Below are 144,179 nucleotides of genomic sequence, written 5' to 3'. Positions count from 1 at the left end.
TCTGAGGGCATTATGCTAAATGGCTGCCAGGGCCTAGAGATGCGAGAGATGGGGAGATGTTGGTGAAAGTGTACAAAGTTTCAGTTTTAAGATAAGTAAGTTCCGGGGATCCAATGTACATCATGGCAAATACAGTTTTAATAGTGTATTATATCCTTGAAAGTTGCTGAAAGAGTAGATCTCAAATGTTCTCACCACACACATAAAAAGTAACTACATGAGGTACTGGACTGGACGTGTTAAGTGATCTATTGTGGTCATTCTCAATAGACAATGTGTACCAAATCATCACATTGTACACCTTGAATTTACACAATGTTATGTGACAATTATATCTCAACAAAGCTGGAAAAGACCTCATCAACCCCTTCCATCTAGTTGCTCAAATCAAAAATCTTACTGCCTTTTCTGTGTGTCTTCTCTTTCTCTTCTACATTTAGTTTGTCTACAAGTGCTTTAAAAACATACCTAGAATTTGTCCACCTATTACCCACAACATGCTGCACCCTTTCCCGAGACCCCATTATTTCTTGCCTAGATAATTGCACCAGTGGGTCTCTGTCTGCTTCTATTTTTGCTCCCCTCCTGCCTTGCTCCAACATTGTAACTGAGCTACATTTTAATTTTAATTTTATTTTTTGAAATTTGTAAGGTTTTTGTTTGTTTTACTAAAGTATAGTTGACAATGTTACTTTAGTTTCAGGTGTACAATATAGTGATTTGACAATTCTATACATTACTCAGTGCTCACTATGATAAGTGTAATTACCATCTGCCACCATACCTTATTATAAAATTATTGACTATATTCCTTATGCTGTGCTCTTTAACCCTGTGCCATATTTATTTATTTTCAAATTTTTATTTAAATCCTAGTTAACATACAGTGCAATATTGGTTTTGGTGGTACATAACATACATATAATACCCAGTGCTCGTCACAACCAGTGCCCTCCTTAATATTCCTCATTCATCTAGCCCATCCCTACCCACCTCCTTCCAACACTCATGTTTGTTCTCTAACCTTAAGAGTCTCTTATGATTTGTTTGCCTCTTTTTTCCCCTTACCATATGTTTATGTTTTATTTCTTAAATTCCACATATGAGTGAAGTTTTATGGTATTTGTCTTTCTCTGGCTGACTTATTTCACTTAGTATAATATGCTGTAGCTCCCTCCATGTCATTGCAAATGGCATGATTTCATTATTTTTGATGACCGAGTAATATTCCAGTATGTGTGTGTGTGTGTGTGTGTGTATGTGTGTGTGTGTGTGTGTAGTGTATACACTACATTTCTTTTTTTTTTTTTTAAGATTTTATTTATTTAAGAGAGAGCAAGAGTGAGCGAGCACAAGAAGGGGGAGTGGTGGAGGGAAAGGGAGAAGCAGGCTCACAACCCAGCAGGGAGCCTAAAGTAGGGCTTGATCCCAGAACTCAGGGATCACAACCTGAGCTGAAAGTAGATGCTCAACTGACTGAGCCATCCAGGTTCCCCCACTACATTTTCTTTATCCATTCACTGGTCAATGGACATTTAGCTAAATTACATTTTTAAAGCACATGTCAGTTGACCTCATTTTGCTATTCAGAACCTTCCAGTGGCTTCCTGTCTCACACAGGGAAAGTCTGAGTCCTTATGGGAAGCTTCCAGGCTGTACACATTGTCACACTCATCTCCTACTGTGTCTGCTACCACCGTACCCCGTAATTTACCCAGTGTTGTAGCCACACTGGGCTTAGGCTTGATTCTGAAACAAGCCACTGGGGCCGATGATCATTTTCTCTAACCTGGATTATTGGTGTTGCTTCTGCCTTTAGGTCTTGGTGCTGATAGTCCCTCTGCCTGGAATGCCCCACACTCTATATCCTTTGAGTCCTTGCTCCAAAGTTACCTTTTATTGGAGGCCTTGGAGGAACCCCTGCCCTCCAGCGTACATACAATGTATTCTTTATCCCCCTTTGTTTTTTATATTTTTCCGTAGTATTTTCACCATATGATGTACTTCATATTATACTAACTTATTGTTTGTCTCCTATATATATAGGCACCATCACTCAATTTGGGGAGAATTGACATCTTCATACTGAGTCATTCACCATAATGATTGCAGTAATCTCTTTGTTTATTTGGGTTTTCTTTAACATCTTTCAGCAATTTATTATAGTTTTCAGTATATAAGTATTTCACAGCTATTTCAGATTCATTCCTAAATATTTTATATTTTTGATGTTATTAGAAGTGATACCTTTTTATAATTTTAATTTCTGATCTTTCATTGCTACTATTTAGAAATACAATTGATCTTAGTAGTATTGATCTTGTACCCTAATCTTTGGTAAACTCACTTATTTCTAGTAGCTTTTTTTTTTCTGTAAAATCAATAGGATTTTCTACATAGATGATGGTGTTATCTGTAAATAAAGTCAATTTTACTTCTTCCTTTCCAGTCTTGCTGTCTTTTATTTTGGTTTTGTCTGAAATTTCTTTCAAGGCAGTCAACCGGGCAATTGTGGGGCTCAGCTTTATTTATTTCCCACATCTCTTGAAAACCAATGTTTCATACATATACATATGAAACATATACTACATATGAAAAAAAAATGTATCATATGGATGAGAATAAATCCAGTCTCTCTTGCTCCATATTGACCAGAAGCAGAAGTTCTCCTCACTTGGATTTAAGATCAAGACAAAAGATGAGATTTAAAAAATAATCTTCAAGCCCTTTGTCAAGGTCAGAGCCTCTGCCCATAGAGCTCTTTGAGTCCATTGTGCTTAATTTCTCACGGGAGCAGACCAACTGTGAAGAGATACTGTTACTCAGGGGGCAGCAGGGGCCATCAGATCCTAATTATTTTCAAGGTCAGTGGTGATGGTGACAAAAACAGTCCTTGCATGTGGGTTGCCCTTCATGGTTTATCAAACGTTTTCATATTTGTGAACTCATTTGGTTCTTATGGCACTACGTGAAACTAATGAGGGGAGATAATCCCTATTTATTGATAGGGAAATGGAAGCTCAGAGAAGTGAAATGAATTTTTCAAGAATATACAATTAAGGAGAGATGTGGGAGCTGCTACTGGAACCCAATGCCATCTGACTACTTGTGCAACTCTTAAAAAGTATATATTTACTATGGAAAATTTCAACGGTATACTAAAGTTGCCAGAATTGTATAATAAATACCTATGTACTCATTATGTAGCTTTAACACTTATGAGCTCATGGGCATTCGTACGTGCTTCATTTGTACCCCCATCTGCTTGTCTCCACTCTGTAGGATAAATCTCAGCTATATCATTTCCCAGGTAAATAGTTTAATAGGTACTCTAAAAACTAAGGAGTCTTTTTAAAAGATGTAATCATAATACCAGCTCATACCTAAAATTAGCTTTAATCCCTTCATTTCCTCAATTATACAGTTTACAAATTTCCAGTTATCTCATAATGTCGTAATTTCTTAGTTTATTTGAATCCAAATAAGTCCCATACATTGTTACTGGTTTCTCTTAATGCCTATGCTTCTTCTCAATCTCTTTTTTCCCCCTTTGTAATTTTTTCTTTTTTCTTTTGGTGCAAAAAAGGTGGTTTTATTAAAGCACTATTAAAGCACGGGGACAGGATGGGCAGACAGGAATGCTGCATGGGGATTGTAAGGAGCAATTGATTATATACTATGGGGTTGGGGAAGATAAAGGAAAAAGGGAGGTTTTCAAAAGAACTTTCATATGCTAAAGAGGACCTACAAGATACTGGAGGCCTTGCCATTGACAAATTAAGGTTGTTTTTCCCTCTAGTAAAGTATTAGCATTAAGACATTTGAGAGCTTCTCTGAAGAATGTAACACAGATTTACCCTAGGAGTGGGGGAGGGAGGATGTTGCAAGGTGTCAGTTGAAGCTTGGTCCTCAGATAGCCTTCTGCTCCCTCATCACCAAGGTCTCTGATCTTTCTTTTCCACACCTTTCAGAATCTTCTTACATTTGTTCCACATATAGTGCTTAGGATTTGTAGCTTAGCTGTACTTGGTGGAAGGAATAAGAGTGTCTATCCATCTACAGAAGTCATGCTCCTTTCAATCTATTAGTTTTTATATTTTTGTTTTTCATCAGACCCATGAGTAAGAATTTAATGTGAGGATGGATTCTAGAAATCAGAAAATCATCAAAATCACAGTTTTTAGATTTGGCCTCAGGCACCATGAAGTGGGGCCTGATAGTACGGCATCCAAATACAGGTATGTGGAAAACAAAATTTTCTTATCAGGACTGTGTATGCAATGGATGCTTGAGGTACTGGCCACTCACTGCCATCATCAATGTAATGCCTCTCTCTCTATCTCTCCCTTCTCTCCCTCCTCAGCACTCTATTTTGGCAATATTCCCTTGTAATTTATTTATTTAAAAAGGAGGTTATTTTCTTATAGTGTTTTTCAGTCTAGATTTTGCTGATTGCACTTGTGTGGTATGATTTAACATGTTCTTCTTCTTTTTTTTTTTTTTTTTTTTTGTCATTCCTGAAAATTGGGAGTTGTACCTAGAAAGGCTTGATCAGATTTAAGGTCAATTTTTTTTAAGGCTTTATTTATTTATTTGAGAGAGAGCAAGAGAGAAAACACAGAAGAAGAGAGCACAGATGGAGGGGGAGAAGCATACTCCCTGCCAAGAAAGGTGCTGAATGCAAGGCTCTATCCCAGGACCCTGAGATCATGACCTGAGCTGAAGGCAGACACGGTTACATGACTGAGTCACCCAGGCATCACCAAGAGTCAATTTTTTTATTCTAGCAAGAGAACTTCACAGGTGATGTAGTGCTCCTAATGGTCACATAATATGTAGTTGTCTTAGTTTTTGTGATGTTGCAGTTACCGATGCTTAAAACCTGTACCCACTAATTTATTATAGATTGGAAAATGATTACATTCTAATTCTATCAGCTATCTGGGATTCTTTCCTTTATTTTCTTATGCACTTTTCTTAACTAATAGAGAATCAAAATCTGAAAACGTAACCCGGATCATCCTGAGACCAGTTAAATAATACAAATGCAAATATTAGGACAAAAATTAAATTCTCTTCCATCTGTATGACATAACACTTAAGTCTTTACAAAGTGTCTATAATTATATCAGCTTATCTGCTTGTAAATAACCCCAGAGGCAGGAGAGATGTGTGTTAGATTGATACAAAAATGGCCTCCAATGAATTATGCCTCACTGTGGCCATGTCCCTTTTTATAATTTGACTTTGTTTTTCTGCCATCAAATACCAGGATCTATTTCCTGAACCCATACTTCTTGGCTGACTGTATAACTTGCTTTTGATGAAGTTTTGGAATATAGGTGAGGTTCGAAGCCAATGACCAAGAAATAATTCTTGAGACATCTTTGGTGCAAAATGGTAGTTTTATTAAAGCACAGGGACAGGACCTGTGGGCAGGAAGAGCTGCTGCCCCTGGACTGTGAGGGGGTGGCTGATTATATACCTGGGAGTTGGGAGGGGTTTGAGGATAGTGCACTTTCTAAGGAATTTTGGAAGCAAGGTTTCCAGGACCTTGAGGGGGCTAATTGTTGGGAAAATGTCAGTTGTTACCATCTAATAAAACCTGAGTCATGAGACCCTTTGGATGCATATCATGGGCCATGTGCTTGGAGGATGATTGCCAACAGGTATCTTGGGGGTTTAGAGATAAAGGGAAATTTCTTAAGGACTTTTTATACGTTAAAGTAGGCTTCCAGGCTCTGGGGTTTGGGCTAAGTTTGCCTTTTGCCCTTAGCAAAGTATGAACATTGAGGCAGTTGAGTACCTAGAGGAATGTCCTGTATTTGCCTGTTTCAAGGACTTAATCAATGTGCTGCCCTAGGCTCGTGCTTTGTCCTCAGCTAGCCCTGTGTTCCCCCATCACTTTGACCAGTAGAATATGGAGGAAGTAATGCTTTATGAGGCTGTGCCTTAAGAGTCCATACAGTTCCACTTTCACTATAGTACAATACTATGCCAGGAGAAAAGGACACTCCCCACACACACATGTCGTCTTGTTTCATATGAAAGACCCTGTACAAAGAGACTCAGAGACCTAGCTCAGGTCCCAGCTACCTGGGATGCAGCTGGATGCAGCTCCATGAGAGGGCCCGTATGCTCCTTGAGTGTGCCTGTCTAACCAATGCACAGAATTGTGAGAAAACTCTCAGTGTTTTAAAAGTCACTAAGTTTAAGGTGATTTGTTGTATGGTAATGAAATGGGGTGGGGGAGGGAATTTATCTACATTTTATCAAGAAAACTAAAGCCCAGATAAGGAAGATGTCCTAACTAAGAAGATAGAACTAGATGAGAATTTAGGATTTCTGACTTCTAGTCCAGTGCTCTTGCCATCTCTGTGTTTCTCTCTCTTTCCCAAATTTACTGGCTATCTTAATCTGAACTCCCTGTTATCCTAAAGTAACCCCCAAGGTTGACCTTCCTGACACCTCTGAAACCCTGTAAATTGAGCTGCATTTAATGACTAAGCTATTAGCCATGGCTCTAAAAACTCCCTTAAGGGAAATAGAAACTGAAAATCTTTAGTGAAATTTCAGCATTCGCTATATTTTTAATTCCTGTTGTTACTCAGTCTCTGGGGAAAGATACTTGAAAATTCTTAAATTGGGGTGAGTATGGAGAAGACCTGCAATATGCATAGTAGGTTAAGGGCTTTTAAAAGTACCAAGCCTAACAACCACTTTTTGTGTAAGCCAAGTAGGTGTTGACTGATTCTATCAATTTGTAAGTCTAAACAACTTCCAGATGGTTCCAATAATAGGGAAAGTATCTTATATTTGATTAGTGACTTCCAGTTACGAAGCAGTTTCACATCCGTCTCCTTATTCTAACCTCACAATGGGCCTTGTGAGGAAGTAGGCCAGGGGTTATTGGTTCCATTTTCTAGGTGAGGAAACTGAGTCCTAGGAAAGGGAAGTGACTTGCACAAAGCCAATGTCTAAGCAAACAGCAGAGCCAAGACTTAAACCAAATCTGATTTCATAGTCAATGATTTTTCCACCCCACTGCCTTGACTCTTGTCCACAGAGTTTCTTTAGGACATCCTCTATTCATTCTGATTTTCATAACAACAATGAAAAGAGCAGGTATGATGTGGCAAGTATAGGAGATAGGGACCCAAAAAGAAGGAACTCACAATCTGGCAGAGCAATAGGTATAGAGACAAATATAATAATGATAAATAATAATAATAATTTATGTTAATCAAGTGCTACATGTCTGATCCTATTCTAAAAATCGTATATGTCTTATTTAATTCTGTAAACAATCCTGTATGGTCCATGCTGCTATTGTCCTCATATAATAGATGAGACAATTAAAGCATAATCATAGGTTTTCTATTTGTTTTTATTTTTTGTTTTATTTTTTTGGTATATTGTTTTATTTTTTTAAGAGGAGGGAGGGACAGAAGGAGAGAGAGAGAGAATCTTAAGCAGGCCCCATGCCCAGTTCAGAGCCTGATGAAGGGCTCAGTCTCATAGCCCTTAGATTATGACCTGAGCCAAAAGCAAGAGTCACTGAACTGTCTGAGGCACCCAGGTGCTCATGTTTTAAGTAATTTCTTAAAGAAGCACAGCTTGCAAGTGGTTGAAACTGGGATCATAAATTCCAGAAATCACAAAGATACTGGTAGTGTAGACCAATGAACTGAAGGTGAGGAGAAATACAAGGGAGAGAGATCCCTAGTCTTCCGGGAAAAATCCAGGAAGACTTCACTGATAACTTCCATGAACTAGGACATGAAGGGTCTTGGGTCTGTCAGGAGGCATGGGCAATGTGATGTGTAAGTGGTGTTAGGAAACGGCATGTCTGTGGACCAATGAACAGTCAACACAGTGAAGCTTAATATGAAAGTATTCCCACAGGGAAATATATATATATACACACACACACACATACATATATATATACAAATATATATATATATACACATTTGTAACTCAAATGCTTATAGCACAGTAGTTCAGCACCATGGAACTTGGCCAGGGAGCTCAAGGCTAATCTACTTGTTTGGTTCATTTGCCGTGTCTGTGTCCTTTTGCCAACTCCCGTTTATGATGTTTACTCTCCAGTTTCATGTTAGTCCACACCACCATGAGCCACTTCTCAGTATCAGGGCTAATTATCATTATTATTGAGAATTTTACTTAACATAATTGCTACCAACATGCATTTTGATTAGTAGTCATTAACAGTAATTTCTTAGATTCATTATTATAGCTGGGTTTTAATTATTTAATTAATATAACAATTAATAATAACTTGTATTTATATGGGGCTTGATAGTTTGCAAAGTGGTTTCAAATATAAAATTCCATTTGATCCTCCCCGAAACTCCAGGTGTTAGGCAGGGTGTGGGTTGTTACCCCTGTTTTATAGACAAGCAGGCTTAGGTGAGAGAGTGAGGACTCACTAGTTTCCCCTCCTCCCAGTCTAGTTCATTTTCTTTCTCTGTCTGTGGTGTCTCTGAGTTTCATCCAGGGTGATGTTTGAGCCAAATCTTAGGGGATGGGTAGCAGTTAGCCAGCCGGCAAAGAAAGGGAGAGGGTATTGAAGCAGAGGGAAGAGAAATCACAAAGATACTAGTAGTGTAGAAAGAGCAGGTTTGGGTCTCTGTTCTGTCACCTGGGTGATCTTAGGCAGTTTCCTTAACTTTCTGAATCTCAGTGTAATAAAGGTGTAAAAATATCTCACAGGTTTCCGAGAATTTGTGAAAAAGTGCTCTACAGAACCAGACATGTTGTAGGGCTTCAATTAAAAGATAGCAAGGTAGTATCACTGTCCTGATGACAGCGCAGGATGGATTCTATTGGTGTGGTGGGTCAGAGTGGTGATATGATGAATCTAGAAGGATATACAGAAGTCAAATTATGGAGAACACCAATAATCTGGGCTTTGTTATCTAGCTAATAGGGAGTCACTCAGCAGGGTAGACATAGTCAGATCTGTGATTTGAGAGACTCATTCTGGCACCATTGTGGCAGTGAGTGACTGGTTAGGAGGCTGGTTAAACAGTCCTGGAGCAGGGGCACCTGGGTGACTCAATGGTTGAGCATCTACCTTCGGCTCAGGGTGTGATCCCAGGACCCTGGGATCAAATCCTGCATCGGGCTCCCCACAGGGAGCCTGCTTCTCCCTGTGTCTATGTCTCTGCCTCTCTCTGTGTGTCTCTCATGAATAAATAAATAACATCTTAAAAAAAGAAAATAAAAACAGTCTTGGAGAAGAGGTAGGGAGAAGGTCTGTGCTCAGATATGACAAGAGTAGAGAAGACAGAGACTGGAGACCATCACCTGACCTAATGCCTGAGTACACATGTGGATTTAGGAGCAGGAAGATTATGCCACAGTTCGTCATTTGGGCAAATTTGTGGCTGATAGGCCATCCACAGAATGTTAGCTTCCAGAGGCTTCCCGTTAGAGCCTTGCAGTTGTTTCCTAAGGATGGAGATTATTCCCCAGAGCCTGAATTCCTTAAAGGACTGCCATCTGAAACACTGCAGCAGGGGAGAACTTGTTGACCAAATGAAAGAACACTTTCATTTTCTTTGTTAATCAGTACTTCACAGCATGAGAAAGTTCAGCAGAAACCAATTATAATTCAATATCCCTGAAGCGGGTGAAATGAAAAAATAAGCAGAAACCAGGTGGTGTCCGTGTAGAATGAATCCAGAGGAGCAATGTTTATATCTGTTTTGAACAAAACCAAGAGGAGACCACCATTTGGATCCTGGATAAATTAACTCTATTTCTGTTTTTTGAGTTAAATTCTGTCAATCTGGAGTTCTAAAAAAATATAACCCAAAACATTTGGGTCTACCTATTGGCTCTTCACAAACACATTCTTATTTCAAAGGGCAGGTTTTGGTTTCCACGGTGAAAGTTTGAAAATCATGGCATACTGGAATGATGACATATAAAATGATAATGGTAGCCTTGTTAAAATGGAATTCTTTCCTAAGCACTTTGCTTTCAGGCCCACTTAATCTTGTGATCCTAGAAGCAGGTAAGCATAAATTATTACTCTCATTTTGCACACAATAAAATGGAGGCACAGAGATTAGGGGTCTCATCCAATGCCACATCATCTGACAGTAGCAGAGGTGGATCCCAGCACATCTGGATTAGAACCATCTCGCTTTAGTTTCAGGGAGGCCAAAGCACAAGGCATTAGTCACAGGCAGTAGAGAGTATATAAGTGTGGGAGTTAAGTGAGTTAAGTGAGTTAAGTGCAGGACTTTGGAGTCAGTCCAGGATTTGAATCCTATCCCTACCGCTTACTAGCTGTGGGACTTTGAGCAAATAAATGGGCCTGTCTTTGCCTCAGTTTCCTTCTATGTAGATCGGAGAGTACTACTTCTCATGGTTGTTGCAGGAACGAAATGAAGTCAGGATAGAACAATGTACTTTCTCATTTCAGAGACTGCCATGTGTTAAATCTCCCATAAATGATAAATGTTATTTAATTTAGTAGGTTCTCTTCGGAGTGGCTTCTTGATTCACAAAGAATTTTGGAGAATAACCTCTCAATGCACAGGGACGAACTTGAGTAGCTATGTTTGTGAGCCTAGTTGTAGTTGATTGATTCATGGGCTGAAACTTACCCACATGGGACCTATCAGAGATCTTTTCTTGGGTTTAAAAACTGAAACAGAGAGAGCAGGTCCCTCTGTAGTGGTAGAGGCTCCACATCCATGTATAACCAGACACCTGCTGCATGGAGGAAGAACAATGGTGGGTGGAAGAGAGAATAAAGCCCATAGGTAGAAAGTTAGACAAGAGGGACAGAGGGCCCTAGGGAGTCCAGTTGTTCCTGAGGTCCTGGTGGCTTCCTACCTCTCTTATGCCCCAGCGCTAAACATTTCCTTAATTATTTCCTCAATTCTGACATACCTACCGTCCATTATTTACCTAAGCAAGTTGAATTTAGATTCTTGTCATTTACAGATAAGAGTCCTGACTAATGCCATTATTGTTTGCCAATCTTAATCACCCACTTGGGTAACATTCTGGTCAGATTGAAAAGCCCTTGGAAATAGAGTCACAAGACAGATCCAGAAGTCAGCTCAGAAGGAAGGAGTATGAATTCTGACTCACCATCTGTTTCGTGTGTGCCCTTGACTAGATTGCTTCATCTTCTGGTGCCTTAGTTTCTTTATCCACAGGATGGAGTTCTGCCTAAAAGGCGCCTTTTGGTGCCTAGTAGGTGCTCAATAAACTTTGGCTCCATTTCCAATTCCTTTTCCTCTTCCTTTTCATGGTGCTGGCATCTGTCTTGTTAATAAATATCCATATGGAAACAAATCTGCCCCGACCCATGAGTTTGCCATCAGAATGATTTTCCTCAGTAGTCTCATTATTTGCTACCAACGCTGCTATCTGTAATATCCCCACCTCCATCCTGGCCCTTCCTTTGTTCTCTTAGTCCCATGATACACGAGAGTACTTGCAATTCCCCAAGCATGTCACATGCTCTCTTGTCTCTGGATCTTTGTGTGGGCGCTCTTCTCTGTGTGCACGAGTCCACCAATCCTTTGTGTGTTGGATTCTGGTGCATCCGTCAGTTCTCAGCCTAGATATTACTGTCTCCTGAAAGTGTTCTCCAACTACCCCCACCCTGGGGTAATTGAGCTACCTTTTCTTTCCATTTCTGGAAGCATGGTGTCTAACACCAAGTCACATTACCTTACAGTTAGTTGCCAGTTTACTCATCCCTTTCTTTTCTTTTTTGCACAAGTATCCTCCAATTTTTCTCTACCTGCCTCAATTCTGACTCCAGTCTTGCCTACTCCTCACTTCTTCAGAGACTCTTTCTCTGGTTTTAATGACAGTGCCTCTCCCCTCCCAACTCCCATTTTATCCATAGCTCCATGTACCATTTCTTCATGGCACCTATTGCAGTGTGAGATCTTTCATCTCTGCCCCTTTTTTTTAAAATGATTTTATTTATTTGAGAGACAGAGAATAAAGGGAGAATGAAAGGAAGAAGCAGAGTCCTTGCTGAGCAGAGAGTCTTATGTGGGGCCCGATCCCAGGACCCCAAGATCATCACCTGAGCTGAAGGCAAATGCCCAACTGGCTGAGCCACCCAGGTGCCCCTCATCTCTGCTTTTTGCTCACCCCTTTAGCATCAGCATCTCTCACACTGTTGGCACTTAAAGGTATTCATTGACTGACTAATCTATAGAATGAAACAATCTCTAACTTTTCTGGACCTAGCATAGCACTTGTGGCATAAATGATACTTGTCTGCTGAGCTTGATCATATGTTCTTTTTTTTAAATTTTTATTTATTTATGATAGTCACACAGAGAGAGAGAGAGAGAGGCAGAGACACAGGCAGAGGGAGAAGCAAGCTCCATGCACCGGGAGCCCGACGTGGGATTCGATCCCAGGTCTCCAGGATCACGCCCTGAGCCAAAGGCAGGCGCCAAACCGCTGCGCCACCCAGGGATCCCTTGATCATATGTTCTAACCAGTGGGCTTCTGTGGAACATAGGACAGAATGGTGGAAAAATTATAACTCCAACTGATTGCTGGATTGATGATTTGGAAGTAATGTGGGAAGAGTAGAGGTTTGGGGATCAGAGTTCTGGGTAGGAATCTTGGCTACTTACTCTCTATATGATCTTAGGCAAGCAGCTAAACTTTTATGAGACTCAGTTTTTTCATCTGTACAATGACAAAGAGGATTTTGAAGAGGATAAGACTCTGTATATAGAGTGCTCTTTGCAGAGCAAGCAGTCAGTTGTGGCTATTATAACCTAGATAGTTCCTACGTAAGCATGGCCAGTTTGGCCTTGACATCTGGATAACCTTCTTTATTTTTCACTCTGTTTGGCATGAACTGGTGTAGCCTCCTGCGTGGACTGGGTAGGTCCCTAATGAACAGACAGTTTTTCCATCAAGCTCAACCATGGATTTTTCCATGAAAAACTTTTTACTGAACTGGAACCACTTTGGCTCTAGGCACCAAGGGTCAATATGTCCCCGTGGAAAGAAACTGAGATGGAAATTCTTTATACTCTGAGTATCTGTAATGAAGGGGGATCCAGATGATTAAAGCCTACAGAAACTCATGAGCTGTAAAAGTAAGTTGTAAAAGAGAGAATGGTTCATTATAGATTTTACTACTCCGACTTCCATGGAGGATGTAGGGGCTGCATCCAGGCCACCAACTGTGTGCAGGATTTTACTATTGGGTAAGTCTCGGATTGTCCCACTACGGCCAAGAACAGGTTCTTAGAATTCAGAAGCAATGCTGCAGCTCTCTTATGCCTAGACAATGCTATGGGAGATTGTCAGTGCCACTTGAAGTTGGTAGATACCAGATGGAGATGTTATATATTTTACCTCTGTCCCTTTCGTCTGTGCTATTTGGTTCCCTACCCAGAACACCATCCTCAACTCACCTGCATGCTAAACTCTTGCACTTACTAATGACAGGCAGCATATTAGTGCTCCATAAAGAGCATGGGTATAGAAATCAGACTGACCTGGGTTTGAATTCTGACCCTGCCATCTGCCAGCTGTGTGGGCAAGTGACTAACCCAATCCTGTTCTTTCTTTTCTTTTCTTTTCTTTTCTTTTCTTTTCTTTTCTTTTCTTTTCTTTTCTTTTCTTTTCTTTTCTTTTTTTTAAGTGCCCAGTGGTGATACACTTATAAAAGAGATTTTGTGAAGATTAAAGGAGATAGTGCACATTGTAAAGCTAAATAATGATAGCAACTTCTACTTATTCTTTGAGTCTCAGCTCAAGCTCTCTTTCTTCCTTGTTTCATATCCCTGCTGCTTCTTGTCCAGCTCCCCATGTGGTTACTTACCACACTGGATTGTGATGGTCCCAGTTTTACAATGCAGGCCTTATTCTCAGGAGCTTAGGGTATTTGGATACCAACCACCTTGTTCTATGATTTTGACCCATCTTCCCTGCCGCGTACCACCTCCCCCCCAGCCAGATCCTTCTCATGACTTATTTCTCCATTTATAAAATGAGGCTATTGGGCTCTTCCCTGTGATCTCATGCACTTTCAGGCCTTCTAAAAACTAAAACCAAATTACAATGGGATGCCTACTATCCTCCTTCCCAAATCTCCAAAATATCTTTCCTTCTGGAATATTTATTGTTTATACACCACTGAGCCTGGGTCGGCCATTTCTCAAAAGAGCTGCACAAAGTGAATTCTCCAACTGGGGGAAACAAACGGCCGATTGAAAGGGATTTCACGCCTGAATGCTCTCATTCTGCTCATGCCTGGACATCATGGCTGCTACCTTTCTGTACATTATCAAGGGAGCTGGGGTTTGTCACTTGCACCAGACCCTGGCCTCTCCCAGAGAACCTCCAGAGAAGGCCTCAACGGTTACCGTAGAAACGTCTTCCTTCCTGGATGCAGACCCATGAAGGCTCAGGCAGCCAGGACCCAAGAGGGGCCTTGTTTAAACAGGAAAGAGCAGACAGTTTAATGGGTAGCTTTGCAGCTCTGATTCCTACACAGTTTACAGTAGTTGGAGTAATAAAATTCATAATGAATGTTTCTTTATTTTACAGCTAACTTTTTGTGTTTGTTTTTTTGTTGTTTTTTCTTTTCTTTTGTTTGTCTTTCCTTTTTCTCAAAGACTAGCTGATGGTAGGCAGGGAGAGTTTTCAATTTTCTTTCAATTTTATTTACTGGGGAAATAATATTGAAAAATACAGTGTTGTATGTACATTTATCTCATTTGTTCTTTGTGATATTTATGTGAAATATGTAATTATTATGTTAGGCAGATTGAGTCACCCATGCAGGGACACATAGCTGTTTGTGAGAAGTGGAACTTTCAAGTGCATAACCGCAAAAATCCCCATTCTGGTTTCATTAATAAATTATGAATTAAATATGGAATTTCCCACAGGTTAATAGCATTTGTAATTTGATCCACAAAGAAGTGTAACCTCTAGCTTGCAGGTGTATTGATGAGTCACTAATTCAAGGAAATAGTCAAAGAAGCCAATTATTAAACTCTTTTTGGGCAATCTTTGTTCTTGGCTGCCTTTGGAGACTTAAGACCTCACAATTTGTCAAGAAGCACAGACCACATGGTTGAAATTTTCTTTACTTCTAGAGTAGTCACTAAACACCTCTTGTATATCAAATGTTTTACCCATGCTCTCTTATTTTATGCTAGTAATAACCCTGTTGGGTAGATCCTACTAATCCCCATTTTACTGATACAGTAAAGAGTCTCAGAAAGGTAAAATAATTTGTTCATGAATCAAATTCACTTCTATCTGATTACCAAGCTCTGTACTTTGCTGACATTTCATGTTGTGTCTTCCCAGAGGAAATTGTCTCTTTTTTTTAAAGAAAAAGATTTTATTTATTCATGAGAGACAGAGAGAGAGGTGGAGACACAGGCAGAGGGAGAAGCAGGCTCCATGCAGGGAGCTCGACGTGGGACTCGATCCTGGGTCTCCAGGATCACATCCTGGGCTGAAGGCACAGCTAAACCGCTGGGCCACCGGGGCTGCCCCCAGAGGAAATTCTAATGAAAAGAAGTGAGGATATATTGTCTCAAGATAGATGGCACCTCTCTAAATCTCAGAGGCAGGTAATCTATTAAAAATTAGGCCTGTAGTTTAGAAAACAGTATGGAAATTCCTCAAAAAGTTAAAAGAGAGCTACCTTATAACCTAACTGTGTGCTAGGTATTTACCCCTAAGATACAAATGTAGTGATATGAAGGGGCGTCTGCAGCAATGTCCACAATAGTCAAACTTTGGAAAGAGCCCAGATGTCCATCAACAGATGAATGGATAAAGAGGATGTAGTGTGTGTGTATATATATATAGTAGTGTGTATATGTGTGTGTATATATATACACACACACACACATACACTATGGATGTAGGATGTAGTGTGTATATATATATATATATATACACATATATAAATATATATAGTGTGTGTATATATATATATACAATATACACACTACTATATACATATATATGTACACATATATACATATATAGTATATACTATGGAATATTACTCAGCCATCAGAAAGGATGAATACTTACCATTTACATTGACATGGATGGAACTGGAAGGTATTATGCTGAGCTAAATAAGTCAGTCAGAGAAAGGTAGTTATCATATGGTTTCACTCCTATTTGGAATATAAGAAGCAGTGAAGAGGATCATAGGGGAAGAGAGGGAAAACTGAATGGGAAGAAATTAGAGAGAGAGACAAACCATAAGAGACTTAACTATAGGAAACAAAATCGGTTGCTGGAGGGGAGGTGGCTAGGGGGGATGGGGTAATTGGGTGATGGGCATTAAGGAGGACATGTGAGAAGATGAGCACTGGTTATTATATGCAACTGATGAATTACTGAACTCTACATCTGAAACTAATAATGTAGTATATGTTGGCTAATTGACTTTAAATTTAAAAAATTGGACCTGAGCTATAAGAAGCATTTCTGGCAATTCTTAAGAGGAATGGAATACTGGAGTTATCCAGTGGACAATTTGGAGACTGAGTTCTCTTACATTCATGGAGCGGGAAAGCAGCAACCTTCTGAAAGGCAGCTATTACCCTGGAGGGTTCTGGGGAAGAACAGACAGATGTGGAGAGTTATGAAGTGTGAGAACTGCCCCAAGACAGTAGGGCAGATCCTTTTAAAAGCCAGTGGAGAGTTTTATCAGGCCAAGGAGAGCTTTAATTGATGGAGTCTCTTTCATATGCAGGACAGTCACTGTCCTTTACTGTGCTTAGTAAACCAAGAGCAAGAAAATTATTGTGTGTGTATGTGTGTGTGTCTGAAGAGAGGCTGAGTAGAGGTTTGGAGGCAGGGTAGCTGGAAAGGACTTGCTGATATATTCCACATATCCAGAACCCCCCAGTGAATGCTCATCAGTGGCATTATTAAATGAATAAATAAGTGAATGGACTAATAATGAATAAGCAGGAGGGGAGGTGGCTAGGGGGGATGGGGTAATTGGGTGATGGGCATTAGAATTATGACAGATCCAAAGCTTCGGGGACACCAAAAGCTCCTGGTCAGAGGGCAGTCTCCAAGTGAGGCTTCTTAGCAATCTTTCAAGCTCCCTGTGGTGTGCCAAGTCTCCATGCCTTAATATAAGCCTTGTCTTCTGTTGGGGATGCCCTCTCTGATCCTCCTCTGCAGACCTTCATCACATGGCACATGCTTCTTTTCCTTCTAGAAACTGCCTATTTTCCTACTTTGTTGTATATACCTCCCTGAGAGCAGATCTGCATTGTGCTATTTGTTCATTTATATATCTTAATTTACTCTAAGGTGGAAACTCTTAGAAGGGAGAGACCAGAGCTTTTATGTCTTTAGTACTCTGTGTATTTTCTTTCACGCAGGAGGATTTGTAAAGGAATGGGTGAATGAATCAATGAATGGATGCATTAGACAAACCCTCTTACTTCATTCAACCTTATGGCTTAGGCTAAAACCAAAAAGGCCCTTTGATTACAGGGGAGAACATAAACGTGGGGCTCAGGGAGCTGGGTTCAGGTCTCACATTTGCCATTAGCTTACTGGCTGACTTTGGGCCATATCTGAGCTTCTCAGTGACCATGGTTATCTCCGTGGAAGTGTTGGGCTAGACGATGCTTAATACCTCCTGACCCTCTGAGTTCTAGAACTTAAGGTTTTAGCAAGGGTCTCTGTAGATTAGAAGTCATCTCCCCAGCCAAGTAATTCCATTTGAGGCTGCATTTTTGAAACTGTAGTTTGTAGAATTCTGGTACTACAAAATGTTATCTGCAAAAAGGGAATTTAGTCAGCATTTGAAAGGGTAGGGAAAATAAAGTTAAGGACATGACTTTACTGCGGGTGTTTTTGGTTCACTTGATATGAAAAAGGGCACCGGAACATCCCAAAAAAGACATACTAATTAACCTGACATATTGCGCTAATCAATACACTGTGGAATAAGTCATTGGTAGAACTCATTTTGGGAAAGTTCTATGCTGGATGTATAAGAAAGTCCCTCCAGTGCCATGGTTCTAGGTGCTCCAGGTTTTGATTCATACTTGAAATATCTTTCTAAAGGAGGTTGTTAGTAATGAAGTACTTTAGGGTTTCTGGATGTTATCAGAGGGGTTGGGGAGGCAGCGTTAGGATGCTGGGCTGGTTGGAAGGGGGATTCAACTCAACTGTTCTTTTCTGTAGTGATCTAATCAATGGAGAGGGGGATCAGGATTTGATATTTTGACCCTAGAAACTGTTTGTTTATTGGTAGAATGAGAGGAGCTAGGAATATGGGAAGGCAGTGGGAAAGGAAGATAATAGCTATTAAACAGCCATTGCTTCTTGCACTTCACTGAATTTCACAAGAAGTCCAAGATGCAACAGGTGTTGCTCTACTTACCATTTTACAGCTGAGGTAACTAAGGCACACTGAGGTTCAAAAACACACCCGAGATCACACAGAGCAAGTGGCAGACCTACAATTCGAACCTGGGTCTTTGGGGCTCTGTGGTTTAATTCTTCCCATGCAACATGGCTGCCATTAACAGAGCACCTGTTTTTTTTTGTATTGTGTTGTGTTGGTCGTGATTTTGTCGGTCATTGCTTACCTGGCCTACAGACAACAGCTATGAACCTCATTATTTCTCATATGTAAAATGTGAATGACACTTTTATTTCATGGAAGTTGTTGGGAGGATAAAATGAACACATTTTCTTCTTTATGCTTTTCTTTTCCACTTGGTACTAAAAAAAAGTTGAATATGTCATTTGTTTTTATGTAACAGTGTCAGTCCTAAGCAAGTTAATGTTTAAGTAATTTATAGTTCCCATGACTTCTCATGAATATTGGGAGAATATGCACACATTGCAGGTTTTATTGAAATGCATAAGTCAACGAGATGGTAATCAAATGTAAAAATCACCCTGCTCCATATTTGAATAGGTTATAAGCATAAGTAACAAACCTTGTCTTTTTATTTGTGTTATAAATAAAATTTATGAGAAAAAAATAACTCAGAGGGACCAATACTGTATATATTCATTTTTAGCTGTCCCTACTGGTAAAGATTGTGAATGGGAGAAATTCCTGACTGTAGTATTCATGATATGCATAGTCTTGTGATTACTTCAGGTGAAATAACTCTTGTATTTCCTGAGTAAAACTCTCAGAAATCCAATTGACTTAACACTTTCTTGTTTTGCTTTTAGTGGGGCAGGCTTGGTGGCAGGGGTACACCTGACCTGGGAGCGAAGGCAGTTTGGGGTTTTAGAGTTCTGCCTTTTAGTGGAAGTGAAGAAGCTGATGGAAAGAGAATTGAAGTGAAGACCTTTTATGTACTGTCAGATGGTATCATTATTAGTGTTTACCATTGTTTAGGGGCAGAAGTAAGTACGGTAGGCTGGGTATCAGGGCCAGACTTGAATCTCATTTCACTTTCTTTTGTTCTTTGTGTCATTACAGGAGTGTCACCTCCTTTATGGAGGCCTCTACTAGTTGTCCTCCTATTTTCCCCATCTTCAGGAGGATTTTGTATTTCAATTATGGATGTTTTTTAGATTAAAAAATTTTTTAATTTATTCATGAGAGACCCACAGATAGAGTCAGGGACCTAGGCAGAGAGAGAAGCAGGCTCCAATTATGGATTGTCTCCACAACCACAGCAGATCTTTCTCATTCAGACACAGACATCTTGTGGGCAAGGGTCACCATGCCTGATTTCTCTCTGCTCCCAGGGTGTGGCCGTCCCATACTAGTCTATGGTAATAATGATGGAAATAGTAACAAGTAGCCTTTCCTGAGTGGTAAACAATGTCAGGCAGCTTCTAAGTATGTACCATGGATTAACTCATTTGGTCCTCGGCATGCCTCTATGAAGCATATGGTAATATAACTTCCATTTTATGGACAAAAAACCCAAGATAACAGACCACTGGGTAACACAACCAAGAGAGCCCAAAAGGTAGAAGTAAGGATTCAGACCCAGGCAGTATAGCTCCAGAGCTCATGTTCTTACTGACTTTATAGTACTGTTTGTTGTAGGTTGGGTGTTCTGAAAGCAGATGTGGAGATACAGTTTAGGATGTGGGATGTCTCTTAGAGATCAACACCTGTGAGGAAGCAGGACTGGTCAGAGGGAACAGTCTAACTGGGTGGGCCCCCATGAAGAGGGCTGGAAGGGTATTGCTCATGAGAGTTGATTTGACCTGTGCTGACACGGCTGGAATTTAGATCCTCACTTTGCCTGGTCTCTGGACATAGGCTGCCTAGGGAAGGCTGTGACCATGGGCAAAGCAGCTCCTTCCCACTAATGCAGACTTTGATGTTGCTGGCAGCTGGAGGCTGTGTTTTCATCATATCCTCTGCAGCTGGATAGAAAGTCTCTGCTTTCTGGATGGCTCGTATCCATGTCAACCATATATAATAGATGGCCTCTCAGAGAAAAGATAACAAACATTTGCTAAATTAACAGAATTTTTATTAATTATAATAACTATAATAATAGTTATAACTTATTAAGCAGTAATTATGTACCATATAAAGATGCCTATAATTTATTGAGTCATTAATCATCATTAGAATACACTGAAGTTAATAATATATTACATAACCCTATTTTACTAATGATGTAATAGAGATCTACTGACAGTAACTAACTTGTCCAGAGTTATGTAATTAGAAAGTGGGAGAGCTGGAAGTCTCTCTCAGGCCCTTCTGACACTGGAGTTCATACTCATAACCTCTACATTAGTGTCTGTATCTTCCCTGCTTGACTGCTGTGAGCTTTCTATAGCAGAGACTATGTCTTTTTCAATTTTGTGGCTCTCAGCACCTAGCAATGCCTGACAAATGCTACATACTGAACATATATTTGTTGAATGAATGATAAATTGGTCTTCTATTAAAAGAACCATGGTTTTGAGAGAAACTAGCAAACTCATTTATAATTTGATGACTTTGATTAGAAGCAACTGAGCATTTAATAAAGCATATTAAAGTCATAAATCTTTGTTTATTTCACAAGTCTTGTCCAAGCTAAGAATTGTGAGCAGAAACAACAGGAAGGACACACACATTTTGTGTGCACAAGTGGCCCCTACATTGGCTGAATCTGTCAGGATAAGTGAGAGGCCATAGGCTGTTGGGGCCAGAGCATTGCCTACAATGAGGAGGTTGAAGTGTGTGTATCTATCTCATGTGCACTTTGTCACTGACAAGTTGTTTCATCCTGTTATCTCTGAAATGAGGAAATTGAGAAGATGCTCTTTGAGTTTCATTTAATACTCATATGCTCAGATTCTATAAAAATGATATGGAAGTGAAAACTGACACTCTGAAGGAACAAAAAGCAGAACCAGAACTGGTGGGTGGAGATTCAATAGGAAGATTTTAGCTGAACATGAAAAAGGATATTCTGAAGAATGCCCTTGTGGGGAAGGCATTCCTCCCCCCACAAAGTGTTGGAGCAGAAGCTGCTCTTGGTCAGGAGTACTCTGGCTGCACTCTCTGTGTTGGGCCAAAGTCTGAGTCCAATGACTACAAAGGCCAAATGAATCTGGGAGCCTGGGCATAGAAAAGACAAGGATTAAATCCCAGGTATTCCCAAAGTGCCAGAGAGTTAGAGTAATAAATTGTACTGAATGATGCTTGGGATAATAGTAGCTGCTCAGAGAATACTTGCTGTTTAATGATCAGTGCTTAAAATTGGGTTGAATATAACTGATATATAGAAGCCGTGGATAGTTTGAGGTTAAAATGAGATCGTCTGTGTGAAGGTGTTTTGCCCTTATAGTTTGGGTTCTCTAGAAAACAGAACCTGACACAAGCACTTGGGTGCGGATAATAGGTTGCATGTTCAGTGATTTGAAAAGAGTGAATAAAAATTGCTGAGAACATGTAATAAGTCTCAGGTAAATGGTAGCCACAGCAACTCTTCCTACTGAAGAGTGAGGATTTTCCTAAGGATAAAGGCCTCTAGGCAGAGGGAAGAGTGTTTTAAAAAGGCTCAATGTGACAGATCTGGATAATCTCTAGGGAGGGAATATGTTTTTATTTGCAGGTTGGGAATAGGGAATTGAACGAGGCCGGCAAGGCAGGCAAGCGTCCTGTCATGAAGGCCATGTGAGCCAGACCGCGGGAGTTAGGACAAATTCAAATATATTGAACTAGTGCAGAGCATCCCTAAAACTACATACAGAAAGTAACAAAATTGAAGTCAATTAAAAACCAAGACAGTAAAAAGACTTAAGTTCAAATGATGGAGTGCCCATGAAGAGTAGAAACCAGGCATGAAGAACAGTCAAGCCTGACTGACTTGTTTTTTTTTTTTTTTTACACAAAATGTAGGATAAGCTGATTTGAAAAGAGTTATGCCTTTTCTTTTTTTTTTTTTTTCTTTTTTCTTTCCTTCTCCCACCCCACCCCTTTGCTCTTTTTCTTCCTTCCTTCCTCCCTTTCTTCTCTGGGTCCCTGTCTGTCTGTCTTTCTCATTTTCTTTTTTTTTGCCCCAACAACACCAAACACGTTTGAAAGGAGCCACACTTACAGATTTTAATGTGACTGTTCACTTACTGTTGGATACTCTTGGCCAGTAAACACATTTGCAGTTTATATGAGAGAAACACTTGTCATCAAAGCTGAAGTTCAAATGCAATTTGATGTGCACGCAGGCATACTAATATAAACATCTTGAAAAGCTCTTAAATGATTTTTGGGGATTATCATATTTGAATTTGCAACTCACTGCCATTTATACTATTGACAAAAAAAGGCTCAAGCCCAATGCTGAAATACTGAATTCCTTATAGCAGCTTGAAGGCTGCATGTTGGTTCAGCCTTCTGTGCTTTTGCATCTTGCCATCCCTTTGGATTGCTGGCTTACCAGCCTGCACCAGTCTCCCCTCACTGCCCTCCTGCTCACTCCCATCTAGATACCAGCTGCATCATATTTTGTCCAGTTCATAGCCCCACAGTGCCTGCATGTAATTTAGCATTGCCCTTAGGGCACAGCATCTCAGTCTTTAATATGCATAGAAATACCCCCTAGAACCTTGTGAAAATGCCAATTCTGATTAATAGGTTGAAGGTGGGACCAAGATTCTGTGTTTTCAATAATCATGACAGCACTGCTGCCACTGGCTCATGGACCACACTTGGAGTCGCAAGATCTTAGCCCATCCTATTGCAATCAGCCATGCGTTTGTCTTTCTTGGCTCTTAAGACCAGGGAATTTTTGTTTTGTGATTGCCAGTGTCTAGGAGGAGTCTGGCACAGGATAAGATACTCAGTAAACTCCTGGTGAAAATATGTGAAAGCATTAGGTCATTAGTTCATTATCACAACCTGAATTACTTGTGCCACTATCAGCCTTTTTTTAAGAAGGAGTTGAAGACTCAGATTAAATCAGGAACGAAAACATTTCCAGATAGGGAATGATGGAACTAGAACCCTGAAGATACCCTACTAACTCTGCATCTTGTGTTCTTTTCACTCCGCCATTTGCCTTCTAAAACCCTGACTGCAATGCAAGTGGGGCCCGAGGAGTAGAGAGACTTTTTTTTTTTAAATTAATAAAATGCAACTATTCCTAGTGCTGTGTTTAGGAGATTGGAACTTTACAATCTTCGCCTTAGAGAATACAGACAATATAAAGTTGCAGGAAATCCTTGGTCTTGAGAGATTTGGACCACACTCCAAACTTTGACGTTCTAAACCATTCTCACAGCTGAACAAATATGACATATATAATTGTCAAGCCCACCACTGATATTATGAATTAATTCTTGGGATTTATGGTGTTTTGCACTCTCTTTTCAAAGCACCTTACAACCGTTAATTATTTAAGCCGCTTTACATCCCTCAGAGGAAGGACAGGGATATTATTCTGCCCTGAGCCTGGGGGAAGGTGGAGGTTGACAGAGGTTGCCAGAGTCCAGGGGAAGGGAGATCATGTTGCACCTGAGTGAACTCCGAGGATTTTATTGTGGAGGAAGTCCTGCTGGTGAGACAGCATAGGGGCTTCCCTTTTGGGTTTTTGAGTCAGAAGAAGTGTGCAAAGGCCATTTTAATACCCCTAATAAGATAGTAGCTCTCATTTATTGAATGCTTACTATGTAGCATGTAGTGTGCTGTGTCCTATCTATTTTTTTATTTAATTGCATAAAAGAAATGTGAGTTGGATGATGATAATGACGAAAATAGCACCCACATTTTTTGAGAACTCACGCCATACACACACTTCACATGTCTTCCCTCTCTCTGTCCTTATGGCAACCTCATAAAGCATATATTGTTACTTCTGCATATCACAAGGAAATTAAATAGTCTACGCCATGTACTTGATATGTGATACAACTGGGATTTGAATCCAGGGTTTATCTGTCTCCAGCAGCTGGGCTCACGCTATTTGGTTCTATTGGCAAATCATTGACCCTCTGAAGTTTCTCATCTGTTAAATGTGAATAATAATACCTACCTTATAGATTCCCATGAAGATTCAACAAAAAAATGCATAGAAAGTGTCTAGTTCTGTGCTCAGTATGTAGAGGTACTCAGTATAAGCTGTTTTTTTTTTTTTTTTTTTTTTTTCCTTTCTCTTCTCGTTTGCACCACATTCTTCCTCCTGGGACTGTCTCTCAATAAATAACACCACCATCTTCTCAAATGCTAAGGAAAATCTTAGAGGTCTTTCAAAAAATTTCTTCCCCTTGTCACCCTCATTTAACCAACTGCCAGTCATGGTCAGTAGATTATGTCAGGAATGGAAACTTTTCATCCAGCATCTTCCAATGGCCCCATTTTGGTTTCAAGCCCCTCCTGCTTATGAAGCTAATTCTCAGTGACCTAGGACTCTAGGAATTCCTGTCACTTATTTTCTACAACTTGCCTGCAGTGCAAGTGCTGCTAACCTCTTGTGTCAGGTTCTCAGAATTTTATTGAGGAGTCATTCTCTATACTTCCTCAAATGAAGGAAAAAACAAGAGCACCCACTTGAAATGCACTATTCTAAGTGTGTGTCTCTCATTTTTGAGGTTCTTAACTTTTCAGGACTGGATTCAACATCCCTGGCAACAAGCAGACATTGGGTAATAAATTGAATCAAGTTCTCTTGCCTCTACCCTCCAAGTGGAGTTAAGGTAAACGATTAATTTTGTGAGACAAGCTCTCTGACATCCAGGTGCAGTAAGTCATTTTGGGACAATAGAAGCCAATAAGTAATAAACACCACCAACAATGGACTTTAGTATTAATTCTTATTCTCTTACCAGTAACAAAGTACCTTTGGGGCTTCCAGGAGACCACAGAAGGGGGAATTTTGTCTAATAGTCACTGCTACATATTGTCCACACTTCTAAAACTTGCTTTGATTGCCATGGGACGTTGGCTCTGTTGCCAGTCTTTAGTTTCTATTCTCTGGGCCATGAAAACCACTCTCTCTCTAATGTCTCCACCTGACAGATTGAGCTGCACCAGGTTCTCCATCAGCTGATACGTCTGGTGGCCATACATAAGACTCAGGACTGGGGACTGGTTAGAACTTTGATCCCCAAATGCCGAAGTGTTCCAGTTGGATTATCTCCACAAGAGGTCTGGTTGAATAATAGATAATATCCCTTTCCCTTACTTTGACTTATAAAAAAGAATTTGAAGAATCTAGACTCTTTATCTCTATTCAGGATATTTTTCAGTTTAAAATATTTCCATTCCTATGTCTTCATCATATAATAGTAATAGTTATAATATTAATGGGTAACATCTATATGGAGATAAAGACACACCAGAATTTATTCTAACTACCTTAAATGTACTAGTCTGTATAATTCTCACATCAATCCCATGAGGCATGCATGGTAGTATTATCCTGTCATTATTATTCTGATTGTGAGGTAGGCCTTGAGAGGTTAGGTGACTTATAGCTGGCCTGTATTCTAACCTAGGCACTATGACTTGAGCTTTGGAGAGCTTCACAATAATAAGTACAAAATAATAATGGCCACTTTGCACGATTCTTAGAGTTCACAGTGAGTGTTCACAATCATTATCTCATTTTATCACCACAAGAATCTACTAGAGCAGACAAGCGACAGATAGGATGCCTTCACACTGGAAGGTTGTAGTATACAATAGGCGAGAGCATGTATTTTGAATTCAGAATGACATGGGTTTGAATTTTGGCTTTGGATGTTTGAGCCTCAGTTCTCCTACAAGTAAAATAGGGATTAAAATGACATTTCAGGGGCTCCCGGCTAACTCAGTTGGTAGAGCATGACTCTTGATCTTGGGGTCATGAGTTTAAGCCCCATGTTGGGTGTGGAGCCTACTTAAAATAAATTTTTTAAAATGACATTGCATAGGATTTTTGTGAGGATTAAATAAAGCCATATGAAGAAAGTGCTTCACAATGCATTGACTAACTCTTAACAGCTGTCAATGAATCTTCCTTCTTTCTTTCCTGCCTTGCTTTCTTCCTTCCTTCTTTTACTAATATTGGGCCCTGTATCTCTCTCTCTCTCTCTGTGTGTGTGTGTGTGTATTACATATAATATCCTCTTTTCTTCATCCCTAGTGCATTCAGGTAATAGTAGGGAAAATTTAGGTTTGAGCTTGGTTTGAAATGTTAGTATAGTTAGTATAGTTTAACAAGTATTTATTGAGCACTCTGAGTGGGATATTGTGGTAGGAAGGTATTGGTGATACAAAAGTGATTACATGAGATCCCTACCCTCAATAGTCCATATTCCTTGAGGAATGGAAGGGAGAGAGTTCATTCTGTGCCAAGCACTATACTTTACATGGATGATCTCATATATGATCTCATTTGACAGGTGAGGAAATGGAGGCCCTGAGAAAGAGGCTGTATGCCATTCTCTAGATCATCACTGTCTAATAGGATTTTCTAGATGATGGAGGTAATCTGTCTGTGCTGTACAGTATGATAGCCACTAGACTTTTGGTCACTGGAAATGTAGCTTGTACAACTAAGAAACCAAGTATTTGATTTTATGTTGTCTTCATCAATTTAAACTAAGTATTTGATTGTATGTTGCCTTCACTGATTTAAATAGCTCATGTAGCTAGTTGCTATCATATTTGATAGCACAGCTGCAGGAGAAGACCCAGCTAGTCAGTCAGTGGCAGACTTTGAATTTGAACTGTGGTCTGTTTGACTTCCAAGGCCGTGATTAGGCATGACTCAAGGCTCTCTCATTTTTTTACATTCATTATCTCACTCAGGGGCTAGACATGAGCCCCTCCCCTCTTCCTTGCCAGTAGAAGAGGTAACTCTGGGGGTAGAGGGTCATCTGAAGGATGCCAGCCAATAGCCCTCCTCCTCTCATAGAACTAGGATAGAGAGTGGGAGCAATCATCCTTCCATACAAAACCCCTCAGGATCAGAGGCTTTTGCCTGAGTGGAATTCATTTTGTTGCAGTAATAATTCTTACAGAAAACTGGTGTTGCTGATATAGTAAGAAGGCCAAGTAGGGCCCCATGAAGGGAGGACTCTTGAAATTCCTTAGTGAAAAAGTAGGAAAAATGCTAGTCATTATTAGGGTGAGGACTTAAAATAATAATAGGGGCCAAAGGGTTTCAGATTTTCTTGTTGCCGTGTTTAGGATTTCAAAAGCCACATCACCAACAATATGTTTGTGGCCAACTTGAATCTAAGAATCCAATGACTCAGTTCTTCCCATGGCCCAGACTGACAAAAAGGCTTTAGAATTCAAAATAAATAGTAGCATTTACTTTTGTCCTTTATTATTGCTATTATTAATAAGCCATTCAATGTGTATAAGAAAAACCAAGAAGGGTGGATATTAGAAGCAGGGAGATGGATTACTATGCAGAGAATGTGTGTGTGTGAGGCAATTATCAATATTTGTTGAATGAATAAACTAAGTCATTTTTTTCCAGAAATAAAAACGCTATTTATTGTCTCCTAATAACTAGAATTGTGGGAGTGAGCCCCCTGAGAGAGATGGGGATTATATTCTGGGCCGAAGGACCACCATATGCAAAGTCCCTGAAGTTAGAGGGAGCCTATACTTTGGAAAAATTGACACAGCAAATTAGTGTGGCTGGTGCTTAGGGAGAAAGGGCATGGGATGGGGATGAAACGTTGGGGAAAGGCCAGACTTTGCCTTGTGGTTTGGGTTACATTAAAGATTTTGGTCTTTAATTCAAGAGTAATAGGAAGAATTTGAAGGAGTTTGAGTAAAAAAGTAGCAGTGTCATGTTTGTGCTTTTTTAAGAGGTCACTGCCAATGTATGAAAAACAAATTGGAAGAGAACGGGGTGAACACAGGGAAATTATTTGTAGCGATAGTAGTGATCCAGGTTCATGGCAGGCTCAGGCTCATGGCAACTCTTCAAGCTTCAATTTCCTCATCTCAAAAATGGAAATAATGTGTATGAAAGTGCTATGCAAAGTGCTAGTTTTCTTACTTGTGACATAAAGTGTTTTACTTATTATTTGTGTGATTTTTTTATTATAGATGGGGTGAACTATGTACTAATAAGTTAATCACCAAACAGCCAATTTTCCCAGAGTACATGGTAAAATCCTGAGGCAGAGACTGAATGTATATGATTGAGTGTCTCTGGTTCATGTAATAGTGCAGCCATCGCATGCAAATTAGTTTCAGTTTTGCCTTCTCTGTTGGTCCTTGACCTTCTTGGCCTCAGATTCATTCTCATCCTTTCCTGTTTGTCTTTATGTTGTTGGAGGGCTGGCATCTAAAGCCTGTTTCCTAGGCTTCTATACCAAGCAGCTGACTTCTGGCTGGGTTTCCCCAGTGTGATGTACTAATGATAGACTGGAGAGTGGGAAGAAGGGAAAAGCCTGGGTATTACTTCTCCCTGTGTGTCTTGTATCTCAGGCTGAGGCTTTGTTTCTTCCATAGCCTCTGGCTTACGATTCCCGCTTCTGCGTGATCTTGGCTCTTGGGCACCTTGCTTTGTTCTTTTAGTCCAAGGACGTAGCAACTTCCTGCCACTGTTAACCTTTGGAGCACCTTAGGTGTCACATGTCACTTCTCTTTCATCACCTCTGCAACCAGTTCCTTCTACCAGATTCCTTATGTTTTATTTATGTATTTGTTTATTTATTTATTTAAGATTTTATTTATTTATTCATGAGAGAGACACAGAAAGAGAGAAGCAGAGATACAGGCAGAGGGAGAAGCAGGCTCCACGTAGGGAGCCCGATGTGGGACTCGATCCTGGGTCTCCAGTATCACACCCTGGGCTGAAAGCGGCACTAAACCGCTGAGCCACCCAGGCTGCCCGATTCCTTCTGTTTTAGACTCAGTTTTTGTTTAACTGGTTAGATCCTGAGTGATATATACTAGCATATAGGCTGAATTTTATTAATAATCAAACAGCACTCTTTTCAAAAATGTAATCTTTTTATGTAAATAAACTTTGAAACCTTAAAACACATAATACAAAAGAAAATATCCTGTCAATAGAAACACATTTCAAAACCATAAACAAACTTAGTATGGTCTGCATTTTAATAGCAACAAAATTAATCATAACTTTTTCAACTTTATTTTTTCAGCTGACTGAGCCTCAGAGCTGAGACAAATGTTGTCACTTAGTGTTCTTTAAATAGTTTTTAGCTAGTTTTAATTTGAAGAAAGAACATTCTTCAGTAGAGACAGGGATAGGGATTACCAAAAAATAAAATAAACAAATAACATACTTTGGAAAAACTCACCATTATGTCATAGTATTACATGCTATCTTGGCAAATTTATGGATAGTTTTAATTTTTTTTCAGTTTCACTTGGTAATGGTTTGACACAAAACAGTGATATCATTGGCAATGATTCTTTTATGTTGTTTGAAAGTTTATTTGGAATCTTCTCTGTGCTCCTTCCAATAATCTGTTTTTCTAAGATAATGTTGTTAATTGATTTATTGATGCATTTACTAGTTTATTAAAAAATTTATGGGATGACTACTATATTTTCTTAAAAAGCCAACATATTTTGATACATAGCCATTCTTTAACAGACCATCTTTTCACATTATTGAAGTTGTCAACCTATTTAAAAATAATTTTTTCAGGTGAAATTCACACAAAAAAGGAACCATATCATTTTATTATTTATTTATATTTAGAGAGAGAGAGAGAGAGAGAGAGAATGAGCACTGAGACATGAGACAGAGGGAGAGAGAGAATCTCAAGCAGGCTCCATACTCAGCATGGAGCCTGACAAAAGGCTAGAGCTCTCACAACCCTGAGATCATGACCTGAGCCGAAATCAAGAGTCAGACACTTAACTGACTGAACCATCCAGGTGCCCCCAAAAAGGAACAAAAGGAACAAAAAAGGAACAATTCTAAAATGGACAGTTCAGTGGCATTCAGTTGAGCAACGTTGAGCAACCACCACCTCTATCTACTTCCCAAACATTTCTATCACTCTAGAGGACTCTAGCAACCACCACAATTCATTCTCTCCCCATGGATTTATTTATTCTGGATATCTTACATGAATAGAATCATATAATGTGTGACCTTTTGTGTCTGGCTCTTTCTTACAGAGCATATGTTTTCAAGGTTTGTTCATGTTTCAGCATGTATTAGGACTTCCTTTTGATAGCTGAGTAATATTCCAGTTACATATATGCCACTATTTGTTTATCCTTTCACCCTTTGGTGGACATTTGAGCTGTTTGCACCTTGTGGTTATGGTCAGTAATGCTGCCATGAACATCTACACAACTTTACTTACTTATGTACCTTTCCTAGTTCTTTTGGGTATAGACCTATGAATGGAATTGTGGACTTATTTTCAATTCTTTTTGGTCTAGAGCATAAGAGGGTTCATTTGGTAATTTTATGTTTAACTTTTTGAGCAGATGGTAAACTTGTTCACAGCAGCGGAACCATTTAATATTTCCAACAGCAATGTACAAGGGGTCCAGTTTCTCCACATCCTGCCAACACTTGTTACTTTCTATTTTTTAAAATTGCTATTCTAGCCGCTATGAATACCAAAATACCCTTTGTGGTATTTTGTTTTTGTTTATTTCTGTTTTTGTTTTAAAATATGCTCCATGCCCAACGTGGCACTTGAATTCATGACCCTGAGGTCAACATTTGCACACTCCACCAACCAAATGAGGCAGCCAGGCACCCCCCCTTATTGTGATTTTAATTTGCATTTCCCTATTGACTCATGATGTTGACCATCATCTCACATGCTTATTGGCTAATGTATATATTTTCTCTGATGAAGTGTCTATTCAAATCTTTTGCCCCTTTTAAGTTGTGTGTGTGTGTGTGTGTGTCTTTTTGTTAAGTTATGGAAGTTCTTTAAATATTCTGGATACTAGGCTTTTATCAGATATACAATTTGCACATATTTTCTGCCCTGTAGATAGTTTATTTACTTCTTGATAAAGAACGCCCTTGTGTACACAAATGCTTTTCATTTTGACAAGGCCCAATTTATTGTTTCTTTGGTTGCTCACATTTTTTGTGTCAGATCTGACAATCCATTGCCAAATTCAATGTCATGAAGATTATTATTATTTTTAAAGATTTTATTTATTAATTAATGAGATACATGGTGGGGGGGGTGGCAGAGACACAGATAGAGAAGCAGGCTCCATGCAGGGAGCCTGACGTGGGATTCAATCCTGGGTCTCCAGGATCATGCTCTGGGCTGAAGGCAGCGCCAAACTGCTGAGCCACCCAGGCTGCACTAATGTCATGAAGATTATTTTTAATGTTTGTGAGTATTTTAGTCTATCTTTTATATCATGTACAATTTAATATATCTAAAATTATATATATATATATATATATATGCGCACACACATATACCCATATATGGATGTAACACATATTCATTTTCAGAGCATTTTAAAATTCATTGATTCATTTTATTCTTTTTAACAATGTTGTGAAGTACACAGGGCAATCGTAATTATGCTAATTTTAAAGATAAGAAACCCCCTTGAACTTGAAAACTGTCAGAGTCTCATGGATAGTAGACAGCAAATGTAAAATACAAATTCCAGCTGCCTGACCCCATTCATTTGTTTGTCCATTCTACTCTCTTGCTCCATAGGGTATCCTATGTTTGCTGGAAACAATGTTGAGACAGGGGAGAGAAGGAATGAAAACTAATACTTGTTTGTTCCTACTATGCACAAGGCTTATTTAAGCCTTCTGCCCATCTCATCATACAGTTCTCACACCATCCTAGAGGTTCATGTTGAATTTCTGATTTTTTTAAAAGATTTTATTTATTTATTTATGACAGACACAGAGAGAGGCAGAGACATAGGCAGAGGGAGAAGCAGGCTCCATGCAGGAAGCCTGATGTGGGACTCGACTCTGAGCCAAAGGCAACTGCTCAACCACTTAGCCACCCAGGGGTCCCACGAATTTCTGATTTTAAGGTAAGGAAAGAGTGGCTGAGAGAATTTGTAATGTACTATGTAGTATACTGATAACCCATGGCAGAGCCTTTGTTTAATACTTAGGTGGTTTGACCCCTTAATATCATCTAGCATTTAGAGGAAAGCCCCACAGAAGAGGATTGTTTCAGACCTATGAAAGGAGAAGAAAATCAAAAGTAGGAAGTAATATTGGTATTTTTCTTCTGTGTTCTCAATTGCCTATATTTAATGAAAATGACCCTCTGCTTCTCACTCTTATTGGTTATCTGCTTAAATGCTAATCCTTGAATCCACCCCCTATAATCCTCCCCACACGCTTTTAATCACTCTTGCAACCAGTGTCCTTAACAATATTAAACGTTCTATCATAGGGATACAGAACTATTTCTCCACATCTAAAGCCTCTGGGCCCACCTGGCCAGGTCCTATGGTGCAGCTCTCCCAGTGACCATGGATCCTCATCTGGTGTTTAACAAGTCATGCCCCCCACCCGTCCCCCATCTACTTTTTTTGCACACAGACAGGAAATTGGGGACTAAGGGAAATTCACCTCTGACCCTTAATTCACTTTTTAATAAAAGCATTTAGAGTCATTTGCTTGCTTCATGCCAGACGCAAGAGAGAGCTGACTTCATGGCTCTTTGTAGGAAGATTCATCCATCCCTCCTGCACTGGCATTTTTTTCAGTGTGTCAGCTCTCAGAGGCAGCTGCTAACTCAGACCATGTCCATGTTATGACCTTGCCCAGTGCCTAACACATAGTAGAGTGTTGTAAATATTGACTGTGTTCAATGAGTGTCAGTAATTGAAAAGTGAACGATGGTGCTTTTGCCTTACACAGTGAATTTAATTAATGGGTAGAATTTTCCCAATTTTATACTTTCCTCCTATCAATTTTTCTTAAACTGCTGAAGACTTTGAGGTGATAATTTGTATTAGACATGAGTCTTTTGGTTGTTTGAGAAAGAAACTCATTGAAGCAGAGTTAAGAAACAAAGGAAATTTATTATCTCACCCGTCGTGGTAGGACCCAGATTATCTTTAATAGTCTTCCTCACTCCTTGCCTTGCCCTGCTTTCCTTTGACCAGCTTCATTCTCAAGCAAATTCTTGTAACAGTAGGATGGCCACTGGCATCTTCAAATCTTTAGGAATAGACTTTACTATTTTGGCAATCTAAGCTGGGAGACAGAATTGCTGTTCCAATAGTTTAACTAAAATCTTGGGACTGCCTGTCATGTGCACCTCTCTGGTCCAATCATGGTGGTTTTTTTGAACTCTCATTGGTCAGTGGGTCATATGCCCACCACTGGAGCAGGGAGTGGGATCAGCCTTCCCTGAATGGCATGGACCAACTGGTGTGAAGGGGTCCTCAAAAGAAAATTGGGCTGACACATACAGATGATGAGGGAAAAGAGAATGAATAGGCAAAACAATAAATGCCCACTGCTTATCTGACATATAGTACATGACAACTTAGGAATCTTAAACTCATTACACAAAACTGTAAGTTTGATTTCTTGGTGTCTGGCAAAGACAACATCATTTTAAAGTTTTCTGCATTTGGAGCAGAAGATGAATTTCAAATCAGAATACACATTTAAGGAGCTTCTTTTGAAGCCTCCTATATATATGTATGAGGAAAAAATTTCAGTTGCCTATACTGGTATTTTTGCTCAGGCCCATGCATTGTTTATTCAGCCTTCTCTGTTACTCGTGGACTATTGACCAAGTAGCAGACATTGTATCTTACACTGAGACTAGAGTGTTAAATAAGGAAAACATGCCTGTCCTCCTGGAGATTATGGCCTGGGGGAGCTTATAATCAGATTCTAATTAACTCATAATGTATGACTTGAGAGAACTATTGAACTCATGCAGTGGAATCAGGACATTAAAAAAAAAAGGGAGTATGTAAGGGCAACCATGTTATACAAGAAGCAGGTTAACTAAATAAGTTGAGTGATAATTTCTTGCTTAAATCTGTGTAAGACACTTTGTGCTGATGAACACCTTCATTCTTAAAAATCATTTGTAGTTTCCCTTTGTAGATGAAGTGAGGGGAAGGAGAAGTTAGGTGCTCACCCAAGTCTGAGTTTTCTAGGACACTATGCCTGTATTGGCAATCATAAAAGATCTATGATTTCTCTTATGTCATGGGTGTTATTTACACCCAGAAATACATACACATATACAGAACTTCTGGGAAAGCTGTGATGACCAAATCATGAGTCCTATGCCCTTAACAGATGCTCCCTATCCTTATTTCTTCACTCCTAGGTCATTGTAAATATAGCAAAAGGAAGTCTGTGTGTGTGTGTGTGTGTATGCATGTGGTAGTAGGAGGCTGGTTGAAGGCTGCAGGCCTCAGAGCCTTTGAGCAAGTGATAGGTAAAGGCTTTGTGGCCTACAAGGGAAGTCCATGGGAAGAGGAAGCAGTGAGGCCCAGTGGAAAAAGCACTGGAAAGAAGTCCTATGACTTGGCTTTGAATCCTGGCCACACCAGTTAGAAGTCAAAGTTACTTAACATCAAAGATTGGATTTCCATTACTGGCAGTGAAAATATACTTCTTCATACTTCATATCTCCTAGGTGTTTTGTGAGAATCAAGTGCAATAATACCTATGAAAATTGCTGTGGGCAGTGCAAAGCTGTAATTTGTAAAGCTTTATTTTGTATATCATTGCTCTCTTCTGATCTGCCCCTGCTTGCTCTCTCTCATGTACAAACCTCATGATTTCCAGCATTCTAAAGGTGGCATAGTGCATACATAGTACAAACAAGTATTTTTTCCCTCCATTTTCCACTCCTTAATTCTTACCCACCAGTTGTTTTCTCCAGGTACTATAGTAGCTAGAGATAAGAGAAAAAGCATGAGTTGAGGAAAAGAATATGAAGTTTGGACTCAGGGCATAAATCCTGACTTCTCCTTCTCTGGTTGTATAGTTTTGAGATAGTCAACTAACTTCTCTAAGCATTCAGCTTTTTCATCTGTAAAACAGAAGTAATTTCCATGATTTATAGGAACTTTACTGAGTGCTAAAGGGAACACGTGGCTCAGTAAATCAGCCATCATTTTCTTTAAGACATTTCCCCTCCCACCTAGGAGCTCATGGTCTAAAAGTGTAGATAAGACGTTTTTCAAGATTATTCTAAATCAGAAGAGAGAGCATGTGGCTTTGGTGTGTGTGTGTGGGGGGGGATGGGGGATGGTGGATGGCCAGTCTCTGAGTGGTTGAGCTGTTTGGTTGTTGAGTAAGGTATGACTTTACCCAAGGAACCCAGCTGGTACTTGGTAAAATCTAGTCTTGAATCCAAGCTTCCTAGGAAATTTTCAAAAAGGTAGACCTCTTTAGGTTTACTAAACTATTATTTGGACCTTGATTTTTAAGAACATTTCCTGAAGTTAGTGGTTTGTTAAGACAAAAGATGAGCTGAGAGGTCCCATGCCACTTTAAGGAATACATGTGTAGTACCAGCAGGAATGAAAAATGTGGCTTATTTTTTTCCTGAAAGAAAAATAGTTAACTGTATTACAGGGAATAGGATAGCTCAGAGGAGAGTTTGACACCAAGAGCTTGTTTGATTTTACAACAAATGGTTAGCATCATAAAATTACTCATTTATTGGCTTATTTGGGGCTTTTTAATGGCCTTGTCCTGGTTTGTGGGATCCAACACTTAAGCCCATCAGTGTGATATTGTTGTGTGTTGCTTCTCCATTACACAATGATCCCTCTACAGTGAGGCTCTCTTGACCTTTTTTCCTCCTTCCGTCTGTGCCATCTATCAAATACCCGAAGCATGTTTAAATTTGCCTGTGCTTGGCCTTTGTTGTTCATGATGACACCGTTGTGAGATCACCTTGAGTGTCATCGCAAAGCAGCTGAAATGGGGTTTTCACTGCTCCTCTGTAGTAGACTGAACATTGACCCTCAAATATATCAGATCTTAATCTCTAGAACCTGTGAGTGTGATCTTATTTGGAAAACGGCTGTTACAAATGTGATTAAGTTAAGAATGTACAGATGGGGAAGGATGTTCCAGATTATCTGGATGAACCCTAAATACAATCACAGATGTCCTTATAAGAAAGGACAGAGGTAGATTTCACACAGAGCAAGAGGGGAAGGCAACATGACCACAGAGACTGGAAACAGATTGGAGCGATGTAGTCATAAGCCAAGAATGCCAGCAGCCACCAGATTTCAAAGTCTGGTCTCCAGAGCAGAGAGAATAAATTTCTGTTGTTTCAAACCACCAAGTTTGTGATAATTTATTATGGCAGCCATTGGAAATTAATATACCCTCCATCTCCTTTCCCTGGCAATCTACCATTTTGAATATTATAATGTACACTTAGATTTCATTTTAAATAAATGATCTTATAAAAATAGCCCATCCACATTCCAGGAAGTCATGAGAAATAACAGGTTATAGTAGGTCATAACTGGAAGGGTCCTCAGAGGCCACCCAGACTTCGTACTATAAAGATGAGAAGGCCGGGATGCAGAGAGAGTGCATACTTGCCCAAGGTCACTCAGTAAGTGAGTGGTATAGGCAGGACCTAAACCAATAGCCAAACTTTGTCACCACAGACAAAGGGACACAACTATGAGGATATTTGGCCTGGCAAGTAGATAGGAAAGAACCTGCTAAAGCTTACTTAAAGAATGTGACTTTTATCTTTTTTTTAATGAGTTGTGGATTGGCCCTTTCACTCTAGGTAACTAAATGCAAGAAACATTTTGGGGAAAGACAATAGCCTTTTCTGCAAGAAACAGATACAGTTGAATATGTCTGACTTGGGAAGATATCCGTGACATAAGGATGCAGGTAGGTGTGTGGCCTTTAGAATCATAGGACCTGACCAGAATTTTGTCTCTGCCACTCACCGGCTCTGTGAATCAGGGTCAGTTACTCTCTGGGAGCCTCAGTGTCTTCATCTGAGAGCCAGAGGTACTAATAGTGCTTGTCTGAGACTGTGGTGAGGCCTACATGAGATACTGTGTATAAAAATGCCTCACCCTCTGTCTGCCAATTAATTGAGGGTTAGGGTTAGCTCCATAAATGTTAGTGTCTGGTATTATGTTATCAAATAAAAGTGAAGTTGTAGCAGAGTATATAGAATTTTATCTTCTTCAAATTTCTTTGGATATTTTACAAGGACCCTGGGATTTCTTTAGTAATCAGTAATAACAGTAAAGACGAAAAACAGGTCTGACTCACAGGGAGCAGAGCCTTTCATGAGGCACTGGGGTCTCAGTGTGGCAGGGCTGAGACTGTTATCGGAGTCCCAGAGCTGACAGGAATCCTCAGACCTCGCTGCTGGGAAATGAACAGCTATAAATGTGCATTTACATAAACATGAATACATAAACAGGATCAAAGACTGCCCGATCCCTGGGGAATGAGGTGAGTGCCCTCCTCTGACCAAAGCTCTGGGTTACACAAGGGCCCCATGCTGCGTGGACGGCTCAGAGATGGTGCTCTGCACACCTGGTCTCCAGGCCCCGCCCAGCCCCTCTAAGCCGTGTGACTTGGGCAGGTCACCTGTGGGCCTGTTTCCTTATCCATCCAACACATAGGCTTCTTAGGAGGCTCAAATGAGGTAAAGTACATAAAAGTACTTAGTAAACAGGAAGCCAGTCCAAAGGGGATACTATTATGTACCCTATCAGTTTTCAAGCTCAACAGGGCGTATGTTTGTAATACGTTTCAATTTTGTTCATTCTGTTTGGATGTTCACTATTGTCATTTCTGCTCTCATTCCTTCTATATTGTTTGTTAGCATTTTAGGTGGCCTTACTGATTCTTGTGTGGCTTTTCTCTATCTATCAGGATAATTTTTTTAAAACATACCTTCTGGGGATCCCTGGGTGGCTCAACGGTTTAGCGCCTGCCTTTGGCCCAGGGCACGATCCTGGAGTCCTGGGATCGAGTCCCGCGTCGGGCTCCCGGCATGGAGCCTGCTTCTCCCTCCTCCTGTGTCTCTGCCTCTCTCTCTCTCTATGTCTATCATGAATAAATAAATCTTAAAAAAAAATAAAACATACCTTCTGCCATGATAATCTATCAGTGCATTGATATATAGTTCCTCTTCTCCTAGCACATGCGATGGTTGCGCATCCAACAAAAGGAAAGCATCTGTCAAGGTACAGAGCCATCTGTTTTAACTAAACAGTCCTCAAGAGAGCTGTGAACTTGGTTTTCCCGAGCATCAGTATTTGGGATGCTGGTCCTCTGGCCCCTAGAAGGGAGCTTTGAGTGACTCACCCTACTGGAAACAAACCCCCTCCCCTTGCCTCTGGTCTTATATTCCTGGTTCCTAGCCTCAGTTTAGACCTGCCAATAAGTAGCTTACACCAGACTCAGCTGCTGAACTTTTGGACATGTTTTTGTACTTGTTCTCTGGCTACCTCTGGTCAGTCTTCTTTTTTTTTAAGATTTTTTTTTTTAAATTTATTCATGAGAGACACAGAGAGAGAGAGGCAGAGACACAGGCAGAGAGAGAAGCAGGCTTCATGCAGGGAGCCTGATGTGGGACTTGATCCCGGGACTCCAGGACCATGCCCTGGGCTGAAGAAAGGCACTAAACCGCTGAGCACCCAGGGATCCCCTGGTCAGTCTTCTTCTGATTGATGGGTTGACGCTCTTTGGCCCTGTCTAGACTTCTGCATGAGACAGAATGGTTTGCTCTCTCATACTATACTTGTGTTGAGTGCCTAAAAGATACTAGGAATTATGCTAGCCAAATATGGCCTTTGCTTCTTGGAACTTATAGCTTAGCAAAGAAAGTAACAATTGAAAAGTTTATTGTAATTGTGGTATTACAAAACAGGAAGAACAAGATGCTTTGGGCACATACGTAACAGTGGAACCCCTAACTAACATAAGGGTGTCAGAGAAGGCCACCTTGAGAAAGTCCCTTGAATGGAAATTTAAGATTGAATTGGAGTCAAAGACCAGTTGGGATCAGCATGTGGGAAGACACAGAGTCTAGCAAAGTCTAAAAGGGACATTGTTTCTTCCAGTCACCTAGGGCAGGGAGTCTAGGTCATCACCCATAATGTCTGTTGGTACCAAGGTGCAGGTAGAAATCCAGGCTGGCTGGAGCTCAAACAGTTATAGTTCTATCTCTGCCATTGTGGGCTATAGGATATTTGGCATGTTGCCGACCCTATCTGACCTCTAGTTGCCACATCTGGGAAACACAAATGATAACCTTTCAAGGTCATTGTGAATGACTGATGAAATAACATGAAAGTACTTTGGAAATCATGTGACTAAAGGGAGGAAGTTGGTCATAGGGCATCTGACCCAGCACTAAGATGGAACAAGGAATAGAAAATGCTGACCCTACCAGGACCCAATTCTTTCAAGTCTTACACTGTTTCAGAACTTTAGGAGTTCCATATATATATGGATATGGATATATGTGCTCTGTATATGTTACTGAAAGGGGTAAGAGCAGGGTTTTTAAAAAAATATTATATTCATGGCTAAGTCGTCCCAAAAGGTTACAGCCCTCTCCCTACATGGTATCACTAGAATTCCAGGTACCCTGGCTTAATGTAACATAACACCTCCACAACCTCTGGGGCTGGGATAACTATATCCTACCCAGTAGTGTATGATAACAACATGGGTAGATTGTTAGTTCTGTCCCTTTGCCAGCAAAAACCCACAACTTTCTCTTAACCTAATGGCCAATACTCTGGCAGAGAATAGCTGGCTTGGTCTCTATATAAACTGTTTTGCATTTTTGAAGAGCAAAACCATGTTTATTGATTCCAATCTGGAGCCAGGAGCTTCAGGCATCACATGGAATCTGGAATTACTTGGGAGATGCCCAGAACTAGCACCACAACATCAGGCATTTTTGTAGCATGATGAAACGACAAAAACATTCATGGTCCCTGATCCCTGGAGGACCACCTGTTACTTTTTTGGATCAATTATGAATGGAACATAGTAAGACTGATACTCATGGTGCCTTTGGCTGGCTAATCATTGATCATCCCAGCTTGAGGTACAATTGTTCTGCTAATTGTCAGTGAGTAAAACTGAGTGGGAGGTCCAGAAGTTGGCTGGATCCTTGGCAGTTGAGAACTGGCAGGGTGACTGCTCCCCCAGCAATTTGATTGTGTAACAGCTGCAGGTGTTTAAGTATACTGTAAGGGTTAAACACATCCTGCATGTAATGTACAAGCATCGTGCCTAATAGAGGGTAAATTCTGCATTTACATTACCTATTAGTTCCTTATTAATAATGACTATTACCAATGGGCATAAGAAATAGGGTCTAAATTCACCAAAGAACAAAAGTTTTTAGAAAAACAGCACATCCCTTTTTATTTCCCATGGTGCTTCCTCATAATGTCCTTGGACCGAGCACCAGGGGTGCCTTCCTCAATGGAGGGAAACAGGCCATCCTTGGAATTTGAAGTGACAAATGTCTAAATGCCTAGCTTATGGTGTGTGTTTTATAGGGGGTGTGGTGCGTGGGGGTGTGTGTGTATGGCATGTACGTGTGGTATGGTGTATGCAAGTGTTGTGTCTTGTGTTGTCTGCTGTGTGTGTGTGGTGTAGTGTGGTTTGTTTGTGTACTGTGCTCGTGTGTGTGTGTGTACTAAGCATTTGAAATGGGAATTTTCAGATGACCATCTCTATAGGCCATTCTGGCTGAGAATTCTATGTTCACATGGTACTACTGCTACAAAAATTCAGAGAAGAGAGTGAGTGACAAGGGGAAGGTGAATCTATGGTCCTCCGAATGGTTGAGGACCAATTCTTTTGTAGTGTCTGCTACATGACATCATTTAACCTCGACAGCTAGCCTGTGAGACACAGTGGGAGCACAGGCTAGGCAGTAAGATAGTTGTCTAAGGTCATATAACCAATAAGTGATAGGGCCCTGATAGGTATTAAACTGGTGATACAGTAAGTAATAGACATTGACCTGGTGATACAAAGTCAACCAAAGTGAGGGAGCACAGAGCTCAGGGAACAGTGCAGTCAGAGCTTCAAGGGCTGTCACCAGAGGATGTAGAGAAAAGATGACAGTGAGAATTCATAGGTTAGCGTTAGACTCTGGAGATCCCAGCCTGTGTCTAAAGGGAATAACATTCTTCAAAGGGCTCTTATTTTGGCCTTCTGGGAAGAATAGGGGGGAAACATAGGGAAATCAGCTCCCAGAAACAAATCATTCCAAATACTCTGTATTCAAGAGCAGTGGGTTGGGCCAAGCCAAGAGGATTTCTGATTAAATTCCCTGGGGTGTCGCTTTCCAAGGACAAGTTTTAGATGCTATATCGGACAAGAGTTTGGACTTTTTTTTTTTTTTTTAATTGTTGCGCCCGGACCTTGATTGCTATCTGCAAGGGAAACAGACAGTGGAAACTATTTCATCCGGACTGATGGGAAAAACACATTTTCACTGTGCCCTGAATAGCAGTGCTTGGTGTTTGAAGTCATTATCGTAAATAATGGGTAAGCTGGAGGGAGGAAAAGACACTACAAGTGACTTTAAAGAGTGAGGGAGGGAAAGAGGAGAGAGAGATAATCATGACTGGGTGTTGACTGTTGATGAGAAATTTCCACTGAACATTAAGCACTTCCTGAAGCTTTCTTCCCAAGAGTGGCCTGGGGTGGGAGGAAAGGGAATGTGTGTGAGGAGACATGGGCTGGAAAGCATGTTCAGGGCTTGCCAGGACTGGCTGGTGCACTGAACACCTCATCAGTTCCTTTATTTCTCTACTCTTCATTCACTCATTCATTTAGTCATTGCTGCATTCGTTATATAGTCTCTCAACACTAACTGTTGGGCTATGAGCTTCGTGCCAAGATGGTGAAGATGAATAAGGAAGACGAAGCTTACAATCTAGTGCAGAAGCATAGAGAGAGATAATTACAGCCTGTGTGATAATGTTAGAAGGAAGGTACCAAGAAATTGCAGGAGGATGTTGAGAACAGAATCTCTTTCACTTTGTTGTATTTGCTTTGTGCTAAGAATCTAGAACAGTCAGAATGTACTCCTTCCACTCTCCAGACCTCACAGGCTAATGCAAGAATACCTATCCTAGGAGGGAAGTGAATCAACAATCTGAAGTCCACAGAAGATAATGTCTTAACTAACAGCAGCCTTAGTGAGTGAGAGATTCAAGAAGATAGATCTAGATTCCCTTTAGCTCAAAATATTCTAGCCCTCCAGGTTCACCAAGTTCAACAAAAAGCTGAGAGACTTAGAGTGGCTGAACCTGCTGTCTCTTGAGCTAATGTTTCTCAATCCACTGTGTTCATGGCATGGCTCTTTATTGACATAGAGAACATTGGATGGGGAACAGTTGTGGGAGAAGAATGTTAAGTTTTATTTTGGACATAATTAGTTTGAGATTCCTGTAAGACCTCTAAGTGAAGATATTAAGGAGGAAGTTGTATATATGAGAAGAAATCAGAAGAAAATATAGTCTCGGGGTGTACTTTGGGAGTTGTTATCCTGGAGGAGATCATTTAAACCAAGGACCTTGATGAAATCATCTCAGCAGTGTTCATATGTGTAGTCAGTGAGTTTTGTAGGGAACTCCTCAGGACTCAGGGAGAATGGAATCCTAAGAACTCTGGTTGAGATGGCTACTTAAGAAATCCTGCAGTTCATTTTATGCAATTACAAGCATTCATCTCAAGAGGAGCCATGTAGTGATGAGCTCAACCTCTGCTCAATGAAACAGTCTACCCCATAGCATCTCAATGAGCACTAATCATAGGAGGTCTTATAACCCTTGCTGGACCAAATGGTTGAATGAAAAAAGAAAGATTTCTGGTTTCACACTGCCCTATACATAAGGCCTGGATTTGCCATTTAAACCGTACTATCTTCCCATCCTTATTGCTGTCTTTTATCTCACAGACCAGCCCAGAAGACCTTGTTCAGTATAGAGCCATCCAAAAATCAGGCCTGGTTCAGTAATCTTGTGATTTTACCAACTAAAGAACAAGGCTAATCTAGAATTATTTGATTTTTCCTGCACACAAACTTCTGGTGACCACATTTTCTTCTTCTTCTTTTTTATTTTTTTGATCATTACAAAACATATTTTAGGTTTACTTCATCATACTGTCCAATTTTGTGTGAGTTCTTTGTGACGACTACTGGGCTTTTCCATATTAAAGAACCATTGCTAGTTTTTTGTATGGATTTGAGTTGTCACTCAGTTGAAACCCTCATTTCCCAGGAGAGCAGGCCCAGACCTCAGACATTAGGAACAGCTCGGAGTACATGGAGTGTTTGCACAGAGCTGGAACTGCCATTTCATGCCTTCTGTCCCTTCTTTAGTGTGCTTTGTGCATCTGCTGGCCAAACCCATTCCCCAGTTTCTAAGGATAGAAGCTGGGGAGATATGTGAATTGGAACTTTTTGCAAGTCAATCTGGTATTACAACACCACCCTCTGATGAGTTAAGTGCAAATGAATCAGAACCAGATGGGCAAATTTTCCTGAAAACGTGTTTAAAAAGTGGAGAAGGAGAGAAGTTTTTGGCAAAACTCTCAAAGATATTTAGCTACATCAGATGCACATAGCACTTTGCCTTGCTTTTGGATACTCCCATCATTACAACCTGGAGAAAATGACCCACTGGAGCTCCAGGGGGAAGCAGGGCAGTAATGGGGTAGGGACTGTACTTGCAGTCCTGTCACTGGCGTGCCTCTCTTCAGCCCTCTTTTTCTCCGAGGTCATTCTTGGCAGGCAAATGAAGTTTGGATGAATAAAGCAATCATAAGGAATCAATTCTGGAGAAAAATTTAGGCTTAGACTTTTAACATGCATTTCTCTTGGACTCTTATGAACTTCACATTTTCAGATTCAGCTAAAACCTCTTGAATACTTATTAAGGATATGTTTTTGTGCTAGACACTGGAATGGTTCTTTTCTCACGTTGTCAATCCAGCCGAGTTGTAAGGTGACAGAGTCATGAACAGTTGAGAGAGCTCAGGGTGAGAAACATGACTTGTTTAAGGTAACACAGCGAGGTGGCAAGTGCTATCTATCCAACCGAGTGGCCACTAGCCACAAATGGCCATTTACATGTAAATCAGTAAATTCTGAATAAAATTTAAAAGTGAGTTGTTCAGTTTCACTAGCCATATTGCCAGTGCTTTATTGCCACATGTGTCTAGTGACTACCATATTGGATAGCACAGCCACAGAACATTTCCGTCATTCTAGAAATTACTATCGTACAGCTGGGCTTCAACTCATATCTTTGTGCAAAGTTCTGGGCACCTTCCCATTGCCAATCTGAGTTGTCTCACATAATGGAAACTTCTAAAATGGAAGATAATTTCTCTTAAGCATAACTAGAAACTTTCTCCTCCACACCCCGGATAGAGTATACACGGAGATGCTGGCTAATTCTTTATTAAGCCTGCTCTGTCCTTTATGTGGGCACTGTGGAGCAGCAATGGACCAGGGGTCAGAAGGGAAAGGAGGATAGTGTGAGTTGGGTGTACCTGGCCCCCACTGGGCTTACCTACATCACAGGGCACTAGCAGAGTGTGTGCCCAGGGAGTGCTAACAGCAAAGCTAGGAAGGGGTGCAGAGGAAGTCTGCATGGTAGAGTGGAAAGACAGTGACAATTTGGTCAGAGAAATTGGGGGCTGAATCCACAATCACGTGGGCTTGGCTAAGAGGAAATAGTGCCATCTTCCTTATAGGCCTGTGAGGATTTAAATGTGTGGGTAGCTGTGAGACACTATCTGATGCCTAGTGGGTATTTTCACGAAACCAGTTGCCTTTGGCTAATCATGCCCTCCTCTTTGTTCTTCTCCTCCCATCCCTTTCCGGGTGGGAGTTATCACCAGTTTCCATAGTATTCAAAAGACAGCACTCTTTGATGTCAACATTTTCCCCCATTTTCAAAACTAGTTATCAGGAAAACTCCTAATATTATTTTTTTTTACAATGATGTGAATTACAGCAACCTTCCAGAGCAGTGTCTTTCTTCTTCTCCTCTTTCTTCTTCTTCTCCTCCACCTCCTTCACCTTCTTCTCCTTCTTTTATTTTTGTTTTTTTGCATTATCTAATCTTCTAAAAGCAAGCATCTCTGTTTTAATAGTCATACTAGGATAGGTTTGAGGTTGAGTAATCAAAGAATGATATCAGATTTACTTAAGTGTAATCAGTGAACTTTCATCCTGGAACATTTTCCTCTGCTATTATTTGTTGATACATCATTATCACATTTCATCCTACGAAGCATTTGTAGCAGCTTACTCAATATGACTATCTTAAAATAGTAAAGTAGAAATTAAAACTATTTAATATCTCAGGGTGCCTGGGTGGCTCAGCTGGTTGGGCATCTAACTGTTGGTTTCGGCTTAGGTCATGATCTCAGGGTTGTGAGGTCAAGCTCTGCGTTGGGCTCTGTGCTCAGCGAGGAGTCTGGTGGAGATTCTCTCTTCTTCTCTGTCTCTCTCCCTCTTTCTGCCCCTGCTCCCTCTGCTTGAGTTCTCTCTCAAATAAATCTTAAAAAAAGTTAATATCTCAAAACTGGTTAAATTTAAATCAGAATAGAAGGTTAAGATCTCAGAGAACAGTTCAGCCTAGAAATGTAGATCATAATGGGAGATACTACACTGAAGTGATGACCTTATATGATTCACATAATTAACTAGTAGTAATTAGTCAGTAATATAATGTTTATCCCTTATATTTAACGACCACTTTATGGAATGATCCACATTACCTTCCACATGATAGAAGTTTCATGAATATTTCTTCAATGATGTGAGGAAGATGCAAGTTCAAGAGGTGACATCATTTGTGAAGGTCATGCCTACTAAATGGCAGAGCCAGGATTCAGACCCTAGGTCTCCTGTCTCCTATTCATTGCACTCTAGAATGATGCCCGCTCACATTTGCCCAACACTATAAGTATAAAAGGCTCTTTTATTTTTGAAATGCTTCTGTTAACCTCCCAAGGATCTTGGGTGGTAGTGTTATTACCCCATATTACAGGTGAGCGATGATGCACCCATGACCTAACTTACAAGGAATACAATTAGTATTTGCATTTGGGCCGTTTCACTTCTGTTCCAGTATATTTTCTGCATCTTTTTCTTTTAGGCTGTTCCTAGGGGAGCACAAGCAGGAATAAAAACAAATATAACATTTCCAAATTGGGGCATTATGCATTTGCGGGCGACCTGGGAGGCAACATTTCTCATGACAGAAGAGGAAACCTTAAGGGGAGTCCCCCTTGGTCAGCAACTCTTGCAGCCCCTTGGAACAAATGCTATCAGTGTTTATTAAAGAGCATTTAGTTGCAAACGTCCATAGAGGGTGATTCTGGGCAGAGCCTGTAGAAAGGATTCAGGAAATGCTCATGGCCACATCACCAGGGCTGCTCAGTGACTCCATCCATGCATTTCTTACTGGTTGGTCACCTCCTTCCTCAGAGATATAGTCAGGAAGGAGTGACATGTCCTGCACGTGTTGTGTGAGTGTCTCTGTGTGCACCAGGGTGATTTTCCCTGTTGGGTTGTGTGTTTTATGACTTTCACAGATGGTGGACTTCCTGCTGTGAGAAGGGTGGGGGCCGGGGCTGTGTTTCGGGAGAGGAGGAGAAAGAGGGGTGGCTGAGGGGATCCAGGAAACAGACTTGTGTAGATTTAACAGGTCTCATTTTATAGCCATTAGCCCTGTTTTCATGGGGTGGCAATGAAGAGCCTCACCAAGGTAAACTGTTTTTCACTATTATGGGGCCAGGGGATGAAAGTTTCATTGTGAGCTCTTGTGGCTGCTCCAGATATTGATCTCTTTTTGCCTCAGGGACTCTGAATTTCAGTGGAACCACCCAAACATTGACTAGATAATGATCACATGTGTTCATAAACAGATTCAGTTTACAGAGCATCGGTTCATGTTATCCCATCCGGTATTTGATCTTCACAATAATCCCGTAAACACCCAGTGCAGATAGTTAGCCCCATTTTCTTAAGGAGAGAACTGAGGCAGGGAGAAGTGACCTGCTGGGCCTGCCTGAATCAGCAGGCTCAGAAAGGAAGAGAAGGGCACCAATATGTGTGATGATTATCAGCGCCATGCACCCCCTGTGCCAAAAGAGGACCCCTGAATCTCAGAAAGGGGTCATAATTGCCCTAAAGTTACTCAGTTTGGTCTCTGCCAACAACTGGTGTGTCAGAATTAGAAACTGAGCCTGCCTGTCTCTAAAACCAGTGCTCATTTTTGCTATACCACCAGCTTTCTGTGAATCCTAGCCAGAGGGCAAGTTTTAAAGGAAAAAAGACCTTGGCACTGATTACCCCAAACCACTGACAAACCAAACATTATGCAAATCAGGACCCACCATGTGAATAATAGTTCACATGTGTGAGGCACTTTCAAAAGCACTTTGCGTCGGTTCTTCTTTAACTCTCACAGCAAACTTGTGAGCAAGACGATTTTATTATTCCCATCTTACAAATGGGGAAGTTGAGGCTTGGAGACATAACTTATCTAAGGTGCTACAGCTAGTGGGTAGCAGAGCTGGAATTCTAACATAGATCTGACTTGAAAAGCTCATTTTCCTTTTTAGTCCGCATTACCCAAAGGCTGATTCCTATTTCAATTTGGGTCATTTCTGTAGCCAAACTGAACCTGGCCCACTCCATCCTCATTGCCTACAACATGAAGTACAAGTAGCTCAGACTGAAATTCAAGAACCTCAGGTTTTTCCCATGCATCTCCCTCTGCCTCTCAACACACCCCATGACCCAGTCATGTTCCAGTGCCTGTGTTTATCCCCATACTCTTGGCTCTCCAGACCTTCAGTTGTGTCCAGAGCAGCATTTTCTTCTTGCCTCTCCTTTGAGAATGCTGTTCTCTTTCAAGGATCACCTCCGATGCCATCAAATCCAAATACCCTTCCATGGCCTTCCAATCGAGTCTCATGGGCCCCCACAGTGCTCTTGCCTTCCCCAAATCATAGTACTTATAGCCTTCCTCACTCTCAGATTCCACTTTGAGTGCCCAATGGGGTCTGGTTCATTGCTTCATCTTCAGCGCCGACCACAGAAAGCGATGCATGCCAGACCCAGTAGACAAGGAATGAGTATTTTCCTTAGATATGCAAAAATCAGCTCACACATCATAATGCATAGGTAGCTTCTCATTGGTGCATAGAACAATGCAGGGCTTTGGAACCAGTTCCATCTGGATCCAAATCCTCATTTGTTTCTTTCTCAACGGTAACCTTGGGCATTACTTATTTAGGCCTCCTAACCCTGAGTTCTGTTAAAATGATGATGGCATTCAGGATGGTGCAAGGCATGCACAGAGAGCTGACTAAATGTTGGTTGTTAGGCAGAGTTATTATTATTCCAATAGTTTATTATGTCTTCCAGTGATGTCATTAGATTTTCTTTGGATGTAGGTACGCGGCTTTGTTGCTTTAGAGTTGAGCTCCTCACCTTGACCAACACTTGGCTTTTCCCATGTTTGTATGTTTTGCCGTTGCTGGCATTATTTTTTTAGAGTTGTAGCTTTGTGAATCGTGGCTTAAGATGCTCCTGTTCTTTAAGAGGCAGCATTTTGGGTAGAAAATGTGAGACAGAAGGGTGGAAGGGAGGAAGGGAATGGGGTGGAATTGACTCCTTAGGAGAGCCACTCAACCTGAGACTTCTTTCCCACATCAGCTAATTGAGTATTTGAAGTAAAATCCCTTGCCTTAGAGTTTAAATGCACTACATGTGTAAACCTTTTACTTTCACATTTCAGATACCAAATGCTCTTAAAAGTAGAGATGAGATGTTTGCTACTGCATATACCCCTGCCTTCCTTCTAAAACACACACACCCCAACACGCAGAGGAAATCCACAGTTTTATTGTTTGAACTTGTTTTCTCTAACCAAGTGATTGTTTGCAAATGTTTTCTGATTGTAAAAGCAATGAGGCCACCTCTTCTGGAGGAGATTGAGTTCTTTCTTTCTGAAAGATGCTGTTTACTGAAATAAACTCCACCTCCTTCTTTGTTTGGCTTTTCCTTTGTAAGCAATAAAAGCCAACTGACGAGCCTGCCAGCTCGCACAGTCCAAGCTTGTTCAGCCCAATATGGCATCTTTGTTTCCCTGTGTTTTTCCTTTTCCTAACCTAAGATACAGGCTGCATCATGAGCCCCAAAGTCCTTTGCAGGAGCCATGGCTGGGTCATGGGGTGACCAGGAATCCACCATGCACCAGGCATTGTGGGGGAAAGGGGGGACAGGTGACCTTGATGCTGAGTCCAGAATCATGGAGAGGCAGGGCAAGGCAGGGCAGGGTAGGGAGGAGCCTCAGAGACCATTTAGTCTGATGTCCCCCAAGTGTTATCAGGCAGCACTTGTCCCATGAGTGGCTCCCATGAAAAAAGGCCTGATGTGGATGAAATTGAAAAAAAATAAAATGGGTACCATAGCTGTGACTGTGGACTCACAATGTAGCTGAGCATATGAAAGGTTCTGAGACTTTCAGTTAAAAAAAAATTGTGTTTCATTCTATGTCATTCTGTTTCCCAAGCTTATAAGACCAGGTGAAAGGTGTGCGTATGTTTATTCATTTATTCATGTATGTGTAGGTAACACTAATTAACAACAGAATTGGATTTGCACCAAGGCATTTTGACCTCAAAGTCCCACTCTCCTTCTGTTTCTTTAGTTGTACCCACAGTGAAGTCAGCCATTCAAAATGGAGGCTATTGGCTGTATCTGGTTCACTGACATGGTTGGTTTGGCCTTTGTGGTATTGGCCTTAGAGGGTTTTATATTTTTTAAGTTATTTCAACACTTAGAAGTTGCAAGTTTTCTTATAAAAAGCCACGATTATTGTTTTTCTTGAAAAATTGTAAGATCTGGCAGCGTCAGGTCACAGTGCATCATGGTGGTACCAGGAGTGCAACTGTTCCCTTGGACAGGGTATGGATCTTAGTTTTCCACATTCTTGCCCAGATTGACTTCACTCTGGTGCTATCGGCACAGTCTCCTTTGGCATTTGAGCTTACAATGCCTGGTTCAGAGCAAGCTCTAGTGAGGCTACAACTTTGCTCTTCATACTTGTCTGCTTTTCACTTCCAAGAGTTGATTGATACCTTTGATTAGACCATCTTGTGACAGGTGAAGCCTTAGGGTGCCTGGCTTAGGTGAACCAGTGCCTATTGACAACAAAAAAGACAACATTTAGTGAGTGTTTATTCTGTGTCCACCTCTGTTTTTTGCCTTTTAGCAATAGTTCCCTTCCTTAAGCTTCACAGCCATCATATACAGTGGGAATTATTGTCACTCACTGTTGAGAAGAGGAAATTGGAGCAGAGAATGATTAGTATAACTTTCCCCCAAAGTTACACTAATACAGTTAGTATATAGTTAAGTAGGAGTTTTGGAGGGAGTTTGAATACAGAGAACATGTTCTTAACTACTATAGTACATTTCTACTTTTTAATTTTTTTAAAGTTTGTTTATTTAATAATCTCTACACCCAATGTGGCACTCAAACTCACAGCTCCAAGATTCAGAGTCACATGCTCTTCCAACTAAGCCAGCCAGGTGCCCCATAACTACTATAGTACATATTTTAAAACATATAAATGACAGAATAATTTAGGTCTTTAAAAACTTTTTATTTTGAGCTCAGATTTATAGAGAAGTTGAAAGAAGAATATGAAGAATCCCCCCATATATCCCTCACCCTGCTCTTGTGAACATGAACATCTTCAATGTAGTTATCAAGTACAGTAAATTAATCTTACTAACTATAGACCTCTTCCTAATTTGACCAGTTTTAATGTGAATGTTCTTCTCAGTTTGTTCCAAGATCCTTATCCACAATCTAACATTGCATCTCACTGTTGTTTCTCCTTTGTTCCTTCTAGTCTATAACAGGCCTGTGGCCTCTCCTCAGCCTCATTACCCTGACACATTTGAGGAATATTGGTTAGCTGTTTTGTTGAATATCCCTCAATTTGGGTAGGTCTGTTGTTTTCTCATGATTGGAATGAGAGATCCATTATTTTGGCAAGAATACCAGGAAAATGATGTTGTCCTTCTCACTGTTTCATATCAAGGAGTTTATGATGTCAATTGTCATATTGTTGGTAATACAGCTCATCACTGAGTTGATAAGTTAGTGTCTTCTGAATTTCTGTACTATAAGGTTTCTGTATTTTCCTTTGTAGTCAGTCAAGTTGTTTGGGGAAGACAATTTGAAATTATGAAAACCTTGTTTCTCCTCAAACTTTTGTCTATTAGTTTTAGCATCTTTCAGGTAATCTTATTTACCACAATTTGCTTCATTTGCTTTTAGTAAAAGACTTACAAAATAAAGAATTATTATAAGAATCAAGATTTTAATGAAAGGGTTCAAAAGCTACTTCTTTTTTTATAATTTTTTTAAAATTTATTTATGATAGTCACACAGAGAGAGAGAGAGAGAGAGAGAAAGAGAGGCAGAGACATAGGCAGATGAGAAGCAGGCTCCATGCACCAGGAGCCCGATGTGGGATTCGATCCCGGGTCTCCAGGATCACGCCCTGGGCCAAAGGCAGGCGCCAAACCACTGTGCCACCCAGGGATCCCAAAAGCTACTTCTTTACTTAATCATTGCCTTTTGATTTCATAATGGAGTCGATATCACAACTTCACATCAGTGAATTTTGTGATTTTGAGGAAGCGTGAACAATTCAGAATCTGTTTCCTTATTGTTAATAGGGACCACAAGTGCAATTTCAAATTGTTGCTGCACAGAAAGGAAGTCGTTAAGAGTAGATGCTCCAGTCAGGCTGCCTAGACTGGGAGCCTGAAGCTCTTCCTCACGAACTGTGACTTTTGGTAGATTGTGTTACCTTGCTATAGACTTCAGTTCCTCAGAGAGCCAATATGAGGAGTAAATATGCAACAGATGGCAAATGCTTACTTAGCAGAGTGCTTGACACATAGTAAGTAATCAATATTTATTTGTTGAGTCCAAACTTCATATATTCAACCACCAACCTTAGAAGTACTACTAATTAAGAATTGTGCAGGGTTTGAGATTTTACTCTAACATGAAACTAATGCAGGTTACCCTGCCACAGTTCTGTGGATGCTTACAGAAGTCACAAGACCACTGGATCAGAGACAACAGAGTTTATTACTCACAATACAGGAAGCCTGAGCTTCTTATTCTCATTGGCTCCCCTGACTTCCAAACTCTATGGGGCAATGTGGCAGGACCCAGGTAGATGCTTCACAGCTGGGGAATCTTGAGCTTAGGAAACCTCTATCTTTTCTGTTGGACTGCAAACAGACCTGCTTTCTGTTCTCAATGGAGACTCTGTTTGTTTTCTACAGTAGTTTACTATTTAACTATCCTTGATACATTAGTGTAGAACAAAATATTCAGTGTCTCTCCTCAGAAGATGTGCAGAAATGACTTGCCTCCAAACAAAACTGGATAATACTTGATGTTTCCCTTGGAAAAGAGCAAAGTGACCCACAGAGATTTTTGCCAGGGTCCAGAAATTGATGGAAATTAGTCTACTTAGTTAATTCAATAACTACCCTGGTTTCTTAAGACTCTGTATTTCTTTCTCTACTGTATTTCAGTTTCTGTAGAACTTTACAGTATATAAATCCCGCATCCCTGCTTTTAATCCCCTTTTGAGTAGGCATCATGAGATTTCATCCACTGATACTGATCTGATTCTTAATTGTGTCTCAGAGCAAGCAGCTCCTGAATCAGCATTCTTTTTTGTCTATATGGAGAAAAGTATCGTCTCTGTATATTTGGGATGGAGTGTGGTGATGCACTTTCTTTAGTAAGGGTGAAAGGGTGCTTGTGGAAGTGTAATATAACTTCGACTATCCCCCTGGCTCCCTCTTTGTCCTTTTTCCTTTTTTTTTTTTTTTTTTTATGGTGGAAGCTTTTAAAATGTCACATCTGTTTCTAATCATTTCCTTTAGTCTTTCACTATATGATCAACTCAGCAACCTGACTTGTAAAGGGATCCAGATTATTTTGTAAGACAACCAACATATGTTAAAGAAAATTGTCCATTTAATGTCCCAATTGCAAAACAAACAAACACACAAGAAAACTTTTCTTCACTATTTACACTCAAGAAAGAGAATGAACTGCCCTTTAATGTACAAAGGATTTACTGCCCAGTTTTATCACAAAGAGTGTTTAAAGCAATTATATTATGCTTTTTAAAAAGAAAATATTTTTTAAATGATGAAAGATTTCATGCATAGAAAAATCATGCATTGAAGACACCTATAATCTACGTCAAAGATGAAACAGATATTAACATTTTGCCATATTTGTTTTAGCCCTCTCTTTAAAAAAAAAAAAAAAAAAGGAAGATGGGAAAGAAACAATCAAACCTCTCTCCCTTCCTTCTTTCAAAAGTGTGACTTCTACTTTGTGTGTTTTTATTTTTATGTATTTTTATTGAGCTATAATTGACATCCCATATTATATTAGTTTCATAGCAATTTGGCATTGGTACACATTGGGAACTGATCACCACACTAAGTCTAGTTACCATCTGTCACCAACAAAGTTGATACAGTATTATTGACTGCATTCCCCATACTGTACATAGGATCCCCCATGGCTTATTTATTTTATAACTGCAGGATTGTACCTCTTAATTTTCTTCACCTATTTTGCCCTCCTCTAGACCCCTCCCCTCTGGCAACCACCACTGTTTTCTCTGGATTTATGAGTTTTGGTATGGTTTTGTTTGTTTGTTTGTTTGTTTAGAGTCCACTTAAAAGTAAAATCATGCTGTGTTTGTCTTTATCTGTCTGACTTATTTCACTTAGCATAATGCCCTCAGGTCCATTCACGTTGTTGCAAATAGTGAGATTTCATTCTTTTTTATGGTTAAGTAGTATTCTGTTGTGTGTATATATATCACATTTTTTTTTTCCTTAGAGAGGGAGTGAGGAGGGACCCAGGGAGAGAGAGAGAGAGAATCTTAAGCAGGCTCCATGCTTAGCATGGAGCCCAAAGTAGGGCTCGATCTCACAAACCCTAAGATTATGAACTGAGCCGAAACTGAGAGTTGGATGCTTAACTTACTGAGCACTTAGGTGGCTCAGTAAGTTAAGCATCCATCTTCTTTATCCATTCATCTATCAAAGTTATGTAGGTTGTTTTCATACCTTGGCTATTTTAGATAATAGTGTAATGAACATAGGGATGCATATTAGTATATTATCTCTTTGAATTATTGTTTTTATTTTCTTGGATAGATACCCAGTAGTAAAATTGCTACATTATATAGCAGTTCTATTTTTAATTTTGTTTGTTATGTTTTTCTAAGAAGTTGTCCAATCTATTTAAGTTTTAAAATTTCTCAACCTAGATTATTAACAGTCTTCTGTTATGATTTACAGAATTTCTACCTATAGACACTTAAAAATTTTTTTTTAAAAAAGATTTTTATTTATCCATGAGAGACACAGAGAGAGAGGCAAAGACACAGGCAGAGGGAGAAGCAGGCTCCATGCAGGAAGCCCCGACGTGGGACTTGATCCCGAGTCTCTAGGATCATGTCCTGGGCTGAAGGTGGTGCTAAACTCCTGAGCCACCCGGGCTGCCCGCTATAGACACTTTTATTCCTAATATTGCTTATTTATGTCTTTACTTTCTCTTTTAAAATAAAGCTTGCTAGAAGTTTGTTTATTTTGTAAGCCCTATAAAAAAGAAGCTTTGGTTGTGTTTTTAAAATACCTTTCATATTGGATATAAAGTTACATTATGGTCTCATGATTTAAAGCATATATAAATAATAAATTCTTGGCAAATAGTTAATCTTTCAATAGACTAAAGATTTGTTCAATGAATTTTAAGGGCTACCTACTTCTGATATGTTTTTATTCACAACATTTCTGATACCACATACATGAGATTCTTTTTTTCTCATACCAGCCAATTCTCTAACTCTTTGGATTCCAACCGGGTATCCTACAATTCAGTTCAGTTCTGGCACTAACTATCCAGAGTTAACATCAGAATTCATAGAATTAAAGGCCTAGTTTTACAAGACTGCCCTCAGTCTTGTATAATTTGTATCATTTCATATACCAGTTATAAGTATTGGGTCCCCAGGTAACTCATACTTCTCTCAGAGTTGGCTGCAAAGTTGGAAGGGTTCTCATAAACCCCTGTTTCTCAGGCTTGATAATTTGCTAGAATCATGCACAGAACTCAGGCAGGTACTTTATTAATATTGCTGATTTTCATGAAGGACATGACTCAGGACAACCAAACAGAAGAGATGCATAGAGAGTAAGGTATTGGGGCAGGGGAGTATGGAGGCTCTTTGCTTTCTCTAGGTATGCCACTCTTCCAGCACTTTGGTCTGTTCACTGACCCAGCTTCCAAAACTCTGCATTTAGAAATTTTTATGGAAATTTTGTTACATAGGTATGATTGATCAAGTCATTGGCCTGTTGTGACTGATTCAACCCTCTTTAGCCCCTCTTCCCTCTCTGGAGGTTAGGTGGGAACTAAACTCTTGATTCCCTCTTCCCCAAGAGCTCTCCATCTCTATAAATGGCATTGCCATTTGCTCCATTGCCCAGGCAAACATATTAGAAGTCATCTATGATTCTCCTCTTTGACTTTCTTTCACACCAAATCATCAATAAATCTTGCTAGGTTCTATCTACAAAATATATTCTGAGTGTGACCACTTCTCACTTCTCACTACTCCATTACTACCACTCCCAAACTGCCATCATCTCTCCCCTGAACTATCATCAAAAACATCTCTTAACTGGTCTTCGTCGTTCCATACTTGCCACCTGGAAGTCTATTCTCAGTAGACAAGCAGAGAGATTCTTTTAAAAGAGAAGTCTGATGAGTAGTGGTTCCCTGATTAGACCCTTCCAGTGGCTTCCCTAAATATGTAAAAGAAACTCAAAATCCTTTTCATGTTCTAGGCCCATCTCAGTCTTTCCCTTGGCCTCTTCTCTGCTTTTCCATTCTCTCTGCCTTTTGGTCACTCCATTCCAGCCACAGGCATCTACTTGTTTCTTATATACACCAAAGGTGTTCCCTTGTGGACTTGGCACTTAGGGCTCTCTTTTTTTTTTTTTTTTTGGAATGATGACTCCCCCTATACCTAATCCTACTCCTTGAGTTTATTCAGATCTTTTCCAAGTGTTATCTAATCAAGAGGTCTTGTTCCTACCAGGGGCATCCTGCCCTTATTATGCATTACCATGACATAATTTTCTTCATAGAGTTTATCTGACATTAGGCTAATTATTTGTTTGTTTATTTTTTCTATCATGGGAATGTAAATGCCTAAGAGTAGGTCTTTGTCTGTTTTGTTGATGTGGCATTTGCATGCTCCATAATTTCCCGGTTCAATCACTATGTTCCTTTCCTAGGTAAGAATTTCATCTTTGCTCTGCCTCTCAAGCCTCCAATGTACCTCTCCCCTCTATCTCTACTGTTTTCTTCATGACCTTGCTTCCAGTTTCATTGAGAAAGTAGAATTTGTACATACTCTCACCATGACATCTACCAACCAACATACTCTGCTTTTCTTCCTTTAAATAGATGAACATTCACAATTTTATCAAAGACCAGACCTTCTCCTTGTACACTGGATTCCATCCTCTTTTACCTACTCGGTGATTTGCCTCTAGTAATTGCATTGTTTCCTGAATCTTCAATATATTTTTCCTTTCTCTCTACTGGACCTTTCCCAACAGGGTATAAACACAGTGTAAGATGTTTCATCTTTAAAAATAATACTCCCTTTACCTCACATCCCCCTTCCAGCTACCTCCTCATTTCTCTGATCCCTAAATAGCAAAACTATGTACTTGCTCCTAATTTTTTCTTTTTTTGGAAAAGAAACTTGAAGATGAAACCAAGATATTCAGTTTTACTTTATCTGGGGTAAAGTCAGGAAATTGCATTATATGTTTTTAAGACTCCCCTGGTGAGTGTGTTCAGGATTGAGAACTATTAATACAAGTTTTTGTTAGGAACTCTTACTAACTGAAGATAACTGTAAATGAAAATGAAATTGTCCAGTTTTACTGGAAGTCAGTAGAACAAAGCATTTTACTTCATAAGACATATTTAATTTAACAGGAACATGGTCATGATGGAAAAGCTGGTATATCCTTCTGTTATTTCCCTGTTTGTTTGACTGTCATGGAAATCTGGGATGAATAACAGGAAGTCTTAACATCAACCCTGACTCTATAGGCTAATACTTGCATATACCAGCCTTATAGATGGGAACCCGGCAGCATATGAGGTGGGAAGAAGAGGTGGAATGGATGTGGGAAATTATGATTTTTCTACTCACTAATATCATTTTCCAGACATAAATAAATAAAGTCCACACATATTCTTGTAAAATTTTTATAATATTTAACATCTTGCCTTTCATGTGGTAGTAGTTCAATGTGCATGTATTAAGTAAAATAAGAAGCTGATCGTGTCCACAGGCATCTCCATGCTTGCAATTCCAGAAGCTCTCAGGAAGTTCATTATGTGTAGCCAAAGATGGCTAAAAGGCAGGATAAATCTTACTCTTTAGTTCCTTAGTATGATTATTCATCCATTCAGTCAGTCAAAAAATAGTTATTGGTGACTTTCACACACTGGGCATTGAACATTGTTGTTCTGGATGCAAATTTGGTGTCCATCTATAGAGATTTTAATCTGGAATAACTGTAATCCAGGCAAATAATTTGACCCCACTGGTCTCTGGCTCCGGGTTTTGTGAAGGTCATGGCTCTGGTCTGTGTCTCAGTATGAGAAAAGAGTGATCGCTAAGAGGATTAAATGAGGGATCATAAGAAAATACTGCTTACAAACTATGAAGGATAACATCAGACTTACTCAGTACTGTAATGGTTTACATCCTACACTTTTAAAAGTAAATGAGTGTACAAAATAGTGATTCAACACTTCCATACAATACTCGGTGCTCATCACAAGTGCATTATATCATACACCTGAAACTAATACCATCCTGTATGTTAACTAACTGGAATTTAAATAAAAACTGTAAACAAAAGTAAATGGTAAAAGGCCAAATGTGAAGATGATATTGAATTGTTTTTCTGTCAAATGGGGTTTGAAAACTGCTAGTTGGAACTCTTTCCCTGTTAGACTGTGTCACAGGTGTCTTTTCAAGTTTGCTTTGATTGAAAATGATTGTTAAGAATGAAAGATCTACTGCCTACTTCAGCCATCAAGTTCAAGGGCCATTATATGCTGCAGAGTCAGTCATTCATGTTGGGCTCACAGTGCTGCTGGGGTATGTTATCTGTGGGGCTCTGAAAACTTCAGGTACTCTATGGATGTAAAAGGTCCCCAAACAAAATAAATTGACAATCAAACATTGCTTTTTTAAAAAAAATTTTTTTTAAGATTTTATTTATGAGAGAGACATAGGCAGAGGGAGAAGCAGGCTCCATGCAGGAAGCCTGATGTGGGACTCGATCCTGGGACCCCAAGATAATCCCTGAGCCAAAGGCAGATAGATGCTCAACTGCTGAGCCACTGAGGCATCCCAAACATTGCTTTTCATTACCAGATTTCTTTTGGTCAGGCCTATCCTCTGGTGTCTAGCTCGCAGCAGCAAGCCTCTTCATGAAATTCCTGCAGAAAATCAGAAATATTATAAACTGTTAACCACCATCAAGGACCGTGCTGTTTACAAACACTGTCATGTTGCCTTTAGAGAAACTGGTAACTTTGAAAATTAAGAGGGTCTTCAAGATCACCTGAGACTATGACTTCTAAAGGTTAGTCCTCAGCTCAGACTTGGTTTATATTAGTCTCATCAGCTGAATTTATTCAAAGGATTGCTTTTTATTGTATTCTTTCATGAAATGACAGATTGGTAGTGATAATAGTACGGTAGTTTTCACACATGTACACACACACATATAGTCTCTGAAATTGTACATTAATTTGAGAACCAGTTTTATAGATGAGGAAAATGAGATGTAATATGATTGCCCTAAAATGATAGTCCAATTTCTTAAAGAACAAGAATAAACCTCTACTGACTAATACCTCTAAGTGCTGGGAAAGGAAACAATTACATATAATGAGAAAAGCAATTTTCACACGTTAGAGAATTCTCACTACCAGAGATAGTTCATTAGTGCAGAGCCAGTATGCCTTGTTATTGCCTTATAGTTTGGCTGAAGGAAAGTCTCTATCATCAGTCCTCATGCATTTTTCAGTCCTTTACCGTTTCCTCTTAGTAAGCCAATTGTTAGGAAGGAATTTCTAGCAGATTAGGATGGCAGTTATAGAAAAGGTTGGTACTTGCCATGTGTTAGGACTTAGTTTTAATTCTGGCTTCATTATTGGTGATGACTTAATGTCTTGAATCAATCTCATTGCTTATAAAGCCCTTCTCTACCTCCTAAGCTTCATACAAGGACAAAAAGAGAATCTACAGATGAAAATGCTTTGTAAGTTACAAATTACAGACAGAAAAAGTTATTATGATGGCAAAAACAGTAAGTTGCTACCTTTCATCTGATAGTAGGCCTAGTGTTTGCTTCAGCAGCACATATACTAAAATTGATAGTAGGCCTAGCCCTTAAAGGTGGTAGAGAAGAGAGCTTCTCAAGTTGTGTGTAGATATATGTTTGCAGGAGAAACAAGGGGCAGTACATGCATCAACCTCAGAGCAGTATCTCTACAAATTTTGTACCCTACACACATTGCTTGCTTCACACTAGCTCCAGCTCTGAGTGTTGGGGTGTTGGATGAGGTGGCTCTCTTCTGCTAAGGGCATGTCCCAGAAAGTGATTTAGCTTACTACTGTCAGCTGCCAACATTTTTGTTTTTGTTTTTGTTTTTTTTTTTTTAATTTCTCCAATTTTTTTTTAAATTCCAGTTAGTTAATATATATTCCAGTTAGTTAACAGTATTTTAGTTTCAGGTGTAGAATTTGGTGATTCATCACTTACATATAAAACCCAGTGCTCATTACAAGTGCTCACCTTAATACCCATCACACATTTAGATCCATCCCCGTGCTCACCTCCCTTCTGCTAACTCTCCATTTGTTCTCCATACTTATGAGTCTGTTTCTTGGTTTGCCTTTCTTTTTTCCCCCCACCATGTTCATTTGTTTTGTTTCTTAAATTCCACATATGGAATTCATATGGTATTTGGAAATTCATATGGTATATGGAAATCATATGGTATTTGTCTTTCTCTGACTGATATTTTGCTTAGTGTAATACTCTCTAGCTACATCCACGTTGTTACAAATGGCAAAATTTCATTCTTTTTATGGCTGAGTAATATTCCATTATGCACACACAGAAACACACACACACGCACATCTTTATCCATTCATCTGTCAATGGATATTTGGGTTCTTTCCATAATTTGGCTATTGTTGATAATGCTCCTATAAACATTGTGGTGCATGTATCCTTTCTAATCAATATTTTTATATCAGGATAAAAAGCTTCTGCACAGTAAAGAATCAACAAAACTAAAAGGCAACCTATGGAATGGGAGAAGATATTTACAACTGACATGTCTGATAAAGGGTTAGTATCCAAAATATATAAAGAACTTATAAAACTTAACAGCCAAAAATATCCAGTTTAAAAATGGACAGAAGACATAAATAGATGTTTAGACATGAATAGAAGAAGACATACAGATGGCAAACAGACACATGAAAAGATGCTCAACATCACACATCATCAGGGAAATACAAATCAAAACTACAATGAGAAATCACTTTCACCAGTCAGAATGGCTAAAATTAACAACAAGGGAAACAACAGGTGGGGATGCGGAGAGAGGGGGAACCCTCTTACACTGTTGGTGGGAGCTGCCAACATTTCTAGCAGATGAGGGAATGCATGCTTTACTCCTGGAAGGGGAATCTGGGCAGCACAGCAGCCGCTAAACCACTGTGGAAGACTTTTGGCAGTCTCTTATAAAGTTAAAATACACCTACCCTGAGACCCTGTAAGTCTATTCTTAGGTATAGTTCTAAGAGAAATGAAAGCAAATGTCCACAAAAATGCTTGCACAAGAATATTTATAGCAGCTTCAAACTGGAAACAACCCTTTTGTCTAGGAACAGGTAAATGGAGAAACAAATGCTACTCAGCAATGAACAAATTTCATGGATAAGTTTCTTAAACACTATGGTAAACCAAAAAAGGTAGATAAAACATAGTACATTCATGTAATTTAATTGATATGAGGTTTTATAAGAGGCAAAACCCAATTTATTATAGAATACAAATTTTAGAAGGACTCTCTTTGACATAGGAGATTCCCTAGTAAAGTCTATGAGAGAATGCAATGGGAATATTCTGTATTTTGATAGAAATGTAGGTTTTACAGGGGCCACACATTTGTTAAAGCTTGTTACATTATACAACTAGTATTGTAATTTTACTAAATATTTATATCTAATATAATCTTAATAAAAACCCTCACTGATTTTTGTCTAATGGGGAAAAGGCAAATTTTTGAGGCTTAGGATCTTGTCAAGCAGTTACTATTTGTATGAAAAGGATTTTAAAGCATTTCTCACACTTATTAGAGCATAGGCAACACAAGGCTATTGGCTTCAAATAAAAATAAATATTGACTACAGAGAGGATAGGCCATCAGAGAATAGAAAGAGATGATTTTGCAGGACCAGGGAAATGTATGACACTTAAACTTCTAAGGTGTAATTAATATAGATTTGGTTCTTGGACTTTGGGCAAATATAGATGACTGTGGAAATCAGAGGTCTGTTTAAATAGTAATAAAAGCCTTGATACCAAAAGTGACACCTTGATGTGATAAAGTGTCATTGAACTTGGACTGTGCATATAAAGGAATCCCAACAGTCTGGTCAGTAGCCTCAGGCTCTCAGTTGTGTTTTAAACGAATCCAGTTATTGCTATTATTTGGTACATCATGTATCATTGTTCTTAAATTAACCACATTGAAAACATTATATCATCTATTCAATAGCATAGTTTGGTCACTCTCAAAGGATCCACTCTAAGAAGTAATCCCAGGAATGTCACTGATAAATAAGCCCATATCTGATGATTCTGATACAAATGGAGGACAAAATCTCATTAACAGCTTCTCTTACATAACATCACTTCACAAGTCTTATTTCCTTCTGAATTTATTGATTGATATTGTCTTGTATTTTAAATAATTTTAATTGAGTAAAGTGGAAACCAACCAAAGTGAGACTATATATAAAATTTCTAAAATCTCATCAAGTTCTCATGTCATCAATTGCTCTGGTTTATTTTCTGCTCTTAGTGCATCTGAGAGCCTGTCTCAACATAACCATGAGTATCTCTAAGGCTAAATTGGGTTAGGAGGTTGGGGAGGGACAGGGTAATTTGTCTGAAAGCTTTAGGCAAAAATATGCCCTAACACTAATAACCGTCAGAGTTCTGATTGGTCAGTGGCCAGCTTCTTTTGAAAAGTCATCCCTTCATAATTTTTTTCTTGCTAATTATGTCAGAAAGGTTGATTTTCTTTCCATCCATTAATTCAGTCAAACTTTTATGTTTAAAACACTTGTGGAGCACCTAATATGGGCCACACATCAGCAATTGGTGCTAGTAGGATATTAAGAAAAATAAGTCATCATTGACTGAATTCAAGGTGCTTACATTCTATTAAAGGAGATAAATCTGAACACAAGGAAATTAACACAATGTTAATTTATTTAAAAATATTTCTGTTAAGATTACTTTGAAAAATGGTGTTGGAACAGAAAGCACAGAAAGTAGATTTTGGTGTGCTTTGGGAAATGGCCTGATGTAAAGCTTTATACCTACAGGATTCACTCTTTCATTTAAATCCCCAGTTAATTAGTAGCATGAGTTATTTATGATGTAGCATTTACCCCTCCTCCTTTACCCATAATCTTTTCTTGCAGCTCTTCTAAGTATTTCTGAAAAATAGAACACACACTCAAATCAGAGAGTTTTACTCCTATGGTTAATTAACTGGAAACATTATTTTCTTCATGTTTGGCTCATTAACTTGGCACAGTTTTCTTTCTGCATGTCATGAAATCTGAGAGTTAGCTGTGGCTCTCCATCTGAGTTATGGATACTGACATTGAGGGCCGTCTGACATTGAGGGCCGTCTTGCTATCAGTGGTCATATGCTACAGTTAACTTTCTTGACACTGGGTCCCATTGTTCCTGGTACTCTGTCTTCTGTCTCTAAGGAATCCAGTTGCTTTATCAGTAGCTGCTGGTCTGCTTTTCAGTGCTTGGCCAAGCCAGTATGACTTATTCTGAAAGTCTCAGACTGCATACTGTGAGGCTTTCCCTTACTTAACTGGAGGGAAAGTTTATTTCTTTAAGCTCTCAGTTTTCATTGTTCTTTCTTTCTCTTGGATGTCTCCCAGTTTATGCCTTTACTTCTGGGCACAAGGTTATTGCTAGCCTCCGATGGAGGCATTTTTCACTCCAGTCTGCAGATTTATTGTCTCCTCAATTATATTCATAGTACATTTGATAAAAATAATAATTGCAATTAATCAGGCTCAGGCTATGTGCCAGAAATTCACTAGTTGTTTTGTATACAATATAGGTAGCCCTACCAATAATCCTGCAAAGTAGGCATGTTATTATCCTGGTCTAACAGTAAGGAATAAGATTCAGGTTGAGTGACTTGTCACACAATAAAAAAATAGAGAACCAAGATTGAAACCAAGACCTCTTGACTCCAAGTATTAGACTTTTCCTAGTGTACAATTTTGCTTTCTCTTGAGGCACATTGCCAGGAATTTCTTAGATATTTAATAACTCTGTTAAATTAATGCATAAATGAATGTGTGGAATCTCCTATATACCTTTTGTTATACTGAAATGCTAAAAATATCTATTGGTAATTGATTATAGACTCACTCACCAGCTATAAGCAACTAGAAAAATTGAATAATATACGTTATATCTCTTTTAAAAGACATTGCAGAGTATGGAGTCATGCTTCATGAGAGAAGGTAAACAAATGAAATGAGTCTCATAATCAGCTTCTAGCCTTGAGGCATTCTCTGGAATGTGGGACAGGGAGTGAGGACCCAAGTAAAGCTTTTTAGTTTCCCTGAGTTGAGGAAATAAATGTTTGAGGAGGCCTATGTCACTTGAATTGCAGGGCAGAGTACCACAGAAGAGGGAGGTAAGCCCATAAGGAGATCCAGAAATATGCATAGGGGTCCCTTGAGTCTGGTGGGACTCTCTGAAGTCAAGCATACAACAAATATCCACAAAAACTATCTGCCAAAAACAAAACAAAACAAAACAAAACAAAACAAAACAAAACAAAACTATCTGCCAAGAGGTATAAGCCAAACAATTCCTAAAGCCCACAAAGGACTTGGAGTTCTGAATAGCCAGAGTATAGAGACCTTGTTGGACATCCAGGACATCCTGTCATGACCCAAGAAGGCTCATGGGACAGTAGCAGAGCAAGGGAACAAGCAGAGCAAGTCTTACTCTAGATTTACCCTAATAAAGTGTAAATACAAGGTTTGAGAGCATGAAGCTGATTCACAAACAAATTAAGTGCCCAACAAAACAAAACTTTCAGACTCTTTAAAAAAAGACAATAAAATCCAGATCTTCAAAAATGTAAAACTTACAATGCCCAGCATTCAACAAAAATTTACTATACAGGCAAAGAAACAAAAATGTTACCCATAACTGGAAGAAAAGTCAATCAGTAGAAATAGGTCCAGAAGTCACAAGGGATGATAGAATTAACAGACTAGGATTCCTGAACTGCTGTTATAAGTGTTTGTAAGGATTTAAAGAATACTAGAAACATAGGAGTCAAGAAGTGAAAAATAAAAAGAGAACCAAATGGAAACTATAGAGGTGAAATTTTCAGTAAATGAAATGAAATCTCACTGGATGAGCTTAATGAAAAAAAAAATAGACTAGCAAGCTTGAAACTATCTGAGTGAGAGCACATAGAGGAAAAAAGTATAAAACAACAACAACAACAACAACAACAAAATCAACCCACCGAAAACCTTAATCATCTACAGAAATATTCATGCAAATAGAAAAGACAGGGTAATAGGTGATGGTAAAAAAAAAAATCACATAAAGAAATAATTGTCAAAATATTTCCAAGAATCTCAACAGGATAAACACACAAAAAACTAAAAACCAACCAGACACATCATAGTCAAATTGCTGAAAACCAGCAATAAAGAGAAAATTGTAAAAGCAGCCAGAGAAAAAGACACATCAAATATAAAGGAGAAAAATATTGGAATGACTACTGAATTCTCATCAGAAACATACAAGATAGAAGAGCATGGAACAACATCATTAATGTGCTGAAAGAGATTGTCAAACTAAATGTCTATGTCCAGAAAAAATATCCCCTTATAAATGGAAGGCAATGAGACTCCCAGTTTCAGATCTGACATGTAAAGACCTTGGAAATTGTTACTCCCGTTTCACAGGAAGAAAAAAGCCAAACCAAGTGAAAATCAGCAACTCTTCTAAGATTTATGAGAGAGTTGGGGTCCCTGAAAATTGGAGGGACAGGTGAATATAAGGAATCACAGCTTCCTGGGAGAAAGCCCAGGAGCAGAAGCCTGCTGCTGGAGTCTGTACCACACACCACCATATCAGCTTGGCTACTGGGTAATAACAGAGAGTTACAGCTGAAAGAATTGCAAGCCTCAGGTCCTATTTAATAAGGAGTCTCTAAGAAAATCCAAAAACAACAGGGGAGACAAAAACAAAGGCATCAGAGGGAAATTTATCCTCTGACATCTACAGCTACAACAAACAGTAAACACAGCTTAACTCCTAGCCAGATGTACACTGAACCTCACACTAATGGCCTATTTACTTCATTTCTCTACTTGATACATCATGTCTGACTATCAACAAAAAATTAGAAGGCACATGAAAGGGAAAAAAACACAATCTGAAAAGAGAAAGCAAACATCAGAACCAGACTCAGCTAGGGCAGAGATTTTGGAATGATCAGACCGAGAATTTAAAAGTAACTCTGATGAAAATGCCAAGGGCTCTAATGGAGAAAGTGCACACCATGCAAAATTGAAAGGCAGGACAGACATTTTCAAACAAGTACAAGATGACAGAATGTGTCACCTGACACCCACATAATGAGAAATGTTCGAGGAAGTTCTTCAGTCTGAAGGCAAATGGCACCAGATGGAAACTGGGATCTACATGATGAAAGCACAGCATTGGAATTGGTAAATATATGGGTAAGTATAAAATATTTTTCTCTTTAAAAAAGATTATCTGTTGGGCAGCCCAGGTGGCTCAGCAGTTTAGCACTGCCCTCAGCCCAGGGCCTGATCCTGGAGACCGGGGATCGAGTTCCACATCAGGCTCCCTGCATGGAGCCTGCTTATCCCTCTGCCTGTGTCTCTGCCTCTCTCTCTCTGTGTCTCTCATGAATAAATAAATAAAATCTTTTAAAAAAATTTTAAAAAGATTATCTTTAAGAGAGCACTGATTCTTTAAAATAAAAAAAAATGATATATATTGTGAAATTTATAACATATACAGAGGTAAAATATATGACGAATAAGTAAGGGAAAGGGAAGATGAAAATACACTGTCATACACTAATTCAAAGGGATACATGCACCCCTATATTTATAGCAGCATTATTTATAATGCCAAACTATGGAAGCAGTCCAAGTGTCCATTGATAGATGAATAGATAAAGAAGAGTTGGTCTATAGGGGTGCCTGGGTGACTCAGTTAAATGTCTACCTTCTGCCGGGGTCATGATATTAGGGTCCTGGGATCGAGTGCTGTATCAGGCTCCCTGCATGGTGGGGGGTAGGCTTCTCCCTCACCCTCTACCCCTCCCACCACTCATGCTCGCTCTCTCTCTCTCTTAAATAGATAAATAAAATCCTCAAAAAAGAAGAGGTGATATATATGCATATATATACACACACACATACATACATACCCAACGGAAAATTATTCAGCCATAAAAAAGAATGAAATATTACCATTTGCAACAACATGGCAACATGGATGGAGCTAGAGAGTATTATGATAAGAGAAATACGTCAGTCAGAGAAAGACAAATATATGATTTCACTCATATGTGGAATTTAAGAAACCAAACAAACAGAGGAAAAAAAGACACAGATTCTTATCTACAGAGAACAAAGTGGTGCTTGTGGAGGGTGTGGGGATGGGGGAAATAGGGAATGGGGATTAAGGATGTACTTGTGATGATGGGCACCAGGTGTTGGATGCAAGTGCTGAATCACTAAATTGTACACATGAAATTAATATGTAATAATATATATGTAATATGTATTTAACTACACTGGAATTAAAATAAAAAATAAAATAAAATTTAAAAAGGAAATATACTGTTATGAGCTTCTTATGTTTCATGTGAAGTAATTTACTATTATTTGAAAGTGGACTGTGTTAAATTAAAGATGTTCAATGTAAATCCGAAAGCAACTACTAAATAAATAAAACAAAATGTTATTGTTAACAAACCAATAAAAGGATAAAATAGATGACACTAGAAATTATGCAGTTAATCCACAAGAAACCAAAAAAAGAGAATAAAAGAAACCAAAAAACAGATGGATCAAATAGAAAACAAGATGGTGGTCTTAAACACATCCATTGATCAGGATGTTACATGTAAATGGTAAAAATATTTTCATAATCAGAAAGAAAATCATCAACTGAAGTTACTGACATTTTTCATAAGGTCATATATTCACTGATTGTCACAGTCACACTGACCTAAACTTAAGATAGTATACAACCAATTCCGCTAACTTTTCAGAGCTAATTCTGGAAGGTGCTGCACCAGGATTTAGGAAGGCTCAGAGTGATGGGAAATAATACAGGTGAACTCTGAGTCTCTCCATCAGGGTGTTGGCCAAGAGCAAGGAGATGGAGATAAATACCACATTTGGAATAAATGACCCATTACAGAAACAAAGACTGAAGCAGCTGTATCTGCATTCTTTCTTATATTTTATGTATCCTTTGTATTGGCCAATTCTTTCTTTTGGTCTCTTTCCCTTACACTTGATGTTTTATATGAAGAGTATTATTGGTAACTTTCTTCCTATTTCAGTTTTAGGTTACAGAATTTCCTTTTTTAAAAGATTTTATTTATTTATTCTTGAGAGACACACACAGAGAGAGGCAGAGACATAGGCAGAGGGATCTTTGTGTTAGGAGGAAGTGCATCGGATTATGTAGAATCACAATTCTATTATTGATGGAAGTTAAAGGTAGCTAAAAAGATGAGACCTAAACAGAGAGCTGCAGGTGTGGGCCACACAGATCATTTGGTGTCGCTGTCAGCAGCCTTCCAAGGTTTCTGTGCTCAGGCCAGTAGGGCATGGCAGGGGGCACTCCTCAAACACCCCTGATGGCTGGCATTCCTCTGTTTCACCAGTGGGAAGAAGGAGCACTAGACTGTAAAGCAGAGGTAGAATTGGGGAAAGGGGATTGGAAGGGGGAAGGTCATTGCTCTTTTATTTCTGCTTTTGGTGTTGTCAGATAGAAAGAGGTGGCTCTGTGTGACAGCTCCCTTCAGTAGATCTAGTAGCAGTAGATCTGATGCGCAATTGATTGTCTGTGACTGCTAGGTTAGAGCAGTGTCAGTGGGTGGTAGGTGGAGCGGTCCTGGCTACAGCAGCAGGTGCTATAGCTGCCATCTTCTTAGGCAGCTGCAGGGTGGGCAGTGAGGGTGCTCATGGGCACAGCCTATGCTGCCTCCTTCCTTTAGTGCTTCCAGCTCTTTGGGTGGTAGCTTTCTGCAGTTACTAATCTCTGGGATTACCCACCCACCCACTTTTGGCTTCCTTTGCCTTCTAGTGCTTTTAGAACTGGAAGCCTGGGGCAGCCCCGGTGGCCCAGCGGTTTAACGCTGCCTTCAGCCTGCGGTGTGATCCTGGAGACCCGGGATCGAGTCCCATGCCTGGAGCCTGCTTCTCCCTCTGCCTCTCTCTCTCTCTCTCTCTCTCTCTGTCATGAATAAATAAATAGAATCTTAAAAAAAAAAGAAGAAGAAGAAGAACTACGAGCCTGTATTACCCCTCCCCCTCCCATTTGAAATCACTAGCGTGGTTTTGATTTTCCTGGTGAGACCCTGACTGATACAGGGACATCAAAGATTGCAGCAGATTTAAGTTCCTTCTGAAGAATTTCCTAATATCTCCACAGCAGGGTAGACCAATTTGTGAGGTGCTTAGCACACCCTTATCTGTTTGGCCAGGCTTCCTCTGCTCCAGCGTCCCCAACTGCCACCTCTTTAAGTATCTTCCTATAGATAGCACGTGCGTAGCATTCAAAATGTTAAAGGTTAAATCTAGGATGAATTAATTGGATACTGAGATGGTTTATATGACCTTAAATGCCCCCTTCTAGTCCTAATGTTTTAGAACACTGGGTTCTACCCTGTAGATAGATCACTGTGAGATGCTACAGATTTTTTTGGAAAGGGATCCATAAATCCATATAGGCACAAGAGTTTGTATGCTGTAAAAATATGCCTAGCAGCTCAAAGTATTATCATTTTTTTGACATAGTGTATTAGATATTCAGGATTGGTAAAATAGAAATTATATTATGCATTCATGAACACACAGCCACTTTTATGACTGCAGCTTTAAAACTCAACATAAACTAATAATACTGTTTTTCTTATTATGACAGGGGGCAATCCACAAGTTCTTTTATGTTTAAAAAGGAGCACATTTACCTGGGCTCAGAAACCAGAACACTGGAACTCTGGTTTTCAAGCATGACGTAGTTTCAAATCCAAGTGCCTCAGTTTTGAAGTTCTAAAGCCTGTAGGTTTAAAGGATAATTTTCTGGGACCCGTCTTTGATTAACAAGTTTTTACTTATTTAAGTTATAGTATTACTAAATATCATAGACTTAATATGCTTAGGTCATTGGGGAATTCCACAACAAATGGGGTTTTGTTGGCAAGATGATTAATTTTATGAACAAATGTAGTTTTGTTTCCTTATTTTAATTCTATGCTAAGAACCCAGGGAGAAAACTTTGAGGATAGCAGTGAAATATGACTCTAAGATGAGCTTAAGATATACTCTCTATTTTTTTTTTTTTTGCCACTGTCAATAAAAGTGCTGCTATTTTATGCTGCTATTTTATGATGTTAGATTAACATGGTTATTTCTGTCATAAAAATGACTGGTGACAATGCATTGTGGTTGAAAAAAGGGGAACTAATATTTATTGGTGGCCTATAAAGAGTAAGATGCTAAACCAGGTTTCCTTCTCTCTCTCTCTCTCTCTCTCTCTCTCTCACACACACACACACACACATTCACACAATTTTGTTTAACAGAGGTCCCAAACATGCAATAATTTGTCCAAGGCTAGACAGTTGATAGCTAGTAGAGGCAAGATTTAAGATTGAAATAGATGTGTGTTTGTTTAAAGAGCTAGATTTGACACCGAGTGCCAGGGTTTGAACCCCAACTCCACCAACAATGATCTGTGTGACCTTGATGTAATGACCAAATCTAGCCTCAATTTCCTCCTCTGTAAAGTGGTAACCATGATACTGCCTCTGTCATAGCGGGTTTGAGAATTTAAATGTGATAATGTATATAATGGGCAGAGCATCATGACTAACCCAGGGGACCCATAGTAACCACTCTAGTGTTAGCTCCTACTGTTTTTATAATACCCCATTTTCCTTAAAATGAGAATTAGTAAAACTGATGCTTAGAACTAATTCTATCCCTAACAACTAAAGGTGTATGATTTTCAAGAGGTCCCTAAATCTCTGACTTTCAGTGTTTCATTTATAAAATGGGGATAATAGTTCTTTCCTAGCCTAATTACAAGACTTCACTGAGATTTAGAAGCCAAAAATGTTCTGTGCACAAATGTGAGTTGTTTTATGTATATGTATTCATTTATTTTATATATAAAATTTACTTTCCTTACAGTCCATTTGTTTTAAGATTAAGGTGTTACCTATTTAAAGTTTTGATTTATTTACGTGTCTTCTTATATAATTTTAAGTGTCTTCAGGAAAGGGTGTGGAAGCTCTGTTTGAAACTCCCTGCCGGTTTCAATATTTCTTCCTTTTCCCAGAGAAATGCTCAACTTAGCAGTACAGCAAACCGGACACTTTCTCACCATTTGTTTCTCCAGACAAAGGAAGGGACAGTAACTTGTGGTCCCAGGCTGACGTAGAGGATATTTCTTGATATCTTCAACTTGAACTGGTCTCATTTGACACGACAGGCTGATTTATGCGGCCGGATTAGTTCTCTTAGGAAGAAGCCACTTGCCAAATGTTGCATTTCATTTAGTGAGTTTCACCTCAGATCCCTTGTAAGAGGTGAATCGTGGCTATAAATATAGGGACAAAAATGGCCATGTTCCTTTTCAATTGAGTAAAGGTTATTCATAGTCAAAATGAACGGAGTTTGTACAAGTTATATTACCACTGTACTGTCTTCCAAATGATTGCTATAAAGCCAGAGATTATGTTCCCCTTGCAAAGACATGTTTGCATAATCTGTTAACCTTAGAATTCAGAAATTTCTCTTTTTTGCCCTCTGCCCTTTAGAGTTCAGGGCCCTCATTTTTTCTACCTGAGCCATCACCACAGTCTCTTAAATGCCTCTTCTCAAACTGTTGAAACCCCTTCACAATCCAATGTCTACCTTGTTGTCAGAGGGACATTTTTCAGGTACAGATCTGAGCATCTTACTCTCAATTTCTCCGCCTTACCTGCAGGACAAAAGCCCACCCATTTTGCATGACCTTGCTCACGGGAAAGACTAGCTTCCTTCATTCCTTCCTCACTTAGCATGGCCCTGCAGGTCTTCCGTCCAGGTATGTCGGCTCTTACCTTTCTCCTCTTCCTCCACCCCCTGCTGCCTTTGGGAATTCCCAGCCATTGGAGACATCCCGATGTTCCCCCAAAGAAAGTCTAAACTTGCACACTTGGATGTCTTTTTCCATTCCTACCCCCCACCCCCACCCTACCTCTTCCTAGCCTAGCAAATGTATATCCATCTTTCCAGAGTCTGCTTCCTTGCCCTGGGATTTTGTGCAGACTCACTTGCCTGTCCAATGCCCCAGCCTCTGTGCCTCCAGATAGATTCTGCTCCCCACCCTCTGTGCTTTCATAGCACCTGGTACTTGAACATCTCTAAGACAGCATTTGAGTGTTAGCCTGGAGTGTTTGTGCACACATCTGCCCCTCCCTTTGGGACCATGAGTTCCTTGACAGGAGAGACCGCCTATCTTATTTTATTGTTTGAACTTAGTGCCAAGCATATTTCCTGGCACAGAGTGTTCAGAGACTGTAATGGCCCAACACTTAAACCACGGAGTCAGACAGATGTGGGTGGAAAGTCCAACGATGTTACTTACTAGTCATGTAATCATGGGAAAGTTTTCTAAGTCCTCCTGATTTTAACTTTTTCATCCATAAAATGCAGTCAGTAACAAAATACTTATCTCACAAGGATGCTGTGAAAATCAAATGAGTTAAAATACGCAAAGGCTTGAAAACAGGGTCTGGCATGGTGACTCTGTACCCTTTTTTTTTTTTTTTAAGATTCTATTTATTTATTTACAGAGACAGAGCACACACATGTACACACAAACAAGGGAAGTACCAGGCAGAGGGGGCGGGAGGAGCAGATTCTCCACAGAGGAGGAAGCCTGATGCAGGATTCGATCCCAGGACCCCAGGATCATGACTTGAGCCAAAGGCAGACGCTTCACTGACTGAGCCACTCAGGCAACCGACCCTATACTTTCTATCAGCTGCTTCTATTTATTGTTTTTATTATTACCACCACCTCTGATGATTGTTGGATAGATCACAAAAGATTGCTTATACTTAGGAAGGGTTTAGCATAGTATCTGGCATAAGAGTACATCTTCAGTGCAGATTAGATGTTTTGTCATTATTATTTTTATTATTAAAGAGTGTTGAAGAAATCAATTTTCTTCCCTGTTGCCCAAAGGACATCATCCCTTGGAGTGCAATAGCCTCAAAATGCAGAATGTTCAAAATTTTATCCCAGTATCCCCCTAGAACCAGCTTATGTGGAAAATACTTGCTAAAGCAGCCACTTAAATATTTTCTCCTCTCTCTCCCTCCCTTCTTGCCTCCTCCCCCTTCCTTTCTCCTTTGCTTCTTCCTTTGCTTCTTTCTTCCCTAATTATCCCATTTCAATTGCCTTTCTTTTGGTGTTTTGGGCTAAGATCCCTGAAATTATTTTTTTTTTAAGATTTTATTTATTTATTCATGAGAGACACACACACACAGAGAAAGAGAGAGAGAGAGAAAGAGGGAGAGACACAGGCAGAGGGAGAAGCAGGTTTCCTGTGGGGAGCCCGATGCGGGACTTAATCCCAAAACTCTGGGATCACAGCCTGAGCAGAAGACAGATGCTGAACGGCTTAGCCATCCAGGAATCCCCTCCCTGAAATTACTTAAACCCTGCCTCTATTTTTCTAGAAAAGATCTTTCACTGATCCCCCTGATTTTACTTTTTGAAAGATGTCTGGAGCATAGGGGCACCTGGGTGACTCAGTTGGTTAAGCATCTGACTCTTGGTTTTGGCTCAGGTCATGGTCTCAGTGTTATGAAACAGCAGCATCTGGCTCTGCACTCAGCAGGAAGTCAGCTCTCTCCCTCTACCCCTTCTCCATCACTAAAATAAATTTTAAAAATCTTAAAAAAAATGTCTGGAGCAAATATTTCTGTTTCCTTTCCCATTGCCATTTCTTTGTTCAGGTTAAGGTCACCTGCCACCTGGATCACTCCCTGTTATTTCACAGTGCCTCCAGGGCAGGGGCCCAGCATCTCCAGAGAGCAAGGCACAAAGCCAGGAAGGGGTTAAACCTTAACTGCCAAAGGGGCACACAGGAATATAAATGAGCGAAGCCAACCAGGGAGCAATGGTGGCCATGACATAATGGGGAGGTCATGTCTCATCTACAGGGAAGAGTGGCTACGTAGAAAAGTGCCTGCTCATTGCTTCCATATGGGAATGCTGGTGTTGCTGGACCTTTACATATTTTAGGAGAAACTGCAAATCTCTACATGACATCTACTGATACATAAATGATGGCAACTAGTTCAAATTTCAAAATCCCCATTGTCTGGGTTAAACAAGACTACTGGTCAGATTTGGCACACAGGAAGAGAGGTTCTGATGTCCAGGGAGAGGTTCAAGTAATGTTTGCAAAACCAAATGGATCCAGGAGACATTTCTTCTCTTGGTCTTGCTCAGTCTCTTCCTGCCTCCTGGACTGTCCCCTACATTTAATCTCACCTTCAAAGTGCAGTGTATGTTTTCTCATACCTTTCATGCCAGTTGCTCATACCGGTTGAAAAGCTACTCTGTTCTAAGTGCTGAAGGCGAATTGATAATAAAGAAACATTATCCCTGAATTGATGAGATAACAAAATCAGGTAGTTCTTGGCAATGGCAAATAGAAACAATAGTGCTCTATTCTTAAAAATTCTTTATTTTTAAAATATTCTTAAAAATCTAGTTTCTTCTCTTGGTACCATTATACTTGGAGGGTAATTTTAAGTTAAATTGTATGTCAAGAATTGAATTGCAAGTATTTCACATTTTACTAGGGTGTAACTAGATTGTGGGTTCCTCAATGGCAAGCTCACATTAAACATGATTTATATTCAAAGTTCCTACAGATCAGCAGATAGTCATGTATGTAAGTGACAATAAATAATTACTTACAAGCCAGTTAAAACTAGTAGTTGGTTAATTATTTGATTTAGTTAGAATGAAAGTCCTATTAATGCAAAATTCATATAATAATCTTGCAAAGAAAGACTAAGGCTTTTGCTTTGTCCATGTAGCCATCGATGGATGTCAACTATGCCCAGTTCACTCTCTTGAATTATTAGGTTCATAAGCTCTGAAATTTTCAGTTTCTTTAAAGTCATGCAAGATATAAAAGAAATTTGGAGGAAATTTTCGTGTATGGGCCTCCTAGAGTTTTGTGATTTCTTTTTCTAGTCTTTTACAATAGTCTGTTCGCTATTAATTCGACAATAGTGTCTTTTACCAAGTTGTCTTTAAATAGTTTTTGCATAGCAGTCACGTATATTTTCATATAACAACTCCTTTTATATAATTCATATTTTATTAGTTTATATAATATTTAATCAAATTTAAAAATTATTTTCAGAAATACAACAGAATACAGAATAGGGGACCAAATATCGGTGATTTGTGATCATCATATCAACTGAACTAGTGGGAGATAAAATTTCTAGCATGTTGGAGACTAGGACACTAGCACTGGACATTCTGTGCCAGGGACATGACTCTGTCTTTTGCAAAATGAATGGAAGCTATTGATTCTACTTGGTCAGTTAGGTGAAGGTTAGTGAAGTCTACTCTACTACTACTACTCTACTATTGATTGGGATTCAAGTAGCATTTATTGTATTCTTTGCAATAGTAATTTCTCACCCACTTAAATGTTCAGTAGCATTTCCTTTTTTTTTTTAATTTTTATTTACTTATGATAGTCACACAGAGAGAGAGAGAGAGGCAGAGACATAGGCAGAGGGAGAAGCAGGCTCCATGCACCGGGAGCCTGACGTGGGATTCGATCCCGGGTCTCCAGGATCGTGCCCTGGGCCAAAGGCAGGCACTAAACCACTGTGCCACCCAGGGATCCCATTCAGTAGCATTTCCAAGGTGCATTTACTTATATTATCATACTCTCATAGCATCCCTATGAGTAAGACATTTTTCCCTTTTGACAGATGAGGCAATTTTCAGACAGGTTGAAGTGACTTCCCTAAGATCACATGGCTTGCAAATAATGAGTGAAAGACTTGAACCTATTCCAGTCCGACCTGAGTTCAGGACTCTTACTCCCTAGTGCTACCTGTCCAAACCGGGGTAAATGAACTCCAAAGACCTTTCTAGCCTTATCATGATGATTCTGTGATATGTTAGCAATATCCTATGTACATCATCTGTTCTACAGTTATGAGCTTCTATCCCTCTATGGCTCTGTGGGCCACCGGCTTGACGTGGAGGGGAGAAAGAGATTAAGTAGAGGGGCCAATTAGTTTCAGAATTGTTGGGTAAATGTTTCACATCTTTGAGTTTGTCCCCCTCTCCTTTGATGAATGGCTCTTGCCTCTTTTTGACAGATTGATCTTGAGTGCTGGGTATTTTTCTCTCACCACATTAGCTGCCAGTTTTCCAGGCTATCCCCTCAGGACTGAGATGAGGTGAGAGGTAAGTTGTTTGTAAGTATGACTTGACTGAGCAGTGCAACCAGGCTGAACGTTCAGAGAGCCCTTCTGTGCTTGGAGCCTGCTTTCATGTCTTGGAAATCCTGATTTATTTCAGGACAGGGAAAATCCAAGCCGGCTTGCAGACTGGAAATTAAAATCTTAAAACTATGTATGAAAATCGAATATTCCAAATGGCCTGGTTTAAACGTCACCCTGCATCATTGATCAAATGTAAAAGTTCTTGAAAAGAAGCAGGGGGATTTATGACGAGATGTAGGACTGGGGAAAGGCTTGGCCAATATTTATGGTAACTTCAAGGAATTCCACTGACCATACTATAGTATGCTTTGGTACCTTCAAGTTTCTGCTTTGGAGATTTCAAGCCTGCAAGTGCTTATGGATTGAAAAATATTTTGGTTTGGCTGTATTCTGTTAACTTCTGAATTTTGGGGGGCAGGAGAGAGACTATATATACTTATTGGGACACATTTATCATCCTGAATGTAAGTATGGATGTATGTGTTTTTATTCCTTTAGATTTATGTCTTTGACTTTCTTGAGGACAGGACCTTTGCTTTAACTATCTCTGTGCCCCCAGACCTAAAACAGTTTTTGGAAAATGGGAAGTACCCCATAAATGTTCTCCTGATTCATATTATTTCATTGACTTCTGTTGAGCATCTCCTTGAGCTGGATCCTGCGCCAATGACTGAAGGAAGTAGAGAGACAGATGGAGAGACTAGGAATTTTCAAAATGAATTTTACTTTAAAACTTAAAGGAATATAACTAAAAAGGCAATGCATAAAAACAACTAGCCTTACACCTTAATTCCATGTTTGCAACCTTCAGTAACTAGTAGAGCAGAGCCACACATGTTGACTATTTCATATACTTATTCAGGTGTGTTAGGAAGAGGCAAGGAAGCCAATTTGAGTTTTAGTCTCCTTTCAGCTGACAAAGAATAAGATGAACATGTACAACACAGGCTGGTAGATGGGTTGGTGACAGGTGTGTTTAAGCACCATCAATAAATTCCAAGACACAGTTTTAGATATTTTCACATAAATCATCCTATTTAATCCTCTCAAATGTTTTGTAGGATTGGCATTATTACTTGTAGATATGAAAATGCTGTTCTTCCTGGAAGATCTTTCAACCTACTAAATACTCCTCATCTCCAGGAGCTGGCTTTAATGACTGTTCCTCTGTGATTCCTTTTCTTCTAATTCTGGCCAGAATCAGTGACTCCTTTCTTTCTGCTGCCATAAGACTTTGTATATTCCTCAAGCTTCGCATAAGCAATTGCATTGCACCTGAAGTCCTCCCTGTGTGTCAGGCTGCAGGCTCCCCAAAGCTGCTTTGACCGCATCATTCACCCACCACACAGATAATACCTCTATCCCTCTGCTGGAATAGTCTGGGACTCCTGCAGCTTTCCTTGTCATCTTCATTACCCTTTCCATTCCCCATCAGTAAGCCACCAAGTCCCTGGGATCCCCCCAAAAAAACAACCCCGACAACTCGAGCCTTCCAAACTGCTCTAGCTTGCACCAAGATCCCTGTAGCTCTCATTGACCTCGTGTCTTTTCAGATTCTGGTGACAGCCTCCCTCCTCCCTTGTTTGTTGCTCCCGCTCTTGTGGTTCATGTCATTCATTCCCCTGTGGTTCAGTAACTGTCCAGCAAATTACCACTGCTGCTAAAATAAGCCCCATAGATCTGAATGCCACTTACAGGACTGCGCTGGCTCTTCCCCAGATTGTAGCTTCATCCTTATACCCTTACCATCTGTCATCAAAGAGTTTGACCTTCTCTTTGCCAAGTGCTTTTCCACCTGCTGTTCCCTCTGCCTAGAATGCTCTTTCTGCTCAAGCTAGCTCCTGCTCACCTTTCAGGTCTTAGCTCAAATGTGGTGTTTGTAGCCTGGAATTTGCAAACTTTACTGAGCCCCTGGGATCATCTTCAGAGGATAATATTCCATTCCAGGAATAGCATCTATGGGAACTTATATGTATGTATATATGTATTTGTTTAATGTCTGCATCCTTCACTGAAAGGCGAGACTTGTTGGGGAGTGGATGCATCCCTTTGATTTTTTTCACTATTATAATCCAGTACTAAGTTAGTGCCTGAGAGTATGGAGGACACTTACTAAATATTTATTAAAAATTAAATAAATGAGGGGTGTCAGGTGGCTCATTGGGTTAAGTATTTGTTGATTTCAGCTTGGGTCATGATCTCAGGGTTCTGAGATCAAACCCCATGTTGGGCTCTGTGCTCAGCAGGAGTCTGCTGGAGATTATCTCCCTCGCTCTGCCCCTCCCCACTCTCTCTCTCTCTCTCTCTCTCTCTCTCTGTCTCAAATAAATAAATAAATAAATAAATAAATAAATAAATAAGATCCTTAAAAATACTTCAAAAAATTAAACAAATGAATAAATGGATGAAAACGAAATTCTTCAACTATGACTGTCACACTGGTACTATTAAAAGGGCCCCTTAATTTTGTTTGGCGTCTCTCCCTAGAAGAGGTAACCAATATATGTTTTTAAAAATTTCCATTGGTTGTAAATTTCCTTTGATTCCCACCTTCTCCTGACCAAACTGCATTTGGAAGGTGCCAACTGCCCCAATTATGAGAAGCATCCCTCTGAAAATGTCCCACCTCCTGTCCAGACACCTATAAGTGATCTGTCCATGCACTCACATGCCCCCTACAGCCTAAACAAAGAATGAGCTCTTCATTTTGGTGAAGGCTATTGAGCAAGCCATTTTAACTGCATTTTATAATGAGGAAACTGAGGCAAGCAAGAAGTAAAGTCACTTGGCTGAGCAAGAGCAGGGTCCCCAAGCCACCTGTCAAAGAAGATGGATGAAATGGCCAGGGAACGTGGGGAGGAATTCAAGTCACATGCCAAGTCCAGGCTGGCAGCAAGGCTTATGGCAGGTAACCACACTCAACATCCTGCACTTGGTTTGAAGTGCCCTGGTGTTCTGCGAAGGGAGCCCAAACACAGCCAACTTGGTGCCAAAAAAGAAATTCTCACTCAGAATATTTTCCCAACAACATTTTTATTTGAAAGAAACCTAGCCAAATGAAAACACATGCACAGAGGTTTCTTCTCATGCCTTTTTCTGTATATATTTTCTTTTGTATTCTTGACCACCCTGATATTATAGTTTTTATTTTGAGGAAAGTTTAAAATAATTTCCCTGTAACTCATTCATCTTCCTGTCCTGAGGTAGGGTGAATTTTCATCTTTTCCAGCCAGTCTTAATGTAGCAGAAACAATCAGAGGTGCTGCTGTGCCTTTAGGTGCTGGGCAGAGAGCAGGGTTGGAGCAGGTGGGCCGAGCCAATAAAAGGCAGCTGGGAAACAGGAAACTGCAGAGAAATTTCCCCAAGTTGCCCTCTGCTGGAGCCTAGCCATGCTCTCCTGTGAAATCTAGCCAGGCTCTGGTTTTCTATTCCATTCCTTCCTGGGCTTGAGACATTGCTCTCATCTTGGACCTTCTTTGTTCTGTATTACTGCTCCTCTGCCCACACCCAATACTACCTCCCATGTATAGGTCAGGATCATCACTGAGCTCATTCCTGCTTGCCCCAGGTGTGGCTGTGCTGTTAGAGTTACAACAAAAAGAGCATCAAATTGACAATGGTGTGTCCTTCCCATCCCCACCATTACTGCTCACATTTGCAAATTAATGCTGGAGAGAGATCCCTCTGAAGACAAGTAAGACATCCTTTGTGGTCCCAAGGAATCCAGGATAACTTTTTCCAACTTGTTCTCTCTTTATTTCATTGTTCCAAACATGAGTCCGTGCAATCTACTGGTGTCTTGAGGCCCAGGTTGTCTTCCTGAAAGTTCTCTCTGAGAGTATCATTCAAACTACTTCTGTGGTTTCCCTCTGGGTCTTTGCCAAATGCTATTTTCTATGCCCTAAATGGCCCTCTTTAGAGTTTTCCAATCATTACCCCTTCCTCTTGGCTCAGTTCTAATTGTACCTCCTCTACCATGAAGCCTTCTCTGAGGACATTAGGACAAAGAGTCCATGCTCTAGCACTGAGATTTCCAGGTTTGATTTTTTTTTTCCAGGTTTGAACTCTAAGTTATTCTCCTGCTGGCTGTACAACATAGAACTTTTTGAGTCTTCCAACATAGAACTAATTGAATGCCTCCATTGCCATATCTGTTAAAATGGGAATAATATTAGTATCTATTTTATAAGACTTGAGATTTACTGAGTTGAAACGTGAAGTAGTTAGAATAGTTAAGTGCTCAGTTTCATTCTCTCTACATGATCAAGCTGGTTTGGATTACCATAATAATCCATAGAGCTTTTGTGTACTCCTTAAGTAAATATTTTCAGGGTCAGTAGGTGCTAGGCGCTCAACCAGGCACTGCTCACAAGCTGTGTTCACAGTATTGTATGTCTGTCTACTTTCTGTCCTTGTCAGCTGTAGAGACAATGAGATAGAAACTCTTTCTGAAGATGCCATGTAGTAACTTCCCAGTGAATGTACTCTGGATTGAGTTAATTTTTTCCATAGTTTAAAGAAGTGTCATAGAGATGGGTCCTGAGGGATCAATGTCTTACCATTTGATCATACCTGATCTCAGAGAAGATATATTTAATTCCATTACTTACTTGTGAATAGAGCTGTATGCACTTTAAAGGTAGCATTTGATAACATAGGAAACCCACATTTCATGTAAAAGGATAAGGAGTCAATGACACAACAACCGTCATCACCACTGTCATGTGTGCAGCATCACTATGACCATCCCATCCCCACCTCCACCTCCATCACCACCACCTCCATCACTACAACTGTCACTATTATATGCACCATCAACACCATCACCACCAGCATTATCACCACCACCATGGCCACACTATCACTACTAATTCCACTACCATTATCACTATAATCACTATATGATTATAATAATAATGACAAAACAACAGCATTGACCATTTTCAAGGTTACCCAGTAACCTTATGAGGTAGGGATTATTTATTTAATTTATTTATTTTAGAGTGAGTCCCTGAGCGTGCGAATTGTGGGGAGGGGCAGAAGCAGAGGAGAGACAGGATCTCAAGCAGACGCCCCACTGAGCACAGAGCCTGATGCAAGGCTCCATCTCTCAACCCTGAGCTGAAATCAAGAGTTGGACACTTAAATTAAGAGTTAGGTGCCCTAAGGTTGTAATTACTTTTATTTGTTTTTGATGGATTAGAAAAGTGAGTTTCAAATGCAATCGACTTAATTTATACATTTTAGAAATAAAATGATATAGTGATTTTGTCCCTCCAGATGTACTTTTCACCCTTGTCCTTACCTCCTCTGTACCCTGAGATGCTTACCTCAGCAGACCTCATTATATTGGTTCCTTTTCCTCTAGCATTTGCTCAACTCAGCCAGTGGCAGATAGGAGCAGGAGACAGGAAGAGGGGAAGAGAGAGTGACCAGACTATTTCTTCTCATCCTGTACCATGATTTTGTAGTGGCTGTTCTTCCTCCTGAACACTTTCTCCTAGTTACAGTTCTCTCTTACTTTTAGAAACTGTTCCTTCCTCTTTCTTCTTCTGACCTAAAAATAGTAACAGCTCCTAGCTGTTGCTAGACGTTGTATTTTATCATCTCCTGATGCTTCCTTTAACTCTGCTCACAGCTCTGAAAGTACTCTTATAATTAAATTTTCAATAATCTCTGAGTATGCCACCTATTCCCTGCCTGGACCCTGAATGATGCCATATAATATTAAAGTATACACCACAAAATACAACATATAATTCCTGGAAACAGGAAGGTAGGAAGAAATAAAGGGAAAAAATAAAGGAAAGAAGTAAGAAGAAAAGGAAAGAAGGAAGAAAGGAAGGGAAATAAACTCAGATTTCTACTATCAAAATAAATACACTATTATAATTTTAACGTGTTTACCTTTGTTTTCTGTGACGTCTTATGTAGCTATTACTGCAGTATATGTATTTATGCCTCCTACTTTATTCACTTCATTATGCTGTTTCATCATTTTTTTAACATTAGATGTCATGACCATTATTTTTAATGACTGAATAATATTTTGTTGAGTGTTCTTTTAATATTTTTTGGTTACAAATGATACATTTTCCTCATTTCGGTTATACTTTTGATAAATTCCCTGTAGTATGATTTTTAGGTCAAAGGAAATGAATATTTTTTTGACCCTTAATCTAATTCCCAAATTTTAAATCAAGGGATTTTATTTTAAAAGTTACTATCAGTTTCAGTTTTTAAAGGGGGAAGATTTAAAACACTTAAAGTTCTTTTTATAATTGTCTTGTGTCATATGTTTTTGGCTTTCATGTATCTTTTTTCTTGCCCTTTCTCCATCTTGTATTTTTTGGATTCAGCACTGAGGTAGCTTTTATGATTTGTAAGATAAATGTTTTTGTTTCTTAACTCCAGGAGTGGCTTTCCTAAAATTTTGCACAGTCTAAATGAACATTCAACTAATAATCAAAAGTAAAAACATACCAAAGTTTTGATATTTTGTTCACTGTGGGTTTTTGTTGCATTAAGTTTTCTTTTTTAAAATATTGCTTTACAGTTTTTTTTTTTTTTTATCTTGATAACTGAAATTTTGGGAGCATCCCCTTAAAGTCTGTTCCTAAAGCACATGTCTCACTCTCCTTACCCTCATCCTGGCCCTGAGGCTCATACTCATTTTGGCACCTCCAGTCCTTAGCATGGGTTCAGCACCTGGAAGGCTTATGGTGTCTCCTGTTTGCTTGTTGATGAGATTTATTATGCTATGTGTTGTATATGGAGCATTTTGAAAAAGGAACCCTCTAGCTGATTGGCATGGATCACTTCCCTGTCCATAGAAACAGACTTTCCCATGCCCTTGGCTGCCCACTGTCTGAGTAAATGAAGCATTTCTGAGATGAAGGCGCTTGTAAATGTGCCTTAGAGCACTCTATTTGATTACCCATTTCATTATGATTGCTTTTCCTTACACAAATACTATCTAAATATTATGATGAGAATAAAAACAAAACAAAAATACTGAAAGATGAAAAAGGAAAATCAACAATCCATTCTTCTTTCTCTAGGATTAAGCACTGAGCAAAAGTATAAAACAATTACAGTTTCATCTAATTGACTGCAGCTGTGCAAATACCCTAGCACACTAGGAGACTGGTGTCCTGCTCCCCACGCCCCCATCCCACCTCATGAACATCTTGATATCTGGATTTGTTTCATTTTTGCCCAAGGCAAGGTATATGTAGGAAGAATGAAACTGTGCTCACTGGTTGAAGGAAAGGAATATATCCTTTCATAACTGCCAAACTGGAGCTTAAGCCCATGGGATTTGATTATTTTGAGGTTCTAATTTTCAGGATTCCCCTGTCAAGAGGCAAAGAGCCATCGGGTGTTAGAATAGACTGGCAAAGGACAGAGCAATGGTCTGCTTCCTAGGCTTCATCTTCTATGTGGGAGACGGGAATTTTATGTTTGTTGGTCAGTGTGTGTCAGACACTTTATATTTGTTACAATTTCGTTCTATCCTTGGAAATATGTTTTGATCTGCATTCTACAGATGATGAGATAGGGATTTAGATTGGTTAATGGCTGAAGGCTAAATACCTTCTCCAACAATTGCTATAGAATTTGGGATTTGGACATTTATTGCTTGACTCTGAAGTCCCCATATATTTTTTTTTTTTTAAATGACATTATGCTCCATAACCACTATTATCTGCAGGGTTCCTTGGAATCCAGCCTCTACCTTTCCTCCTTACTTGCATCTCTCTCTCTCTCTCTTTAAAGAGTTTATTTACTTATTCATGAGAGACACAGAGAGAGGCAGAGACATAGGCAGAGGAAAAAGCTGGCTCCCTATGGGGAGCCTGATGTGGGACTCGATCCCAGGACCCCACGATCACAACCTGAGGCAAAGGCAGACGCTCAACCACTGAGCCACCCAGGTGCCCCATAAAATACATTTTTACTATAATGCTTGTTAGTGTTTTCTTAGATTCTGATGGGATCTTAGTTAATAGAATCTTGGGTCTTCAACTATCACAATGTTCATAAAAAATACAATAAAAAATTAAAACCACCATGAGATCCAGTAATTACACTTCTGGGTATTTATCTGAAGGAAATGTAAACACTAACTCAAAAAGATACCTGCAATTCCATGTTTATTGCAGCATTATTCACAATAGCCAAGACTTGGAAACAACCTAAGGGTCCATCAGCAGGTGAATGGAAAAAGAAAATGTCGTATACGTACATACAATGGAGTATTGTTCACTCATAAAAAAGAAGAAAATCCTGTCATTTGTACGGACATGGGTTGACCTTGAGGGCATTATGCTATGTGAAATAAATCAGACAGAGGGAGACAAATAATATATCAGCTACTTATATGTAGAATAGAAACAACTCTGTCCCACAAACAAACAAACAAACAAAACCCCTGAGGTCATAGATACAAAGAACAGATGGGTGGTTACCAGAGGTGGGAGGTGGAGGGTGGGCAAAATGGGTAATGGGGGTCAAAAGCTAGAAATTCCGAGTTATAAAATGAGTAAGTTCTGGGGTTGTAATGTTCCCCATAGTGACTATAGTTAATAATACTGTATTGAATATTTGAAAGTTGCTGAAATCTTAAAAGTTCTTACCATAAGAAAAAAATATTTATAATTATGTATGGTGATAGAGGTGAATTCAACTTACTGTGATGATCACTTCACTATATATATATATATATATATATATATATATAATCATTATGTTGTACACTTGAAACTTTTTAAATGTTCTATGTTAATTACATCTCAGTTAAAAAAAAAAGAAGACCCTCCCTGATGGGATTATGGGTAAAGACAGAAGGTGCTGATAAAGGTGCTGTTTACACCGGCAAGGCAGTGCTCACTCTCTAAGAGCACTGGAACCTCCCTACTTGGCACCTACTGAAAGCAAATCTGGGAGATCATAGTAAGCATATGAGTTTGTAGGGAAAATGCTAGAGAAGCAAACTTCTGCTTAATGTGAGAAAGAACTTTCTAGTAACTAGAGCTTGCCCAAGGATGGAACAGGCCAATATAGAGGGCAGTGAGCTCTGGTCTTCAAAATTATTTAAGGAAAGCCTATATAGACATTTATTAGGATACCTAAGAGTCCCTAGCTGGTGGGTTCAAAGAATTCCCTCCAATCCCCAAACACACACACAAGAAAGTAGATAGATAAATAAATAAAAATTTTATTTTATTTTTGTTTTTTAAGATTTAGTTATTTATTCATGAGAGACAGAGAGAGAGAGAGAGAGAGAGGCAGAGACATAGACAGAGGGAGAAGTAGGCTCCTTGAAGGGGGCCCGATGTGGAACTCAATCTTGGATCCTGGGATCACGCCCTGAGCCAAAGGCAGATGCTCAACCACTGAGCCAACCAGGTGTCCCTAAAGAAAAGTTTTAAAAAGGATTGGTCCAGAATAAGCCAGGAAGGTTAAACATGAAAATGAATTTTGCTGGAGGGTAGAGGGGTAGGAGGGATGAGGTAACTGGTTGATGGGCATTAAGGAAGGCCCATGATGTAATGGGCACTGGATGTTAACATAAGACTGATGAATCATTGCACTCTGAATCTCTGAAACTAATAATAATCTATATGTTAATTAATTGAATTTAAATTTTAAAAAATGAAAAAAAAATACAGTCCAGTATTATGGTGACCATGCTATACATTACATCCCCATGACTTACTTTTATTACTGTACATTTATAGCAGTTATCACTTTACCCATTTCACTCACACACACCACCCCCTGCCTCCCATGCCCAGCCTGTGGCAATCACTAATCTGTTCTTTGTATCCATGATCTTAAACAAAACCAAAGTTTTGTGATGGTAAAAACAAAACAAAACAAAACCCCGAAACCAAAATCAAAACCAAAACAAACCAAAAACCGAGAGAGAGGAAAAAAAAAGAAAAGAAAATGAATCTTGTCTGTATTAGGCTCTTAGCATCTTATGAGGTCAGGGCATGAAGCACTGAGTCCAAAGCTCTGAACTTGGAATCACAAGTCCTGGCTTCTTCATGAAACACTGATCAGCAGTTTGACCTTGAGCAAGTCCCTTGCCCTCCGTGAGTCCATTTTCTTTTATTTTAAAATGAGATAATTGAGACACACCTAATGCATATCTCAGGTTTCTTTGAACTGTAATATTGTAGATCTGTAGTAGTGTGTGCTTATAATTAGGAAGAATTGATATTCTCAGAGAGGGTATATATCAGCTTTGGAAGGTAATCATGTAAAAGAGCCTCCTACGAATGGATTCCCTTCACACACATCTCAGAGCCAGGCCAGTGGTGGTGGTGGCTATTCTCATCTCCTCATGCCCAAGAGATCCTTTGAACAGTGCCTTAAGTCTTCAGTCCTAGGGACACGTTTGTGTGGAAGTATGGACTTGCAGTCTTTGAACCAAACCCAAAGGAATGTTTCAGGTTTGCTCTTGGCAAAGTCCTTCTTTCCTTGCTCCCTAATGAAGGATTGGAAGGCTAAGACAGGCCTCACGTGGCTCTTCTTGGCTGTTGCCTCCCTCTTTAAACAATGGCTGGATGCGTTCTGTAGGAAGAAAAGGAAACATATGGATTGAATTTCCCCCAAGTGCACTATGGCCTAGGAGTAGAGTGGAGGCTGAGTGTGGGGGTGGGTAGAGAGGAAGGCTTTGGCACAGCACACTGGGGAGCTTGGTAAAACCTTGGTCCCATGTGGAGGGGTGGGGACAGGAGGTCAATAACTAGCTTTGGCCAGATGTGCTCTGAACTGTCTGCAGTGGGACAGGCGTGTACAGGGGACCTTTGGAAATGGAGGAGTAAGTGGAGTGATGTTGTAATGGAAATAGGGAAGATGTGGCTATCAAGTCAGGCAGAGGCATCCAAAGTTTCTGGAGAGTCAAGGGTCTGAATGTCAAGGGATCCTTCCTGAAGAAGGCAGGTCTGGCTATATCCAGTGCCTTGTACAATGGGATTAAAGTTTGGAATTTAGTTAAGTTGAATCAGGAAAGCATTAAACAATGTGTATGAATCCTACATCCCTTGCCAAATTACTTAGGACTTAACAAATGGAGAGGCATGATGGGGCCTCTTCATTTGTGTTATAGATACATTTGCAGATGACAAGTTGGAAGGCAAGAAGGGGAGTATCTGGGTTGTTGAAGAGTTAGAAGTGCATCTGTGTGCTTTTACACATGTTGTGCTTCCATTTATAAAGACCTCTCCTCCTTCTCTATATTTGCAACCAATCCTGCCTGCCCCTTCAATGCCTGAGCTTTCTGCCATGGTACCCACTCTAGCAAGATTATGATCCCCAGGACTGACAAGTCATGTAAAGCTCTCTTGCCATGTAAACATGAGCTCTGGGAATAATCTGTATCTTCACATGTGCGTCCCTTATTCCAGATACCCATGAGCATGGTGGTGCTGTCTTTTGATTCTGAGCCTGGGTATTTATTTCTGTCCTACTGGTCCAGAGCAAAATCCCAAAAACTGAGTAGTCATCTACTGGTCTGACACTCTCCTGGTATTCATCACCCCTCTCCCCTGGGGAGCCTTGTGCCTGACTTCCATCATCTCCTGTAGGGTGAACCTTTTTAGTTTACCAGTGGCATGAAGAACACTAACCATCCTGAAGACTGAATGACATAGCTCCCCTCCCCTCTTTGTATCAAGTTCTACCTGGTCTTAGATTGGATTAGACTGAACCTTGCTCATCTTCCTTGGTTTTTAATTGCCAGCTCTAGTTGGGGAGGGACTATTTCTCTTGGCCAATCTTCTTCCTCATCTCCTACATCTGTTTTGGTTTGGTTTTACCCCTTCTCATAGATGAGAGTGCCCAACATACCACATCATCAATGAACTCATCATTATTCATTGTTCATCATTCAGTTTACTAATGTTACTTGTCCTGTGAAGCCTGCCTTTCTTCATTCAGAAAAAATTGGTAGCTTCATTTCATGTGCTTCATACTCCTATTTTGCATTTATTATACTGTAATATAATTACCTGTGAACTACTTCACAGAGTGTGACTAGGCATTCTTTAAAATTGAATGATGATAATGATACAGTTCTATTTTTATCCTTTGTTATTAGAGGGTATGGCAAGACAAAGGAAGTCAATATCAGTTTCTAGAGTGGGTGAAATATTTAGTTCAGTGCCTTACACTTCCAGATGAGAAAACTGACCCTCACAGGACTTCAATGACTTAAACACACCCTTTGAAATCTTTGAGGACAAAGACCATGTCCAATTTATCTTTGCACTTCTGATGCTCAACCCAGCATCTGGCACCATTAGATAGTCAGTATATGTTTTGTATTGAGTTGAAAAAAAATTCCAGAAACCACAAATCTAGTTAGTGGCAAGGCGAGGACTATAAACAGGTATCCTGATTTTTAAACCCTTGGCCTATAGTCAGGTTAAATAAAAACAAAGATGCTCAGCGTATTTTATATATAAAATACATATATACATATATATACACACATACATATATATGTGTATATACACACACACACACACACACACATAAAGGTGATATGACAACATCTCTTAAATTTTAGTCTTGGCAGATAACTCATATCTATTTTTCCTTTTTGCCGGATATCCTTCTTTATTGTCCTGTCCAAATCATGCAACACTTAAAATATGTGGTTGGCTTAACACTGAGCAAACCATTTCCTTTCTTTCTGATAAATATTCCAGATTTTGAAAAATACCTCTAAGTATCAAGTCTACAATGGGATTTATTCAAAATAGAACATATATAAAAAGTAAAGGTTTCTCATGTCCCTCGGACAATTATTTCTGAAAATACTAGGTGCACACAAATGCTGAGAAATATCTCAGGTAACAGAGTTAAACACATGGTTAGAGGCACTAGAATAGCAATGGAGCACCAAAAAGCAATGATGGATTATTTTGCTATATTTCCTCCCATACATCAGAGGGCTCTGTGCAAATTGTGGCTGCCTGTTTTCTCCTTGCAGATCAAAGATCTAGTTAAGAGATCGGCAGTCTTTTCTTATAAAAGGCCATTAAATATCTTAGACTTTGCCAGCCACATGATCTAGGTTGCACTACTCAACTCTGCTTTGTGAAAACAGCCATAGACTATGTGTAAATGAATAAGCATGGCTGTGTTCTAATAAAACTTTATTTGTGAACACTGATATTTGATTTTACATGATTTTTATCTATCATGAAACAGTATTTATAAAAATTATTTTAGGGGGCACCTGGGTGGCTCAGTCAGTTAAGCATCCAACTCTTGGTTTCAGCTCAGGTCACAATCTCATGGGTTGTGAGATCAAGCCCTACATTGGGCTCCTAGCTCAGTGGGGAGTCTTCTCTAGGATTCTCTCCCTCTGCCCCTCCACCTGGTGTGCACATGCTCTCTCTCTTTCACTCTCAAATAAATCTTAAAAAAAAAAAATAACATAACTAAAAACGTTTTAAAAACCATATAAAAATGTAAAAATCATTCTTATCTCATAGGCCATATAAAAAAAGACATGAAAGATTTTGTTTGGAGGCTGTAGTTTGATGGCCCCAGGCCAGGTAATAACTATGAGTATAATAAAATAACTACTTTCATTGACTGGTCCCTATTATGTGGCAAGCACTATATACATTTTACCACCATTTTAAAAACTAAACTTTATCTCTGGGACACCTGGGTGGCTCAGATGGTTAAGAATTTGACTCTTGATTTTGGCCTAGGTCGTGAATGCATGAGTCATGAGATTGAGTCCTGCACTGGCCTCTACACTCAATGGACAGTCTACTTGAGGCTCTCTCTCTCTCACCCTGCCCATTCTCTCTCTCTCTCAAATAAATAAATAGATCTTAAAAAAAAAAAACCCAAAAACCTTTATCTCTTAGAATCACCTTTTCAAATGAGGAGACAAATATCCAGAGGTTAATTTGGTCAGTGTGACAAAGTTAGTAAGTAGAAGAGGTAAGATTGAAGTTCATTTATGTTAGTCTTAGATGCTGTGCTCCTCACCATCATCTTGCCTCTTAACTTAAAAAATGCAATTTTAGACAGCTCTTTTGCTGATGAAATTGTAGTTCAGATTTTCAGGACCTGGAGAAGAGAGTGCTCTATGGGGAATTCAGATACCTGAGACTTAGTACCAGCTGTGCCAATAACTCCCCATGTAACCTCAACAAAACTTCAATTTTCTGAGGCTTTGTTTCTTCATTTGTAAGACAAAGGAGTCGGTGAATGGCAGTGGTGATTTTGTTCCCCAGGGGCATGTGGCAATATATGGATATATTTTTGCCTCCATTTTGCCCCACAAGACTGTGGGGAGGTGTTATTGGCATCTAGTGGGTAGAGGCCAGGATCCTGCTAAACATCTTCCGGGGCACAGGATAGTGCCCACAATAATTAACCAGTCCAAAATGTCAGTAGTATTGAGGTTGAGAAACCCTGAACTGGGGGACCATGCCAGCTCCTTCCATTTCTGAGAATCTATTTTTTTATTCATTTCACTGAAATATATTTAATTAAATGCCAAGTTACTTCTCTGAGCATCACAGATTCTTCTTCTGTAAAAACAAGAAAATTAAACAATATAATCTCCAAGATTCTTTTTAGTTTTAAAATGCCCAAGCATGTGATTAACAAGGGAATCTTAAAAATAAATGTTATGCTATTAAATCCATGATAATACATCATCTTATACTTTTGTCTCAATAACCAGTGCTGCCTCACTCTCTCATCCCCACAGGGCAAAGGTTGTAAGCTTGGAGTCTATGGGCAAACCCAGCCTGCAGATGTATTTTCTTTGGCCTAAAGATTATATTAGAACTTTTTAAATTAGTGGCCAACATTTAAGACTGGATATTTCCAGTAAATATCCATATTTCTGGCTTCTCTTACAAAATCAGAAGACAGAGCAATGCTGGGCTTGATTTTTGCATAGTAATGCAAAAATGAGCTGAAGCTGAGTAGATGTTGTCTCCTTAGATAGGGCTGTGTTTTCCAGCTTACCAGAGTTCTTATATCACAGGTTTGACTTGTACCTGGCTGCCTTCATTTACTAACATTATGTCCCTCCCTCCCTGGCTGGTCCCTATAGGGAGGTGAGTTTGCTACTTCTGTCTTAGAATTCTCATTGCCCAGAAATGTACAGGGTTGGACACTTATAATTGTCAATTCTTAGACTAAGTAAAATAAATGTTAAGTCCTGAAATTGGGTCTAAGTAAACAAGTGGTTGAGAACAGAATGGGAAGAAAAGTCTTTGCAGCAGCTTATGAAAAAAAGTCTTAAGAGTTTTAATGGACAGTATGAGGCAATGGTATTTTGTGCCTGCCAAGTAGCTAATGTGATCCCTGGCTGCATTGTTAGGAGTTCAGCGTTCTGATGGGGAACGAGGTAGTCCTGGTCTTCTCTCTGCTGCTCAGATGCATCTGAGTCATCATGTTCATTTCTTGGCACTACACAATTTTGTGTGATTTTAACAAGGAGTTGAACTATGAATTGGTGGGATGACTTGGAATGTCTTTCTGTGAGCAAGATTTCCAAGAGCTTAGGACATTGGCTCTGGAAAAGATAAGACTCAGAAGGCACAGAATGGATCTTTCCAAATACGGCATAGTGGTCCTGAGGATGAGGCTCAGATTAGCACCATGACCTTCAAAACATGCCTCAGACCCCTCTCTGAGCTTCAGTTTTCTCACTTTTACGATAAATGGATTTTGTTTGGAACCTTCCTTCCCATCTTCAAGAAATCCTTTCTATAAAAAAAAGTTAATCTTAAAACAAAATATGCAACTATGTAAAATAAATAAATTCAAATTTGATTTGATTATTCAACTCAAACTAAATCAAATGAGTACCCTGGTTGGGTGAGTGCAGAGTGTCCAGAGCCACACTGTTTAGCTCTTCCCTTTAGTCCTTGAAGGCCATATCTGACAGCACTCTACTGAGCATTTGGGACTCCATAGCATACAGTATGACGAAATCCGATCTAGGTTTCTAAGATCCCTACTAATTCTAAAACCTTCATTTTCTATAGCCTATGTTTTCTGACTGTGAACCATCAGGGAAAGCCTTTGAGATTAGCTTGAGAATAAGGCCATCAAAGGCAGGGATGGTGGAGAGATGGCTTCCTGAGGGGTGGAGGGTGGGGAGAAGAACAGCAAGATCCCTGAAGAAGCGCATTTGAAGTGAGTCAGGACCTCATGATAACTCTAAGAAATGCAGATGGCAGCTTGTTTTTTGTGTCTTTAAAAGCTTTGGAAGGCTGTCTTCTGTAGACGTCGTGGTTTTCTCTTTGATGTCAAGGTTGCCTCTCTATTCCACCTCCATTTTATAGTGTTGCAGTTTAAAGGTTATCCCAGTGCAGGAGGTGGGCCCTGGTTGGTTTAAGTTGTGGCGGTAATCCCTCTTTCTTGACAATGATTGGTCCAGAATCCAAGCTTCCACCAATCAGTGTGCCTGAGGCCCCTCTAAATGGGGATTATTGAGAAATGGACCACACCCAACTTGGGCAATGAGAACTGCAAGGGAGAGCTCCCTGCGGGGCGCTTTAGGAAAATGTCTTCACTTAGAGAATCAAATGGAGAAAGTTCATTTCTTCCTCTGCATATCGGGATATAGTCATATATGGTGACAGACCTAGGGTTACTAAGGTCATGTCACTACCAGTATGAATATAAAATTGGCTCATGGAAGGAGGCTTAGCCATGAGAACTTCAAGGCCATACTACTGGAGTCACACGACTGAGTCAGAAATCTGAAACTTGCTGATCTTCTGGACTTTTAGATATACGAGCCAATAACTTCCCTTCTTTTCTTAGCAGTTTAGCTTGTTTGATCTGGGTTGTCTACCTTCTAAATCTTAATGAATCCCAACTGATATCTTAGTTCATCCAAGGCAGAAAGGTTTCCTTCCAGTGATGGGGGAGCATGCTGAAGACTATATCAGACACATCTTAGGTCATACCTCAGATTATCTTGCCTTCACCTGTCTCCTGAACTTCTGATTACCTTTTCCATTCAGTTGCTGCAGCTGTCTGACTCTCTACTGACCCATAGAGTTAAACTACTTGAGGTCAACCAACAACAGGTCTGAAAGCATTTGTATCTCATAACACTTCTGGACTCGGATGAAGACTGTGCTGCAGGTGTGAGACCTGACTTCCTGAGCAAGCTGCTGCAGGGTTTGAGGCAGGCTGGGAGTGTGGAGGAGTTAAACCCCTAGAAGGCAAACAAAGCAGTGGAACTCAGGAGATGTGAAGGATATGGCAAATAAATTTCCTCTCCCTTCTTCCCTCCAATGGACTGAGGGAGCAACCCTACTCTGAATAGCCTAAGACATCCCATTTAGCTGCCTCATATAGGTACCTTTCTGGAATGTATCACCTTGCATTATTTTCCCATTTTCTGCCTCACTTCTCTTTTGGTTCACTTTTACAGCAATAGTACTGTACCTCCTAAGTAACACATTCCTGCTAATCCTTGCCTCAGGCTCTATTTCTAGGAAAAGCAGCTAAGAAAGAATGGAAAAACTCAGAGAAGAAATCATTGATGGAGAGATTAGACTATTGCCTGGTATGGTTTTAATATTTAGAAAAATCTGATCTTTTATGAAGATCAACAATCCAAGTGGAATGCACATCAAATAGTATCATGGTTAAGAGCTTAGGCATATAATATGTATTAAAGCTCTGACTGCCCTCTGCTAATCATGTAATCTTGTTAAGATAATTTAACTCGAATTGGCTTTACTTTTCTCTTTTGTAAATAATGAGGATCTTACCTACTAATAGCACTATTTTAAAGATTAAAGAAGATATTGCATACAAAGTACTTATCACAGAGTTTTCAATCTCAGCACTATCGACATTTTGGGCTATATAATTCATTGTTGTGGGGAGTTCTGTGCACTGTAGCATGTGTAGCAACATCCTGGGCCTCTAACCATGACAACCCCCACGCAATTGTGACAATTGAAAATGTGGAAATCAAAAATAAAGGAGTGAGTTCTCCAAAACCCTTCAGAAGAATGACCTAGCCAAAACAAAATTGTGAGATATCCTAAAGCACTGTCGTTTTAAGCCACCGAATCTTGGATGATTTGTTATACAGCAATAGAAAACTGAGGCAAATTGCTAACTAGAAGTGTGATGCTGCCATAAGAAAAACCTCAACTATGTGGCATTGGCTTTGGACCTAGGTGGTGAGTAGAGGCTGGAAAGAGAAGAGAGAAAAGAGGATAGAGGAGCAGAAAGGAAATGGTTATTGAAGACAAAGTAAGAAAAGACAATTTTTGGTATAAACTGGCAGACTGTAGGAATGTGCACAATAGAAATTTGCCTCATAAACTTGTTGGATCTGGCTAAGGAGATATTGAAGCAGAAAGATAAAAATACCAGATTGTGTCTTCAACTGCATATGATAAAGTAGGGAAGAGAGGTGAGCTAATAACTGTAGCATTTGCAAGCAGAATTTGAAGAAAATATAAAAGAACAAGGACTTGCTAGGTTGGAAAGTAATAGTTCTTTATATTTCCTGTCTCTACATCTGGCAGAAGATTAGCAAAATAAAAAATGGCTTCAGGACAAAGATCAAGTGTGTGGCTGCAATGCCTTTTGTTAAGATCTCATAAAATTTAAGGTGTCCAGAAAGCACCTCTAGCTAGAAAAAGGACCTTCTAATGATCTCAGTGGCATTGTCCCAAAGAAGTGGACTTCTCTGCAATATAAAGAGGTCTTAAAAAGAATGATAGATTTGGCTTTGGGGCACATGGAGTGAATGTGGATGAGATCGTGGGAAACCCACAAAAATTTTAAGAGAATTATAATGTCAGTAGCATTGGTAGCTTGCACTTTGCTAATTTGAACTGAGAGAGGTAGAGATAGTTCAAATGAAAAGAGGCTTGTGGGAAGCAGAAAGCATAAGCTCCTGAGAAAGCTGCTCAAATACAAGCACAAACCATTTCCTATATAAAAAGAATAGCCTTTTAGAAAGCTAGAACTAGAGCTCAGGAGGGAGAGTGAAGAGCTGAGGGGAACAGCGAGACAACTCTCAGGCAGAAGAAGGTGTCGCTAATCCAGGAACACTTCTCACCCCCAGGGTGAGGAGCTGACAACATGTGACAGCTGGATATCAGAAGTGCTATAAATGACTTCTGTGTGGGTATCGCTATCCCATTCTGAATGGAATTGTCTATTGTCCATCATTTCCCCCATCTCAGTGTTGTATGTTGAGTGTGTCTGGGGAAGACATATTGTCTTTTTAGTTCACAGGTCTCTGGAGTTGCTGATGTTCAAGAGTTGCTGCCCTGAAAACCACACTTAGGGAGACTCATTTACATCCAGACTGAAGCAGATTGTAAAATTCTGGACTGTAATCTTGATACCATAATTGATGTGGCAGCCAGCCTCCAAAATGGTATTCCTGTGTAGACTCCTCCCATACTGAATGGGGTTAGCCTGGGTAATGGACAAGATATAGAAATAACTATATATATCTTCCGAGGCAAGTTCATAAAAGGTACTTTAGTTCTTTTCTCTTACTCTCTCTTACATCACTTACCCTGGGGATGGCTAACTTCCATATTATGAGAACACTTAGCCAACCTTAGGAGGAGATCTGTGTAATGAGGAACTGAAGCTTCTTGTTCACAGACATATGAGTGGGCCATCTTGAAAGTGGACTTCTGGTCCCATTCAGACCTTCAGGTGACTACAACTCTGGTTGACATTTTGGTTAAAACCACATCAGAGACCCTGAGACAAAAGTGTCCAACTAACCTCCTGAATTCTTGACTGACAGAAATGTGGGAGATAATGATCCCTTAGTTTTGTTTTAGGCAGCTAAGTTTTGGGATAATTGGTGAAGCAATAGATAATTAAGGCAATTAGGATGAGACTTTTGGAGGTCTTGGTTTGGAGATAATAGCATTTTACATGTGGGAGGAATATGAATAATTTATGGGAAGAGGGAAGATTCTAATAGATTGTTTAATGGCCATAAATTCCTCGCATCCCAGTATATTGCTGTTCCTTTCATCATATATATAGGTAGATAGGTAGATAGATATATAATATTATATAATTTATATCTGATGCTCTTGAAGCTGGATATCCTAGTGACTTGCTTTTACCAGTAGAATATGGCAGAAGTTAAATTATGTGACTTCTGAAGCTGAACCTTATAAGACCTTTTAGAATGCTACCCTGAGATGTCATCTAAGGAAAGTCAGTCTAGTCTTCTAGAGATGAGAGGTCACATGGAGGAGAACTGAAGCCCAGCCCTTAACTGACATTGACTGTGAGCCTTGTAAGTGAGGCCATCTTAGACCTTCCAGTCCAGCCAGATCTCTAGCTAAACACAGCTGCATGAGCAATCCTAGCCACACCATCTGAGGAAACTTCAAGCCACCCTACAAGATTAGTTGCCATTGTTTTGGGGTTGTAAGTTAAGTAACAAAAGATAACTGAAACAAATTTTATTACATGGGATTTATCATAGGATATAGCTGAACTCATTGTTTCTCAACAATATCAAAGACTTAATTTTGAGAAATAATTGTCAGTGACTTCCTGGAATAACTTCCTGTCTTGAGGAAGATTCTAAAACCATGTAGATGCTCATCTGAAAGATAGCTGTTCAAAGAAACAACAATCCAATCCTGAAATGGGCAAAAGACATGAACAGAAATCTCACAGAGAAAGACGTAGACATGGCCAACAAGCGCATGAGAAAATGCTCCGCATCACTAGCCATCAGGGAAATACAAATCAAAACCACAATGAGATACCTGTGAGAATGGGGAAAATTAACAAGATAGGAAACCACAAATGTTGGAGAGGATGTGGAGAAAGGGGAACCCTCTTGCACTGTTGGTGGGAATGTGAACTGGTGCAGCCACTCTCAAAAACTGTGTGGAGGTTCCTCAAAGAGTTAGAAATAGATCTGCCCTACGACCCAGCAATTGTACTGCTGGGGATTTACCCTAAAGATACAGATGCAGTGAAACGGCAGGACACCTGCACCCCAATGTTTATAGCAGCAATGTCCACAATAGCCAAACTGTGGAAGGAGCCTCGGTGTCCATCAAAAGATGAATGGATAAAGAAGATGTGGTCTATGTATACAATGGAATATTCCTCAGCCATTAGAAACGACAAATACCCACCATTTGCTCCGATGTGGATGGAACTGCAGGGTATTATGCTGAGTGAGTAAGTCAGTCAGAGAAGGACAAACATTATATGGTCTCATTCATTTGGGGAATATAAAAAATAGTGAAAAGGAATAAAGGGGAAAGGAGAGAAAATTAGTGAAAATATCAGAGAGGGAGACAAAACATGAGAGACTCCTAACTCTGGGGAATGAACAAGGGGTAGTGGAAGGGGAGGTGGGTGGGGGGTTGGGGTGACTGGGTGACCGGTACTGAGGGGGTCACTTGACAGGATGGACACTGGGTGTTATGCTATATGTTGGCAAATAGAACTCCAATAAAAAATATACAAAAAAAGGAAAGATAGCCATTATTAATTAGTGTCTTCCATAAGCAAGGGAAGGGTCGAACAATGGCATCTATGCTCTGTGTAAGCACAACTTAAAAATGGGAGTAATGGACCATTTTTCTGTGGAATCTGCCCTATGCTTTGTTTGGATCTGGACACATACAAAAATTTCCCAGTCTCTTAGCTATGCATTTTATAGGACAATTAAATAGAGTTGAATTTGTAAAAGCCTGAACTAGGCCAACAAATGTTTGCATTTGCTTTTCTTCTCTTACATATACAATGTTTTAAAGTTGATCATCACAGAAGCATGTATAATATTTGATTTGATTCTAATAACAACCCTATGATGGAAGAAAGGGGAGTATTTTTTAAATCTTCCCTTTATAGATGAAGGCCATTATACAATGTTCTTCAAGTAAGGATGTACATTTAATGTAGAGATTTACTTCCATGCATCCGGTCTTTGAATCAGGTTCCCTTTCTGCTATAACATACAAGGTGTTTAGATGATTGCTAAGGTCTTTTCAGATCTAACCTTCAGTGACTTGAATGGACCCAATGTACACCATGCTATAATTCATCGGGTGGGAAACTGAATGCCAGTGTTAGCTTTAGCAAGTGGTTACTGAGTTGCTTGGTTGTCTGGGCAGTTTGGTGGTGGGAGATCCTATTTCAACATCTGTCTGGGGAAGCAAACAAACAGAGCTCTAAGCCCTGTTGACACATGTGTCCTGGGTGACTCAAGATTCTTACAAAAAGATACTCACTGGAATCCAGTTACATTATGACTGGAGCAATGTTCCACTTCATGTGGAATTCCTTAGAGAGGAGAATGTGGTTGATTCAATTATGGACACCATCTTTATGAAGGAGGGCTGTAGGTTCAAGGAGAATGTGGTTGGTTCAATTATGGACAACATCTTTATGCAGGAACACTCTGGGGGATGGGTGGTTTCAAAAGGCTCTGAGTCAGGTCTCAGGGGGATAGAAGATACAGACGAGAACAAGTTATATCACATGTTCCATAAAGTGAAAAGCAAAAGGATATGTAGACCACCTTTACCCTCTTCCCTCTACCACATCCCCACATACATACTTATATAACCTATTTTCCACATTACAGGGCTCTTGCCATTCTCTGAACACAAATTGTCCCATAAAGTATTTCACAGTCTCGATAGAAGGGCAGATAGGAAATATAATAATGGCTCTGCCATTTAATAGCTGTACCCAAGGTAAATCACTTACTTTCTGAGTATTAATTACCTCATCAATATGATAGTGGTGATAATATTGTTTACAAGGTTTTGGTGAACAATAAAATATTTAACATATTGTATAGCATATAATGACACACTCTAAATATTGACGGTTTAAAATGAAATTACTTGCAAAGTGGAACATCTGTGAAAGATAGAACCTGCACTATACTCCAATGGATGAACTATACATATTGAGTCCCAATTATGTGTGAAGTGCTTTGTTAAGTTCTTTCACACACATTTATCACATGTAGCCCTCATAAAACCTCCAGGACACAAATATTTTTAAACCAAGATTCAGAGAAGGTAAATAACATGAGTAAAGCCACGATGGTGTGTCAGTTTGGAAGAATATCCTAATGACCACAAGAAAATAATTTTTTATTCAAGACACAGCACACACACAACTGATAAGTTCTACTTAATTAAAATTAGATACTTCTGTTTATCTAAAGGTGCCATAAACAGAGCTAAAATTAATGCTGATGACTGGGAGAAGATATTTGGAACAAATATACATGACAAAGGATTAGTATCCAGGATATATATTTTTAAAAACTCCTATAAATGAATAAGAAAAAGATGAACAATTTAAGGGGTAATTGGGCAAAAATTCAAATAGGAATTTTATAGAAAACACAAATGTTCCATAAAGTTATAAAGAGGTGCTCAAGCTCGTTGGCATTTGAGGAAGACACAGTCAAAGCAAAATGAAGATGTTTTCAGGCTTGCCATGTTCACAGTGGTAAACAGTTTGACGATGTAAGTGTTTCCCAGGATGTGGAGAAAGAAAACCATCATAGTGTGGGAGAGACTGTGAGTTTATGTAATACCCCGTCAAGTAGTTTGGTGTTTCTTAAAGCAGGAGTGCGTCTGTGCCCCATGACTCAGCAGTTCCAATCCTAGACCTATTTCATTGTCAAACTCCTGCCCCATTGCACACAGAAACATGGTTAAAATGTTCATAACAACATTACTCAGAATGGCCTTGCTACCACCACCACCAATCCAAATGACTACTTATGGTAGACAGATGAAAAACATCAGCATGTATTCTGTATTCTACAATATATTCTGCGACAATGAAAATGAATAAACTACAGCTACATCATCAACATGGATAAATTAAAAAAAAAAAGTTGTGCTGAAAAAGCAAGCCACAGAGGAACACATTCTGTATGATTCATTTACATAAAGAGCAGAACCAGACAAATGAACGGAATATTGTGCAGAGATGGAACAACACCACAGAGAAAGTGATTAACATAATGTTCACTTCCAGGATTCCTATAGTGGGAGAGGGACATAATATCAGGGAAGTTCACATGGACAGTTTTCAAAGACCATGAACTCTTCTGTTTGTGTGATATGCTTCAAGAGAAAAAAAGAAAAAAACAAACATTGTACCCATCCACCGCCACCCCCAATCCTATTGCTAAGTGACAAAAGGAAGAAACAGAATGAGGTTTATGACACCATATGATTTGTATAAATTAAAGATGTATATGCTTCCCAACCAACACTACATATGTTACAAGTATACACGGATATATAAAGATATAATTCAACCTCATTTTCATGGGGACCTGTGGCAAGAAGGGCAATAGGAATTAGACTGGGGATAAGGATAGAATGAGGCAAGAAAAAGATTATGCATAAATTAATTTTGTAAAGTTATGTAGGGTTATTCATTCACTTCCAACCTTGTTCCCAAAAGGATTTGATGAGGCAGAAAGACTATTATACTTCTCAGATCCATATTCCACTTTTTGAGCCGCTTGATTTTCTAGATTCCAAGGAGGTCAACAGGAACTTTTCATTTTCTAAAGGAATCTAAGTGATTTTGACAAGGAACAATTCATTTTCCAAAGGCTAAGCTGAGTCTTAGGAAATGGCAGACCTTGGAATTAATGGGAGAAGCTGAGGACAGTATGTGTGTTGAGCTTGACTCAAGCATTTCTGCACCTCATTCCAGTCCTGAAAGGTCACCCTGTAGGGATCTAAAGGGAAGAACAAAGCAGATGCCCCCTTTCCCAGGCTAACGTTTCACAAATGATCATGCAGAATGGAGTTTCTTGCCAAGCCAGATAGGATACCAGCCTTTGGGCTGCCAGAACTGATGGTGCATTCCAGATCCTGCATTTCATCCCAAGGGCTCCTTAGGAGACCTCCTCTGACACATTGCACAAACCCTAAGTGGAGTGGGATGGTTCAGATTTCAGGACTCTCACCCAGCCCTCATCCCTGCTATGCAGACAATTTAAGGGAAGAAATGACTGATGGAAGGAGGATAGCAGAAGAGAGGCAGAGTCAATTGTGTCAAAAGCGCGAGCAAACGAGTTGGCCAAAATCAGGAAAGGGAGAAATCCCATTCTTGTTATTTCCAAGACAGAAAGAAGAGATGTAAGGCCTGACATATATACAGGAAGATAACTATATGGATAGAGAAGGGAGGGAACTCCTGAATGAAGCCTTCAATATTTTTTGCAAAGTAGACAAATTGTAATTAGGTACAAAGCTTTGTGTTAAGTACTAAAGGAGATGAAAAGACTAAGCTGCAGACTCTGACCCCCAAAAGTTTGCAATCTACTTTCAAGTATTCAACCTACTTGTACATATGGGGCAGCTTACATGTATCTGATGATTACTTAACAGATATTGAAAAGAAGGGAAGAGCAAGTCAGTGTTGCCGGCCATAATAAAGCCATGTGGCTAGATGCTGCATTGGTGCTCTGCAATTGGCTTGCCTCTCACTGCCACCACACTTGTGGTGGACAGCTCAGACTCCACTCCCCTTGGCAGAGTTCCTATCTTCCAGTTCCTTACTTCAGAGCCTTCTAGATTTGAGGAGCTTGTTCAGCAAGCTGGCAATGCCACACCTACATCCTTTACCTGGATGGACCTGAATTACAATGCCAGTAGCTAGAATTCTTTGCCTCTGGGCTTTCTCCCACAGCCAGACCCCACTCTGTCTCTGTGCTGGGAATGCTTGAAGGGCTTTAAATTATCTGCAGCCTAGGGCACAGGTTTCTAACCTCAAAAAATGAGGAAAAGGACAAAGAGAAAGAACCTCCAGCACCCTTTCCTCTCTGCAGGGATAATTCTGAGGCCTGTTTTTATACTGGCTCCTAGAATTGCCCAGCCATGGTTAGTTGCATGCTAACACACCCTTCTTGGCCTCCATAGGCCCTCTCAGTATCAATTTCCTCCTCTCCTATGGGTGCTTCCTTGCATCACTTCTCAAATGACTTGGACTTGAATCCTTGTCTCAGCATCTGCTTCCAGGAGAACTTAAATATACAGACAGTGCTCTCGGCAACCCTCATCTGGATATGGGGGGGGGGAGGGGATGTAGCAGAGAAGCCCCAGGAGAAGTGCCTCAGTCTCATCCAGCCGATGGAGAATTCTGGGAGGCATACTGTACACTTCTCAGGAGGCGTGCATCGCCCTGGCAATGGCGACATTGACAGTGCACCTTATGCTGGTTTTCCCTCTTCATTTCACTCATCACACTCCTCATTTTTGCTTTCTGGGATAGATCGCAAATGAACTACCAGCATCCAAGTCTCTGACTGGGGCTCTTGTTTTCTGAGGAAACCAACCTAAGGCAGAAAGCTTTATGGGAGAGAAGGTGTGAAATGAACTGGAACATTCACTATGGGTTAAGGGAATGTGCAGAGAGCACGCCAGGCAGGAAAAGGAAATGACCAAAGGCAGGGAGGTGGAACTGGCTAGAACATTTTCTGCTGGCTCTCATGGAAGGTTCTTGGTGGTAGGAGAACACCATAAAGGGAGCCTTGTTCCCTTTATTGGCTCTTGAGAAGAAGCTGTCTCACTCCAATAAGTTGGCACTGAGGACACACATGAACACACTGCACGTGTTTATACCTTGTGGCTGAAAGTCCTTCAGAGCTCCCTGTTGTCTGTCCTCAAAGTTGTCTGGTCCTTTTTTTTGTAGCATCCTACTTTTTCCTCTCTTCTTCACCAGGTCTACTCACTTAGTCACCCAGTGTAGACTCCTTCTCTCTTCTGGGAGAAGAACAAGGCTCTTGGGATCTTCACTTGTTGGGGAAGGGCACCCACTATTGGCACAGGCTGTCTCCCTGCTGCAGGCTTCTCCCTCTGAGAAGTGGGACTAACTAGGAGGGAAGGATGTCAGCCCCTTGTCTGCTGAGGGTCATAGAGCTCATGGGTTGGCTGGGGGGAAATGGGGGCTAGCCAATGGAGCCTCCCAGAGTGCTGGACAGGTGGCCATGGGAGGTCAGTAGGAGCTTGTGCAAGATGTTGGAATTGGTGTGATCGTTGTTTAACACAGACCAGAATCTTGAACAAGCCATGTTCTCTAGTAAAGGAATGTCTCTGCACAGTGTTTCCTTTCCTCCCCCACCCACTGCTGGCATGCAGAGGAAGGTAAGTAATATCCCTTAAACTGATTGCACTTGGCTTTCTGCTTCAAAGCCTGTCTGGGGCATTGCAGGCTCCACCATCCTGCTTTTCCTCATCACCTGGTCCCATTCAGAGAAGCACGAGTGCCGGGAAGATTTGCTCTGTCTCGGCTCACTTGGGAAATCACTGGGGGTTTTCCCTGAACATTTGTTCATTGTTAGGGGCTTCCTCCTGCCAGCCTTCCTAGATGGCTGGATCTTGTCCATGTACTGGGAGATATTCCAGGATGACTTGAGGGGAAAGAGAAATGGCTGCAGCCCATATGAGGTGGGAGGGAAGGGGAAGTCTGGGTTATTAGCGCCCATGAAGGGCTGTCAGGAAGGGGGAAAGGCATCAGACCCCAAAAGTCAGGAGGTCTAGGCTTGACGCCCTCTGTGTCCCTAGTCATCCCCTCTCTGGGCTTCAACTTTCCATCTACAAAATGCAGTGGATCTCAAAGGGCTCTTTGAGGAAAGCAGTCATGTTTTACTGAGAGACCCATCCCAGCACGCTGCTCCCATTCACATTGATCTTGAAAATTTGATCTTGTGAAAATACATTCTTCCTCCAGGTCTTCAGGATCCCTGGCCTGGAAGAAGGCCACAGCTTTGTGATTGGTCTCCCTGCCTTCTGCTGGGATGACATTTGTAAATTAGAAATCTGACGGTGGCTTCTTTCCACCAAACCCAAGGAAAAAGTCTGAGTGGACGACACATACAAGGCCCTTCAAGACCAGAGCTTGTTATCGTCTCTCATCCTCAGCTCCTTTCCTCCATGGCTGTGTGTTTCAGCTCATCCAAACACCTTACTTTTTCCCTGGGATATAAAATTTTATGTTCTGCCTCTCTGCTCCTCATCTGAAATAGAAGTATCAGAATAATGCAGTTTGGAAAGCCAGGAAAACCTGGGTCCAGACCTAGCTCTGCCATTTACTGCCTTTATGAATTTGGGCATGCTGGATTCCTTCTTTGAACTCATTTCATTGTTTCTAAAGTGTGTTGGAAGTGAGAATTAGTGAGTAAGGATAGGTTCCCAGTCTAGTTTTTGACTAGACTAGTTTGTTCCAAGATCTCATAGGACTCTCACCACCTTGTGATTCCACCACCTTATTGTCTATTTACATGTTTGTTTCGTCCACCAGTTGGCAGGCTCCTTGCAGGAAAGAAGGCCTGTCCTGGCATAGGTGCTCAGTGAATGTTAAGTGAAGGAACAAATGACTGGTTTTGTTCTTGGGTAGAAAGAACTTTCATTAAAAACCCAAAGGAAGGAAAAGGTCAGAATGTGTAGGCTTGTTTAGTCTGCTCTGCCCGATTAACTAGGCACGCCCACCCTCTCTTGATCCCCCTGCTAGCATGTTCTTTGGCAAGTGTTGGGAGGTCATGTGGCATCCTGTCTCCTTATCGAGGCGGGTGTGATGTGGCTAGGGAAGCCTCCACACCCTCTATCCAAATACCCTGGCTAGCTCTAGCCTTTGGGAGTGCTTGAAAAACAAATTCAGCATTTGTCCCTGGGAGAGCTGCAGAGACAATGATGTAACTATCAGATATAACAAATATAACAACAATATACAGCAATGTAAATGTGACAGTCAAAGCTTCTCAAAAGTGCCTGGTAAATCTTGTCTGCATGTAACACACTGCCAGGATGGCAGGCCACAAAGGGGTGTATGGCAAGTCCTAAAGTCTCTGGAAATGAGGGCTTCTTCAAGCTATAACTGATGTGTTTACAAATAAAGGAAAGTGGCCTGGAGTGGTAAAAAGAGCATGGATTTTAAAGCTGGAGAGATCAAAGTTGAACACTGATCAGTTGAAACTTAACCTTTCTGATCTTAATTACCTATTTCTTCATTGAGGAATTCTTACAGGTTGATGGAATGGTGAGATGAGCAAGATTTAGAAAAGTCTTTTGTCATCTTCTAAATATGCAAGGTTTTATGTTTTCTAAGTACTTTATAAATGACACTGTTCATTCAAAAACACTCAGAGAGGGTAAGCAGAGTGATTTTTTTTTTCAGAGTGATTATTATTAATGTTGGGTATTTCCCCTTGTCCCTCTGGGGTTTACTCCTGTCCTTTATTGCCTCCTGTCCTTTATTGCCCTGCTGGGGCACCTGGGTGGCTCAGTCAGTTGGGTGTCTGCCTTTGGCTCAGGTCATGATCCCAGGGACCTGGGATCAAGTCCTGTATCAGGCTCCCTGCTCAATGGGGGGTCTACTCCTCCCTTTACCCCTCCCCCTGCTCTCTCTCAAATAAATAAAATCTTAAGAAAACCAAGATCATTGCTAATTGCCACTTGCTTAAATCTAAATTTTCTTATTGCTTACTTTCCATTGCCAAAAGGTACTATTCTTAAGAATGATTCAGTCAGAGCACCTGGGTGGCTTAGTCAGTTAAGCATCTGCCTTCCACTCAGGTCATGATCTTGGGGGTCCTGGGCTCGAGTACTGCATCGGGCTCCCTGCTCTGAGGGAAGCCTGCTTCTCTCTCTGTCTCTCTCTCTGTCTCTAATGAATAAATAAATAAAATCTTAAAAAAATAGAGAATGCAAAAAAATAAAAAAAAATAGAGAATGATTCAATTATTCAGAGATTCATTCAACCAATCTTGCATGTACTCTTTCATTTGACTGACATTAATTATGCAGCTACTATGTCAGAGACTGACAAACTTTTTCTATAATGGGCCAGATAGTATTTTAGGATTATGGACCATACAGTTTTGGTTGAAACTACTTGACTATTCAACTCTGACATTGTAGTATGAAAGCAGCCATAGATAACAGGTAAGTGACTAGAAGTAGCATTGTTCCAATAAAACTTTATATACAAGAACAATTGGAAGGCCAGATTTTGGCCACAGGTGGTAGTTTGCCAACCTATGTACTACAGGCCAAAGATGGTGTTAGGTCTTAGAGACAAAGAAGATCTCAAGATGCTCACACACAGTTTTGTGGGAAAGAAATTAACGAATAAGATAAAGGTGGATTGGCACTCTGTGAGAAGTCTCCATAGAGTTTAGTGGGGGTGTAAAAGGAAGAACAGGCATTTCTTCACATGTGAAGGGGGGAGGAGGGAAAGGTTAAAATTTCATGTAGAGACAATAAGAAACTAGGGTATGAGTGGGTTTCTGGGGACACGGCATTCTAAGGAGTTTGGATTTATTCTCTGAGCCAAGGAGAAGCATATTAGTGGATGGACATAAAGCATGTGGGCTTTGGTTTAATTGCTGATTTGCCTATGTAGTAGTTACATGGTATTTTTTTCCTCTGAAATTATAATTATCAGCATTTCCTTCATAGGATTGCTGTGAGGCTAAGACGTAACAATTAATGTAAAGACTTTAGCAGGATACCGAACATATAATAAATGGTAGGAATACATGGATAGGTTTTTGTTTTAGAAAGCTTACTCTGACATGATAAATGTATTAGAAGGCTCTAATACTGGAGGCAGGAAAACCAATCAGGAAATGATGATAGCAATCCACAGGAGAGACAGGGAAAGCCTGAACTCAGCAGAGGCAGAGGAGATGGAGAGAAGACATAAACAGCTCTTGATGGCTAATTTGCTATTACAGTGAGGGATAGAAAGGTCAAAATTATATCCAGAATTTTAGGTATCTAGTCATAGCATTTACCAAGTGAAGGAGCATAGGATGAAAGCCAGATTTGGGGGGAATGTATTAAATTCCTTTTTGAGTGCATCAGTTAAACGGAAGTGTTCAGTAGCCAGTTGGCTGCACACTTCAGGTTGGAATTTCATAATTAGAAATCAGCCTCAATAAAAGAATTATCAACATGAAACCCTGAAGCAGATGAAATTATTCAGAAAGTATTAATAGCTAAAAAAGAAATAGTCAAATTGGGAAACTTGGCATTTTAGGAGAGGCAGATATAAAGAATCTATATATAAATATATCTCCAAGAAGGTAATATACACATAACCATGAAGGAAATATATAAGCGTACATATGTACCAGCATGGAGGAGATGTCAGAGTGGGTCAGGAAGCTCAGTAAGGAGTCACATCTCAGAAGCCAATGAAAGAGAGTTAGAAGAAGAGGAAGCCAGAGTATTATCAAATGCCCCAAGACAGTCAACCAAGTCCATGACTGAGAATCACTGTCAATCAGGCAATTTGCAGTTAGGCAGTGATTGTTAACTTCAACTAAGGCAAATTCAGTAGAGCAGTGAAGAGCTGCAGATTGTCATACATGGAGGACTGGATGGGAATTAGGGAGGTAAGGACAATGATGGTCGACCACTGTTTGGGAGATTTGGTGAAGAGAAAGGGACATGGGCACAGAAGCTAGAAGAAGACATGGAGCAACTTTCTTCTGACCTTTTAGAGACTGAATATCCAGGAGAGAAAACATTTTTGGAGGAGTTAGGTGAAGATCAGCTGGGGAAAGAGATGGAAGACTTTACCTGGAAAGGAGAAAGATGTCTATCGGTCTGGCACAGGATCCCAGGAGGTACGCTGGATTTAGATGTAGATGTTGTAATTTGTGGTTTTGAAGGAGAGTTTTCAAGTACTTATCTGATAGCCTCAGTTTTCTCTCTGAAAAGTCAACCCGTTTATCTGCTATGAGAAGGAGAGCAGCAATTAGGAAGGTGACTTGACCAGAGTACGATGTGGAATGTTTGCTCTGGCAAAGAGGCCCAGTGAGCTTGGAGACCATAAATTTGGGGTGGCAGCAATCCATCTACTTGTGTCATTTCTTCCAACAGTGTTCAGCAACTAGGGAAGGAGAAGGGGAGAAGGCAGATGCCTACAGTGATACGAGGCTGCGGATCTGAGTACAATGTGGTGGAAGAGAGATTGAGAGCATGAAGGCGTTGACTACAAAAAGATTATGATGATGGGCCACGTAGTTCTAGGGAGTAGGGAAGGAAGTAAAAGCAGGAGGAGGCTCACAGTGCAAATAACGGGAGGGTTGTAATGAAGTAAAAAAAAAAATGTGTGGTAGGGTTACGGAAGGGAAAACTGGACTGATAGGAAGTGAGAGCTAGAGATTTGGATATTACAGTTGAAGATGTCAGGGGTGGAACGTTTCCTTTTAATGATAAGCTTCAGGATGTAGTCATAAAATACACTAGTAAATTTGTGCTCTAGAAGCTAGTCAGAAGTGATACTAGTAACATATAGTCACATCTGTGATATTTAGCAGATTGCAAAGCACTTTCAAAACTATTATCTCACTTGACCTCATCCTATGAGATGAATGGGGCAGGAATTATCTCAATTATCATCTTAATTTTACACATGAAACCGTTGAAGCTTGAAGATATTAAGTATCTTACCAGGCTGGTTAAGTGATGGAAATTCCAACTAGAATGAAATCACTCGCATCTGGACTGAAGGTGAGAAAAAACCCCAGTTGTTTTCCCCAATTCAGACACTTCGGTACTAAATATACACTGAAGGAATATTCTAGATGGGATTGGTTTCACAAAAAACAACCAGGCCACAACCAAGGGAGAGGTTGGTGAACCCAGAGTCGTGGAGGGGTTTGGTTTTGTTTTATTATCCCCGAACAAAACATTCTTTACCTGTTCCACCACATCCAGTAATTTCATGAGGATTGGGTGATCATGTTCCCTGACTCTACTTATCAGCAGAGGTCTTCCCGGAAGTCCTGCTTCTCATTTGTGCTGGAGACTGCAGTCTCCCTGGAGCCCCCTTTGGGCTCTTCGCCTGGGTGAAGATGGATGGAGATCAGATCCAGCAGCTGTGGGTGGAGGAGGGTCCAGGAAGCAGGCGCCCAGCGAGCTAATTCATCCAAATTGCAAAACAGAGGCAGGATCTGGGGGAGCTGGATGTGGCCCAAACAGGGTAAGGGGGAGAGATGCCCTTCCATTTCCAGCTCAGATTTCTCCTTTGCCTCTTTTGCTTCATGCTGGCCTGTTCCAGTCCCAAACTGGGTGTCAGGTTCCTTCTCAATCCCTGATGGTATCCTGGTTCCTCAACCAGATCCCACATCTTGGCCTATAAAAGTTATTAACTCCCACCCAATCCCTATCCCTGCCTTTTCACGTTCTATTCATCAGGAAATACTATATAAGCCAAACCACTGTGGTGTTTGGAAGGACCAAACTGGAGTCTACTTTATTTCTGCCCTTTTCTGCTCTGTGACCTTATGTGTGTCATTTTTTTCCCTCGGCTTCATCTTCCGATCTGTGGAATTAGTTGGATGAATTAACCCTAGTGGCAAATAGGTCTGTTTATAAACACTGACTCTGGACCACTGGGCATGGCTTCTTGGATCTCCATGTCAAGAAGGATCCTGAGGTGTGCTGGGGTTCTGGAGAACTAGCACTCCCCTGTGCCTTTATGTTAGTGGTTCTGAAACTCGTGTGCATCTTAGTTCCCTGGAGTGGTTGTTAAAAAGTGCTGGGTCCCAGACATAGAGTTTCTGAATCAGTAGGCCTGAGGTATGGCCCAAGAATTTGCATTTCTAGCAAGTTCCCAGGTGAAGTTAGTGGTCTTGGTCTAGGGGCCACATTTTGGAACCACTACTATAGAATTTAATTTCTTATGGGCTACTTTGGTTTTCTTGAAATGCAAGCTTCATCATTAGCTAGTTGCCACAAAGGCACAGACATAAAGCCCCAAGCTTCTTTAAGGCAGGTTAAGGGAGGTAAGAGAGCTATTAAATAGTACAAGTTGTACATCTGGTCTTTAGAAAAAAAGAAAAAAGAGTAGTCAAGTTATAAGCATGAAATTCTGTGTTTTTCTAGTTCATATTTAACTACCATGGGGAGACAGAAAGAATATGGGCTTCGGAATCAGATACACCAGAGTTGAGATTGTGGTTTGACCTTGGACCAGTTACTAAACTTTTCAGCTTGACTTTATGTAGTGAATTCACTACCTCTTCTGTTTTGTTCACTCTTCCATTCCCAACACCTTATAATCAATAGTCAGAACTATTTTTCTTTTCTTTTTTCTTTTTAAGATTTTATTTATTTATTCATGAGAGACACAGAGAGAGAGGCAGAGACACAGGCAGAGGGAGAAGGAGGCTCCATGCAGGGAGCCTGACATGGGACTCGATCCCAGGACTCCAGGATCACGCCCTGGGCCAAAGGAAGGCGCTAAACTGCTGAGCCACCCAGGCAACCCAGAACTATTTTTCGAATGAATATGCAATGATTTGCAAGAGAGAAATCTACAGATCTTCTACAGAAATTATTTTCTCTTTTTGCCCCCTCAATGTGTAGAAATTAACCAGTTAATTTTAAAATGAGCTTTAAAAAATTTCATCTTTAAGTGTGGAGGACTGGATGTTATATGCCTCTGTGTTACTCAGCTTATCACAGACTCAGCTTTGATTTAAAAAAAAAATGAAGCTTATTTCCTACAGTGACTCTAATCTTGCTCATGAACATCACTCTTGTGCTTGACAATGAGGTGTAGGAGAGAGGGACTAACAGGGAACGTGATCTGTTTTACCTCTTCTGAGTGACTTAGTCTCTTTCTCATACATGTTTGGTCTTCCAGAACTCTCTCTGCCTTCTTCCTCTCTTGGATGGCTCTCTGGGTAAAGAGGTGGCTGTGTGATTCCATTGTGGCCAGGAGAGGACCCCTCACTGGTCCTGTGGCTCAGTGGTTGGTCTGAGCTTGCCTCCAGAACAATGCTCACTGCGGTCTCTTTGGAGCATCACTCAGGCACTCCACAGAGTCCACCCAGAGCCCTGGCCATTTCCCTCTGGTTGCTCACATCAAGTCCTCTGTGGCCTTTTGGTCCTTTTCTTGTGACCCTGGAGCTCTCTTAGGATCCCGGTGTCTCCTCACCTGAGTAAGGGCAATTTCCACATTCCTGTCTGCAGTGTAGCTAGGATACTTATTCATCTCTTAGGTACAGCTACACTCAAAAAAGTCAATATGGTTTCTTCAAAAGAACTCAGAAAGTAAGTTCTAGAAGACCTGTGTTTGAGTCTTTTCATTACCTCTCTTCTGGCTATGGGACTTTGAAGTTTTTATTTAGTTCCCTGCACTTCTATTTCATCTCTACCAAGAGGATTATATAATGATATTAAATAAAGAACTGATATGTTGATTAAAAAATGTTACTTGTAACAAATGTTAGTAAGAGCAGAACTTTGTCCCATTCTTTGGCAGATATTTTTTGAGAAGTTATTAAGTATATTAACTCTAGGGAAATAAAGGATACTAAGATACTGACTTGGTTGTAGCCCTGGGGAGGAGGGAGTGAGGTCCTCATCCACAAACTGTACAGAGAAGCACAGGGCATTGCAGGATATGGAGCACAGACCTGAGAGCCTGTGTTGCCCAGCGTGCCACTTCAGCTCTCAAAGGCTCTGGGGCCTAATATATAATGGGAATAATACCAGCATTGGGAGCATTGGGAGTGCGTGTGTACAGGTGTACATGAAGATACATGAAATTTAAGGGTAGGAGTGTTGTCGGTAGTAAGGAGGGATTCACATAGACGTTGTAATTAGAATGCTAATTATGATAAATATATTTATCCTTCTTTTCATGAAACTACAGTCATCCTAGAGTTGGAAAAAGGGAAATGATCTTCAGCCAAAACTCAAATAAACTTACTCAACTTTTATTTTTTATTTATTTTATTATTATTTTTAAAGATTTTATTTATTTTTTCATGAGAGACCCAGAGAAAGAGGCAGAGACACAGGCAGAGGGAGAAGCAGGCTTAATGATGGAAGCCTGATGTGGGACTCGATCCCAAGACCCCGGCATCATGCCCTGAGCCAAAGGCAGACACTCAGCTGCTGAGCCACCCAGGTGTCCCAATTTACTCAACTTTTAAAAGATGAACACGTAGAACCAAATATGTTTGGCTCTAATCTTGAAAAACAAAAGCTCCTTGAATTTAAGGACTCTGCAGGGAGATCTGGAGTTGTGAGGAGGGCTCTTGAGCTTCCTAAACTAGAGAACTTATTTTTATTTATTTATTTTTTTAATACATTTATTTTTTGTTGGTGTTCAATTTGCCAACATACTTAATATAAGAAACAGGGAGTATAGAATTGTCAGCTTGTCAATAGAACAAATGCCTTATTTCGTGCAGAACTGCCCACCCTCAAATCTTGACCATACTTTGCAAATGCTGTATTTTATTTGCCGAACTACTCTATCCAGTTTTATGTGAGCCATGGAATATGTAGCAGCAGCAGCATATTTGGTGGAGCACGTATGGTATTTAACCTTGGATACACATAGAATAGTATCACTGTGGAACCAGGAATGAATGTGAAGCATCTGCTGAGCACATCTGAATCTTCAGGACTGAGAGGGTTTCCAAGTTGGAGGAAGTGGCTACTTAGGACCTCAGGAGATCCAGCCCTATGCTGCTGTCTGCGTGTCCCGTCATGATCATAGGATCAGAGATAGTCCCAGCCAGAGGGCAGGGTCAGGGTGGTGAGGGCGCAGGACAAGTATGATCCTTTTTTATTCAGGTGAAATGATGGGAGAAGCCCTATGAGGAGGGCCTACCCTGAGAAGCCCCCATGCTGTGCTGTTTCATTTCACTCTGGATGCAGCTCTGCAGGAGAGCTGTTACTGCTTCTGTTTTCCAGGTGGGAACTGACATGAAAGAGAGAGGAGGCTCAGGGCCACACTACTGACTCTGCAGAGGGTCAAGGTTCAAAGGCAACCAGAGAATGCTGAGGGTATGGTGAATCATTACCATGTCACAAAAGCACGTTAGCAGTTACTAAGAGTAGCAACCGTAACCTACCTGACACCTGAAACAGACCATTTAATACCCCCCGTTGCCCCAAAGTGTCAGTTATTTTAATGCAGTAGGAGATATGAAACAAAACATATAATAATGGTGATGAGAACAGACATGCAGACAATGAAAATTTTAAAAGTTATATTTGGTATACAGTATCCTGGTGATAAAAAAAAAACTAAAAAATGAATATCCTAGTGTAAACAAAAATATCACACCTCTCAGTTTGTACCATTTCAGTGTTTTAAATTTTAGATGCAAATAAGAACTCTAAGTGGTCACATAGAATGATGAAATTGAATTAACTCAAGTTTTGTGTTTTTGTCTTCATAGTTACTGTGCTATTATTGCTTATTTTGAATCTAAAGTTTAAAGACACAGGCTGGACTCAGTGAGATTGAATTGATACCATGAGGATATTACACTTGAAGCAAACACATGTAACTGAGTTTGAGTGTGTTGGAAGTCAGCTGCTTTATGTACATTAGCTCAATCTAATCCTAAACCCAATGAGATAAGCAATGGTATTATTATTACTCCTGTATTATTGATGAGGAAGCCAAGGTTCAGAGGATTCATATGACCTTCCAAGGTCTCAGGGCTAGTGCTTAGATGGGACTGAGCTACGTGGGGTGGGCACCAGGGTCAACTCTCTGAACCACCTCTGTATTAGTCCTCCCGCCTCAGTCTCAGTTACAGGTGTCAACACGCACCCTGCTGCCTGTCACCCCATACAGAAGCCATGGGGGTGAATACGTTGTTAATGATAAAAACTCTCTAGGTAAACTTGAGGATTTATTATTTATTGGTTTGGTTTACTTTCCTATTTTATTTTTACTTAGAGCCCATGAATGTGCAGGCTAAGGAAGATTGGAAACAGCGGTTGGGGCAGATAAAAACTTTCTCTTTCAGAAGAATCTGTCCCTTAATTAATCATGTAATTGATTAGATAGCACTAATTCAAGATCTACTATCCGAAGCACTGTGCTAAAACCTTTAGAAGATAGAGGTATCAGAAATTATAGGACAGGATAACCATTTTATTATTTTTTTAATTTTTAATTTTTTAAATTATTTTAATTCCATTATAGTTAGCAAATAGTATTATGCTAGTTTCAGGTATACAATATAGTGATTGAACAATTCTGTATTTTACTCAGTGCTTATCATAAGTGTACTCTTAATCCCCACCACGCCTTTGTCTCATCCATTCCCCCACCCCCACCCACTTCATCTCTAGTAACCATCAGTTGTTCTCTATAGTTAAGAAAGTTAAGAATATGTTTTTTCCCTGTGTCCATTTGTTTTGCTTCTTAAATTCCACAGATGAAGTGAGATCATACAGTATTTGTTTTTCTCTGATTTATTTTGCTTAGTATTGTACTCTCTAGATTTATCCATGTTGTTGCAAATGGCAAGATTTCAATTTTTTTTGTGACAATAATATTCAGTTTTAAACATATACCACATCTTTATCCATTCCTCATTCGATGGACACTTGGCGCTGCTTCTGTACTTTGGCTATTGGAAATAATGCTGCAATAAACACAGGGGTGCATATATCCTTTTGAATTAGTGTTTTCATATTTTTTGGATAAATATCCAGTATTAGAATTACTGGATCATATGACAATTCTATTTTCAATTTTTTGAGGAACCGCCAGACTGTTTTTCCACAGTGGCTGCACCAGTTTGTATTCCCCACTAACAGTGCACAGTGCACGAGGGTTCCTGTTCTCTACAGCCTCGCCAACATTTGTCGTTTCTTGTGTTGTTGATTTTAGCCATTCTGACAGGTGTGAGGTGATATCTCAGTGTAGCTTTGATTTGCATTTCCTTGGTGATGAGTGATGTTGAGCATCCTTTCATATGTCTGTTGGCCATCTGTATACCTTCTTTGGAGAAATGTCTGTTCAGGTCTTTTACCCATTTTTAATTAGATTATTTGTGGCTTTTGTGTGTGTGTGTGTGTGTGTGTGTGTGTGTGTGTGTGTTGAGTTTTCTAAGTTCTTTATATATTTTGGATACTAACCCCTTAATGGATTACCATTTTAAAACACCATCTGGTTAGCCATGGACAGGACTTTCCTTAATTGAAAGTAAGTGGGTGATACAGAGCTAGGTGAAAACTCCCAATACTGAAATTTAGATTGACAGTTAATTTTTGACCAGAAATTTGGAAACAAGTAAATGCTCAACCCTAAGACTAGATCTCTTCTGTTTCTGAGACCACAGCTGTGGTTGGACAAGGAGCAGAGGGAGGATTGCTGATGGTAGCATGCAATGGTATATCTTCACAGAAGAGTAGGAGACAATGAGGGCCAGTAGAAGGCCTCTTGTGGGGTGTAAAGTCCCGTGTTCTCTTAGGATCAGAGCATAGGAATAGGAGAAGGTTCCAGTTTAGCTTGCTTTATACTACACCTGGCCTGGGAGCCATGAATGACCAGTTTGCTCTTTAGATAACAGTGGTTGGTAATTACACCAGTACTTAAGAGGTCAGAGAAGGCATCAAGGTCAATATACTTTCTTATTGACCAATATCAACAGAAATTCTGTTTGGGTTTTAAAGCACAGATATGTGTCCATGTTCTGATTCTGCCACTTACCTTTCTGAGTCTTTTCTAAGTTTTTGTAACATGGTAATAATAATAATAATATCTTTCTGGTAATCCTCACTTAGTACAGGAATAATAAAAGCATTACCCTCCTTGAGGGGTTAGGAATATTAAGTGTAAGGGTTATAATAATGCATGCCTGCAGTCTTTTACCCGGAAACTTGAGGCCTAAGTGTCTTAAAATTCAAACATTTTTGGAATTTTCAATATTATAAAATACACTCAGCTGGGTCTAGGAAACACCCCATAATGAGATACATGTTCTTTTTTTTTTTTTCCTGAAGCAAAATGTTTGAATTCTTGTTCTATGTGGCATATATAAAGAGAACAAATTGCCTCACATAAATTTAGGGTGAGTTTGCTGCCAAATGAGTTTACTGCTTACAAACAAAATAACACCTTCAATTTTTCAAAGCTTTTTGAATTTCACGATTGTAGATGAGACCCTGTGGATTTAAGGTAACAATGTCAAAGGGTGGGCATTTCCTGAGTACTCCTTCTCTGCTAGTGCTGGTAGTGCCTGATGTGGCTCACTGCAGCTTCACTGTGCATTTGTTCCTGGTCTCCTCATTCCCCATCCCAGGGACTGGGTACAGCCCGTCCAGCTCCACTACTCTGTGGCAACAGTTTATTCCTTCAACATGGCAATGAGGTCAGGCCAAGAGGTTCATACACTGAAGCTCCTGGAATTCCCCATACCTTGGCTTAAGTGATTCATTACCTCTGCACGAGGCCCAACGCACACTCTGCCAAGTAGATTTCTCACAAAGTCGCTCATCCCTCTTTTCAGCAGTTAGCACCCACACCCAAAGTATAAGCTTTCCCCGACTGGCCTGTGGCCTTCAATTATACTAGCATCACCTTACATCTGCCTTCCCCACTAATCTCCAAGTTCCATGGAGAATCAAGCTCCTTCTCAGACTGGTTCTTTTCCCATTATAGCATTCGCAGCCATTAGCAGGTAGCCCACGTATATTGAATGCATGAGTAAATATAAGTCATAATGCATACAAAGTGGTCAGCACAATCCCCAGGAAACAGTTCTCTAGTACTAGAAATGTGTTTTTCACATTATATCCTTCATCTTCACTCTACAATTCCATAGATGTTTCTTATAATCAATGAGTACAAAGCAACTCCACCTTTGCCAAAGCTACAAACAAAACAACAGGGCCCTTATGGAGTCACTTGTACTGAGCCCCATGTTGGCAAACTGAGGCTTAAGTAGAGTTTCTGCTTTCCTAGAAATGAAACCTTAAACCAGTCAATCAGGAATCACCTGATCAGAATAGTTAGATAATCTGCCTGATAGACCCCTGCCAGCCCCTAAAGGAAAATAACTTTGCCATAACCAATCTGCTTTTTTGGCCTAGTTTAACTTCCTTGTTCCTGTTCCCTTCTGATAAAAGTCCTTCACTTTGTACAGCTCCTCAGCTCCTTTCTTTGTCTTAGATTGGGTACTATCTGATTTATGAATCATTGCATAAAGATGAGATCTTTAAAATTTACTCAGTTAAATTAACTGTAAGAGCAGACCAGCTATTGCATGTTAGCTGCTTGAGGTATGCAAGTTAACTATAAGAAGAAAACTATTTCCTTCCTTCATAGGGGAGAGCAAGGAGGATACCAAATAAATGGTTTAATGCTGACCCATATACACATATACATCTTTCTGTTCTGATGAACATATTACATTTTTCCCATAATTTAAAAACTTACACTAAATGACTTAAGTTTTTAAAAAATATATATTTTTCGAAAATGCTGAGAAACCAGCTAGTCGTAGATTTCATCATTCACCAAGCCCTTTTCCAAATAATCACACGTCTAGGTTCTCTCCATGAAATGTCTCAGTGTTAATTATGCTTAAAGATCTCTATAACAACATAAATTTAACTAGGTTTTAAAAAGAGACAAAATCTTAAAGAAATATACTAAAATACATATTTTGTCTTTGGATAAATGGATTTCATGTCATTTATGGTTTTGTTAATACTCTTCAAAAATTCTAAATTCCATAAAATTAGCCTATAATAGCACTGTAATCAGAAAATGATAAAATTTCCATATTATATTTTGAATGTAATATTTGATCACAATTTTCTAAAAAAAAAATGCTATAGAAACAATCTGGAAGGAAACACAGCAAACTCTTAACAGAGGTTATCCCTGGATATTAAGACTACATGACAGGGAATCCCTGGGTGGCCTGCCTTTGATGCGGGGTGTGATCCTGGAGTCCTGGGATCGAGTTCTGTGTGGGGCTTCCTGCGTGGAGCCTGCTTCTCCCTCTGCCTGTGTCTCTACCTCTTTCTCTGTGTCTCTCATGAATAAATAAATAAAATCTTTTTTTTTTAAAAAAAAAAGGACTACGTGACATTTTCTCTATTTTTCTGAATTTAATCACTTAATAGGATAAATGATTTTTACTTTAAAGTGAAATATACATGGGACATAGGTTTTGCTCGCAAAGATTCCTAGCACAAAGTTGATGATTGAAAGTAGATTGTGGTCGTATAAAAGCCCAGGCTGGGAAGACATTTCACTAGAAGTCAAAATACTTTGGAAAAAATCAGTTTTCCACTTTAAAAAAATTATAGCAAGATCAATTGTCACTCATCTCACAAAGATAATTTTAGAGTGGAAAGTGATTCTGAAGCCAGGAACTTGTGCACTGGGTTATACCAACTGTCTAATTTATTCTCCACTCTGCAAAGTCTACTTTATACATACAAACCTTAAGAAACTGAACAAAAGATGTTTGCTAAAGTCACTTGAGGTAAAATTAATCATTATGCTTTAAAATACAGAAATATCAACTTTAGTTTTTGAGAATTCTTACATAGTTGGTCCTCAGTAAAATATGAAATCCACAGTGTTGTCCTCGAAGCTTTATACTGGTGAGGATACAAATGTGGCATCTGATGGGTAAGGATAGAATCGACAGTTGTATAACTATTATTATATAAATGTTTTCCCTCCTTTCTTTGTCCATCAGAATCCTCTCCTGACTTCAAGACTTGATTCATGTCTTTACCTCTTTAAGAAGCCTCCATGACTATTGTGCTCAAAAGCCTTCACTCTTTCCTGGTACATCATTTAGCATTACTTTTCCCTAGCTCTCATTTGAAAATTATCTTTTTAAAAATTATCCTATATATTTTCTTAAACAATCTTTTCAAATAGTTGCACTCATTGTGATAGAAGATTCTGATCCCCTTGTACAATGACCTTAGTCTTGGAGTGCCTTCTTTTTTACTTTTGTCCTTTCTCAGTCTGCCCATTCCTGACTTCAACTGTTCATATTGCTGTTAAATTCCCTCTATTTTCCCAGCTCTCTTACTTCTGTTGCTCAGCTCCATTTTCCTGGCCACAATGTTGGCTGTCCTCCATTACAATACTGGTTGGCTTCCCTGGCTACTAGTCTGAGAATTCTTGGGCTTCGGACCCCTGTTGAGTTCCATTTCCACTGAGTCCACTTTGGTGCTTGGGTGGGACCAAGAGTAATAGGTCTTGCCTGTGCCAGGATATTAAGCCCTTTGGGATATGAGCCTGTGTTTTATATATAAAATACACCACACACACAGGGTATTGAAAAGATATCTGTACCTCTCATGTGTATTGCAGCATTATTCATCACAGCTAAGACATGGAAACAATTAGGTGTTCACTGCTGGATGAATGGATAAAGTAAGTGTGGTATACATATACAATGGAATATTATTCAGCCATAAAAAGAGGGAAATCCTGACATTCGTGGCAACAAGGATGAACCTTGAGGGCATTATGTTAAGTTAAATAAGTCAGAGAAAATAAACTATTGTATGATCTCACTTATATATAGGAAATAAAAAAAAAATTGAACTCACAGAAAGAGGACAGAGTAATGGTTGCCAAAGACAGGGTTTGGGGAAATGGGTGAAGGTTGTCAAAAGGTGCAAATTTCCAGATATAACATAAGTAAGCCCTATGGATATCATGTACAGCCTGGTGACGGCAGTTAACAATATACTGTTGTATATTTGAAAATTTCTAAGTAGATCTTAAAAGTTCTTATCACAAGAAAAAAATTATGACTATGGGAGGTGATGGATTTTAACTGGATTTACTGTGGTGATCATTTCACAATATGAACATATATCAAACAATTATGTCATACACCTGAAACTGATATAATGTTAAATGTCAATTAAATCTCAGTAAAAATGGGGGGGGGGGCAAAGTTTTTCTTGTGTCTTAGTTTCCTCATCTGCGTGTGAAAATAAAATTCTCCACATTTGGGTGTTAGAAGGATTAAATAAAATTATGTGCATCTAATACAGTGCCTACTATATAGTAGGTACCTACTAGATGCCATTCCTTTTCTTGTTCCTTTGGGATTATGTATATAGTTCTGCTTACCAAAATTTGGAACGCTGATTCTATGATTCGTTAATAAGTATGTTTGAAATAAAAATTCTGTGGCAAGTAATTTTGGGGAAGACAGAGGTTATGTTAAATTTGAAAGATTTCACATCAAAATCTCTCCAGTGAAATATACCAGCCAAATTTCCCCAAATATATTTGACAGCAGATGTCTGCTTTTCGTGAAATGTTTATAAAATCTTGGATTAGGGGATTATGTTGCCAATTTAACTCCTCTTTATGCAGACCTCAAAATAAAGCTTCTATTTTATTGATTGATATCTTAAGATAAATTATTTCTTAAAAAACTCTATTTTTGCAGCCATATACCCATATAAGTCAGGATTTCTCAATAATGTGTGGCCAAAACAAAATAGGAAATTAAACTGGATGCTGAGGATGAAATAAAATGAGAGCTTGGGAATTGTAAAATGTAATCTCAGACTTTGTGTGTTTAGAAAAACATCTTTATTGTTCTCAGTTAGTGACTTCATAAAAGTTTAAAGTTATACATTTGAACATAAACTAGATGGAAATTGTTAAATTTTAAAAATTGAATTAAGATTTCACCCTCGGAATGGAGTAGTGACTTGCTGCATATAACAGAACTCTAAAAAAAAATTATAAAACAGGAACCAAAAGCTATGGAGACTGAACAAAGGCAGCAGATTTGAGAGAGGAATTGAAGTGAGATGAGGGAACCAAATAGGATGCATTCCTTGTTTTTCTGTGGCTTTACTTTGAAAGTACAATCATGATAGAGGTGGCACCAAGTGACAAAAATTCTGATAGAAATCCCTGCCATTGTTTTGAACAGATGAACCAGGTGAAAGAGCCCAGGGGTAACCAGAGCCACCAGAGTGTTAGGGCACAACCCTAACAAGGAGAGAGTCAATGAATAAAGAACAGTGCCTCCTGACCAATTGGGATTTATTTCAGGAATGTAAGGTTGGTGTAACATTTGAAAATTAATCATACAACTCATCATAGTAACAAATGAAAGATTTAAAAACATGATAATTCCAATAGATATAAAAAAGGATTTGATAGAATTCAATATTCATAAAACTAGGAATTGGAAGAATCATCATTGACTTGATAGAGGGCATCTTCAAAAACCTGCACATAACATCATAATTAAGATTGAATGCTTTGCCTCTAAAATCAAGAACAAAACAACAATGTTTACTCTTGCTACATTTATTCAACATTGTGTTTGAGGTTCTGGCCAGGACAAAAAGGCAAGAAAATGAAGGATGGTACTAGTATAGGATAAATATATATGGATCAATGCAATAGAACAAAGGGTGCATAAATAAACTCTTGAATTTAGGCCAGTTGAGTTTTAACAACAGTGCCAAGACTATTCAATGGGAAAAGGAGAGTTAACTCAACAAGTGGGACAACTGGATATCTATATGCTCATACTATACCCAAAAATTAACTCAAAATTGATCATAGACCTAAATGCAAGCACTAAAACTATAAAACTCTTAAATGAAAAATATAGGAATAAATCTTCATGAGATTGATTAGGAAAATCTTAGAATTTCAATGTTTTCCTTACTCAGGAATTATTTACATATGTTAAACTGCATCTATTTAAATTTCATAATCTAATGAATGCTGAAAACTGTATATGCCTGTGAACTACCTCAGCCATGGTGCTAACAAAACATTTACATCATCCCCCATAGATGCCTCATTCTTCTTTGCAGTTCATCCCTTCTTGTACCCCTCCACCCTAGGCAGCCATTGATATTATTTTTGTCCCTATGGATTGATTTGTACTTTATGTAAACGGAATCCTATAGTATGCATTCTCTTGTGTCTATAGTTTCATTCACTTGACATACTGATTTTGAGATTCACCCATGTTGTTGTGTGTCTCAAGAATGCATTCTTTTTAAATTACTTGAGTAAATACTTAGAAGTGAAATGGCTGGAGATTATGGATGGTGTTAAGCATTTTAAAAAACTGCTAAATACTTTTCCAAGGTAGAATTACTATTTTACATTTCCCCCAGCAGTGTTAGAGAATTCCACTTTCTCTATCTCCTCATCAACACTTGGCATTCTTAGTCTGTAATTGTAGCTGTTCTAATTAGTGAGCAGTGGTATCTCATTGTGTTTTTAATTTACATCTCCCTGGTGACTGATAATAATGTGGATTATCTGCATATAGAGCTGAGTGCCATGAGAGAAACACTGACAAAGATTTTGATACTGTTATACTGCCAAACAAACAAAACACACACACAGACAAATAGGCAAAAGACTCCCCAAAACAACAACAAAATTGCCTGTGTTAAAAGGGATTCTGACTATCTGAACTTTAAAGTAATTCCCAAGGGCGCCTGGGTGGCTCATTTGGTTAGACATCTGCCTTCAGCTGTAGGTCACGATGCTGGGGTCCTGGAATCAAGCCCCGCATCAGGGTCCCTGCTGGGCAGAGGGTCTGATTCTCCTTCTCTCTTTGCCGCTCCCTTACTTGTGCTCTCCCTCTGCGTCAAATAAATATATGAAATCTTAAAAAAAAAAAAAAATCCCTGAGACCACTAAATTCTATGGGCAGACAGTAGACTAATAAAATAGTCTAGCCCCTCCTGCCCCCTTATCAACCTCAGAACATACTGCCCAAACCTACCTTCAGATGTGACCTAAAAGAATAATGGAAAGGTAATAATCTCCAGGGATCATAGCCAAGGACAATGGGGAACAAAGTACAAGGGATCTTACTCCTCAGGTGTGGAGTCAGGCATGATTTAGGCACATTCCCCACTCCTAAGTAGGGACCTTCAAGATTTCTGCCCAGTAGGATTTCAGATTTACTATGGGACAGTGTCTGCTATGTGTCTCCTTTAGTTTCCTTTTCTAAATGGAATTATTTACTGTGGTTTTTCTATTCTGTTGTATATTGGGTGTGTGGAGGACAGATAATTTGTCTTTATAGTGCAGAGCTCTCTGGATCAAGAGAAGCCACATCTGGACCTAATAAAGACACCATCTTACATAATGCTCTGATGAAGAGATTGCTGCATATCACCCAGTGTTATAGGTTGAACTGTGTCCCTTTAAAATTCATATGCTGAAATTCTAACCCCCAGTACCTCAGAATGTGACTGTATTTGGAGATAAGGTCTTTAAAGAGGTAATTAAGGTAGAATGCGTTCATATAGGTGGGCCCTAATCCAAGATAACTGATATCCTTATAAGAAGAGATTAGAACACAGACTGGCAAGAAGCAAGACCATGTTGAAGGCCTAGGGAGAAGATAACCATCTACAAGCCAAGAAGAGAGGCCTTGAAAGAAACTAAGCCTGGCAACACCTTGATCTGGACTTCTAGCTTCCAGAACTGTGCAAAAATAAATTTCTATTGTTTAAACCACCTAGTCTCTGGTATTTGTTATGGTAGCCCTAGATAACTATCACATCTAGATGCGCTGAACTCTGTGCTTGCTTCAGTGCACTGTTAGACTTTTGGGGTGACTCTATGAAGAAGAGTGTGTGTGTGTGTGTGTGTGTGCAGAAAGCAGAGTAAAGTAAAAATTTTGGCTGACCTTATTAGTCATTAGGACTATTTATTGACATTTCTGGTGCTTTTCTGTATTAATCATCTTTTTCTAGGTTGTATTGCTGTAACACATGACTCCACACTATCAGTGATTTACAACAACAAGAATTTATTTCTCACACATGTTACCTGTTGGCTATAGATAGAACATGGCTCCACTCCATGAATCTTCCTCATTCTAGAATTTGTGCTGCATAAACAGCTCCTACTGAGGATATATCATTCTTGTGACAAATGGACAACAACAAAAACATTCAGATGGCTCTAAATTTTCTGCTCAAATGTGACATGTATCACTTTTGCTTCCATTTCATTGGCTGAGCCTGGTATCAATGAAGTGGGGAAGAACACTTGACCTATAATCAGATGACAGTGGGTGGGGACATGTAATCCTTTTACAGAAGGGCAGCAAGTAATTGGTACCAGCAGTACAATCCAAGCACACAGCTTAATCGCACATCAGACCCTTTGAAGCTTACTGCTTACGCAAATTAAATGTGAGTGAATGTTATGTGTGTCGCTTGTGGGAAGAAACCTTTAAAGACCATTGCATAATTTCCACTTTCCTTTCTCCATGCTATGGGGGAACGTTAGGGGTTGCTCAGTATACCTGTATTCCTGATAGAAAGAGTGGAGCAGAGCTCTGGACCAACTCTTGATTGAATAAGAAGCTATTCTTATTCACACTGCGTGCATGCATGCATGTTTCCTCAAGTTACTGAGATTTTAGAGTTGTTTGTTATCATAGCATAACCTAAGTCATTCATTCTGACAAAGGGCCTAAAAGAAGTTGATAACCTGCCTTAAAAAAAAAGAAACCACCTGTGTTGTGTGCACAACAGTGATTAGCAATATATGACAATGTGTCTCTCGAGTTCTTTTTATAGCTACAACTGTTCTCCTTTCTGAAAGTGATCCAGACCATTGTGATAATCACTTCCTTCTCTTTGCTACCCTTTATGGTAGAAGATATCTGAGAAGATTCTTCGCCTATATGGCTTTTGGGAGAACTTACCCTTTTCTTTCTATTTGAGTGATTGTGGTAGCAGTTCCAGGTAATACAGTGTTATTGAAATGAGAAAGGCACACAGAGTTAGGCCAGTGAATTTCTTCTGGGGAATTCCTTCTGGAATCAAGAAAGAATAGGGCTCTTTGTGTGGGTGCATGGACTACACCTGTCAAACTTGGACCTTGATGTGGGCCAGTGTTCACTTTTGTATTATAAGCAGTAGTTGTCTGGAAAGCAGGACACTGTAGGTGTAGGGAGAACAAAGTAGATGCACAGCCGGGATAGAACAAGAAATCAGAAGTATTTGAGTTCCTGAATTCAAATTTACATCATATCTGAAGTGGCCAAAGGTGTGTATCAGGCGTCCACAAAGTAGGGACCCCAGGCCAAATTTGGCCTGCTGCTTGTTTTTGTAAATAAAAGTTTTATTGGAACACAGCCAAATCCATTTGTTTACCTATGGTTGAGTTGAGTAGTTGGCGGAGTTGAGAGTTGCAACAGACACCTTACAGCTTGTAAAGCCTAAAATCTTTACTATCTGACCCTTTGCAGAAAATGTTTGCTGACCTCTGGTATCTATTACCTCATCCTTTAAAAAATAAGTATTTTAAAAAAATTTACATGTGAGACATATAAATTCATAAACATGTCAAACATAAATGTAAACAATATATATTCATAAATAAATGCCATTTTCATGTGTAGCAGTGCAGAATCAAAAAGATTGTCATGTTAATTATATTTAAATTAAAAAAAAAGATTGGAGAGCACTGCTACAGGTGATAGTGAGTCCCCAGAAATATTTGATCAAGGCAAGGGCATAGCCAGATTAGCAGGACAACTCTAGTGTCAACTTGAATGCCTATGCAGAAGCAGGGGGTACGTTAATGAACCTGATGTGAGGGTTTTCCAATTCAGACCGAAAAATTGGGTGGAGAAATAGCAGTAAGGATAGAGGGGAGGGGATTCATGCAAGTGACTCCAATGTGGCCTTTCACCTGCGGATGACAGACTCCAGGTTTGGGGGAACAGAGTGTTTGGCTACAAGAAACCATCAATAATGATTTTCGTGATCATCTCCTCTTGGCCCAGATTCCATTCCAACCAAGTTATTAATACACACATTATTCTTCTTAAAGAAATAGAGAAATGCATTCCAGATTGCCAAAGGAAGGAATTCCCTGTGATTTATACTGAAATGTTCCTAGAATTTTTTTTTTCCAATCATCCATCTTCAAGAAATACTAAAGACAAATATTTCATGAATCCAGAGGTGCTTCTGGCCAGCATCTGGAGATGATCTTGAGAATACAAATCTGTTATCATTTTTCACCATGGGCTTCAACTGTCAGAGCATGTAATAAACACAACCAGCCAGAGGGCTGGAGGGAAGCAAAAAGGGTCCAGTTAACCACTGTAGCAGGAGGCAGCAGAAATGAGGGTGTATTTGCCCATACTTTTCCCATACCCACCTTTTGTAGCTCTGCTGCATCCCTTTTCCTAACAAATTTTAAATGCCAATTAGCGACCACTCAGTTGCTGATACTTTCCAAGGGTGTAACATCCTATCACATTGTCACATAGATGGATGATGTCATGCAGTAGAAGAGATGTAGGCTATGAAGTCAATCAGACTTGAGTTTGAGTCTTGATTTTGCCACTTAATATCAGTGACCTTAAAATTTCTTAGCCTTGTTGAACATTATTTCCACATCAGTGAAATGGACTTGCCAATAAAGTGATAATGTAGGTGAAATTGTTAGCACAGCTTTTGGCATAGCCTAAACAAAGAGTTTGTAATTATCAATTCAAAACCATTCTCACATTACCACTACCCATTTAAGAGTTGGTTAAATGAACGAAGACAGAAAATACCAATTATTGGTAGGAATATGGAGCAACTGGGATTCTCATATGCTGCTAGTTAGAGTGTCAAATGAGCACAAGCTACTTTGCCAGTACCCACCAAGCTGAACGCCATCCACTAGTCAGCAATTCCACTCCTAGGTATGTGCCCAAAGTAAATGCTTTCAGATGTTCACCAAAAACATCAACCAGAATGTTCAAAGCGGCCCTATTCATAATAGTATCCAAATAGAAACTACTCAAATCCTCATCATTACTGTAGCTCAGAGCTCAGCAAAACTTTTCTGTGAAAGGCCAGGTAATCAATATTCAAACTGCAAGGACCAAGAGGCAAAAATTACCTTATAATTACTTTACTTCTCTTTGCAGCACCCCAGCAACAGTGCAAAGCAAGAGTGCTGATAAGCTAAGCTTTCTGTTGCAACTGCCTCCCTGCCATTGTAGTGTGAAAGCAGCCATAGGTAATAGGAAAAAGAGTGAGTGTGGTGTGGCCCAATAAAATGTTATCTATGAACAAAAATGTAGAAGTGCAGGGATCCCTGGGTGGCGCAGCGGTTTGGTGCCTGCCTTTGGCCCAGGGCGCGATCCTGGAGACCCGGGATCGAATCCCACGTCGGGCTCCCGGTGCATGGAGCCTGCTTCTCCCTCTGCCTGTGTCTCTGCCTCTCTCTCTCTCTCTCTCTCTCTGTGACTATCGTAAATAAATAAAAAAAAAAAAATTAAAAAAAAAATGTAGAAGTGCAGAATGAAAAAGATTGTCACGTTAATTATATCTCAATTTAAAAAAAAGATTGGAGAGCACTGCTACAGGTGATAGTGAGTTCCCAGAAATATTTGATCAAGGCAAGGGCATAGCCAGATTAGCTAAAAAATGTAAATTTCATGTAATTTTTATGTGCTGTACAGTATTATTCTTTTCTTTTTTGAATTTTTGTCATACTTATTTTTAAAGTTTTTATAGAAGTATGATTAATATACAATGTTATATTAATTTTAAGTATATAACATATTAATTCAACAATTCTATATCCAGGGGGAGCCCGGATGGCTCAGTGGTTTAGTGCCGCCTTCAGCCCAGAGCGTGATCCTGGAGACCCGGGATCGAGTCCCACGTCAGGCTCCCTGTATGGAGTCTGCTTCTCCCTCTGCCTGTGTCTCTGCCTCTCCATCTCTGTTTCTCATGAATAAATAAATAAAATCTTAAAAAAAAAACCCAAAAACAATTCTATATCTAGTGCTTCATCATGATAAGCATGATCACCATGGAATGTTATTACAATATTATTGACTATATTTCCTATACTGTACTTTTCATCTCTGTGACTTTTTTATTTTTAAACTGGAAGTTTAATGGAAATCTATATGTCTTAATACCCTTTATTTCAACACCTTCCCCCCAACACCTAGCAACCATCAGCTTATTCTCTGTATTTGAGAGTCTGGCTTTTTGTTATTCATTTGTTTTGCTTTTCAGATTCCACATATAAGTGAAATGATATGGTATTTGTCTTTCTCTGGCTTATTTCACTTAGCATAACACCCTCTAGGTCCATCCATGTTGTCAATGGCAAGATCTCATTCTTTTTTATGGCTGAGTAACATTCCATTGCATGCACATGTATGTATCACACATCTTCTTCATCCATTCATTATTATGGACACTTGGGTTGCTTCCATATCTTGGCTATTATAAATAATGCTTTTGGCTTTTTAAAAATGTTCAAGAATAGGGGATCCCTGGGTGGCTCAACAATTTAGCGCCTGCCTTTGGCCCAGGGCATGATCCTGGAGTCCCGGGATTGAGTCCCACATTGGGCTCCCTGCATGGAGCCTGCTTCTCCCTCTGCCTGTGTCTCTGCCTCTCTCTCTCTCAGTGTCTCTCATGAATAAATAAATAAAATCTTTAAAAAAATGTTCAAAAATACACAGATCATTCTTACCTTGCAGGCTGTATAGACATATAGGACATGGGCCAAATTTGAATATAGGTTGCCAACCTCTGGTACAGTTTAAAAATTATGTATTCACACAGTGGAATACTACACAACAACAGGTAGATACAACAATATAGATGAATCTCATGAACATAATATCAAGTGAAAGAAGCCAGTTGCAGAAAGTATAGGATTACATTTATATAAATTACAAAAGCAGGTGAAACAAATCTATGATTATGTAAATCTGCATGGTGGTTACTGTATGCGAATTAGGGACAGAGAGACAGAGCAAAGGAGATTTGGGAATGAATAGTTATGGGTGTTTTTTCATTTAGTTTGTTTAAGTTTACAAAATCTAACCAGCCACACACTTCTGTGCACTTTTTTGTATGTATATCATACTTTAAGAAACACTGGGGGGGAAAAAGAAACAAAGTCTCTTCTTTAGTGCAAGCCTCCTTTATTTCACAACTAACCAATTTACAAGTTGCTAGGTGTTCTTCCTCACTTTAGTTATCTTATTTATTACCCCAGAGAATTTGAAATATCTATCCTTTTCTTTAGCAGAAAGAACAGCTAGGGTATAGATAAGAGCTCTGTACTCAGAAATGAAGGTCAGAGTTTCACTCCACTGTGTACTGATTGTTTAACTATGGGTAAAGCACCTAGTTTTTTAAATTTTTATTTTGTTGTCTGAAAAATGGGAAAATATTCTGTATATGTGAATTTGGTGTAAAATGCACCTTGATAATGAAGAATTGCTCTGTTTAGCTGTATACCTCTGTACAAATTATCACTACCTATGACATGCTTTCTTAACAACTCACAATTTCAAGTTTAAACACAGCCACCCCCTTCCTTCTTTGCCTCCTGGTCCTCCACTTAGGGAGACAGTACTTAAAATGGTGAGGAACATAGACTGTCAGCTCAAATCGTTACTCTGTCACCTGTCTTGTAGTTTCTCTGTGCCTCAGTTTCCTCATTGGTAAAATATCTACTTTATATTATTGTTCTAGAGGTTGTGGCAGTCAACCTCCAAGATATTCTGGACAACCCCTGTCTCCTGGCCTGGTGTCCATGCCCTGGTGTAATGCTTCCTGCATTATATGAGGTTTGGGCTGTGTGGTGATAAGATATGGCATAAAGGAAGGCAATTCACCTCTGAGATTAGGGTTTGAAAGGCAGTGGCTTCCACATTTGGCAACCTCTCTGTCTTGGATCTGCTGCCAGGTCAGACAACCTTATGGAAAGGCCTTCATGGTGAGGAACTGAGGCCTGACAAGAACCACAGGAATGATCTTGGATGTGGATCCTCCAGTCCCAGGTGAGTTTCAAATTGACTACAACCCTGGCTATCAGCTTCTCTGCAACCTCACAAAAGACTCGGAGTCAAAATGATTTAGCAAGCTGCTTCCAGATTCTTGAACCTCAGAAACTGATAATCAATGACCTTACAACAGTGAATGGTGCCTGATGCATAGTAAGCATGCAATAAATTGTCTTGGGATGTCTGGGTGGCTCAGAGGTTGAGTCTGCCTTTGGCTCTGGGTGTGATCTCTGGCCCCGGGATTGAGTCTCACATTGGGCTCCTTGAGGCAAGCCTGCTTCTCCCTCTGCCCATGTCTCTGCCTCTCTCTCTCTCTGTGTCTCATGAATAAATAAATAAGGTTCTTTAAAATATATATATTAACTGTATTTATCATCTGCTCCCTAAAAGCTGGCACTTCCACATCTATCAAGCTCTTTGCTGATGTCAGTGTTTCCTGTTCTGGAAAGTCATTGTCAATGGATCGAGCATGGGCAGTTTCCCTTCCTTTCTGTGGTCCCTTTAAAGATCAAGCATTATTAGGAGGCATCTGTCTGCAGAGCAGTGACAGTGTGGCTGTGGGTTCCTATGGAAACACTTCCTCACCCAGCACTCTTTCTCAAGGGATCTCTCCAGGCTCTGCCTCTCAAAGCCTTGGTGCTGCCTTCTGGTCTTTGTGGCACATCCTATTCTTCAGGTGTCTTTCCTGCTTTCTCAATCTCCTCAGATGTGTTCGTGATTCAGATTCTCCTTCTTTTGGATGTGAATTCTTGTTCCCTTTTGCCATAGGCACCATAGTTGCAGGGTCAGCCATTGAGTCAATTAGTGTTTCTAGAAGTATAGGTGGAGACAGGTTAGGAGTGTAAGAGATTTATTGGGGGTTGGTGTCTGTGAGAGGTAATAGGAAGAGAAGCAGGGGCAGGTAGGGAAAGTCTCAGCCTGTGATGTAGACCTGACACCTGGGAAAGGAAAGGAGGTAAGAAGAAAGACTAGGGCAGGAGAGCTGCAGATCAGGTCTGAAAAGTCACTTGTCCAACAGCTATAGGGCAAAGAGCCTGAAAGAGGAGTCCCAATCCAGGCTGAAATGGAGAGGCTTAGATACATTTTCCATGCTCAGTCAGCAGTGAGGGCTCCCTGGGAATGCTAGGGCTTTGACTTAAAAGCTAAGATGGATCCTAAAGTTGCTAATGGCTAGAGGCTGTCAATTTATTGCTCCTGACAGCTAAATGGCAGATTCTTTCTTGACAGGAGGTCCAAGCGGTGCACTTACATGGCTGCTGCAACCATCTTCATCGCTGTGGCCAGGCCTGGCCTCCTGTGTCCCCTACCTGTGTCAAACACCTGCTTGGAAATGGTATCAACAGGACCTAAATGGAGTGTCAGTGTGAAAAACCAAGGGACTCATAGAGGTGAAATGAGAATTAATTATCTCTCAGGCAACTTGAGGGGACCCAATGGGGTTTGATAGTAATCAATCATGGTTTTCACTCAGCATATACTGAAAGCTCTGTACTGTGCAGGCATTTCCTGGAGGAATCCCAAACTATAGGATCGTAAAATGGGAAAGTACACGAGTGCCCAATTAAGTCTCCCTTTCATGAGCAGAAATGCCTTGTAGAGTACTCCATATAGGTTCACTCTCCTCTTGCGTATCTCCAGTGATGGTGAGCTGAAGTCATCTCTTTGGTTGTGAACAGCTCTACTTGACAGAAGCTTCCTCTTCAGTGGAATTCAGAATGCTCTCACCACCTTTAATTTTTGAAGTCACTTTAATAAAACTTCCTGTTCTCTTGTTTATTAATCCTATAGATATTTGGAGATGGTTGTCATTGTTCCTGAAATACTGTAAGAGAAGAGAGGCTACTGGAGCCTCTGATTCCTCAACTTTACAACAATGGCGTCTGACTGTTCTTGATCACTGTGGTCTCTTTATGACCTAAAAGTCTATGAAGCCATGAAAACTTCATGGAACAATTCTCAAATAAAAGAGAAATCCATATAAATTAAAAGACGATGTGCTTTTTTTGAAGTGTTTGTTGTACATTTCCTCTGGAGCACATTGGGACTCAGGAATAGTGGGACCATCCGCCGAGCCATTGCTCATTTATGTTGAAATAAAACAGGCTCTGGCTAATTAGAAGCATGCTCCTCGAGATGAAACAATACAAGCTTTCCATTTCCCAACCATTAGCAATTCCTGATGTTGACTGGACATGTTAATATAACCCCCACTCTACAACAGGAAAAAAAAATAAAGCAGGCATGATGATTCACAGCACAAGAAAGAGTTCTTTATACTTACACTCAACCAGCACACACTAATGCTCTAGGTACTCACTATGCACTGGCCTCTATGATAGGTATTTTCACATATTTTATTAACTTTATTTTATCCTCGCAAGAATATTATGAGGTAGATTTTATTAACTGCACATTTCAAATGAAGAAATATGAGCCTCAGAGCAATCAGGTGATTTGTTCAAGGTTACCTAGCTGATAAGTGGATAAACTAGGACTGTCTGCTACGAAGTCCAGTGCTCTGTTCACTCCACTGGCTACAAGGAAACTTATTAATAAAAAACCATGCCTATGTATGTAATATGCAACTATTTTAATTCCAGTTGCCCCAGAGGTATACTCTGAAGTTAGGGTTAAGGTGAAAGTAGTTTATTATCAGAGGATAAAGAAATATCAAAAGAGGATGGTAAAGTGAGTCAAAGAAAAGGTAGCAATAAATTATGCATCATCAAACCAGGTATCATTGTGGGCAACTGGAACTAAATTCTGCTGGGGAAATTCTGAAAGTCAGTGCAGAATACAGTAAATCTACCCAAAAGGGATGGGGCTAGGGCTTTTATAAACCAACTCTGTCAGTCATTGGTTGAGATCTTCTTCTAGCAGATATTAATTACCTGGCACTAACTACCTGCCAAGTAGGTAGACAAAACATGTTTTAGAAGCCTGAGAGAGACCTTACGCAGAGAAATTTGGCATCTGGCAATTAGAGTTTTAGTTGGTATGCACTGAAGTAAAGACAAGAGGATATGGGCAAAGCCCTGATGGCACCTGGTACAATAAGTAATGCCAGAGTCTACACAATCTGTCAACAAACATATCTTGACCACCTACTGTGTGGAATAGCACAGGGTGAACCACACGGATATGGACCTGCTTTCATGTGGCTTAGTATCAGAAGGAAGGCAGAAATATGTTATTTTAAATAAATATAAAATAATTAAAATGTACTTTCATGGGTAGGAGAAGCTATAAACCTCACTTAGCTAAGTCTTACTACAAAAAAAAAAAAAAAAAAAAAACCCAAAAAACTAGAAAGAACCCACAATAAAAACCCTCTCATTCAGTGTTACTCTTTGTCTCCTTTTACCTCTGACTCCTTTCTTTTCTCCTTTTTGGAGCCAAATTTCCTAAAACAGTGAGTTTAGAATCTGCCTTCTCCAGTGAACTATGAGACCCTCTGGAGATGGGCCTTTTTGTTTGTTTGTTTGTTATCTTTAATTGTATTGTGTAGTATTTGACACATAAAAAAAGAACATATGGATTTGAACACCGGCCAAGATGGAGTAAGATCACTCCAGCCTATCTCTCTCACTGATTATTAAGTTTGTCATAAAAACTTATGACAAAATACAAAAGAATACAATTTAAAAAATTTTTTTGGAAAGATTTATTTATTCATGACAGACACAGAGAGAGAGGCAGAGGGAGAAGCAGGCTCCATGCAGGGAGCCTGACATGGGACTCAATCCCTGGTCTCCAGGATCACGGCCTGGGCTGCAGGCAGCACTAAACCACTGGGCCACTGGGGCTGCCCAATAATACGATTTAAGGACTCCAAACACTAACAACAACAGGCAGATTGAGAGGGAAGTCTGTTGTTGAATAATGATGCATAATTGGGATGAGTTTCAGAGTCTTTTTTCCCTGGTTTCTCCCAGATTTGACCTAAAGGTAGACAGAGTCCTATACTGCAGAGAGGGGACATATAACAAAATTTGGAAAAAATTCCTCTGTGTTATAGCCCGAGGACTGAGAACAGGAGCCTCTTATTACCTGGAGAGTATAGGAGGATATTCTTGCTTTTTTGATGTGGGGCTTCTCCTTGTCCTTCCCTGGTGCCAGCCCCATGACAGGGTGGTCATGGTGAGGACTTCTAAGTCCACTATGGATAAACTGTCTTTCTGGCCAAAGAAACTTGAAAAAGAACCCTCTCTCAAAGAACAGAGGAAATCCCTGTTTTTTACCCTCTTCTTTCCTTAAGGCACTTTGTCTTGAGGGTAGGCACATGTCCATGGACTTTCTCAATAGCATAAGAAGAACTCTGATTTTTTAGCCAGAGGACTCAGAAAGGGAACCCTCTGGTTTCCATAGAAAACAAAGAGTGTGTGGGAAATCATGGTGGAAGAGTTCTGGAAAAGAGGATCCCTGAGTCTGTGTATAAAGTGACACACATCCCTAACTCACCAAACTGAAATGTATGGAATAGACCAAATGAAGCATAGTGAAGGCTTTGAAAAACAGAACTGACATTGGAACCACCACTCACAGACGGTGAGCTAGAACTCTTTGTCTGACCTAACTGATCACCTGCTAATACAACAAATCGACATTTTATAGTATTTTATTTTAGTAAGACCTAGAGCTTCACAACAAAACATTCAAAATGTTCTGGATTTAATCCAAAGTTACATGTAAAGGACTAGGAAATTCTGGCCCACTTTTAAGGGAAAAGACAATAAATATCAACCTGGAGATAACCCAGGTATTGGAATTATCAGACATAGACTTTAAAGCAGCTCTTAGAATTATTCTCCATGAAGCAAAAGTGTATACATTTGAACTAAGTGGTAAGATAGAAGCTTTTAGAAAACAAATAGAAATATAATCAAGAAGCAAATCAAACTGGAAGAAATAGAAAATCTGAACAGACCCATAACCAGCAAAGAAATGGAATCAATAGTCAAAAATCTCCCAACAAAATAGAGTCCAGGGCCGGATGGTCTCCCAGCAGAATTCTATCAAACATTTAAAGAATTAATACCTACTATTCTGAAACTGTTTCAAAAAATGGAAATGAAACAAAACCGGCCAAACTTTTTCTATGAGGCCAGCATTATCTTGATCCTAAAACGAAACATAGATCCCACCAAAAAGAAGAATTATAGACCAAATATCCCTGATGAACATGGATAGAAAATTTCTCACCAAGATACTAGGTAATAGGATCCAACAATACATTAAAAGGATTATTCACCATGACCAAATGACATTTATTCCTGGGCTGCAAGGGCGGTTCAACATCCACAAATCAATTAATGTGATACACCACATTAATAAAAGAAAGGACAAGAACCATATGATCCTCTTATTAGATGCAGAAAAAGCATTTGACAAAATGCAGCATATTTTCTTAATAAAAACTCTTTGCTGTGTAGGGATAGAGGGAACATACCTCAATATCATAAAAGCTATATATGAAAAACCCATAGCAAATATCATCCTCAATGGAGAAAACAGCTTTTCCTCTAAGGTCAGGAACACAACAGGGATGGCCACTCTCACACTGTTGTTCAACATAGTCTGGAAGGCCTAGCCTCAGCAATCAGACAACAAAAAGAAATAAAAGGCATCCAAATTGTCAAAGAAGAGGTCAAACTTTCACTCTTTGCAAGTGACATGATACTCTATGTAGAAAACCCAAAAGATTCCAGGAAAAAAATTGCTAGAATTGATACAAGACTTCAGCAAAGTGGCAGGATATAAAAACAATGCACAGAAGTCAGTTACATTTCTATACACTAACAAGAAGGAAGAAGAAATAGAAATCAAGGAATCAGCCCCATTTACAATTGCACTGAAAACCGTAAGATACCTAGGAATAAACCTAACCGAAGAGGTAAAGGGTCTGCACTCTGAAAACTATAGAACACTTATGAATGAAATGAAGGAAGACACAAAGAAATGGAAAAACATTCCATGCTCATGGAGTGGAAGAACAAATATTGTTAAAATGTCTATGCTACCCACAGCAATCTGCATATTTAATGTAATTTCTATCAAAATACCATCAACATTTTTCACAGAGCTGGAACAAACAATCCTTAAATTTGTGTGGAACCACAAAAGACCCCAAATAGCCAAAGGAATGTTGGAAAAGAAAACCGAAACTGGTAGCATCACAGTTCCAGACTTCAATCTCTATTACAAAGCTGTGATCATCAAGACAGTATGGCACTGGCACAAAAACAAACACATAGATCAATGGCATAGAATAGAGAACCCAGAATGGACCCTCAACTTTATGGTCAACTATTCTTCAACAAAGCAGGAAAGAATATCCAATGGAATAAAAACCTCTTCAACAAATGGGGGACAATTGGACAGCCACATATGGAAGAATGAAACTGACCACTTTCTTACATCATACACAAAAATAAACTCAGAAAGGATTAAAGACCTAAATGTGGGACAGGAATCCATTAAAATCCTAGAGGAGAACACAGGTGTCAACCTCTTTGACCTCAGCCACAGCAACTTCTTGCTGAAAACGTTTCCAAAAGCAGGAGAAGCAAAAACAAAAATGAACTATTCGGACTTCATCAAGGAAAAAGTTTTTTTTGCACAGTAGTGGGAACAGTCAACAAAACTAAAAGGCAGCCTATGAAATGGGAAAAAATATTTGCAAATGTCTTATCAGATAAAGGGCTGGTATCTGAAATCTATAAAGAACTTATCAAACTCAACACCCCAAAATCAAAAGATCTGATCAGGAAGTGAGAAGACATGAGCAGACATTTCTCCAAAGAAGACATACAAATGGCCAACAGACACATGAAAAAATCCTCAAAATAATTCGGCATCAGAGAAATACAAGTCAAAACCATCATGAGATACCACCTCATAATGATTGGAATGGCTAAAATTAACAAGTCAGGAAACAACAGGTGTCAGCAAGGATGTGGAGAAAGGGGAACCCTCTTACACTGTTAGTGGGTATGCCAACTGGTGCAGCCACTCTGGAAAACAGTATGGAGGTTCCTCAAAAGTTAAAAATAGAGCTACCCTACAACCCAGCAATTGCACTACTAGGTATTTATCCAAAGGATATAAACACAGTGATTCAAAGGGGCACATGCATCCCAGGGTTTATAGCAGCAGTGTCCACAGTTGCCAAACAGTGGAAAGAGCCCAGAAGTCCATGAACAGATGAACGGATAAAGAAGATGTGATATATATATATGGCATAGAATAGAGAACCCAGAAATATAAATATAAATATAAATATAAATATATATATATATGGAATACTACTCAGGTATCAAAAAATGCAATCTTGCCATTTGCAACAATGTGGTTGGAACTAGAGGGTATTATGCTTAGCAAAATAAGTCAGTCAGAGAAAAACAAATCCCATATAATTTCACTCATATATGAATTTAAGAAACAATACAGATGAACATAGGGAAAGGGAAGGAAAAACAAAATAAGAGGAAAACAGAGAGGGAGGCAAACCATGAGAGACTCTTAACCATAGGAAACAAACTGAGAGTTGCTGGAGCGGAGGTGGGTGGGGGATGGGGTAACTGGGTGATGGGCATTAAGGAGAGCACTTGAAGTAACGAACACTGGGTGTTGTATGCAACTGATGAATCACTGAATTTTACCTCTGAAACTAATAATGCAGTATATGTTAAATTGAGTTTAAATAAACAATTAAAAAAATTAATACAAAAGAAGCTAAAATGCTCAGTACCCTGAAATAAATGATTCACTGTATTGTCTTAATAGAATCAGAATGGAAGGAACAGGAAAGAGAAAAAAGATTGGAAGGAAAGTAGAGTCTCATGAACCTATTGAACACAAAAATATGTATAATATAGTTATGAAGCAAAATAATAAAATTAGAAATTTTAGGAACCCATAACTGAATTTAAGAACTAGTACAATATCAGTACACTAACTACCCCTTTCCTACGGTCATGTCTGCTTCTCAAAGATAACCTCACTCCTCATTTTTGTATTTAGCATTCCTTTTTTCCCATAGTTTCATCACATCTGTATTTATTCTCCAAATAATTTCACAATGATTTTTATTATAATACTGAATTTAATGATTTGAAACTTGTTTTACAACATGATGTCTAAGATTCATCTGTGTCATAATCCATACCTAATTAATTTCCATTGTTCTGTAATATTTAGGTGTGTAACTATGCCACAATTTACATGTAATTTTCCTGTAGATTAGTATTATGTTACTCATTTACTCATTTATTTATTTTGTTATTACAAGCTATGTTGCTATTATCATTCTTTTGCTTGTCTTCCGGTACCCATTCACATGATCTCTCTAGGGAGAAATCTCTAGGAATGGAACTTCTTCTGGACCATTGGATATGCAAATATTTGATTTTATAAAATAATGCCAACTAATTCTCATGACGATTTACATTCCCTTTCATATCCTCACCAACAAATATCAAACTTAATGATTTTTTTGTTAGTGTGGTAAGTAAAAATTATACAATTTGTATTTTCCAGACTTCTAAAAAAGTTGAATATCTTTTCAAATGTTCTTTTGCCATGTAAGTGTGACTTTTTTTGTGAGATGCCAATATATAACCTTTGCCCACTTTTCTTTTGGGTTATTTTACTTTTCTAATTAATTTATAGAAGTTATTTTTATATTCTGTACACTGATCTTTAGTCACTTAAAAGTATTACAAATATGACTTCCCAGTTTGTGGCTTATTTTTTCACTTTCTTTATGATATCTTGATATGAAGAAGTCTTTGATTTCAGTAGAGTTGGATATATTACTTTTTTCTTTCTTGTTAGCATTTTTTGGTGTTTGCTTTTATCTCATTGTTGTAAAGATAGCCTTTTATACAATCCACTATAAATTTTAAAGTTTTGCCAGTCATATATCTGTAATCCACTTGGGACTGATTTTTGTGTATGGTATGTAGGAAGGATCCCAATTGCATCTTTGTCCATTTGGATATTGAATTGTCCTGGCAATTTATTTAACAATAAATTTAATTAATTTATTTAATTTATTAACAAATAAATCCTCTTTTCTCAAATAGGTTGTGATGCCCCTCTGTCAGATATCAATTTTTCATACATGTGAGGGCTATTCTAATCTTGTGATTGATTTGTTTCTTCCTGAACCAATACCATACTGTCTTAATTAACAAGTTTTACAATAAGTCTTTCTATCTGATAGAGGAATCCTCCAACTTTGGAAGTGTTTGGCTATTATTTGGCCTTTGCTGTCGCATATACATTTTAGAAGCAGGGAGTAAGCTTCCTCAGAACATCTTAATGGGTTTTAATTTAAATCTACAGATCCATTTGGAGATAATTAATATATTTAAAATAGTCTCTTTTTATGACTACACTGTATCTCTCCATTAATTGAAATCTTCATTTAAATTACATTTTCAAGGGACACCTGGGTGGCTCAGTGGTTGAGCATCTGCCTTTGGCTCAGGGTGTGATCCCAAGGTCTTGAGATCAAGTCCTGCATTGGGCTCCCCACGGGGAGCCTGCTTCTTCCTCTGTCTATGTCTCTGCCTCTCTCTCTCTCTCTCTCTCTCTCTGTCTTTCATGAATAAATAAATAAAAATCTTTAAAAAAAACAAATAAATTACATTTTCAAGATATTCAGCATTTTTCTTATTGCTTTATGTGAGTCCTTTATACATTCCTGAGGTTTATAGGAATAAAATTAAGTTGTGTATATTGATCTTATAAGCAGCCACATTTTAAAATTATCTTCCTACTTCTAATAGTTGGCCCATAGATTTTTTAAAGCTTTCCAAAGATACTTATATAATTTTCAAATATGACAGTCATTTCTCTTTTTTATTCCCCTAGACCTAATTATTTTTTTTTCTTACCCTTGTCATGTCTCCAAGGAGCCAGGTTTTGTTCCTTAGAGAACTCTGGGACTCTCTGGTACCTAAGACTAAGCAAATGAATATGAGAAAAATTGTAGGATTTGCACTTTTTTTTTTTTTTTCATCCAGGGGAATGATAAGATTCCTTCCACTTAGAATATTTAAAAGGGATGATGGAAAACAAAGTTGTGTTTTAATTATTCTCCAAATCATTCTCATTCAACATATTAATTGCTCTCATATTATCTCTAATCAAGGGTTATTAGATATCATTATTTCCATTTTCCAGAGAAATAATTGAAACTAAAGAATGAAACATGTGTTGGTCAAAGTCACAGTTCTCTGAAATATTAGAGCTACAATTTGAACTCAGTCTTTTTGGATAGTTCCAGTCAGCCAGACTCAGTCAAAACTTGAGGTGAGTAGAGGGATAAGCAAAGAATACCCTTGAATTTCTAATTAGAACCATTGAGAGTACCAGGGCATTGTTAGCAGGGTCTGGAAGATCATGGAGGGTTTGTGAAGGGCTGGAGCAAATGAGCATGATCCTTGAGATGTTTTCCTTGCAAGTGGAGACATTTCTCCCTCATGGCCTAGTCTACAGATGATCCAATGTTTTTGTTAATATATGGAGAAATATAATTTTACTGACAATGTACTTAGCAGTTTGAGAGAAGAGCACACTTTCTGCTACACTACGGCTTGACTCTGTGGCTGACTGTTCATAAAATGCCTTTTTGAATTAGCCAAGAATAGCCGCCATCAGTCCTCAGCTACATAACAGCCATCCTAGTCCAAGGTCCACAGTTATGGAATTCACTATCAGAGCACATTTAAATGAATTCGGACCTCCATTTAGGATGCCCTGGCATATTTCTTGCTTTTGGGGAGAGGTGGTGGAGGGAAGCCCATTAACAGCTCTATCCAAAAAAAAAAAAAAAAAGGCTTTTTTTTAAGTCTCCCCTAGAGCTATTTCATCCAGAAATCTGGGACCTCCACAGGAGTATAAATCTGTAACAGTCTTTTTAAGACTCTTATTTAATCAGAACCATCCTCCAATGCAACGGGTACCAGCTCTATCAGTCAACATCCCAGCTAGAAACAGATGACACTCTCTAACTGAGTGATTTAAGGATAGTTTTCAAAAAGAACTATTCACAGTGGTATAGTCATGGATTAGGGAAATAAGGGATGTTGGAATACCCAGGGGCTAGTAACAGGAACTGATTACAGGCTTATGCTAGGAAGTTTGAGAAGGGGAGGTAGTTGTCAGAACCCAGAGAGGATTATTTGAGTAGAGGAGACTTGACAAGACATGTGGCCTTCAAATCAGAGACATAGCCAATCTGAGGTGATCTGCCATGAAAATAGCCTAGAGAATAAATACCTAACTCACCTTCCTTCTGTCCTTTGCTCTCCTGTCTTCCTTTAGCTGAACCCAAGGAAACCATTGATCATGGGAGCTTGTTGATAAGTTCAGAAGGCCAGTGTTTGGGGGCACAGAGCATGTTGGAGAATGATGGAGAGTAAATATGATGGTCCAATTGGAAGAAATTTGGCAATGTCCACCACCACTTTTGCCCTTCAACACTCCCTCTTGTCTTTGTCCAGGCAAAAGCTTGATGTCCTCAAAATAGATGAATTGAAAAATCCCATCAATACCATAACATGATGGGGTGCCTGGGTGGCTCAGTCAGTTAAGCATCTGCCTTCAGCTCAGGCCATGATCCCAAGGTCTTAGGATGGAGCCCCATATCAGGCTCCCTGCTCAATGGGGAGCCTGCTTCTCCCTCCGCCCCTTCCCCTGCTTGTGCTTTCTCTCTCTCAAATAAATAAATAAAAACTTTAAAACAACAACACCATCACATAGGGGTCTCAATTTGATGAAATTCTCATCTGAAGTTTGAAAGAAATCTAGCCATCATCAGGTTCTTAAGGAAACGTTGTGGGTGGAAATGAGGGGTGGATAAGAAAAATGTTAATGAAAGAAAATATGGAGATATAAAGTCAGCTTTCACTTAACTGTCATGAGTTTTGTGTTGATAATTATAGCTGCCTTCTACTACCATTTGCATTTCCATTAATCACTGCCAATCCCTCAGCTGGATGGTATTCTTTATCTATTGAAGCAACCCAAATCTTTATTCTTATGAGATCTAAGTCCTAGAAAAGCATGTTTTGGATTTCCCTCATTTTCCATTGAACAGAACTGTTGGAGAACAAGAAGAACCCTAATGAATCCCCTTGGTCATAGACACAGTCCTATTTACCATCACTGTGCAATAGCATCTCAATTTCCCTCTGGTAATTGGACTCAGATATCCTTGCTGGGGGAGTGAGAAGCCCAAAAAATATGAGGAAGTAGGAGTCTCAGTACTGTCTCATTCAACAGCAGAACTTTACTTTGGTGAAAGTATTCCTCCCTTAGTGGCAGTAGTAACCCCAAACTTATTGAGCCCAAGGTAATGATTTAGAAAGAAATTTCTCCATAGGATATTGTCTCCCACCTAGTGTCAAAAGTGAGCCTTTATTGGGGAGCCTGGGTTATGCAGTTGGTTAGGTGTCCAACTCTTGGTTTCAGCTCAGATTGTGATCTCAAGATCAGGAGATGGAGCCCAGGGTGGAGCCCAGGATTGAGCCTGGCATTGAGCTGCCTCAAATGCCATGTAGGTCTCTGGGCCACTTGTATGGAGTCTGCTTGTCTTTCTCCTTCCTTTCTAGCCTTCCTCCCATTCATCCTCCTGCATATGTGTGCACACAAACTCTCTCTTTCTGTCTCTCTCCCTCTCTCTCAAATAAATAAATAATTTTTTAAAAAGTGAGCCCTTATTAGGCCATTCCATCATTCTCTCAAGCCAATTGTATATGAAAAATATACATGTATATGAGTAATAGGACACATGGTAAGACCAGTGAAGTCTATGAATGGAAATCCACTGTCACACTTCCTTTGTTATAAAATGTTTTCACTAATTGGAAGTAATGATATGTAGGACATTATAGCAATGGACAAGGTATTCTGTAAGGTCACAAAGGGTAGAGCTATCTTAAGGGTGCAGGTGGAGAAGGAAAATCTTTATCTAGAAATTTTGTTTATTCTTGTTAGAATAAATACTGCTGCTTCCATGATGACATGAGGTCAGGGTAATTATCCTGCTACTGGATAACCAGCTGATCCTCCAGAAATAGTACAGTATCCAGAGCTCAGCTGCTGTTACCAGATTGGGTACTCACCAGTGAAAGATTAGAGTTAGTCAAAACATTCTGTATCTAGAGATAATACACACTCTAAAAATATTGCTCTCCAGGTGAAAAAAAAACTATGGAATTAAAATAATAGCAAATTTAAATGAATCCAGGTAAAGTACAGCTTGGTTTATAGGGTTTATTATTTCTCACATATTTTTTTAGCATCAACTATGTGCTAGGTGCTGTCTGTAGAGCAAGGGATACAGAAGTGAAAACTGACAGTTCTAGTACCTAAAATATCAAAGCAGACAGTTTCTAAAACCTGATAGTTGCCATAAATGAAACATGTACAAGATGTTATATGAAAGAAATTGATTATTCCCCATGGGGTAGGGAAAGACTTAAGCCAAGGATCTGAATGTTGAACAATGGCAAGGTGGTCTACAAGAAAATAAAGATAAGTATGGTATTTCAGGAAGAGGAAAGAGCTTTTGCAATGTCACTGAAGCATAAGCATGGGATGCCTCCCATTCTGATAATTTTAAAACTTTCAGTCCAGTTGTGCCATCAGGTCATGTGACTATGTAGAAAGCATTTGGGGAAGTATAGCTAG

At 39.6% G+C, this 144,179-nt stretch overlaps 1 long non-coding RNA gene across 2 annotated transcripts; it reads left to right on the top strand.

Moving 5' to 3' along the window:
• The first annotated feature begins 25,960 nt into the window (after positions 1–25,960).
• Positions 25,961–132,397, top strand: LOC144310656 (uncharacterized). Of its 2 annotated transcripts, none has more exons than XR_013376303.1 (5): positions 25,961–26,049; positions 37,174–37,283; positions 130,379–130,472; positions 131,703–131,863; positions 132,264–132,397. It is a non-coding gene; the product is annotated as an uncharacterized LOC144310656 (long non-coding RNA). The 2 variants fall into 2 exon arrangements; XR_013376302.1 differs by lacking the exon at positions 25,961–26,049 and adding an exon at positions 32,317–32,449 and having other exon boundaries at positions 132,264–132,394.
• Positions 132,398–144,179: the final 11,782 nt, after the last annotated feature.

This window comes from Canis aureus, chromosome 3 (assembly GCF_053574225.1).
Source record: "Canis aureus isolate CA01 chromosome 3, VMU_Caureus_v.1.0, whole genome shotgun sequence".
Classification (NCBI taxonomy): domain Eukaryota; kingdom Metazoa; phylum Chordata; class Mammalia; order Carnivora; family Canidae; genus Canis; species Canis aureus.
Note: the sequence above shows the minus strand (reverse complement) of the source record. Positions and strands in the feature narration are given on the sequence as shown.